Below are 142,637 nucleotides of genomic sequence, written 5' to 3'. Positions count from 1 at the left end.
CTGTGGAACGATGGTATGCAGCCCCTGGAGTGGAACGCATCCCCATTAAGTCCGGCCGGGTCCGGGGAGCCCTCTTCTTGCCTCCAGGTAAGGAAACTGAATTCTGTTTTCTCTCCCACTTTTCCTTATTGCCTCTATCGCTTGCTTGCAACAGATGGTGCCTCCAAATGTATTTAGGGTGGTATTTATTTATTTTATTTTATTTTATTTTATTTTATTTTATTTTATTTTATTTTATTATTTTATTTTATTTTATTTTATTTTATTTTATTTTATTTTATTTTATTTTATTTTATTTTATTTTATTATTTTATTTTATTTTATTTTATTTTATTTTATTTTATTATTATTTTATTTTATTTTATTATTTTATTTTATTATTTTATTTTATTTATTTTATTTTATTTTATTTTATTTTATTTTATTTTATTATTTTATTTTATTATTTTATTTTATTTTATTTTATTTTATTTTATTATTTTATTTTATTTTATTTTATTTTATTTTATTTTTTTATTTTATTATTTTATTTTATTATTTTATTTTATTTATTTTATTTTATTTTATTTTATTTTATTTTATTATTTTATTTTATTTTATTATTTTATTTTATTTTATTTTATTTTATTTTATTTTATTATTTATTTTATTTTATTTTATTTTATTTTATTTTATTTTATTATTTTATTTTATTTTATTTTATTTTATTTTATTTTATTATTTTATTATTTTATTTTATTATTTTATTATTTTATTTTATTTTATTTTATTTTATTATTTTATTTTATTTTATTTTATTTTATTTTATTTTATTTTATTTTATTATTTTATTTTATTTTATTTTATTTTATTTTATTTTATTTTATTTTATTTTATTTTATTTTATTATTTTATTTTATTTTATTTTATTTTATTTTATTTTATTATTATTTTATTTTATTTTATTTTATTATTTTATTTTATTTTATTTTATTTTATTTTATTTTATTTTATTATTTTATTTTATTTTATTTTATTTTATTTTATTTTATTTTATTTTATTTTATTTTATTTTATTTATATACCGCCCTTCTCCCGAAGGACTCAGGGCGGTGAACAGCCATAATCAAACAGTGTACCAAATAGAATTTAAAAGCAGATTAAAATAATTAAATCATAGGCCGAATTTAAAACTCTCATTTAAAACCAATTTTAAAACCCCATTAAAACCAAATTAAAACCATTTATCCCATCAGAGTGGCTTGCTGGAATAACAGGGTCTTCACTGCACGACGGAAGGCACGGAGGTTGGGGATCCTTCGTATGTCCGGGGGCAATTCATTCCAGAGGGCAGGGCCCCCACAGAGAAGGCTCTCCCCCTGGGGGTTGCCAGTCTACATTGTTTGGCTGACGGCACCCTGAGGAGGCCCTCTCTATGTGAGTGTACCGGTCGGTGGGAGGCAATCGGTGGCAGAATGCGGTCTTGTAGATAGCCAGGTCCTAAGCCATGGAGCGCTTTAAAGGTGGTAACCAACACCTTGAAGCGCACCCGGAAGACCACCAGGAGCCAGTGCAGCTCGCACAAGAGAGGTGTTACATGGGAGCGAAGGGTCACCCCCATTATTACTCGCGTGGCCGCAATCTGGACTAGTTGGAGCCTCCGGGTGCTCCTCAAGGGGAGCCCCATGTAGAGAGCGTTACAATAGTCCAGACGGGAAGTGACGAGGGCGTGAGTGACTGTGTGCAAGGCGTCCCGATCCAGAAAGGGACGCAACTGGGAAATCAGGCGAACCTGATAAAAAGCCCCCCTGGCCACCGCCGTCATATGATCATCCAAAGACAGCCGTGAGTCCAGGAGGACGCCCAAGTTGCGAGCCCTCTCTGAGGGAGGTAAGATCTCATCCCCAATAGTCAGCGATGGTGTAAGCTGGCTATATCGGGACACTGGAAACCACAGCCACTCAGTCTTGGAGGGGTTGAGTCTGAGCCTGTTCCTCCCCATCCAGATCCGCACGGCCTCCAGGCAACAGGACATCACGTCAAGGGTATCATTGGGGTTGCCTGGGGTTGAAATGTACAACTGTGTGTCATTGGCATACAGTTGACACTTCACCCCAAAGCCACGGATGATCTCGCCTAGTGGTTTCACATAAATGTTAAATATGAGGAGCGAGAGAACTGATCCCTGCGGCACCCCACAAGTGAGGGACCTCGAGGTCAACCTCTGCCCTCCTGTCAACACAGACTGCGTACGGTCAGAGAGGAAGGAGGAGAACCACCGTAAAATGGTGCCCCCCACTCCCAACCCCTCTAGCCGACGCAGCATGATACCATGATCGATGGTATCAAAAGCTGCTGAGAGGTCTAGGAGGACCAGGACAGAGGAGCAACCCCTGTCCCGAGCCCTCCAGAGATCATCAACCAATGTAATCAATGCCGTTTCTGTGCTGTAACCCGCCCTGAAGCCCGACTGGCACGGATCTAGATAGACAGCTTCATCTAGGAATCGAGGAAGTTGTCTCGCCACCACACTCTCGACAACCTTCGCCGCGAAGCGAAGATTGGAGACAGGACGATAATTAGCTAAAACAGCCGGGTCCAGGGAAGGCTTCTTGAGGAGGGGCCTCACCACCGCCTCGTTCAGGGCGACACCCTGGGAAGACACCCTCACCCAGCGAAGCGTTGGTAATCTCCTGAAACCAGCCTCGTGTAACCTCCCGGGAGGCCAGTACCAACCAGGAGGGACACGGGTCCAGTAAACATGTGGTAGTGTTAAGCCTCCCCAAAATCCTGTCCATGTCCTCAGGAGTCACAGGGTCAAACTCCTCCCAGATAACAGTCTCAAGACTCGCCTCCATCATCCCATCCGAAACTATCCAATCAGAGTCCAGGCCGTGCCGAATCTGAGTGATTTTATCATGCAGATATTGCCCAAAATTCTCAGCTCTACCCTGCAAGGGGTCCTCCCTCGCTCCCACTTGGAGTAGAGAGTGGGTCACCCTGAACAGGGCGGCTGGGCAGTTCTCTGCAGATGCAATAAGAGTGGAAAAATAGTTAGATTTCGCCACTCTTATTGCCACTAGGTAGGTCTTGTTATAAGACCTCACCAGTGTCCGGTCTGATTCGGCACGGCTGGTCCTCCAGTCGCTCTCTAGGCATCTTTTCCGGTGCTTCATCTGTCTCAGCTCCTCGGAGAACCAAGGAGCCAATTGAGAACGGCACCGGATCAGAGGCCGCAAAGGCGCAACGCGGTCCAAGGCTCCGGTGGCCGCCCTATCCCAGGTGGCCGCCAGCTCCTCAGCTGAGCCATGAGTCAGAGCCTCTGGGAATGGCCCAAGCTCCGTCAGGAACCTCTCGGGGTCCATCAGGCACCTGGGATGGAACCACCTGATCGGTTCCGTCTCCCTGCGGCGAGGGGGAGCAGTACGAAAGTCCATCTGAAGGAGCGAATGATCTGTCCATGACAAGGGCTTGATGACTAGATCCCCTATTGTGAGATCATTCAGCCACTGACCAGAGACAAAAATCAAGTCTAGCGTGTGTCCCCCTATGTGGGTAGGATCATGAACTAACTGGGTCAGGTCCATGGCCGTCATGGAAGCCATGAACTCCTGAGCCGCTTCCAATGTTTCACCGACGGATGGCAGGTTGAAATGCCCCATGACCATAAGCCTGGGGGTATTCACCGCCACACCTGCTATTACGTCGAGCAGCTCAGGCAGGCCAGCTGCCACGCGGCAGGGAGCCAGGTACATGGTCAGCAAACCCATCTGCACTCCATGACCCCACTTAACAAAGAGGGACTCACAGCTAGCTATCTGAGAAACAGTGGCCTCCCTTGGACTAAGACTTTCTTTAATAATCACCGCTACCCCTCCGCCCCTCCCCTGGGCTCTCGGCTGATGAAATGCATGGAAGCCTGGTGGGCACATCTCCACGAGGGGAACCCCCCCCCTCATGGCCCAGCCAGGTCTCTGTGATCCCAGCCAGGTCCGCACCCCCCTCTTGAACTAAATCATGAATGAGGGGGCCTTTATTAGTCGCAGACCTGGCATTGCACAACAACAACCAAAGGCCCGGGCCCTGAGACTCTGCACAACCTGGAATACAAGAAGCGCCTTGGGGGCCGGAGCACGCCACCGCTCACAACCAGCGAGTGCGTATTCCCCATACCTGATATGGCCCCCTGCGCCCGCCATATCTGCCCCTCCCACCCACTGTTTTGATGGAATGGCCCTTCATCTCGTTCCCCGGCTCCCTATCTAACCCCCCTCCCTCTCTCCTCCCGCCATGACCCTCAGACCCACTCTGCCGCTCTGTGTTTCTACAGACCCCCCAGGTCCTTCCCACCCCTTCCTAAGACCCCGTAAAAACTTTGTATAAGTATTAATCAAAAATCCCCTCAGTCTCCTTTTTGCTGCATGCCACCTCTCGGGGTTTCAAAACCCGTCATCGAGGTAGGCCCTCGATAGAGTGGAGGGCCAAGCCTGCGAGAGGGGGGAGTCTCGCAGCCCAAGGAGTTCTGCTGTCAAATACATTTGTTACTGGGAGTAGTTATGGCTTATAACCAGGGGGTCAACCATGATGATTTAAGAGTCCAACGGAGGAAATATATAAGTCTTAGGTAGTATACATTGGAAAACGCCACTGCCTTCATGATAGTGGGAGGAGTCAAGGATAGTCCAGAAACAATGGAAGTAATAGCCGAGGCTGACTCCCTCAATATTCATACCTAAGGTAAACTTCTCCTTTCGGTTAGGGAGGACAGATAGAGCAATGTCAATCCATAGGCCCAGAGATTAAGTCTGTTTACAGAGTTAGGGCAGTGGGCGTATCAGGAGATGATCCGATGAAGAGTAGATGGAAAATGATGGTGGTATCCAGCTGAGACTGAAAATGGCCTGGATAGCATGGGTCCATCTTACGGGCTGAACCCGGCAAAAAGGTAGTGCCTAGACTTCCTAGCAAGCATGGAAACACTGTTGATTTGTGCTTGGATGAGCAATCCCATAATCTGTTAGCCTTTTGAGATTAGCTAGACCAGGAAACCATCTTCACAAGTTTGTCTGGATCTATATTTTATTATCTTCCAAAATTAATCCGTCATATCTTCCAAAATTTCTTAGTTATCTGGTTACTAACATTCCCATAAGGATTTCTAATATTAAAATTTCTGAAGTGTTCATCTTCTGTTGGCTAAATTGAAAGGTCTGATCTCCTTCTCCACCTCTGCCTCTCTACTTTGGATGGTGATTGGCTGTTCTGTGGATATGAGCACAGAGCACTTTTATCTAAGTTAGATCATGATACTGATAAAAGTATCAGTACAAAGCAAGTGAAGATCTGAACACTTTTTGAAAAAGGGCACATAAAAATAGAAAGGCATGTCATGTCACAAGGAGGGGAACAAATGCGTCACCCGGATATGCATAGAGGTTGTTGGGAAAACTAAAGCTGAGAATGAGTCGAAGTTAGTGAAAATTGGTAAGGACAACAAAAAGTATTCATCATATATGCCCAAAGGAAAAAAAACAATAATTGATATATGAGCTATGAGAACTACCCATCTCATTCTTTGGCCCAGTCTTTTCTGAGAAGCACTCCATTGGATAGAAATATGGTCAGGGAACACTTATTGAATAAAGTCTTTTGGCCTAGATGATTCCTAGACCACCGGAAAAAACCTGCTGATGATCTTTATCTTTGAAATTATCTCGAAGAATATATGAAATACTAAATGACTAAAGGACAAAAATACTGTCAGAAAGGAAGAACTGGGGAACTACAAATCAGTCAATTTGGCATCAATATTTGGGAAGATTCTAAAGCAGATCATGAAAGAATTTACGTGTTACCATCTTGAAGAAATATTTGAACTTCATATATTTGCAGTAGTACTAATTTACAATATTTGTAGACCGCCCCAGTTATGAGAGTCTGTTACTACCCACCACTATAAGTTAGCATGTATCAGACTAATCTTTACTTTCTATTCACATCTTTCATAGATTATGGAAGTGCTGTATATCAATGCATTTGACAAAGTATCTATGACATTGTCATGAGCAGGCAGGATGATTACGATTGAGTGACATGTCAGTTTGGATATATAGTGATTCAAAAATAATATTCAAATTCAGAATCATTTAATCATGATTCTTCATGAAACTGACCTGAGATACTGAATTCAGTGCTGCCAACTTCACCCTGGGACTTACATGATTTAATATTTTATATTAATTTCTTTGATGAAGAGGTAGGAGGGAAAGCTCTTCACATCTGCAGATGACACAGAATTAAGTGAAATAGCTGATGCCCTAGAAGATACAGATAAAATTGAACATGGATGTAGTAGTTCAGAGAAATGGAACAAAAATGACAGAAAGAAACTTATTTGAGACAACGAAAAGTCTTTCATGCATCTCACAAATAAGATGTGAGATGCAAAGCTTGCTAACTGTACCTATGAAAAAGATTTTGCAACGGTAGCTGAGTGAAAATTAAATTTGGCCCAGTAGTGTGACATAGCTGCAAAAAAAAGAAGAAGAAAAGAAAACAAACAAACAAACAAACACAGTTTTAGACATCATTAAAAGCATTGTTTCCAAATCAGAAAAAAATAATGTATTTGATAAAAGGATATTACTCTTTGTTTTTCATTTCTTTACTTATCCTTGTTTTTTCTCCCTTTCTGCCTCACCAGGCCCTGGGCCATTTCCAGGACTGATTGACCTGTTTGGTGGAGCTGGAGGACTAATCGAATTTCGAGCTGGCTTATTGGCTAGTAAAGGCTTTGCAGTTCTGGCTTTGGCTTTCTTTGGATATGATGATTTACCGCAGACTCTGGAAGTAATAGATCTGGAGTATTTTGAGGAAGCATCTAGACTGCTCTTGAAAAATCCTAAGGTATGCCTGAGATTATACCTTTTCTTAAACTTCTTGTTGAGACTCAGGAAAGATCCTAGAGTTTATTCTTTATTTGCTATGTAGAATACTTCATACAAACTAGGCATGCTATGCACCCATCAGATATAACAAGCTAAAGGCATTTTGGGCCTGTCATGAGCACAGCACAGATCAGTAGCATTATTCCTGAGGGCAGAATGATGAGAGCAGCATTGCATTGCCACCTTTTGTATGTGCATTGTGATATCCCATGCACATAAAAAAGGTGCAGGGCTGACCCTTCAATGCTGCAATGCTCCTTTGCCATTTTGTGGACACCCATGACACCCACCCCACTTGGTTTTGATTAAAGCATACAATTTCTTTCCTTAGGCTTCCTTATGTGTATCTGAAAAACATGCAAAAATATGCAATTGAGAGTCATGCTAAAAGTGCACTGCTTTAAAGAGCTGATTCATAAAAGCAGCAACATTTTTGTCAGGCTTGCTTGCTTCCTTCTCCCTGTCATATTTTCTTGTCATATATTGGTTGGCTGGCAGAAAGACAAGGTGACCAATTTTTCATTTTTGAATGGTGTAGATCTGCAATAATATAACATTTGAACTAAAAGACTGTCATTTTTTAAATAGCTTTGATATCAACTCTCATTATTTTAAAGAAGAAACTGATTTAAACTTTTGTATGTTTCACTGTGTTTGCTCCTCTAGGTAAGAGGTCCGGGACTTGGAGTTATTGGTTTATCCAAAGGAGCAGAAATTGCATTGGCCATGAGTACCTTCTTAAAGGAAATAGTGGCTTCAGTGTGCATCAATGGTCCAACAAGAATGTGTGCTACACCACTCCACTTTCATGATATCAGTATCCCTGGAGCTTCCTTCCCATATGAGAAGCTCGTCATTAATGAAATGGGATTGATATCCACTTTCCATGGCATGGGACATCCTCTGGATCAAACACCTGACGTATCTACCATCCCTATAGAGAAGGCTCAAGGGCACATCCTCTTTGTGGTGGGAGAAGTTGACCAAAGCTTCAATAGCAAAGTGTTTGCTGAAGCAGCCATGGCTCGAGCAAAGAAACATGGGAAAAATAATTGTAGCCTGTTGTCTTATCCAGGAGCTGGACATTTGATAGAACCCCCTGGATCACCAGTTTGCTATGCCTATCCACTTCGGTTTTCTCTCTTCCCAGTCAGGTGGGGAGGAGAAGTGAAGCCTCATGCTAAAGCCCAAGAGCACTCTTGGAATGAGATCCTGATTTTTTTAAAGTTTCATCTTGGGCCAATTCAGAATAGTAATTTATGATAAAAGAAAGGCTCAGTTGTTTAGCTTCCTTTAGAATTATGTATTTGGATAATTGAGGCCATGAACTCTAATCTTCTTATCCTGTGTAGGTTAAAGTTAAAATATCTCCTTTAGATGAAGGGGGATCAGGGGTGGGTTCTACTTACCTTTATTACCGGTTCGCATCGTGCCCCCGCGCACACTCTTCTGTGCATGCACAGATCACTTCTGATGACGTCTGGGTCAGTGGGCAGAGCCTCCTGCCAGTTTTACTACCGGTTCTTGCGAACCAGTCCGAACCGGGGGCAACCCACCACTGAGGGGGGCCTTCTAACTCTTTGACTAATTAGATGTCCACGAAGAGATGGAAATGACTGAACAATTGCACAGCAAGAAATCTTGATATATAGCTTTAAAATGTAGGTCTTGTGATGTCATTATAGCCTCCACAGTCATCCCTAAAAAGTCTTTTCTGTGCTTGCTAAAGAGAGTCTCAATATAAGGAACCAACTGCTTCTCCAGCATTTGTTACACATTTGTTGAGAATGTGTAATGCTCCTCAGGCCACTCCTGTGAAAGCGGCCTCCGCTCAACTTTGTTCCACTTCAGAAATTTGCCAGCTTCTGCCACCATAAACCACGCTGAACAGCCAGTCTCACAATTTAGGGTGGGCACCTGCCCTGCTTCTTGTTGGCTATCCAACAACATCTGTGGGTGTGCCACCCTTCCAGTCCCTGGCGTCTGTTAGGAAATTTTTCAGAATATTCAAAGTCTGCCTCACATGTTTACATGTCCCACAGTCTAGAAGAAAACAGACATTAGCATTCTCTGCGGGCTTCTTAATTCTCTTCCATCCTTTCATCCATCATTTGTTTTTCATAAAGTTACCCTGTTTCCCCGAAAATAAGACATCCCCTGATAAGCCCAATTGGGCTTTTGAGCACATGCGCTAAAATAAGCCCCTCCCCCAAATAAGCCCTCCCTGAAAATATTTAGACACATGCGCAGTCGGTCCCAGCCATTTCCTCTGGTTTTCTCTACATGCCCCAAAATAATAAGACCTCCCCAAAAATAAGGCCAAGTGCTTATTTCAAAAAATAGACAGGGTCTTATTTTCAGGGAAACGTGGTATACACGTCAAGATGCTTCATTCTGCCCTCAAAGAACTTACTTGCCATTCTCTGAAACTACATCAGCTTGTGTGAATTCTTAAAGGGTGGAACATTTCCTCCTGAGATTTGGAACTTACATTTCTTCTGGTGCAAAGTAAATTGCATTTGCCCAGGGGTGAAATCTACTTACCTTCCCTACCAGGTCAGAAGTGAGTGCATTGTCACGTCCAATTTTTGACCCTCTGTGCATGCGCAAACCCATCTGTACATGCGCAGAGGGTCAAAAACGGGTTACTTCCCGGTTCAAACTGGGAAGTAATGATGCCAGGGTGGGTGGGTGGAGCCTTGTGCTGCCGCCGCTACCAGTTCACCAAACCATGTGCTGCTGCCACTACCAGTTCGCCAAACCAGGCGCTGCCACTGCTAGGGTTCACCAAACCACGTGCTGCTGCCACTACCGCTTCGCTGAACCACACACTGCCGCCGCTACTGCTTCATCAAACCATGCGCTGCCGCCACTACTGGTTCGCATGAGCCGGACAGAACTGGTAGGATTTCACCACTGCATTTGCCCTTTTTTTATAACATCACAATGCTATATCATAGTTTCCAATCAACAAGTATTCTACAAGCTCTCAACCAGGTTTATGCCACCTGAAAATATGATAAGTTGTCAGTGATTGTAACCAGAAAAAAGACCATTCACAGGGTTTACTGATCCATAGTTTATTTGATCCATAGTTTGTTGGATAAGCCATTGCTGCCTGATTAACATAAAATGCCAATGACCATAGAATACAAACCATCAACCTTTTAAAGTTCACAAACCATAATAAAACATAAAGTGATTTGCTTGAATTTGCTTAGTGTGATGTGGGAACTCATTGTCAGCCCCAAGGAACCAAGAATGACACAAGGAGCTACTTCAGAGTATTCAGAGTACTTCACCATCTGATCAGAACATATCCTTACATCCCCCACCACCACCGCGATCCAGTCTCAACTGTCAGTACCTATCCTTTCAACCTGCCCCCTGCCATCACATATGATGATGTTTCATGGATGAGAAACGAAACGTTTTGTTCTTCTTCCTCAAGAAAAAAAAATAACCAGTCCAGTTGCCTTTTCAAAAAGCACCTTTGAGACAACTATGACTTGGATGACAGAATCTCCACAGACACTGAGTACACTTCTTCACAGTACTTTCTTTACTGTTACTCACCAATAGGCAGAAATTTTGCCAAACTAAAGCACTTTTCTGTGTGACTATTAGATTTATCCTGTGAACTGCTAGGGAAGGTCTACCTTTGCCCTTTTCCTACATACCAAAAATTCAAAGCTATGTTGTCTCGTTGCTCCTTGAGAAGGAGTTCATCCTCCTGTAATTCTGGACTATATCCCACCACACTCAGTCTAGATGAGAATATCCTTATGACATAATTTATTCTGTAAAGTACATATCAGAAATATAACTTTGTAGTAAAGGGCAAATATATATATATAATTTCCAGGTTTCTATTTGTCTCATGCTTCCATAAGATTGATTGATATTTCTTTAGTATAAGTGCTCAAATTAAGTCAGTAATGTTTTTTTCCCCTATTCCTATCCCAAAGAAAGCCTCAACCAACGCTAGGCTAGCCCACTTACAATATAAAAAGGCTTCTCAACCAAGCCCAAAGCCAACTGATCATATCTTATATTAAATTATGAGAGCTTATTTCATTGCGTGGATCCATTCCCATCTTAGCAAGTAGCAGCACCTAATTGTACTTCGAAGCCAAATATACTTGGACCTGATTAGTACCCAAATGGAAATATCCAAGGAAACATTTTGAAGATAGGGCATACCTCTTTTTGAGGCAAACAGACACCAAATACAAAAATATCAGTCATACTGCATGTCCAAAAAATAAACTGACCATTGTCACACAAATGTGGAGTGGAATGCATGACTTCTGGAAATAGGCCTATGTATTCAAGGCGTCTTTCTTCCAGATTTCCATATTTTAAAAATGGCATCAAGAAAACCTGGGATTATCAATGGAATGTGTTCAGTTGCTGTAAATTATTGTGAAGGATGTGTTTTAGAAATGGAGGATTCTAAGTAACCCAATCTAGTTGACAGCACCTAGCTGACCTTGACTGATCTCAAAAAAAAGCTAAGCAGGGTAAGATATTCAGTACTTAGATAGGAGACAATCAGGAAAATTCAGGGCAATGCAGATAGTCCTCAACCTAGGATTGTGATTCAGCCCAAAATATGGTTGTAAATTGTGCCAGACTGCCAGTCATTAAGCAGGTCATCACATGAACAACTTGATTTTGTAACTTTTTTTGCAGTGGTGGTTGTTAAGGGAATCCATTGGAAGTAAATCCCAGTTTCTGGCAAAAAAATGTCATAAATTGTGCTCATGGGAACACAGGTTGCTGTAAACAGCCATAAATATGGGCCAGTTGTGAAGCACCCAAAATTTAATCACATGATCTGGAGGATGGGGGAAGGCATTGGAACTTAAAATCCAGGTCATAAGTAGAGATGGAAAAAAACTGGAAAAATTGGGAAAAAAGCAGGGCTTTTTCTTTCTTTTTTTCCCCAAAGCTGTTTGAAAAAAAAATTGGGCAAAAAAACCTTTTTTCCCAATTTTTCCTTTTTTTCCCAGGCCTTCGTATCTCTAGTCATAAGTACCTTTTGGGGAGTGGGGTCTGTTGTAACTTTGAATGGTCACTAAGCACCTATAGTCTAAAGAGAAGTTGAAAAATACTAAAGAATACAACAATGGTGAATGCTTCTATTATTGTTGCCAAGAAAATTAATAAACATGTCTTTCGTGTCACTATAAGTCAAGATCAACTCAAAGGAGTCTTTGTTTTTCTATGGGCCAAATGCTTTTATTTATTTATTTTTTTCTATCCTTTCATTCCTTCTTTTGCACAATGAACTTTAAAATATCAAGAAAAGGCAGTCGGTTCTGAAAACAGGACTTTAAGAATCATGATTAGGAAAAAAGAAAGGAACAAGAGTGGAGCATGAACAGGGATATTTAGATAGATGTCTTTAAAAAATTATTTTAGAATTAAGATAATAACTATAGTTATTTTAAGGAATCATAGCATTATCTTAATTCTATAATTTATTTAGGTGCCCAGAAAGACAAATTACAGATAGTTATGAAGATGAGCAGTCTAAACATAGAAATTGTTGTAGGTATTATTTCAGTTATCTGAAAATGAAAATTCATTCTATTGTTAGTTTGTTAAAGAGATAATATGCACAGGTCAAACGCTTCAGTTCTTGCCTTAGAGTGCAACAAAACTTTTGTGAAGCAGTGAGGGTCGGATCTATCACTCCCCTGGGGGTCCCACAAAACTAAGTCAGTGGCTGCTTGGCTCTGCTCACTAATAGTCTAGGGAAGTATAGTCCAATGGAAAACATAATATAGTTTAGTTGTAACTGTCTTGCTAGAGCAGCACTCTTTTCACCAGTTGGCAGCAGTGAGAATAAGGAGAAGCAACTTTGTTTGGATGGGTGAGAAAGATGTTATTTAGCACACTGCTAGTGAGCCAAGTGGAATCGAATAGCCTGGTAAAAGCAGATTGGGAACTTCAGGGATCTCTTGCTGAGGGCACTTCAAGACTGGACAGTGCTTTGGACAATGTCATAGCCACCAGAGGGCTAAATTGACCAGATTCAGACTGACAGAAGTACTCCCATCTGATTGTAAACTCTTGAATATTCATTGATAATTGTTCAACCATATTAAGTAGGAAACACTAAAAGGGATTAAATCTTCAGACAAGACTCTGTTATCTTCACAAGGGGTCTCAGGTAGTCTTATTTATTACTATACAAGACAGTAGGATTTTGATGGCAGAAAAGGCATCATATTAAGTACCAAATTTTAAAACCAAACACTGGACAAGTTTATATTTTGCCCGGTAGAATTCCTTCACTTTCTTTCACAAATTCATTCTGTGTATTAAGCTTTTGTGATAAATGTTTGGATCAGGATTAAGAATTTCCATTTTCCCTGGATTATGTTTGCACATAACAGTGTTGTTATGTACACTGAGAGCATATGCACCAAAGACAAATTCCTTGTGTGTCCAATCATGCTTGGCCAATAAAGAATTCTAATCTAATAACCACTTTTCAAGCTTCCATGAACTATTTTTAAGCTTGGCTATGTGTTTATTTCTCCCCTTATTCACCCAGGTAAAAGGCCCCAAAATTGGAGTTATTGGCTTGTCCAAAGGAGCTGAAGTTGCATTAGCCATGGGAACCTTCTTAGAGGAAATAGCAGCTGCAGTTTGCATCAATGGTGCCACAAGTATGAATGGTGCACCCCTCCATTTTCGTGATATCAACATCCCTGCTGTACCCTACTCAGCAGACGCAATTCTTATCAATGAAGTGGGATTGATGTCCAGTGTCAATGTTATGGGAGATCCTCTGGATTCAGTTCATGAAGTCTCTGCCATTCCCGTGGAAAAAGCCCAGGGTCACATTCTCCTTGTGGTAGGAGAAGCTGACCAAAGCTTGAACAGCAAGATGTTTGCTGAAGTGGCCTTGGGCCGTGCAAAGAAGTATGGGAGAACTAACTGCATCTTATTACCTTACCCTGGGGCTGGACATATGATAGAACCACCAGGATCCCCAATTTGTTTTATCTCTTCTATCCGGGGTAGTCCTATACCCACAGTATGGGGAGGGGAGATGAAGCCTCATGCCAAAGCTGAGGAACACTTCTGGAAAGAGGTCCTGAAATTTTTTGAGCTCCATCTTGGCCCAGCGGGAAAGTGGTGATATTAGAAAAAAGTGCAGATTTCATAAGTTCTTTGGGTCCAAAAAAGTCTACTCAGAAGATAAAAATTAGGTTCTCATAATGCAGGTGTCATAAAGATAACTAGAGAGTAAGAATCATGTGCCATGACAAGACTCTGGAAATGCAAAAAGATTAACGGTACTTGTCTTGTTTGATCTATTGTGAATTTCAGAGTATTTCTATAAATTTCTTTTTCAAATAAAATGATGAGTTAATTATAAATATGTTGGCTTTGAAATGAATCCTTTGGCCTCTTTTGTGTACAAAAAATCTCCATAAATTCTCAATGTGTTGCATCTATTGTGGTAAACAACTTGTTTCATAAACAGCTATCTGCAGGATTCCTAATTAATCTCAGGGTAGGACCAGTGGTGGGTTGCCCCCGGTTTGCATCGGTTCTATAGAACTGGTAGTAAAACCAGCGGGAGGCTCCGCCCAGTGACCTTGACATCATCAAAATGTTTTTGCGCATGCGCAGAAGAGCGCGCGCACAGCCCCGTTGCGAACCGGTAGTAAAGGTAAGTAGAACCCACCCCTGGGTAGGACATACAGTCAGGTCCATAAATATTGGGACATCGACACAATTCTAACATCTTTGGCTGTATACACCACCACAATGGAGTTGGAATGAAACAAACACAATGTGCGTTAACTGCAGACTGTCAGCTTTAATTTGAGGGTTTGTACATCCAACTCAGGTGAACGGTGTAGGACTTACAGCAGTTTGTATATGTGCCTCCCACTTGTTAAGGGACCAAAAGTAATGGGACAATTGGCTTCTCAGCTGTTCCATGGCCAGGTGTGTGATATTCCCTCATTACCCCAATTACAATGTGCAGATAAAAGGCCCAGAGTTCATTTCAAGTGTGCTATTTGCATTTGGAATCTGTTGCTGTCAACTCTCAAGATGAGATCCAAAGAGCTGTCACTATCAGTGAAGCAAGCCATCATTAGGCTGAAGAAACAAAACAAACCCATCAGAAAGATAGCAAGAACATTAGGCGTGGCCAAAACAACTGTTTGAAACATTCTCAAAAAGAAGGAATGCACCGGTGAGCTCAGCAACACCAAAAGACCTGGGAGACCATGGAAAACAAGTGTGGTGGATGACCGAAGAATTCTTTCCCTGGTGAAGAAAACACCCTTCACAACAGTTGGCCAGATCAAGAACACTCTCCAGGAGGTAGGTATACGTGTGTCAAAGTCAACAGTCAAGAGAAGACTTCACTAGAGTGAATACAGAGGGTTCACCACAAGATGTAAACCATTGGTGAGCCTCAAAAACAGGAAGGCCAAATTAGAGTTTGCCAAACAACATCTAACAAAGCCTTCACAGTTCTGGAACAAGATCCTATGGACAGATGAGACCAAGATCAACTTGTACCAGAATGATGGGAAGAGAAGAGTATGGAGAAGGAAAGGAACTGCTCATGATTCTAAGCATACCACCTCATCAGTGAAGCATGGTGGTGGTAGTGTCACAGCATGGGCATGTATGGCTGCCAATGGAACTGGTTCTCTTGTATTTATTGATGATGTGACTGCTGACAAAAGCAGCAGGATGAATTCTGAAGTGTTTTGGGCAATATTATCTGCTCACATTCAGCCAAATGCTGCAGAACTCATTGGACAGCGCTTCACAGTGCAGATGGACAATGACCCAAAGCATACTGCAAAGAGCAACCAAAGAGTTTTTGAAGGGACAGAAGTGGAATGTTATGCAATGGCCAAGTCAATCACCTGACCTGAATCCCATTGAGCATGCATTTCACTTGCTGAAGACAAAACTGAAGGGAAAATGCCCCAAGAACAAGCAGGAACTGAAGACAGTTGCAGTAGAGGCCTGGCAGAGCATCACCAGGGATGAAACCCAGCGTCTGGTGATGTCTATGCGTTCCAGACTTCAGGCTGTGATTGACTGCAAAGGATTTGCAACCAAGTATTACGAAGGGAAAGTTTGATTTATGATTATTATTCTGTCCCATTACTTTTGGTCCCTTAACAAGTGGGAGGCACATATGCAAACTGCTGTAAGTCCTACACCGTTCACCTGAGTTGGATGTACATACCCTCAAATTAAAGCTGACAGTCTGCAGTTAACACACATTGTGTTTGTTTCATTCCAACTCCATTGTGGTGGTGTATAGAGCCAAAGATGTTAGAATTGTGTCGATGTCCCAATATTTATGGACCTGACTGTATGTAAACCATGCTTGGTTCTATTGGGATACTGACTTACATGCATTATAAAGTTATTCAATCACACTTATTTCCCTTTTTACCTTCTTATTATTTTAGTATGATTTAGGTAAAAATGTTAAAGAAGTTACATTTTTAAGTGCAGTGCTGTCTGCAAAAAACCCTGAAAGCTGTTAACTCTGATAATTAACATAAATAACAAATTTGTATCAATGTTAAATATAATATTTCTAATATAAAACAAGCATGGATTGCTTATACAGTGGATGCAAAATATAACATTGATAAATTGCAAAATGTGTTGCATGATTTTGTCATATGAAAAAAGTTTATATCTTTGAACTTTATAACATCAGCTGCCTGCAATTACTGCAAGTTCAAATCTCACCAGGCTCAAGGTTGACTCAGCCTTCCATCCTTTCTAAGGTAGGTAAAATGAGGACCCAGATTGTGGGGGCAATAAACTGACTTTGTATAAAATATACAAAAGTATGAAGCCTATTGCTTAACGCATTGTAAGCCGCCCTGAGTCTTCGGAGAAGGGTGGCATATAAATCATTTTTTAAAAAAAAAATCTCTATTATTTTTATTGTTATTTATAACTACTAAAAAGTGGGGGGCGGGAGGAAAAGAAAAAGGGTGTCCTGCTTGGAAATAATACATAGGTATTTAATTTAAATCTCTAACTTCCCCTTTCTCTGTACTGCAACTAATTTGCAGATTATATGAACATTCAAAGTCACTTTAAAATCATATTAGCAATGTTTGTACTTGCCTTTTTGTAAGGTGACCAGACGTCCCGCTTTTGGCGGGACAGTCCCACTTTTGAGCAATTTGTCCCGATTTTTCATTCTGCCTCCTGAGTCCCGGCTGCCTCCTGAATCCCCGCTGATGGCTAGAGGGAAAAAAAACTCTTTAAACTCTTGCCGGGGCTTCAAAGGGCCGACCTACAGCTGATCAGTGTTAAAAAAAAATGAGTAGACCCATGCCTGCAAAAATAGAAAAAACAGCCCCTGTTAACAGCTTCCGCTAGGTTAATTAGCTGCAAAAAGCTGCAAAAAGTTCCTGGAGCAGATTTTTTTCCCCCTAGCTATGCTGAAAACAAAGGCGAAAGTGAAAGTAAAGCTGCAATGTGACAAAATGAGGCAGAGAGAGATTTCTTTCTTTTTCTTTTTCTTTTTCCTCACCAAAAAAGGTAGGTACAAAACTGCAAACAATGGGAAATTTTGGGCAAAAGAGGAGAGTTCAAGATTTTAAAACACAAAGAAAAAAAGCTCTATTTAACTAGGGAATTGTAATAATTGAGATACTATTAATAATTGTATATTGTGTTGAAAGCAGAAATGGTTAAGTTGTGGTTTGGAGGAATATATGGGGGAAATTATCAAAGAAAATACATTGTATGTTCGTATGTGTGTTTCTAATTATTGCTATTTATTCATATTTGTTCTCTTTTATTCTTTAAAGTTTAACAATTCATTCTTTATCTTAATATCTTTATATTTGCTTGGGGTTGGCTTTCTTCCCTTTCATCTTTTTTATTGTACAGCAATCTTTCTCCTCAAACCTACCACCACTCTCTTTTCTTTCCTTCTTACTTTCTCTTCCCCCCACCCTCTTTTTCTCCTCCCTACTTCCTCTTCCTTTCTCCTTCTCCTCCTCTCTTCCTCCCTCTCTTACCCTCACTCCTACTCTAATTTCCATTCCTTCATCCCTCTCTATTGCTGTATCCTTTAATGCATATGGACTACTCAGAGGGCTGAAAAAGTTATTTTTGACTGGTCCTCACACTTTTGACCAGTCCTCGAACTTATGACTGTCCTCACATTTTACATTTTTGCCCTATCTTGTCATCATGGTGAAGAGAAGCAGTTGTGAAATGAGTGACATGGTTGTTAAGAATGCTGCACGGGCATAAATGTGAGGATGGTCATAAGTGTGAGGACCAGTCAAAAGTGCGAGGACCTGTCAGAAATGACTTTTTTCAGCCCTTTGGTTAGTCCTTTTGTGCATATGGACTACTCAGAGGGCTGAAAAAGTTATTTTTGACTGGTCCTCACACTTTTGACCAGTCCTCGAACTTACGACTGTCCTCACATTTTACGTTTTTGCCCTATCTTGTCACCATGGTGAAGAGAAGCACTTGTGAAATGAGTGACATGGTTGTTAAGAATACTGCACGGGCATAAATGTGAGGATGGTCATAAGTGTGAGGACCAGTCAAAAGTGTGAGGACCTGTCAGAAATGACTTTTCAGCCCTCTGAGTAGTCCCTATACACATAGCCATGGCCACCTGGTCACATGACCAGCTAGCCACGCCCACCCAGTCACATGGCCTCCAAGCCACGCCCACACAATAAGTCACGCCCACAATGGTGTCCTTCTTACCAATGTTAAAATCTGTTCACCTTACCCTATACACATAGCCATGGCCACCCGGTCACATGACCAGCTAGCCACGCCCACCCAGTCACATGACCAGCTAGCCACGCCCACCCAGTCACATGACCAGCTAGCCACGCCCACAAAATAAGCCACGCCCACAATGTCCCTCTTTACCAATGTTAAAATCTGGTCACCTTACTTTTTGTGTGTATTGTGTTGTATACCGTATATATGGAAGCCATTCTTGGTTAAATTTAGTTAAGTGTCTGTTGTGGATATATGCTGTTAGTTTTGCCATTGTTGTGTATTTTCCAATTTTAAAGCCTAATCAGATATTGTTAATATTGTTAATATCACAACTTTGGAAGATACCATACAACGTTAGGCAAACAATATCTCCTTTCTTGTATTTCCTATTTTATTTCAGAAATAATCCTGACCACACTCACAACATGCAGCCTCTTCAAGCCTAAAGAATCTTATATTGGCTGGGATCGCAAATTATGCAAAACCACAATGTGATTACCTAGTTTTTGTTTAGCATGATGTTATGAATGGAACCTTGTGCAGTGACATGGCTTGTGCAACAAATCATAGTGTTAAAAAGTCTACCATTGCATTATGTGAATGAGCTCAACCACACATGAATGTCAGCATTCCTGGCTGGAAGTTGTAATTCCTATACAACTGCATGGCCTCAATTTGGGGATGGCTGATCTCTATTTTTAAAAATTCACTTTGATTAGATAGGTAAATATACATTTTGAGTAGGTTGAAGTGGAGGCCTATTTGCATGCCAGTTAAAATAAATTGTGCAATACTTCTGTGCATTATATATACACGCAACAGAAGAAACATACCGCTTATGTTAATATGATTATTATTATATCCAATGTGTGGTCAGATGGAGGCAAAGGAAAACTCTGTTTCCCCCAGAATTTTAAAACAACATAAAAATGACAGACAAATGCAAATAACCCGGAAAAGCCACAAGTGACCATCAGCCTGATTATTTTAACAATGATGACAACCTGCTAGCTGTTTTTAGAGGAGACCTGTTTATGAACTGAGTGCTGTAAATCAGCATTTACCGTATACAGGAGTTTGAATCTCTTCCACTCATTATATATACAATTTTAAATGAACTGGAGTTTGTACACTTTCAAGAACTATCAAAGGAAACATGCTGCAAAATTCTGAGTGTAAGAATTGTGATATCCACACAGTCTTCCCAAACATCTAAACTGGAAGAAACCAATTGGTAGATTCTCTAACCATGTTTGCTTTGCAACTTTAAACAAAGAGTACATTTATTGAATCTATAACCTGCATTTCGCTGGGAATGTTTAATACCCAACCCCTTCTTCCCATATAAACCACATTATGGCTTAGTGGGATCCTTAAACTTAATCACAAGTAGGAAAAGTAGTAGCCACCATCACCACCACTGCATCTATCATCAGCATTGCCATCTCCAGCTGATCCTCCACTTGCTCAAGGCTGAAGGTAGAAGGCTTAGTATAGCTGGTCCTCAATTTACAACCATTCATTTAATGACCATTTGAAGTTAAAACAGCACTGAAAAAAGTGATTTATGACAGTTTTTCACACTTACAGCCATTGTAGCATCTCCATAGTCATGTGATCAAAATTCAGACACTGGGCAACTGGCATGTATTTATGATGGTTGCAGGGTCCCTGAGGTCCTTTTGTGACCTTCTCAGAGCAGCAGGGGCTGGAGTAAGCAAGCCTGGGCCCAGGATCTGAAACAGCATCAGAATATCAGGCTCCACTGAGCCTGATGCAATTTGCTGAAATAGTTTTACTTTATTTTTTATGTGCAGTACATATTCTGGGTATTGGTACACCCACCCCTCTTTAATTCCATGCCCCCAGAGAAGGCAAAGAAGAACCATCCATAGACGCTAAAGCAATCCTTGCCTCCCAGCCAGAATGGCCTCAGGTAATCCCAATTAGAAGACTGAGACAGGCCGAATTGACAGGATTAAGCCACACAGAATTTATATTCCCCACTTTTCCCCAAGGCTAGCCTTGACCCTGACCACCACCACCCAGGAAACCAAATAAGGACAATTAGAATAGAGAATCTAATCTAATCTAATCTAATCTAATCTAATCTAATCTAATCTAATCTAATCTAATCTAATCTAATCTAATCTCCCCATCAGGCATCTCAATCTCAACGGTCCAAAAGGGTATAAAACTCACTCTACTTCCCATGCCAGGCAGTCAACTGTCCCAGAACTGATGCTAAGACACTTTGCTTCTGATTCCTAAATAAATGGAGCCTGCCTCCAAATTCATTGACTCTTGCATCTCTCTCTCGGCTTGCAACGAACAGATTTTTCTTCCAACAGTACTGGGGAAGTTGAGTAAAGAGTTAGTGGTGTGGATCCCTTTTCCCTTTGCACATACAGCACAATAAATACCTCTATTTGCATATGCAAATTATTAGGCCCAAGCCCAGAGAGAAGACAGTGGGGTCCAATTGAGTTCAGTTCTTTATTTGCTCGCACTTAATGGGAAGAAGCTTGCTAAACTACTTTTAACTTACTAGATATATCCTGAAAGATTCTAGGGAGAGGCTTCCCTAACCCTCTTCCTCCCTTCCCCTCTAGCTTGGGACTGCATGGTGTCTTAATTCAGGCTTCTTTCAAGAAAATCTCTGGGTTGCCAAAGGCACATTCTATCACAACAATTGTTCTACACATGCACTTAACATATGCCTCCCACCACCCCTATTCCACCACTTTTGCTTTTTCAGGATTCAAACATTTGAGGAGCCATAACAATCCAGTGCCTTTAACTGTCTGGGCAAGCTTATCTGAGAGTAAGATGTAAGCAATAAATCATATGCATAAGGTAATATGGACAAGTTCCCATTTCCCATATTTCCTGGGGAAACAAAATTCTCCATTCAGAGCTGGGATGACCTAATTACCATAATACATAGATGAAAGAGGAGCAGAACAAGCACACATCCTTTATAAATCTTTATTTTGTTTGGGGTGGTCAGATGTCCTCCTGGGATGACCCTAATCTGAGTTTGAGTGCTTGTGTATTAAACACAATCATGATTAATATCAATAAACTTCTATCTAATTTAACTCATAGCTTGTTTCTACTGATAAAATCAAAAGCTTCACAGAAATCCACAAGGGCAACAATTTCCTGAAGGCATGTTTTACATACTTATTTATCAAATCATACAATACAAAATTGTTGAATATCCTACTCTAAACCCTGCCTGCAAATACATTGTTTCAGTGATCCAATCCTCTAATGTGTTAGCTAGAAGTTTTGTATACATCTGGCTGTGGTGTTAATCAGCCTAATTGGTCTATAATTCCCTGGAGGATTACCTTTTTTTTCCTATTGGGATCACTAGAGCTTGCATTGCAACTCCTCTTGAGGGAATTGGTGTGAGGAATTAATGTTATTAAAAAGTTAAACCAAAATAGGCTTCCACCAAACAGTATTAACTTTTAATGAATCTCCATGGGTATAATCTTCTCCTGGGGCTTTGCCTGAGACAAAGTCAGAATCAGAGGTCCAATTTCTTTTAGAGAAACCGGGGGCTAAAGAATAAAATTTGGATTAATCAGATAATTGTTCTGGGTGGGATAAGAAGCAAACAATCTATTGTAATGATTCTCCCATTCATTTTTGGATTCTCAGTTTCTCAGAAGTACTTCAATCTTCATCCAATTTGGCTTTTCAGAATAGTGGTGTGTTTTTAAAATCTATGGCAGTCAGGAGGGAGTGCTAAAGAATAATTTCATATATTTTCTTGTACTTTAGGAGATGTTTATATTCTCCTCCTTCTTTTCCCTAAGCAGCTCCATAATTACTCATGTGGAATCATTTTACTTTCCTTGCCAAATTGCTAACCATTCAACATACTGCTGTAGTCTTAAACGGAAATATCTTTTATGCAGATACAGGTTGCAGGTTTATGCAGATATAGGCTGTTTGATTTTGGTCAGTTTTCCATTCCATTATAGAATTTAGAAACTACTCCATCATCTGCATATTTGATAAAAACAAACATTGAATAATGTAAAATTTAGGATGGAGTCTTGCAGCAATGGCACTGCAATGGCACTCCTCTTTCCAGTCTGTTGAAGAACCAGCTAACTTTACTCTGCAGGGTCCTTGGCAGTGGTGGGATTCAAGTAATTTAACAACTGGTTCTCTGCCCTAATGATTTCTTCCAACAACCACTTTGCCAAACTGCTCAGAAAGTTAACAACCGGTTCTCCTGAAGTGGTACGAACTGGCTGAATCCCACACTGGTCCTTGGTGCTCTCTCATGCAAACACTGCTCTCTACTAGCACTGGTGATGTAACCTACTTGGGTAATAAAACATCTGTAAGAAAATTAGTAATTTTACTAATAGAAGATATTTCTTTACTCTTTCAACATGTTTTCCAACCCGACACAAATCCACTTAACCTGCAGCAAGCCTCTTTGCTATCCAAAATATCATGGAATTCTTTGTCAAATATTTTGCCAAAATCAAATTGCAACCATGGTGCATGTCAAGATATTGAAGAGAAATAAAATGGTGTTTTACCTTGAATGGTGGAGTTGGGGGAATGGGAGAGGATAAATGCATTATAAAAACCTACCTCTGCCTTGCTGGCTAGCAAACATCTTTGTAATTGAAGTTAGAACTTTATTGCTGGTCCCTCCATCTTTAAGAAAGAGTATATCTTTGAACAGTGATACAATTTTTCACTGGAAAAAAATATTATCTGATTCCAGCATGTTTGTAGCAGCTCTCACTTTTTTATATAAATTCCAGAGCTAAACAAATTTGTTTTACTGGTAAAGAAGCAAGATCCATTCCCACATTGGTTTAACAGACTCACTTCCTTGCAAGGCATTTGGGAGTTGTTGATAATTGCGAAGTCGTGTGCGACCCATCACGACCCCATGAACAATGTTCCTCCAGGCCTTCCTGTCCTCTATCATCCTCTGGAGTCCATTTAAGCTCACGTCTACTGCTTCAGTGACTCCATCCAGCCATCTCATTCTCTGTCGTCCCCTTCTTCTTTTACCCTCAGTCTTTCCCAGCATTAGGCTCTTCTCCAGTGAGACCTTCCTTCTCATTAGGTAGCCAATGTATTTGAGTTTCATCTTCAGGATTTGGCCTTCTAAAGAGCAGTCATGGTTGATCTCCTCATTTGGGAGTAGAAGTATGATATAACTAACAGACATGTGAAGGTTCACCAGATTTTAGTGGTAACATTATTTGAGAAGAAGCAGAATTAAAGATAATGATGGTTGGAGGTTCCTAGGAGCAATATTAAAATGAAAGATTCGTCCCTCATAACCTCACATTGCAGAAAAACAATTTTAACAATCCAAATATGTGTGAGTGGACATGCGGTGAAATGAGAACATTGTGATAATAAATTCAGGGATCATGGGAAATATGTGTAACTCTCATGCTGTGAATCTGTGTCTTTTTTTATTGCACTTGAAAATCTCCTCCAGAAAAGATGATAATTTTTAGTTTTTCAACATTAATTTTTTTGCCCATCTTCTCCAAAGTTTGGATCCTCTGTTCTTTAAGAACTTTAGAAACTCTGATAGTAATTATGACTGTGTTTATTAGCATTTAGGCTTTTAGACACATATCTTTGGACCATCTAGTGGTCACCTGCATTCTTGCAGCCCAAATCATGACTGGAACAAATATACCAAACATATTAAATGGAAAAATTACAATCATTTACGTCAGTGGTGTTTTATTGGTATAGACGTGTGTAGAGACAGACTGGAATTAACTTTAACATTAAAGTTAATGCAACTTAGTATAAGGCAGAGAAAAGCAATATAAATTAGTAAGTAACTTAACCATATGCCCAAATGGTACAGATTATAAAATCCATGAATATAATGGAAAGAATACAATAAACAATGTCCTACCAGTCAGAAAATAGAGGTTGAAACACTTATTTCATTTCCAAGCTAATAATGTTTTCATCTGCCAATCTTTGGGCTCAGTTTATCACAAAAGGGAGGTATGAGTAGAATGGGTTACTGTAAAGTTTGCAGAAAGACAAAAAGAGATTCAAGGAAAAAGAAAAACTCAGGGATGAAACCTAAAACTGCCTAATCAAGACTAGATTAGTGTCAAGATGAAAAAAAATGGAAAGCTATGGGTGGCAAGAAGCATGGTGTAGAGTACTTTGAAATTGTACATTATAATATTGCGGGCTGCTGTTTAATTTAAAATTTAATTTAAAATTTAATTTAAAATTTAATTTAAAAAACCTATATACACCATAAAAATAATTAAACCTGCACCCTTCATAACAAATTTCTGGTAGATCTAGTTTCCCTGCAGAGTGTATTTTTTTCTTAAACAGCTGCACTGTGTAACAGGATGAAATTCAACTGGAGAAGCTATTCCAATCTTATCTTGCTAAATTTCTGTTTGCCCTAAAAACTTCAAAGAAAACGAAAGTATGCAGTCTCAGAAAAGGAGACAGCATAGGGGGAAAAATGTAAAGAACTGAGACAGAACATTTGCTACTAAAATCCATGCAAAACTTAGTTCTACCGAATTTAGTGGAACTGGCTTCCAAGTTAGTATATGTGGGATTGCCTCATTCTCTAATCAGCAATAATTCCTAAAGTGAATTATTTTTACAGCCCAGTCCAAGAAAGGATGAGAGAAAAAAGTGGCAGGGAAGTGCCTGTTGGATGAATACTATATATGTTTCTCTTTTGGTTGAGTTTTGTTCTTTTGACCTGTCCCTCATTTGGCCTCTGCAGATCCCCAGGTGCAGACACTGCTGGGTGAATTTTCATTTCAGCCAATCCACCTCCCCCCTTGCTCTTTTATAGTTCCAGTTCTTCCGCCCTTCTGTTTTTACCAGCAGTAGCAGCTTGTTGGTGCAGCATTTGTTAATTTGGCCACTACAACCATGTGGTGGGGTTGTAGTGGCTCTCTAGGTTTAATAATCCTGGTGATTCTTGGGTTATGTCACGGGCAAGCAGACTTCTGGAAAGCTAGCACAGAAGCCATTCAGTATCGCTATAACTGCAGAGACCATGGTTTGCAATTGCTTGTCTACCCCCGTCATGGCCAAGAGGTCCGCTTTAAAGTTGTGGGTAAGGAAATAGTCTGTTTTCCTGCAAAATACTAAATTGGAGTTGTAACATGTTTTGTAACAAGAGGACACTTGGGGCTGTTAGGGGACTTTATGCTTACAACACATAGTAATCCTTTTTAGGGTGAGTGTGGTGGCTACTTCTATATGCTCTCTATTACTGAGCAAAAGGAAGTTAGACAATTTTCTTCCTGTGAGTGAAGAGTTGATATTAAGTTGATTCAGAATATATAATTGCCATTTCTACAAGTTAGAATAGATGTAGGCTTTCCTAACAACTTCTGCTGGCATTCTAGGAGGGAGAGACATGTTGATCTAAAGAAGCCAGCAATCAGAAGGAGCCTGGCAACACTTTTTCCAACTAACAAACTTTATTAAAAAGCATCACCTTAAGCCTTCTTTCACCTCCCATATTTTATTCTCAGTTATTTATTGGCCAGGGTCACCAAAGAGTATTGTGGTTAGAGGGATTTAAACCCACATTGCTCTGGGTCTTATGTGACATGCTAATTGCCCTACAATTAGTGAATTTGTAGGGCAATTAGCATGAAATTATAGTGAAAAGAGCAAGGGGGAAAACGAGCTATTGGCAATCCATGGTTCACAAGCAGCTTCCTTCTAACATAGTTTTGGCTAGATAATCTGGTGTAAAATATTTAATAGGGACAGGAAATCTTACAAGGAAATTAGAGCACTAGGAAAGATTAGCAACTTGTAGGAGTGTGTAAGAAATAATTCCACAATCCTTGGGGAGTGAAATTGGAGGTTTAGAAATGCAAAGCCAGGAAAGCTATTCACAAGTCTTGGCTTTTAAAATGAAGCTGCTTGCTATTACTTGCTAAAGTTTCTGTAGTTTCTTTCTGGATATATTTTAATCTAGCATCCAATTCTTGTAGAATTTGTTTTCAGATAAACCTCTCCTATAAGAATGTCAGCTCAGAGCCTATGCCTTGATTCACATATTGTAAACTTGGGTTATCTAAATGAGGTTTAATAAATAAACTATAATTGGTCAGTCCCTACAATGAACTACAGTATGATTTACAAATCATCATGGCTGGAATTAGCCATAGGACCAAACAAACTAATTTGTGACTATTGTAGCCTCCTCTTTCTGGGAGGTAACTTCAACACCCAGAATTCTCTAGCCGGTATGGTTATTGGAGAGAATTCTGCAAATTGTAGTACAAAGTTAGTTTTTGTTTAACTGTACTGTAGAGGAAGCTCAAAAGAATTATGGAATCTATGACAAATACAAATTACAGAAATTAAATTCTTTAATCTGTTGCAGGAAAAAGTTTATTGTGCACGGTTTAAACAGTCCAAAGACAAGAAAAGGGTCTGAACAATGATGGCTGCTTTCGGCCAGATATTTATACAGTATAAAGGCAAAGTTATTACGAAGAGTGAGACATTTCACCCTTTAATCTATCTCTAAGAAAGACATAACAGTCCCTTTCCCACAGGCTCAGGTTCTCAGCTCCGGAGCTCAAGACATAATAAAAGAGGAGATAAGGGGCTCAAAGGCGCCTCAAGAGCAGTAAAGAGGACAGTAAGGGAAGCAGTATTTCTTCTCTAGGATATACATGACATTTGAGGTGTAATAAACATTAAACAACAGGATGTATCTGTTTAGGGTCAGTTTGCCCTTTTACAATTCTGTACCTACGTCAAATACCGTTTGTCATCTCAGCACCTTGGCACGGAAGAGACACTTCTGTCCTGACCAAAGATTTGGATTTCTAATATTTGAGTTTTATCCCAATATCGAATCTTAGCCTGGCTCAAATCTGCTTCTAGCTTTTATATCTCTTCAGTAATGGTGGGGTGTTGTTATGAAGACCATGTAAGTAATCCAAAGAACACATATTTGCAGAGCCTATTAGTGCTACTGCCTTTGGAATCTTTTTGGATAAATAGCCTTTGGTAGTTAATGATTTAATTTTTGTCAACAGATGAATCTGGGAAAATCTTTGAAGTTGCCAATTGTCCCATCTGTCGTCACTTGATCATGTCAGATAATAGGACAGTTGCCTTCTTTGCTGGCTATGGTGGTTGCGGTGTAATAAAGAAGGTGAGGCTTCGCTGGAAAATGCTGGGTGGGGGGAGGGGAGCTGTAGACATATGTATTGTATTTCAGAATTTCTACTTAGAAGAGTTTTTCCCAATCTTCCCATCAGATATTTTAGGCTTAAATTTGCAACAACCGAAAACAATGTTGGCTAGAAATAAGAATTGCCGCCCCAAATGTCAGCAAGGCCCCAGGCTGGGAAAGGCAGAAATATAATTTATGTAGACACCTGCATTCCCCCCCCCCCAGCAAATTCAAGGGCAATGCAAAAAGCACAGGGAATGGTTTTTGAAGCACAGAAGCTAGAGTTGCTACCAAACTAAACAGACAAGCAGGGCTTGAGTCCTTTCTAAGAAACTAAAGGGAGAAAACATATCAGACAACCCCCTCCCTAATTAACATCACGGTAAAGTGGGGAATTCTGTTACTACAGTGTTGTATTTTTAGCCCTACGTAGAAGTAGTTTCTTAGTCTGCCCTACCCTATAGGGCTTACAGGTCACCTACAGGCTCCCTTTATTCACATATTACAAAGACGAACAAGTTCTGTTAAAAAAAAAATGGAAGGGAAATTCCATACTTACAAACTACCGTGATTTGGAAATCCTAATCCTAAAAGATGGGAGAGGTCCTTGCCAATTTTACTGTTAAAATATTTTCTGAAGCATAGCAATTAATGTAAAAAAAGATTTAGATAAAACTTAAGGACCCATAATATATATTTATTCACATACATACAAAGCATATATATATCTCTCTCTCTCTGACTCTATCTACTAAAAGCTTATATTGTAACATTTTGGATTAACGTTTTTCTAGGATGGCATACATCAGTTGAAAGTCCATTTAGAGGAACTAACAAACAACCGAACAGTAGCTGCTCATGACATCAACATGATCTGCCCCAATGTCAAAACCCCAGAGAACAACATGCGCCATGTGAACCAGCCTCAACCTGTTCTAGTGCACACAGTAGGGTCTCACCTAGCTCAGGTGCACCCTGGGCAGTCCCAGCCTGGTGGTCTTCTCCCACACCAGCCCAGTCAACTGCGTCCAGGGCAATCTCACACTGGTCAACTTCTCCCACTCCTGCCTGGCCAAGTATACCCAGGACAGGTGCCCCCAGGAGAGTCTCAGCCTAGTCTCGTGCGCCCCATCCATCCAGGACAGTTGCGCCCAGGAGAGTCCCAGCCAGGCCTAGTGCCTCCCATCTATCCAGGACAGGTTCGCCCAGGAGAGTCCCAGCCAGGCCTAGTGCCTCCCATCTATCCAGGACAGGTTCGCCCAGGAGAGTCCCAGCCAGGCCTAGTGCCTCCCATCTATCCAGGACAGGTTCGCCCAGGAGAGTCTCAGCCAGGCCTAGTGCCTCCCATCTATCCAGGACAGGTTCGCCCAGGAGAGTCCCAGCCAGGCCTAGTGCCTCCCATCTATCCAGGACAGGTTCGCCCAGGAGAGTCACAACCTGGCCTAGTGCGTCCCATCCAGCCAGGACAGGTTCGCCCAGGACAGTCCCAACCCGGCCTAGTACGCCCCATCCAGCCAGGCCAGGTTCGCCCAGGAGAGTCTCAGCCCGGCCTAGTGCCTCCCATCCATCCAGGACAGGTTCGCCCAGGAGAGTCTCAGCCCGGCCTAGTGCCTCCCATCCATCCAGGACAGGTTCGCCCAGGAGAGTCTCAGCCCGGCCTAGTGCCTCCCATCCAGCCAGGACAGGTTCGCCCAGGACAGTCCCAACCCGGCCTAGTGCCTCCCATCCAGCCAGGACAGGTTCGCCCAGGAGAGTCTCAGCCCGGCCTAGTACGCCCCATCCATCCAGGACAGGTTCGCCCAGGAGGGTCTCAGCCCGGCCTACTGCGCCCCATCAAGCCAGGCCAGGTTCGCCCAGGAGAGTCTCAGCCCCGCCTAGTGCCTCCCATCCATCCAGGACAGGTTCGCCCAGGAGAGTCTCAGCCCGGCATAGTGCCTCCCATCCATCCAGGACAGGTTCGCCCAGGACAGTCCCAACCCGGCCTAGTGCCTCCCATCCAGCCAGGACAGGTTCGCCCAGGAGAGTCCCAGCCAGGCCTAGTGCCTCCCATCTATCCAGGACAGGTTCGCCCAGGAGAGTCCCAGCCAGGCCTAGTGCCTCCCATCTATCCAGGACAGGTTCGCCCAGGAGAGTCTCAGCCAGGCCTAGTGCCTCCCATCTATCCAGGACAGGTTCGCCCAGGAGAGTCCCAGCCAGGCCTAGTGCCTCCCATCTATCCAGGACAGGTTCGCCCAGGAGAGTCCCAGCCAGGCCTAGTGCCTCCCATCTATCCAGGACAGGTTCGCCCAGGAGAGTCTCAGCCAGGCCTAGTGCCTCCCATCTATCCAGGACAAGTTCGCCCAGGAGAGTCCCAGCCAGGCCTAGTGCCTCCCATCTATCCAGGACAGGTTCGCCCAGGACAGTCACAACCTGGCCTAGTGCGTCCCATCCAGCCAGGACAGGTTCGCCCAGGACAGTCCCAACCCGGCCTAGTACGCCCCATCCAGCCAGGCCAGGTTCGCCCAGGAGAGTCTCAGCCCGGCCTAGTGCCTCCCATCCATCCAGGACAGGTTCGCCCAGGAGAGTCTCAGCCCGGCCTAGTGCCTCCCATCCATCCAGGACAGGTTCGCCCAGGAGAGTCTCAGCCCGGCCTAGTGCCTCCCATCCATCCAGGACAGGTTCGCCCAGGAGAGTCTCAGCCCGGCCTAGTGCCTCCCATCCATCCAGGACAGGTTCGCCCAGGAGAGTCTCAGCCCGGCCTAGTGCCTCCCATCCAGCCAGGACAGGTTCGCCCAGGACAGTCCCAACCCGGAGTAGTGCCTCCCATCCAGCCAGGACAGGTTCGCCCAGGAGAGTCTCAGCCCGGCCTAGTACGCCCCATCCATCCAGGCCAGGTTCGCCCAGGAGGGTCTCAGCCCGGCCTAGTGCGCCCCATCAAGCCAGGCCAGGTTCGCCCAGGAGAGTCTCAGCCCCGCCTAGTGCCTCCCATCCATCCAGGACAGGTTCGCCCAGGAGAGTCTCAGCCCGGCATAGTGCCTCCCATCCATCCAGGACAGGTTCGCCCAGGACAGTCCCAACCCGGCCTAGTGCCTCCCATCCAGCCAGGCCAGGTTCGCCCAGGAGAGGCTCAGCCCGGCCTAGTACGCCCCATCCATCCAGGCCAGGTTCGCCCAGGAGAGTCTCAGCCCGGCCTAGTGCCTCCCATCCATCCAGGACAGGTTCGCCCAGGACAGTCCCAACCCGGCCTAGTGCCTCCCATCCAGCCAGGACAGGTTCGCCCAGGAGAGGCTCAGCCCGGCCTAGTACGCCCCATCCATCCAGGCCAGGTTCGCCCAGGAGAGTCTCAGCCCGGCCTAGTGCCTCCCATCCAGCCAGGACAGGTTCGCCCAGGACAGTCTCAGCCCGGCCTAGTGCGCCCCATCAAGCCAGGCCAGGTTCGCCCAGGAGAGTCTCAGCCCGGCCTAGTGCCTCCCATCCAGCCAGGACAGGTTCGCCCAGGACAGTCCCAACCCGGCCTAGTGCCTCCCATCCAGCCAGGACAGGTTCGCCCAGGAGAGTCTCAGCCCGGCCTAGTGCCTCCCATCCATCCAGGACAGGTTCGCCCAGGAGAGTCTCAGCCCGGCCTAGTGCCTCCCATCCAGCCAGGACAGGTTCCCCCAGGAGAGTCTCAGCCCGGCCTAGTGCCTCCCATCCAGCCAGGACAGGTTCGCCCTGGACAGTCCCAACCCGGCCTAGTGCCTCCCATCCAGCCAGGACAGGTTCGCCCAGGAGAGGCTCAGCCCGGCCTAGTACGCCCCATCCATCCAGGCCAGGTTCGCCCAGGAGAGTCTCAGCCCGGCCTAGTGCCTCCCATCCATCCAGGACAGGTTCGCCCAGGAGAGTCTCAGCCCGGCCTAGTGCCTCCCATCCATCCAGGCCAGGTTCGCCCAGGAGAGTCTCAGCCCGGCCTAGTGCCTCCCATCCATCCAGGACAGGTTCGCCCAGGAGAGTCTCAGCCCGGCCTAGTGCCTCCCATCCAGCCAGGACAGGTTCGCCCAGGAGAGGCTCAGCCCGGCCTAGTACGCCCCATCCATCCAGGCCAGGTTCGCCCAGGAGAGTCTCAGCCCGGCCTAGTGCCTCCCATCCATCCAGGACAGGTTCGCCCAGGACAGTCCCAACCCGGCCTAGTGCCTCCCATCCAGCCAGGACAGGTTCGCCCAGGAGAGGCTCAGCCCGGCCTAGTACGCCCCATCCATCCAGGCCAGGTTCGCCCAGGAGAGTCTCAGCCCGGCCTAGTGCCTCCCATCCAGCCAGGACAGGTTCGCCCAGGACAGTCCCAACCCGGCCTAGTGCCTCCCATCCAGCCAGGACAGGTTCGCCCAGGAGAGTCTCAGCCCGGCCTAGTGCCTCCCATCCATCCAGGACAGGTTCGCCCAGGAGAGTCTCAGCCCGGCCTAGTGCCTCCCATCCAGCCAGGACAGGTTCCCCCAGGAGAGTCTCAGCCCGGCCTAGTGCCTCCCATCCAGCCAGGACAGGTTCGCCCTGGACAGTCCCAACCCGGCCTAGTGCCTCCCATCCAGCCAGGACAGGTTCGCCCAGGAGAGGCTCAGCCCGGCCTAGTACGCCCCATCCATCCAGGCCAGGTTCGCCCAGGAGAGTCTCAGCCCGGCCTAGTGCCTCCCATCCATCCAGGACAGGTTCGCCCAGGAGAGTCTCAGCCCGGCCTAGTGCCTCCCATCCATCCAGGCCAGGTTCGCCCAGGAGAGTCTCAGCCCGGCCTAGTGCCTCCCATCCATCCAGGACAGGTTCGCCCAGGAGAGTCTCAGCCCGGCCTAGTGCCTCCCATCCAGCCAGGACAGGTTCGCCCAGGAGAGTCTCAGCCCGGCCTAGTGCCTCCCATCCAGCCAGGACAGGTTCGCCCGGGAGAGTCTCAGCCCAGCCTAGTGCGCCCCATCCATCCAGGACAGGTTCGCCCAGGAGAGTCTCAGCCCGGCCTAGTGCGCCCCATCAAGCCAGGCCAGGTTCGCCCAGGAGAGGCTCAGCCCGGCCTAGTGCCTCCCATCCAGCCAGGCCAGGTTCGCCCAGGAGAGTCTCAGCCCGGCCTAGTGCCTCCTATCTATCCAGGCCAGGTTCGCCCAGGAGAGGCTCAGCCCGGCCTAGTGCCTCCCATCCAGCCAGGACAGGTTCGCCCAGGAGAGTCTCAGCCCGGCCTAGTGCCTCCTATCTATCCAGGCCAGGTTCGCCCAGGAGAGTCTCAGCCCGGCCTAGTGCCTCCCATCCAGCCAGGACAGGTTCGCCCAGGAGAGTCTCAGCCCGGCCTAGTGCCTCCCATCCAGCCAGGACAGGTTCGCCCAGGAGAGTCTCAGCCCGGCCTAGTGCCTCCCATCCAGCCAGGACAGGTTCGCCCAGGAGAGGCTCAGCCCAGCCTAGTGCGCCCCATCCATCCAGGCCAGGTTCGCCCAGGAGAGTCTCAGCCCGGCCTAGTGCCTCCCATCCAGCCAGGCCAGGTTCGCCCAGGAGAGTCTCAGCCCGCCCTAGTCCCTCCCATCCAGCCAGGACAGGTTCGCCCAGGAGAGTCTCAGCCCAGCCTAGTGCGCCCCATCCAGCCAGGACAGGTTCGCCCAGGAGAGTCTCAGCCCGGCCTAGTGCGCCCCATCAAGCCAGGCCAGGTTCGCCCAGGAGAGGCTCAGCCCGGCCTAGTGCCTCCCATCCAGCCAGGCCAGGTTCGCCCAGGAGAGTCTCAGCCCAGCCTAGTGCGCCCCATCCATCAAGGCCAGGTTCACCCAGGAGAGTCTCAGCCCGGCCTAGTGCGCCCCATCAAGCCAGGCCAGGTTCGCCCAGGAGAGTCTCAGCCCGGCCTAGTGCCTCCCATCCAGCCAGGACAGGTTCGCCCAGGAGAGTCTCAGCCCGGCCTAGTGCCTCCCATCCAGCCAGGACAGGTTCGCCCAGGAGAGTCTCAGCCCGGCCTAGTGCCTCCCATCCAGCCAGGACAGGTTCGCCCAGGAGAGTCTCAGCCCGGCCTAGTGCCTCCCATCCAGCCAGGACAGGTTCGCCCAGGAGAGTCTCAGCCCGGCCTAGTGCGCCCCATCCAGCCAGGACAGGTTCGCCCAGGAGAGTCTCAGCCCAGCCTAGTGCACCCCATCCATCCCGGCCAGGTTCGCCCAGGAGAGTCTCAGCCCGGCCTAGTGCGTCCCATCAAGCCAGGCCAGGTTCGCCCAGGAGAGGCTCAGCCCGGCCTAGTGCCTCCCATCCAGCCAGGACAGGTTCGCCCAGGAGAGGCTCAGCCCGGCCTAGTGCCTCCCATCAAGCCAGGCCAGGTTCGCCCAGGAGAGGCTCAGCCCGGCCTAGTGCCTCCCATCCAGCCAGGCCAGGTTCGCCCAGGAGAGTCTCAGCCTGCCCTAGTGCCTCCCATCTATCCAGGACAGGTTCGCCCAGGAGAGTCCCAGCCAGGCCTAGTGCGTCCCTTCCAGCCAGGACAGGTGCTCCTAGGTGAGTCCCAGCCTGGCTTCGTGCACCCAGTTCAGCCCGGACATGTGCACCCACTCCAGACTGGTCTAGTGCATCCAGTTGTGTCACAACCTGGCTTAGTGCGTCCAGGGCAGTTTCAGCCAGGCCTGGTGTATCCAGGCGAATCGCAACCTGGCCAGCTTCTTCCACTTCAGCCTGACCATTTTCGTCCTGGTGAGCCCTTTCCTGGGCATGTGCATCCTATGGTCATCCAGTCTAGCCTAGGTATGTGGATTTTCTTAATACTTAAATTTTTGTTATTGCCAGTTTCATACATGTACAATATGGAGTATATATGATCACTCAATAAATGTAACTTTGGTTTCTCGCTTTATGTTTTTAATTTTTGAACGTGCAGATCTTATCATATGGTGAGAAAGAAATGGATATATAGGCATTCTTGCTCTATATTGCTTTTGTAGTTCTGCTTTTTCTTATTTATATACTACTAAATACTGTGTGTCTGTTACCTTTAACTGGGTGAAACGGTGCCTCATAGGCCAAAATGTTTTCAACCAAATTACCTCAAATGGGCTAACTTGTAGAATGCATTCAAAATCTGGGACCCATGACACCTGTCAAATTGAAATCTGGCAGGTTTTATAAAACAATTTAGGACATAAAAATTATCGAAGTATTTTATGACTTAATACAAAACATCATGAAACATTTCATATGTCAGCTCCTGATGTTTGACTCCTATACAGTTCACCAGTACACTTTCCATGGAGATACTTTAAGAATTCTTGATGTCCATTGGAAACTCTTCTATTTTTGAAGGCATTGAGGAATCCAGTAAGGAAATATCTCTGAAATGACCTAACAGGTCACATGTGAGGTCTAGTTGTCTTTATATTTAGGTATAAAGCCCTTCCAGTTTTCAGTTTCTTGTGTATTTCTGCCCTTCTCCCTTTGTTCCTTGAATCACAAGAGTTTGTGATGCTAAGCTCAAACCAGACAAAAACATTATGGTTTATTATGATACATGCATCTAATCATTAAGGGCTAATTTTTCTATTTTCTAAACAATGTAATTTCTCTTACTTCCAGGTCGTCCTCTAACTCAGCAGCAATGCCAAGTTTCTTCTGGGAGAATACCCTGTGCAGATGTACAAGGACCAACAGCTTGTCATCAGACTGGATGCTGTTATGATGCTAGTGATCAGGTGACTCCATGCTACTATGGCAACACAGGTAAAAAGTAAAAAAAAAAATACTTAATGCTGAGCCTAGGGTCCAGCCATTGCTGAGCCATTGCTGTACTTTGAAAGTAAAATGTCTTGCTTGCTCTCAGCCAATAACTAGGAACACTGCTGAGACAGTTTTTTTTTCTTATCCACATTCTTTTCAGCATTTTATCAAATAAGATCATTTTCATAAAAAGAGGGTTTATATGCAATAGTCAGACCTTGTGCGAATTTCAGTTTTAAGGTTTTCCATATTGTTTAGGATTTTTTGTTCGATTTTTTTTATCCCTCCTTTTTTTCCATATACAACTCCAAGTGGCAAACTTATTCGTACTCCTTTCTCCTATCACAATAACAACAACTCTGTAAGGTGAGTTAGGCTGAGACATTATCCAGCTGGTTTTTCATGCCTAAAGCAGGACTAGAATTCACTATCTTCTGTTTCTAGGCCAGCACCTTAACTGCTGCACCAAACTATAGTGGAACATCAAGCTGTTCATCGGGACAACTTTCCAAGTTTTCCTCCAACATGGTCAATAACTCTAGAAATTATTCACTGGGCCCTTTGCAGATTATACATTGATTCATATTGGTGAAGCTTATTCTAGATACACTTTAATTTTAATGTGAGAAGCATCAAAGCAGCTGAGCAATAGATTTTCTGCTCCCAGTCTGATAAAACTGGGCGAGAGAACTATCACTTCTGCCTTTTCCTGAAAATAAACAAACACACCCATCCACCCCAAGTGTTCTTGATCTGTTTGGCTTGTAATCTCTGCACTTTGTGTCTTGTAGTCACTGTTCAGTGCCTTCGAGATGGCTACTTCATTTTGGTAATCTCCAGGGATATGCTGGATTATCCGATCATTCTGGAGAGTGTCAAACTCTCCTATGCCCAAGCAGGTTGCAGTCCAGTCAGGAAGACAGAATCTTTCCTGGTCTTCCGCTTTCCTCTCACACAGTGTGGCACAACTGTCCAGGTGAGGATGCTGTCTAGGCAAGTGCTAATCTATCTGGATCTTGAAGGATCTTTGATTTAATTACTAGACCATATAAAAATGCCTGTGTTTGTTGTCCTTCTAGGTGACTGGTGGCAAATTGATATACGAAAACCAGCTGGTTTCTGGCCTTGACATCCTAAAAGGTCCAGATGGCTCTATTACACGAGATAGTACCTTCATGTATGTTCAATTTGCCATGTACCGATGAGATAGTTCTCCCTTTAGTTTTAAGATATGGATATTTTTAGTCTTCTAAATTAAGTTTTACAGATTTATGTAGTTTAGCTTTTGATTTATGTAGTTATTTTTCCAGATTATTGAGTACATTAGCTGATTAGAATGGGAATGGAAGTCCAATTGTAGAAGGCTCCCCACTTTTGGCATAGATTGGTTGCGCATCATTTGTAAACTAAGGTCCATCTTCTATAGCACTTTTTTTCAAAGTATCCAACAGTTAAGCGCAGCTTGATTCACATTTGTTTAGACTGCCATAAATAATCATGTTATAACCGAGGTTTGTTAACTCAAAACCTTAGAAAAGATAGCTATCTACTAAAAGTAAGATTAATTTTGAACATTTTACTCAAAACAAATGATTTACAGGAAAGTCTCTTCTATCTTGTACATGTAGGCTTCATGCTCGTTGTATCTACAATGCTACTGATTTCCTGCCACTTCAGGTTGAAGTGTTCTCACCTCCCAGCCCAGCTCCAATTTTCCAAGTGGGACCTCTCCGGCTTGAGCTGCGAATTGCCACAGGTACATATGCCTTAATGTCTGATATCAAGACAGCTGTGCATCTCCTTGCCTTGAAAAACCATACAGCCATATTTTGCCTCTTGTCCCCAGATTCGAGCTATACCTCATACTACTCAGATACACAGTATCCTATTGTGAAGATCCTGAGAGAGCCTGTGCATGTAGAGATTCGCATCCTACAGAGACTGGACCCATCCCTAGTTCTGGTTCTCCATGACTGCTGGGCTACTCCAAATTCAAATCCCCTTGAGCAATTACAGTGGCCAATCCTAGTAGATGGGTAAGTAAATAAAAAAAAAGAAAAATGCTAATTCTCATAGCACTGGGTGGTTTCAATGGCAATATTTTACTCACTTTATTTAAAACAAGTTTATACAGCCATCCACTTTAATCAGCGTGACTCTGGGTGGCTTACAGAAAATTCTGTAAAATCTGGTTAAACCAATTAATGATGATGGAATAATAAAATGTAGATCCAAACGGAAATGAAACCATTATATAATTGGGCCTTCAACACATCATGATCCCAAGGCTGGGAGAAAGAGCCACATCTTGATAGCCTTTCTAATGCGTCTTCTTCCCAGGTGCCCATTTGAAGGAGACAACTACAGAACCGAGCTGGTACCCATGGGACCTGTTACATCAGAGCTTCCCTTTCCTAACCACTACCAGCGTTTCATCATTTACACCTTCACATTTGTGGATTCTGCCCCTCAAATGGTGCTAGATGGTTTGGTAAGATGATAAGCAAAATACTTCTTTTTGCATTCAGTTTTTCCAATTAAATTATCTTCTAAGAGAGTAGGGGACAATGTGCACAGTATGCTACTTGAATATAAAGGGGAAAAATCTAGTAACTACTTTTCCTAAGAAAATGGTGTGGTCAGGTTTTTAATACTAGTACAGATCACACATGTTGCTAAGGAGCAGGTCTGAAACAAATCTCTGGAGGGCATTAACCTGGATTTTTAATGGGCATTTTGAGGTGAGACCAATATATTTATTTGTAGTCATCTTTTTTTACAAATCTGTTTAAGAAATCTTGTTTCCTGAATACTTGTATCTAATAAACTGCTTATGGAAGCTGTGTATATCTTATATCTAAAGAGAGATGGATAAAATATACAATACCTTAACTGTTAGGGCACTGCCCATTGCTTGCTTATTTGGGTAAATAAAGGAGACTGAAAATGTCTTTTTTAGTAAGGCATTAATGAGTACATATTTTGGAGATATATCTTAATAGAAGTTATAATCTTGTGTGAGTTGAAATTAACTAAAATTAGACCTGGCAAGATTGAAATTGGTCTACTCTGTTAACAGACTCATGCTATCTCTTTTCTAGGTGTACCTCTTCTGCAGCGTATCTGTTTGCCATCCTTCCGATCATGATTCCTGCAGAGTTGCATGTCAAATGCCAGTGACTTCAAGTAAGTTAGAATGCTTCACTGCCACAGTTTTAAAGGACTTTTCTCCCTCTACTTAGGTGTTCATGAGGCACATAATATATAAAAATAGTTAACATCAACATATCTTGGAATGCATGAAGAAATCAAACATGATCTAGGTTAAGGAAGGATTTTTGAAATCATTTTCAATAGTTTAGCATTGCCCATAAACCTGACTAGCTCACTGCTTATCCATAAACTTGTATGAGCAAGGAAGACCATAAGAAGCACTTGTCCCTTTCTACTCTGCCTTGATCAAACCCCAATTGGAATGCTGTGTTCACCTCTGGACATTGCAGTATATAAAATAGACATTGATACATTGGAGCAAGTTCATAGGATGACTATAAGGTGGCAAGGGGATTGACAAACAGCCCCATGAGAAATAGCTAGAGGAGGTAGTATATTTTGCCTGCAGAAGAGAAGACTGAGGGGAGAAATGGTAGTAGTTTTCAGATATACACTGGAGGAAGTATACTTGTTCTCTTTCACCCCACAGGCAGAGGGCAATGCACGAATCAGAGGGAGATAGATTCAGGTGGTTAAATATTAAGAAGAATTTCCTGATGGTGTTCATGATGTGACATATCACTCTTTACTGGAGGTTTTCAAATAGAAGATACATAGTCACATGTCCAAAATGTTTAGCAGTTCCTCCATTGAAGAAGTTAGACTAAATAAAGTTTTAAGGGCTCTTCCAACATTGATTAGGTGCAGTTTAAGTTAAAAAGCACTGGTTCTGAAACAAGTTCTTGAGAAACTCTACTTGTTTGTCTCCATTCGACATATTACTAATTAGTTTTGTGTTTTGTTTTGCCTGTTTGCAATATGTAAAAGAACAAAGCCTTTGATCTCATTGCCACTAAATTGTATTTTTCTTACCAGTTTTGCCACAGGCTTTTAGAAAATCCAAATATTGAACATGAGCAAGGTTATTTTTATTCACTTGGCGGTTATTCTAAAAAAATGAAATATTGGTAAAGCAGTATTTAGCATTGTAAAATCATGCAGATTTTTCTTTAGTAGGGCTTATGCCTCTGTGTGCCTCAATTCTTTTTCATTGAATAGTGTTTTCACCAGTTTGCCTGATTAAAATTAAGCTTATTAATTTATAATTTCTTGATTATCCCATGGATTCTTTTTTAAAAAAATATTTGTATATGTTTAAGTGATTATGTAAATAATTAAAAAATATTTTCATCCTACCTTTATTGTTTTTTTATTAATAACTCAAGGCAGCAAACATATCTAATGCCCATTCCTCCTCTTATTTTCCTCATAACTCTGTGAGGTGAATTGAGCTGAGAGAGTGGTCTTTTGAACTTTTCTTTCACCAATCCCCTATTATTATTTTTTTAGAACTTTCCCCTTTAGTAATTAAATTGCAATCTGCTGGGAATTTATCATTTCTATGTATCTTATTGGAGATCTTGTCCTGTGTCTTAGGAGGCCGTCGGTTTTTGAAGGAGGAGAATGAGACAGAATCCTTGGATTTAGTAAGCACTTATGGAGCTGTAATTTTTCAAGAAAGTATTCATGAGAAACAAGTCGAGTGGAAGAATGGTAAGTAATTACAATAATAAAGAGCCAGGAATTAAAGTAATATATTTAACATACTTCATATTTTCCTTAAAACACCAATCTCGGATTACTACATTCCTGTATAAAGTGAATGCTTGATATGCATAGTCATTTAAATAGGAATATTTATAAGTGGATTGGTAAATAGGCACCAGCTGACAATTACTGCCTTTAATATTCCAGAATGTACTGACAGTCCTGAAGCTGTTGCATTATTATTACAGAAAAATCCAAGCTGTAAACTTCCTCTTCCCCCTCATTCTTTTTACCCCAAGCTGGGGTAATGCTGATAGAATTTGCTAATAATTTGGATCTCAAGCCACTGTATATTCTATAATAGAATATGTTATGTAAAGATTAAGTAAGGAAGCTTTCATAAGAAATATGGACATTATTATATTTTATTCAGTGCTATTTCTGTGGCCCCTACAGAATAATAATTATACAGCAAGAAAAATGTTTTTCAATAGCTTGGCCAAGTGACAACTGCTTTGTGAGATGACAATAGGTGAGTTACAAACTGTTTTCTCTTATCCACAGATGTGAACTCCAGTGAAGACCTGACTCTGGTGCTTTTGGTGGTATTACCTATCATTGGGATTATCCTATTTATTGCTGTGCTAGTGCTCTGGAAGAAAAGAAGCAGGATTACAAAGTTCTAAATTTGTTATACAGAAAATATATAAATAAAGCTATACCCAATAGCTTATAAAGTGTCTCTTGATATTTCAGTTCTTCGTTGACTAGATAGAAAATCTGCCATTGATTACTTCCAGTAATAATTCAGTTCTTATGTAGATGTTAGATATCTTCACATTGCTACAATTATGAATGCAAGAAACCCATTTTTGATATCAAAATTCATGCTTCACTCCCTTTTTTATCATATGGATCCTTTTAAAAACTATGCCCTTACGCAAATACTGCATGTACAAAGAGAAAGAATGTCTCTTATTTCAAACAGATTCCTGCATGAGGTCCTCTAAGCTTATTGCCAGGGCCTCAATATTGCTTCAAGAGGAGGGATGACATTAAAAGCACCAGCTATATTAAATGAAGCAAACGAGAGATTCTAGAAAGTGCTTCTAGGAATTATTAAGGAGTTTCTGAGAAATAAAGACGGAATGAGTTATTGCTGGTAATAATTCATGTGTTATATGAATTGCAGATTTGTAAACATGGCCCTGAGATGATCTGCACAAATGCAACAATGGGAGGAGGGGAGCAACACATATTTAGGGGGGTGGGATGTCTGGTAGCAAAACAATACTTACTTTTCCACGTTTTCCAGCTGACCCATTTTTTATATCTTTCAAAATACCTTCTGAACTTCATCACCAGAAGTGGATGGAAAAACCAGAGTTTGCCCTATCTTTGCTGCCATTGATGTTGCATGGGGATACTTAACGTTTTATTTGGAACTTATTTCAGCTCCAATTACTATATTCATGACTTGCAGCAGAGATGGGCCTTAATTGTTGGAAACCCCCTTTGTCTACACCATTACATTTTTGTTTTCTGATACAGAATAAAAAAATATCAATGCAAAAATATAGGCTAGCCTAATGTTTTTAAAATGACAAAAACCTACAGGCAGGGTTTTGTCCTAGAGAATGAATTTGGGTGCATACCCTACCTGCAAGAATAAAACTAGGATTTCATTGGGGTTCAAGTTGATGAGAAATTGATACTGTAGGCCACTTTTAATCTACCTCAATATAATGGTAACTGCATACCACTTTATAAAGTCATCTCTCTCTTTTTTGCCATAGAGACAATTTTTGACTCCTAGCTGTTTTCTTGGCAAGGTTTTTCAAAAGTGGTTTGTCCTTGCCTACTTCCTAGGGTTGAGAGAGAGAGGAACTGGACCAAGGTCACCCAGCTGGCTTTGTACTGAATAAGTAGTGAAAGGAGGGAAAAATTGTAGTGGGGGGGATCAAACAAAATTGAGACTGCATCCTCCCCTCCTCAGTCTTTTGGATATGACCAAGGTCAAATCCAATTCCTCTCTTTGCCTAATCTCATATTTTAATGGAAAGGATGAGCTCGCTGAATTGTTACCTAGTTGCTGAAATCTGGGTTTCCTTTAAAGATACGCATTCTCATTTTCCAAAATCAGGAGCAAAACAAAAAACAACAGAACAAAACAAACCCCAACCCAGCTTGTCTACCTTCCTGAAGGGAGAAATCAAGTCTTCCTGCCTCAGAGTGAAAGTGCTTGGCAGGATTCACTGGAATGGTTGCCCTAGAAAAGGCTTCATGACTCAGACAGGCCCGGGGCTGCCTCAGTGAACCCAGGCAGCTTTTTAATGCCTTTGCTAAAGCGGTAATAGCAACCTTAGGGTCCCCAGGATCAGGAGTGAAATCCGGCAAGTTCTGACAGGTTCTGGAGAATCGGTAGTGGAAATTTTGAGCAGTTTGGAGAACCAGTAGCGGAAATTTTGAGTAGTTTGGAGAACCGGCAAATACCATCTCTGGCTGGCCACAGAGTGGGGAGGGAATGGGGATTTTGCAGTATCCTTCCCCTGGAGTGGGGTGGGTATGGAGATTTTGCAGTATCCTTCCCCTGCCACACCCACCAAGCCACACCATGCATACCAAGCCACACCCACAGAACCGGTAGTAAAAAAAATTGGATTTCACCACTGCCCAGGATGTTAAACTTCACTCTTTCTCCCAAATGAGACTTACCCCTCCTTGGGTTAGCTTCCTCTGGTGAAGCAGTCAGTCAACCAAGAGGGATGGCTGAAGTTGACAATCCCTTTCCCCTATCTTAGCCCTGCCCGAATGTGAGGGGGCTTCTTGAGATAAGGGTCTCACCTGGCCTCATTTTTCTGGCAGGGAGATGCTGGCAGAACAACTGTCTCTGTTAGCTTAGCAAATATTCAGGGGCCAGGCAGGCTTCATAGCACAACTTGCACTGTTCGTCCACCACAAACTAGCATTGACAGGGCTGCTTTTCTCCTGGCCAGGGTTTCTTCTTGATGACATTTGACAAACGTGGCTTTCTTTCTGTTCAGCTGACAGAAAATGGTTTTATTATGTCCCCACTCTGCCACAAAGTGTACTTATTTATTTATTAAACAAATTTATATAGCCACCCATCTCACAGTGACTCTGGGCAGTGTACAACACTAAAAAGCCCGGTTTTAAAACTCCAATTTAACTTCCCCACCCCCATCGCAATCTGGCAATAAATAAGTGCATTAAATGCCAAACTGGCAGTGATCCTGTATGTCAGGATGATGATGACGATGACGCACATTTATTTAACATTTACAGATAGTCCTCGACTTACAAGTTCACTTAGTGACCATTTGAACTTACAACCGCACTGAAAGAAGTGACGTATGACCATTTTTCATTCTTATGACTGTTGCAGCATCCCCATGGTCACATGATTTACATTCGGATGCTTGATAACTGACTCACATTTATGACGGTTAGAGTGTCCTGGGGGTGCATATGATCACCTTTTGAGACCTTCTGATGAGGAATGTCAATGGGGAAGCCAGATTCACTTAATAAACCTGTTACTAATTTAACTGCAGTGATTCACTTAACAAATGTGGCAAGAAAAGTTGTAAAATGGGGCAAGCTCACTTAACAAATGTCTCACTTAGCAGCATAAATTTTGGGCTCAATTGTGGTCATACATTGAGGACTACCTGTATATAGTTGCCTATCTTATGTTCCACTGTGGGAGTCTCCCAATGAAAAAACACACAAAAACAGGTGGAACTTCAATCACCCTGTTGTCACTGCCACCTGGATTTTTCTGACCACACACTAAATACCCATGTAAGTAAACTACATATTCATGCTCCTGGTCTGAGTGAAACTGGTTGTCTAAAAGGGGAAAGAGAGGGAAGATGTTTGTAGATCATCTGTCAATTCAAGGCCAAAATATCAGTTGCTTTTGTGGTCAGTTTCATTTTAATTTGCACAAGGTATCAAATGTATGTAAAACTGAACAGATGTCAGGTCTCTGCCTTTCTAATAGGGGGAAAAAAGAGAACACACACTCTGACAGACAGTTAACGGTTTCTATGAAACGTACAAATTTTGGAGTTCCTTTTCAAATTAAATCTTGCACTTTCAACATGACCCCTCAGCTATTCTGAGCATCTTCCTGAAGGGTAAAATTGCTCAGCAATTTGCCTAACTTGCATATAGATCTCCAGAACACTGCTTGCTTTGGAAAATAACAAACCTGAGTTTGGTTTTACTGAACTGTAAGAAAATGAAATAAAAATTAGATAGCCATGAAGCAGGTCCCATAGATGTTGTATAAATATACATTGTTGTTCCTTGTTTGCTATGCCCCTTGAACAGTATGATCGTGAAAATTTGCTTTTTCTAAATTTTTGCTAGGGAGTATATACATGCTGGGTGAGCACAGCAAGTTGTAACGGCTGTTTTCTCAGCAAGATCTGTTGCCTAATGCCAAGATGCAGGTAAATGTCTTCTGTTTACTTCTTTTACCCCTCTCAAATTGTTATTTCAGAAGCTGAACATATTATTTCTGTATGAAAAGTCCTTCCTTTCAGAATTCATCCTGCTATTATGCAAAGAAATCCATCATGGCCTATAAGACCTCTTCTGCTGAATGAGTTAAATGTGTATCAGTAGGATATATTACCAGTAAGCAATACTTAATAACATTAAGTTATACTAAACTTGGGTGTCAATTTCACACTTGGGAAATCCCACTCAAAATATTCTGCATTACAGGGCTAATTGTTTGCCTGTTCTAGGGGCATAGTTTTCTCAGTTTCTAACCGTAGGTGTGTAGGCCTTGACAAAAGATGAAAGTTCAATTCAATGAAAGAGTATATTACTGTATTTTTCGGAGTATAAGATGCACCTTTTTCCCCCCAAAAAGAGGGTGAAAATCTGGGTGCCTCTTATACTCCAAATGTAGCCCCGCCCAGTTTCTCAAACGGAGGTTTCAGAGGCCAAAAAAAGCATCAGAAACAAAGCTTCAGAAAAGAAGCCCGCAAACAGAGCTTCAGAGGCTTTTTTTCTGAAGCTCTCTTTCAGAGGCAGAAAAAAAAAAAAAAAAAAAAAAAAGCAAAGCAGAGAGCTCACAGCCAAGGGACCTGTTGCTAAAATTCACCTCTGGGAACAGCTGATTGGGGGTTTCTGGGAGGCCGATCCACCCACTAATCAATTTTTTTATTTTCCTCCCCAAAAACTAAGGTGCGTCTTATATTCTGAAAAATACGGTAGTTTCTGTTTAGGGAATCTAACAGAAGCAGCAGCAACTGCATTATGAAGCAGCTAGCCTTAACTGGTATGCTTTAATCCTGGCCTTATCACAACTGTTCAAAGATTTAGAACACAATACCATAAAGTGGCAGGTGATGAAAATGTAGCATCCTCCAATGACCTTGTAAGCACATAGCATTTTTGAAACAGCGTTGTTTTCATGGAACTTAAATAACCAAACTTCTTTTAAAAATGTCTGGAGAAGTTGATGTGCTCTTGCTTTGATCTGTTCAATCTTAGCTATTGCCTTGCAGTCGCTGTTTAGGGTCTGTGAGGCAATACAAGTGAAGCCTTTGTAGTTCAATGAAGTTCATTCTTTAAGTGAAGTGATTTTTTTCCTAATGTTTCTGTATAAATGTGACGACAAGCTTATAGACAAACATGGTCTGTCTCTGGTATTGATGTCTAAAATGCATTGGTGTTTTAATGTCCTGTGACAATTCCTTTAAGTCCCCAGAAAAATCCTGACAGTATGTTTTACTTGCTATATGCTATATATAAAACACTTGCCAGGATTAATTTAACCAGTTTGCTCAGTAATTCCAAGCTTCTAACACAATGATCCATAAACTAACCAGACAAAATGAATTCACTTAAAATGGTAGATTAACTACTTTGTGGCCTCGGTTTTATCCCAATATAGCCAGGTGATGCTTAAAACAATACAGAATAAAATGTACATGTTTATATATTTACGAAATAAATGAAGTGAAACGAATATGAAAGTCTTTGGAAATTAAGAAGCCCAGAGAAAAAGGCTGATCAAAACCACACTGATCTAAATACAGAAAGGTGTCTTATGCAAATCAGGTCCTGGCCCACATAGCCTACTACTGTCTATTCTAATCAAACAAGTACTAGATTTCACATCTCCAAGTAGCACACATTTGCATGTATGTAAATTGAATACTATCTTTAAGGAACTCATCATCAAAATTGCTGAACTGTGATACCTTCTGATGCATAAACATTTGTAAGAGATACAGCCAACTTGTGTGTGTTGGCAAAATGTAGTTCAAAATTCAAATGTTTGAAATGTGAGATACCACCCAAAAACACCTTGTTATAGTTGAATAGTTTTTTTTAATGAAACTAGAGAGCAGCATACAAAAATTTGCACATCTCCCCCTCCCTTTCTTCGTCTTCATCTCTGCCACTATCCCTATTAGAGTCAGCAGTGGATGGGTTTTGACTAAGTATTCTTACAGTTACAGATCTCTATGAAAAACAAACAGAGAGAGGAAAACAAATGTATTTAAAACTGAAGGCAATTTCCCATGCTACAGAAAATTGACATCAACAGCTATAAGGTACACGATGTTTTGTCAGTCCAACACCCCATGTTTACCCCATAGTTTTTCATTACAGCAAAGGATAGGATCCAGCGGTTTTGCATCCTAGAAACAGAAGCTACAGGCTGTAGAATTTCAGGCTTCTGTCCATGCCTGTGGAAGCGAGGAACTTAGCATGGTGCCCGAAGGCTACTCCTGTTGTCAGCCCACTGTGCTCTGTAGAAAAAAAGAAAGGACAGTCAGACAATTTTTCATTCTATGATTATCACTTCAAAGAAACAGAAGGTAGAAGAAAGAGCCAAAGTACTGATGCTAGCCACCAATACTAAAGACAATATTGTACAGTGGCTCTGGAGAATGATACAAAAGCAACAATCTCATACCTGTGAAATGAAGAACTTCTGTCCATTGCTTACAGATGAACACCTGGACATCAGTACCACCCAGGGCCAGATAAGTACCACTCTGATCAAAGATAAGAGACTTCACCTAAAGAGGAAAGCACAGAAAATAGATTTCTAGAAGCAAAGTGTTGGATCCTTATCCTATGGTTGGGTAGATAATATGTACTGTAACTTTAACTGCTACAAGATGACTAATTGATTAAGTGGTTAAAACAGAAATAAAAGGAAGGCAGGAAGTTCATTCACTGCTGCTCACTCCTGCTCTTTATATTACTGCTAGAGATACTGTGTCGGTGTTACGGAACTAGAACTGTAAGCAAACTTTGTTTTGTATTGAAAATGTTATCTTTGTTTATGAGAAGCCAGGTTTGTTTGCTTTACAACAAGTAAAGACTATTTATTTTTCTAACAACGTTCAGAGTCTGAGAGTATCTGTGTTGCAACACTGTCTGGTCCGTCGCTCTACTCTGCAGAGGGCAGTTTACCCTCAACACTGGTTATGGGCCCAGAGCCAGAGTGTGTGTACCAGTTACAGCAATAAGAGAGTTGCAGCACACATTATTGCTCCAGACGTTCTGATACGTATTTAATATCCTGGTGAGAATGGCACAAGGTCAAGCTCCAGCTCCCAACTTATCGCTGGTTACCCGGCTGGATGGTACCAACTACAAATCCTGGTCCACCAAGTGCAGTCTCCTGTTGCCAGGTTTGTTTGCTTTACAAGACAAGACTATTTATTTTTCTAACAAAGTTCAGAGTCTGAGAGTATCTGTGTTGCAACGCTGTCTGGTCCGTCGCTCTACTCTGCAGAGGTCAGTTTACCCTCAACACAAAGCATGATATATTGATATAATCTAGGACATCTCTGAGACCATCTACTTTGATGAAATCTACCCAGCCAATACAAACAAGTAAAGAGAACATGCCATAAATCCCCACTTTAGGGGAAAAGTGATCCCTGAAATAACCGTCTCTGCTATGAATCCTACATACTGAAACAGTTTGCCTTCCCAATGTCAGGGACGATGCCTTCCCTATTGATGTTCAGGAAATACTGCTCTTCTTGACTATGTCATGATTGAACCTAGCCAGTGATTATTTGGGAACTACTGACTATTTGTTACGGTTTGGACTGTTTTTGTATTGTGCTATAATGTAATTACCTGTAGTGTGAGGGTGCACACATTTCAAAAGAAACCAAGCTCTCGTATAGCATAGAGACATTTTTTGTCCCAATTTCAAGGAAGAAATTCCAAAGCTTTAAAAGCAGCTAGGAGAAATCTGTCTGAAGAGATTTCAGTGGCTATATTAAAAAAAAAAAGAGGAATAAAAAAATACAGAACTGACAAAGAAAACGCAGCTAGGCAAACCTCGAAATTATTGTCCAGCTGCAGGGTCTTGAAATTCTTCAGTTTGCGGAGATCCCAGAGTTTGACGGAGGAGTCATCAGCAGCAGTGGCCAAGTAGTAGCCATTCTCGGAGAAGGCAATGCTAGTAATGGGACCAGAGTGTCCAGGAAAGTTTGCGACGTTAGTCCGTTCCTGAGGAAGGCAAGCAATTAGTGGATATTAAGAGTGATGTTGTACCCTCCAAAGAAATGCAACTCATGTCTCTTCTCTGCCTTCACCATGAACAGAGATGTGAGCATTCATTCTCTATTCCATAATATTCCTGTATAATACTTTGAGCTCAAAGCAACATAGACAGCAATACCTAGGAGGATAGATATTTCAGATAGACCAGATTTAAAGAGATTAAAAAACTGTTTGAAAGAGAATGAAATGAGCCTTTAGAGTTCATCATACTAGCAACTAAATTTTTTTTTTTACTTTACAAAGATATGCCACCTCTCAAAGTAAATGTTTTCCAAGAACTTTACATAACCATTTAGATATCTTAAAAAAGCAACAAAAATATAAACATAATTGTTGCACATATCTTTCGATTCAGAAGAATGACAATTATACTTCATGAAGGTAGGAGTTATTTGAAATGTTCCCCATCTTTATCTACATCTTTACGGGAGGAGGAACATTTGACATACTGCTCCTTAAGTCTTTTCCCCCAACAAAGAAGTAGTCAAGGAGAGTTCCATGTTCTTTTAACATTAGCTTGAGAACTTTCTAAATAATGGTATATAACAACAACCATACTTATTCTACTTATTCACAAAAGCATTAACAAACTAAATAAATCAGTAATTATCTAGTTCTAGTTAAGATACTGATGTATGAAATATTCCAGTTCTCATTCATAACCTATAAAAAGATAATAATACTTTAAAATATGCATGGTCAATGACAGCAAACCCTTAATAATCAGGCTTGCAAAGTAAAACTTTCCAACAGTGTCATATTAAAAGCCAATTCTTACCTTTAAATCCCAGATTTTAATCTGAGAGTCCATTGTTCCTGTCCCAAAAATAAGTCCATCAGGATGAAACTGAGCACAGGTGAGAGCTGCAGGAAAGAATATCGGATCACCGCATAAGTGAGGGAGCTCCAACCAGCTTCTTCCCTCCCGCATGTCCAACACATTGAGACTACACTTGTTCAAGCATGTCTCACGGAATACTCAATTTAGATTCTAAATACAAAATCCATACCACAGCCAGAAGTTTCGTCTGTGACTTTGGTGAGTACACGGCCAGTCTGGATGTCAGAGAAAGCCCAATACTATAAAAAGCAAAGTTTGAGGTTGTACATAAGCAGTTGGTGCCAGAAGATCATGACTTTCTTTATTGTTATATGTTGAATTCTTATTTTTCTTTTAAATCTAGGCTAAAAGATCCTCTGGATTCACGCTCACCTGGTCATCCGAAGAGCTCAGAAGATAATCGCCAGTAGCATGAAGACTCAGCCCTGTGACAGCACTTTCATGGGCTCGTACAACCTGCACACAGGAAGCTCCAGAGACTGACCAAATCCGGATAGTAGCATCTGGAGATGCTGAGAACACCAGTTCCTGCAGGGCAAAGAGAAGTCCATCTCCTTAAATACCAATTCTGTAAGATACATGTAAACCTGATTCCTTCAACAAATCTATGAGAAAACCTCGTAAGAGATTCTGTCATAGAAAAAGATTGCAGAAGGTCCAGAATTCTTACCTGGGACGGGTGGAACACTACGCTGGTGACCTTCTTTGTGTGACCTTTCAGGGTGGCCAGGATCTGTTCTGAGCTCTTGTCAAAGACAACAACATTTTTATCAGCTCCACCTGCAAACAAGAAACCAGAGCAGCTCAGCAACAGAATCAGTTAACAGAAAGCATTCTTCAGTGGTTGACTTAAAATACATATAAGCGGGGTAATATTGTTGTGACATTACTACTGGTGCTTCAGGGAACCAGACCTCTGCAACATAAAATATGGAATGTAAGCTACTGTTCTTTCAAAAATACATTTGGAGCAAAAAAACAGCACTCTGGGAAATAAAGGAAGCAGAAATCTTAACATACCTGTGAGGATCTTGTTGGTGTCAGAAGGACACAGGTCAAGAGCAAGGATGCCAGGAATACTGGCACTGTGCAATCCCTGTTTAAAAACACAAAGGTATGGCAATTAGCATTCCAAATCTTCTCATTTTATTCACTGACCAGCAAGCAACATAAGAGGAGGTTTTTACAAGAGGTGGCTGTCTCTGTAAGTGTGTCGGTGGGAGGTGTTTTTGTGTGCTTAGTCCATTTTTTTGTTTGCTAATGCTCCTAAAATGCTCCTAAAAACTAAGCAGTTTTCATCCTAGCAAGATGTGGCAAACATCCCACTGAAGATTTGCAACATTAGCAGAAAAAATAAAAAGTAAATCCAGCATCATCAAAGCAAAATAATTGCCAGGCATAATGAAACGAGGAACCAAAATTAAAATTACAAGCAAAATACCAGTAGCACATCACTGCATAGATATATTGCTATTTTGATGTAGAGATAGTATGTGCATACAAGAAATTCTCTATTTTTAAAAGAAGTATAGGAGTATATAATCTCAGACATTCCAGCGTACAGCAATATCTAAAATGTAAAGAACTACCATTAATTTAAATGTTGCCCCATCAGTGTGAAAGAAGGAAATTCACCAGCATTGTTAAAAGAAATTTACAAATCTTCAAGACTCTTAGGATAATCTTCTCAATTAATCATATATTTACCACATGTGAAGCCACCTGCCGGTATCTATTAAGTTCTTCCGGTTTCACCAATTCCTCTGGCACAGTCTTCCCTCTCTGCAAAAAGAAAAAAACAAAATTCATCTACAAAGAACAGGACGGGCAATTGGATCACTCGGTCTTCTGTTAAGAGAACTGCTATGCACATCCCAGAATCACTTCAGATTCCACAGCCCAGTTTAGTAAAAAGGGGCACTTGCCTTTTTACGCTCTGTGGTCAGCACTGTGGCTTTGTCTTGAAGCTGCAAGACAGAAAAACAGAAAAATTGGAAAAACTATGCTGTGATAGTGCTTGAAATTAGATGTTTTGCGAAGTTGCATACTCAAAATGGTACATGTTTTTGCGCATTCCTACTACAGAAATGTCACAATGATTTCTATATTTAACAGTTCAGGCCAATGTATTTTAACTGTTTATCTGTAGTTCTGAACCCAAAACATTTCTTACTTTCTGGATAATTTCTGGGGTCATTCCTGCCAACTCTCCTAGATCCATTGGTTCACCGGCACCCTGGAAAAAAGAGCAAATACAGCATTTTACTTCAGAGAAAGAAGATACAGCATGAAGAGAATTACAAAAATATGTGGAACGTACCATAGGATTTGGTTGTGAAGAGGGCATAGCTTGGGGAACAATGAGGCCAGCCTGGGGTTTCAGAGTTGCCAAAGCTGTGAAGAAAGAGATGATTTGGCAGGTTTAACACAGTTGTCAAAACGGGGACTCTTCTTGCACCCCATTAAAAAATAAAAATAAAAATTCTGTGCTATACCTTCTCTTGCAGCAGTCACCTCTTTGGTGAGACGAGCAATGACACGGCAAGCGGCATCATGTTGGTAGAGTGCGTGAGAAAGTTCCTGGCGTGTAGTCTGAAGCTGCTGGCGCAAAGTGAAACTGTGTAGCATGACAGCATCCTGAAGGAAGTAATTCAGTACATTAATATTGCATGTGATGAAATCTGGATGTGCTGGCTTAGTGAGTAACTGTGAACACACAGCATGACAGCATATGTAGTCCATTAGTTTCTGCCTTGGTCTTCCCACCATTGTGAACAGAAAATTAAAGTAAAATGGATAGCTTTCATGTCACTTGACACCAGCCTATTGATTTTTACGACACCCTTGTTCTACGAGCACAAAATTTTATTGTTGATGTTACATGACTGGCAGAAATTATTTGCTCACGATAAAGTAAGAATTCTGGATTACTGTATATATATATATACCCATTCATCTTGTAGTGCCTTCAGGATAGCTGGAATACTGGTAGCAGAAGGAGGCTTAGGCCGAATTGGATGGGCAACTGTGAATAAAATATATACAAGCATTAATTCTAGAGAACCTCAATATGTACCCTCACAAACCTTTAAACCGTGGCTATGACAGTTTTGTCAACTTTTAGTGAATTATTTAATTTTGCCTATTTTTTGGGGGTGGGGGGGTGGGGTTGTAGTGTGATCCAGGTGCGGGTAGAATTGAAGACTATGGATGGGACAGGAAAACCAATGTATTCATGCCTTGCTATTTTTAAACCCAAGGAGCTGAAAAAAGCTGCAGAAGGGACACATGTTTTATAAAAATCTGACCAGACTTTGATATAATTATAGTTGGAGACAGATGTTCAAGCAAATCGGATTGAAAGAACAACAAGGCTGTAACATTCTAAGTTTGGTTGAAGGCGCATGCTCCAAGATGGCGACCTGGCTCTAAGTCTGCCGAGGTAGAGATGGGGGTTTTGGCTTGTAGGAAGCTCCAGGGGGTCGTTTGACCATCTAGACCCCCTTGCCCAGCAAGCGCTACTTGAGGCCAGTGGATTGAGGGCTTCTGTGCTCTCTGAGACGTTTTCTAAAATACCGAAAACAGTGTGGCAGCGAGGCTCCGAGGAACAGCTGATCTGCGCTCGCCACGAGAAGGGCGAAAAGGGCGGCGTCTGCGGTTTATGGACGGCGATGGCGGCAGCGGCAGAGACAGTGAAGCGGCAGTGAAACAGAGGAACTCCCATGCTCCCATGCTGGGGAGCCCGCCGGCACAATGGCTGGGGCGGTGGCTGCGGTGGGGCGCTGGCGTCATCGTGGATGGCACCTCCCCCACGGTGGAGTAGTGGAGTTGGACGCTGGGGGAGGAGGTGGGCGTCAAAGGAGACGAGGAAGAACCGAAGAATGCCCGCGAGGAGGCCTGCGCCTTCGCCCCCCCCTCCACTGACGCCGCTGCAGCAGCTAGTTGCTGAGAGGACTGGAGTGATGTAGCCGAGAAAGATCATGAGGTGGAATCCTTAAAATCTGTAATTTTTGGGAACTTCGGGCCGCCATAGGGCTTTGGGGTAACTCCCAATTTTCAATCCCTTATGGTGAGGCCTCCTTTATAACTATTGGGGGGGCTAAAACTGGGCATAGATAGGGTGGCTGGAGACCTGGGGGGGCTAAGGAGGGCTGAGAGGCTGTCGGAGTGGTTACTGCGGCGCCTCGGACAACCCTCCCCCCTCCCTCCTCCTTCCCCCACTGGGCCATTACTAGGCTCGATAACTAACATGCTTGCCCTGCCGGTTTGTTTCGTGGAGGCGGTTTCCCACCTGTTTTCCATCTACCCGCTTGCCTATACTACCCAGCTATACACCGCCTGTACGAACATTGTGGACAGTTTTTCCCAGAGACTTTGGACTTGGCTCTGTTTGTCATCCAGTACGCTGGCTGTATGGAAAATGGCGGTTTACGGGAGGTTGAACGGAGCCGGTATCTATCATCGTTTCACCACCGAATGGGATGCACCATCTTCCCCATGGCCAGTTGGCCGACCAGCGTGACAGGCTGGTTGGAGGATTCCCCTGAGCTGGTTGGGACATTGGACTCCACCACTGCCGTGAGAGGACAGTGGAGACTCTCTCGTGTATGGTCAACCTGCCTTGTTTCCCGGACAATTTTTGGACTATCATAATGGAGTCCTTGGCCATGCCTCACTACTACCTCAGGGCTTTTGATGTATCTAAGGTCTCAGCTTCTTGGTCTGCGAGACTCCCCCCTCTCGCAAGCCTGGCCCTCCACGTTATCGAGGGCCTACCTCAATGACGGGCTTTGGAACCCATAGAGGTGGCATGTGGCGAAGAGGGGGTTGAGGGGTTTTCTATGTAAATTTTTGGATAAATTTTTAAGGAGTCCCGGGGGCGGGGAGGGTAGGATTCGAACTGGAGTAGTGGGTTTAGGGGATAACCCACTAAGGGGAGGGTCGGGCCTGGCCATGATGTGCCGCAGGGGGGGTAGGGGATCCGGGGGTGATGGGGGGGGTTGAGCTTGTCCAGATTGTGTTTTTACCATCGGTACTGTGAGTGGGAGGGGTAGATATGGCGGGAGCAAGGGGCCATATCATGTGGAGGGAGCACGCGCCCGCTGTCTTCGAGCGGTGGTGTGCTCCGGCCCCCAAGGCTCCACTCGTTCTCCAGGTTGCACAGACTCTCAGGGCCTGGGCCTGCGACTGATGTTGTGCAACGCCAGGTCTGTAGTAAATAAAGCCCCCCTCATTTGTGATCTTATTCAGGAGGGGGGAGCGGACCTGGCGGGTATTACGGAGACCTGGTTGGGCCCGGAGAGGTCCCTCTGGTAGAAATGTGCCCACCAGGCTTCCACGCATTCCATCAGCCGAGGTCACAGGGGAGGGGTGGGGGAGTAGCGGTTGTTATTAGAGAAGGCCTTAGGCCAAGGGAGGCCACTGTCCCTCAGATGGCCGGCTGTGAGTCTCTCCTCGTGAAGTGGGGTCATGGGGTTCAGGTGGGTTTGCTGACCACGTGGCAGCAGCCCTGCCCGAGCTTCTCAATGTTATCGCCGCGGTGGTGGTTGATACCCCCAGACTTATGGTCATGGGGGATTTCAACCTGCGGTCCGTGGGTGAGGCATCTGAGGTGGCTCGGGAGTTCATGGCTTCCATGACGGCTATGGACCTAACCCAGTTAATTCATGGCCCTACACATGCGGGGGGGAAACACGCTGGACTTGGTTTTTGTCTCAGGACAGTGGCTGAGTGATCTCGAGATAGGGGATATAGTCATCGAGCCCTTGTCATGGTCGGATCACTCTCTCCTTCGCCTTGACCTTCGAACCGCTGCATCCCGCCGCAGGGAGGTGGAACCGACAAGATAGTACCGCCCCAGGCGCCTGATGGAACCTGACAGGTTCCAGATGGAGCTTGGGCCAATCCCCGAGATTCTGGCTCACGCCTCGACTGGAGACCCAGTGGCCGCCTGGGATAGGGCGGCCGCTGGAGCTCTGGATCGAGTCGTGCCTTTGCGGCCTCTGACCCCGTGCCGATCTCACCTGGCTCCTTGGTTCACCGAGGAGCTAAGGGAGATGAAGCGCCGGAAAAGACGCCTAGAGAGTAGTTGGAGGGCCAGTCGTGCTGAATCTGACCGGACACTGGTAAGATCTCATATTAAGAATTACCTAGTGGCAATAAAAGCAGCAAAATGTACTCATTTTGTTGCTCTTATTGCATCATCAGATAATCGCCCGGCCGCCCTGTTTAGGGTGACCCGCTGCCTGCTCCACCAGGAAGCGCGGGAGGACCCCTTGGAGGGAAGAGCCGAGGATTTTGTTCAGTATCTGCATGACAAAATCACTCAGATTCGGGAAGATCTGGACTCCGACTGGGTAGATCCAGCGGGGATGACGGAGGCAGGTCCTGAGAATGTTGTCTGGGAAGAGTTTGATCCTGTGACCCCTGAGGATGTGGACAGGATTCTGGGTAGACTAAATGCGACCACATGTTTGTTGGACCCGTGCCCCTCCTGGTTAGTGCTGGCTTCCCAGGAGGTGACACGAGGCTGGCTCCAGGGGATTATAAATGCTTCATTGTCTTTCCCGCCGCCTTGAAAGAGGCGGTGGTGAGACCTCTCCTCAAGAAGCCTTCCCTGGACCCGGCAGTATTGGCTAACTATCGTCCAGTCTCCAACCTTCGCTTTGTGGCGAAGGTTGTTGAGAGTGTGGTTGCACGACAGCTCCCCCAGTACCTGGATGAAACGACGTATCTAGATCCGTTCCAGTCGGGCTTCAGGCCTGGGTACAGCACGGAAACAGCATTGGTCGTGTTGGTGGATGATCTCTGGAGGGCTCGGGACAGGGGGTGCTCCTCTGTCCTGGTCCTGTTAGATCTCTCAGCGGCTTTTGATACCATCAACCATGATATCATGCTGCACCGGTTGGAAGAGTTGGGGGTGGGAGGCACCGTACTACGGTTGTTCTCCTCCTTTCTCTCCGACCGGTAGCAGTCTGTGTTGACGGGGGGGGCAGAGGTCGACCCCAAGGCCCCTTATATGTGGGGTGCCACAAGGATCGGTCCTCTCGCCCCTTTTGTTCAACATTTATGTAAAGCTGCTGGGTGAGATCATCCATGGTTTCGGGGTGGAGTACCATCAGTACGCTGACGACACCCAGATGTACATCTCCACCCCAGACCACCCCAATGATGCCCTTGAAGTGATGTCCCGGTGCCTGGAGGCCATACGGATCTGGATGGGGAGGAACAGGCTCAGGCTCAACCCATCCAAGACTGAGTGGCTGTGGTTTCCAACGTCCCAATATAGTCAGCTGGTGCCATCGCTGACTATTGGGGGCGAATCATTGGCCCCCACGGAAAGGGCTCGCAACTTGGGTGTCCTCCTGGATTCACGGCTGTCTTTAGAAGAGCACTTGACGGCCGTGACCGGGAGGATTTTTCATCAGGTTTGCCTGATTCGCCAGTTGCGTCCCTTTCTAGATCGGGACTCCTTACGCACGGTCACTCATGCCGTCACCTCCCGTCTGGACTATTGTAATGCTCTCTACATGGGGCTCCCCTTGAGGAGTACTCGGAGGCTCCAACTGGCGCAGAGTGCGGCCGCGCGGGTGGTGACGGGAGCGACGTGGCGCTCCCATGTAACACCTCTCCTGTGCGAGCTGCACTGGCTCCCGGTGGTCTTCCGAGTGCGCTTCAAGGTTTTGGTTATCACCTTTAGAGCGCTCCATGGCTTGGGACCTGGTTATTTACGGGACCGCCTGCTACCACCAATAGCCTCCCATTGACCAGTACGCTCCCATAGAGAGGGGCTCCTCCGGGTGCCGTCGGCCAAACAATGTCGACTGGCGGCCCCCAGGGGGAGAGCCTTCTCTGTGGGGGCACCTACTATCTGGAACGAGCTCCCCCCGGAGATACGGAGGATCCCGGATCTGCGTACCTTCCGTCGCGCGCTCAAGACCTTCCTATTTCATCAAGTCGGCCTGACCTAAGTTTTTCCCCTTTTTATATGGAAATTTTAAATCTGGTTTTAAAACTATTGGGGTTTTAAATTTGTTCAGCCAAATTATTTAATTTGTTTTAATCTATTTTAAATTTTGTATTTATATGTTTTATTCCATGGCTGTTCACCGCCCTGAGTCCTTCGGGAGTAGGGCGGTATACAAATTCAATATAATAATAATAATATAATAATAACATGGAAACAATGGACAAAGTACAAAGTGAAAAAATGCGAACATAAACATAGGTGGGATTTCTGATTAGGGAGAAGTGCCAGATATACATTTTAAGTCAAACGTTGCTTTGGTTAGGGAGATGGGCAGGATATAAATTAATAAATAAGATTTATACATGTATACATTTTTTGAAATATTGTTCTAAATGGATCTTTTGAACACTTTAGAATCACTTTAGTTTATACCTTTTACTATAAATTAATGAATATTTTCGAGACTTCCATACAACATTGTAAGAGACCAGTCAGATTAGGTATTCTGCATTCAACAAATTCTCCTGATCTTCCTTACCTTTGATATCTAGCAGCTGTTCCTCAGACAGTGGCTGGTTGTTCACTGGATCAGTCCCATTCTCTGCAATATACTTTTCAATCAGTCTTCGCTCATAAACATGGTTTGAGACTGGGGACAGGCAGGGATGCTCTGGTACCTCATTAGAAACTGCACAAAAAAAAAAAAAAAAAAGGTGGAGGTGGGGGGGGGGGAAATGCTGTATTTAGTAATTTACAGACAACAGGATCAACTTTTGACAGGCATGTCTTCTATCAACAATATTAATATGTATCTTTCTATTCTTTTTGAAAATAGGAATATGTAATGAATTGTGCTATGGGATCCTTGGTGCTTCAGGCCAAGCCTCAGCACTGCTTCCAACTATTCAGGGGGACCTAGATGATTGGCAAGAGAGATACAGAATTGTTTGTCTTTTGTTCATTGGGAGTGGGGACATATAGCCTGTTTCCCTGAAAATAAGACATCCCCTGATAATAAGCCCAATCGGGCTTTTGAGCGCATGCGCTACAATAAGCCACCCCCTGAAAATAAGCCCTCTCCAAAAATATTTAAACGCATGCGCAGCTGGTCCCCACAATTTCCTCTGGTTAGGGTTAGGGTGACAGAGCTGGAAATCAGGTAAGATGGCAAGAGGAGCCCCGTCTTGCTCCACGTGCCCCAAAATAATAAGACATCCCTGAAAATAAGGCCAAGTGCTTATTTCGGGGTTCAAAAAAATATAAGACAGGGTCTTATTTTCAAGGAAACACAGTAACAGACTCAAGTTAGGCATTTTTTGAATTTTTGACACACCAAGCCCAAATGGTTCACCAGCACCGTATTAAGACAAAATAAAATACACATATAAAGTTCCATTTAAAGACTTTTAAACCCATTAAAAACTTGTTGTGTATACCAGTATGCTACCAGTAAATGTTTTTTGTGGTCATAACACACAAATAGAAAATAGAGGTATAATTTAAAAGTTTGATGTAATACAACAGTTTAACAGTTAAGTTGATAGGTATTACATAAAACATCTTAAAACTTAATTTTATTAATTTATTGATATTTGTTTTTCTAGCCAGTTAAAAATTTGCCTGCTGCCATTGTAATTTTAGAAATTTCCTCTGACAGCAAAATTATAACATATTCAAAAATATATCTCCATGGTCTCAATTTTAAAATATGTGTTTATATACTGCCAAAAATTCTTGCAAAAATCACAGTGCAGTAAAATATGATCCACAGTTTCAAGGTCAGTACATTTACAGGGACAACTTTTGAGTGATGGGAATCTTGACCAATAAAATTGCTGGAATAAGGGAATTAGACGTTTAGAAATCCATCCCAACATGGGGTGAGTGCAGCATAGCTGAAATTACCAAGCATTGTTCAAACCATTCCTATGTTGAGCACATTATATTAATAGGGGGATATAATTAAAATATATGTTACTATTAGCAAACAGGGCACTCTGAAAAATAGCAGTTTGTGTATTAAGTTCAGTTGTGCAAATGCATTTCTGGATACCACTAATGTGTAGATATCTACAGTCTGAATGGATTACATGGAAACAATTACATGGAATTACAATTACATGGAAACTGCAGACCCGAATCCTCAAAACAGATTAAATGTCTAATGCTCAATCTGTATTTTGACTGATTGGGAATATCTTTTGTGTTGATTAAGCCTCGATGAATAGCAAGATTGTTTGAATTTCACTGGAAAGAAGAGACAGGATTTGGTATCACTAATTATTGCTAATACTTGTTCGCCAAATTCCAGATGTCAGTAATTTGATACATATGTTAAATAGCATGGAGGATAAGACAGGATACTGAAGAAAGCCATAAAGTCATGCTAAAGCCACCAACCGGAGTCTAAATGCAGGACACAACAAGAAACAGTGACCAACTTCTATCCATCTGTTTTGACAGATACTAGTAGTGAAAGTCATCAAGATAACAGATGTACGAATCCACTCCCTCCATCTCAACATACAGAATGAAGGCAACTAAACTAGGTCCCTTAATTAGGCCCAAAATAGAGCTAGATAATTGATCTATATTCCAAAAAATTATGTAGATATTTCTCCCTTTGTGGAAAGCCAGAGATTAAATGTAAGACATGAAGACAAGATTAGTGATTGAGAATAAAACAAGCATATTCTGTAAACCATGTTATTGTCTTTTTATATAAACTATATAGAACAGGACCTTGCACAACATTTACTTTCACAAGATGATTACAAACTGGTAATATTCAGTTAGAATATTAAGTCCCAAATCAAGAGAAGTAAAAAAAAATGATTTAATAATATATTTTAAAAAGCTACTATTTGAAATATATCTATGCTAATCAGACTCACAGGCATTTCTTAAAGCTTTAAGATGCAAATGCAATCTATGCCCACAACGCTGAATGTGCAATTTATATAATCAAAATGTAGTCAAAACAAATGAGAATATGACTGGAATAAAAATAAAAATATACAAACTTTCCCTTTAACAAGCTAAAGGGAAAATAAGAAAATAAGAGATGAGATACGACAGAAGCAATTTCACTGAAGAAAAGCAAAAAGAAAGGCTAGAGATGTGGGATGCCTACAGAAGTGGATAGCAGTTTTCTGGAAAAAAAATATACTGCTTCCAGCAGACTCCACTATTTATGAAAAAAATGTGATCAATAAAAAAAGAAAAAAGCTCCCTAAGATGTACGATTGAGAAGCGTCAGCTTTATCTTCATCTAGGAACTGTTCAGAGACCAGAGACCAAATTGTGAAGAAGGGTTTTTTTCCCCCTCTAACATCTAAATGGACTATTGAATCCGTTCTTTGGTGTCTTGCCTTGTGGAGAGAGCGGGAGGAAGGGCTTTCCTTCTCCTGTGACGACCACTCAGCTCCCACCGATCTCCCTGCCGTCTACAACAGTGACCGTAATCCTCTCTCACTGCCTGCAAACATTACAACCCCTCAGACATCTCCATACTGGGAACTGCCACGGTTAACCGCCCAACGGTCGCGGCTGTTAAAAAGGGGAGCCCCTCTCTCGAGCCTCCTCCCTCCGTGCGAGGCCGCAGCCCTGCGGGAAGAACGAGAGCCGAGGAGAAAGCGGGTCACTCACTGGAGCATATGAGGGACATGGCGAGCAGGATAATCCCCCTGTGGCTATTGTAATGGTATAATCCCTCGGGCTTTAACCCTTGTGGCGGCTTCGGGGCCACGAAGGCCGAGGAGGAGGAAGAGGAGGAGGAAGATTCGGCTTTCGATAGTCCGGTTCAGCTTTTTTAAAGGCCACCACGCCACGGGCCACGAATCGCGCGCGAACCTCCAGCAAGAGGCCGGAAGCGGAACCTCTCCGCTCTCTCACGCCCCGTTAGGGGCAGAAACCCCGCCGCGTGACCTAACCGTCCGGCGAACACAAGCTACTTCCGGATCCGGAGGCCCCACCTAGGAAAAAAAAAAACTACCATTCCCGTCATGCACTTGCTGGGCATAACGCGGGTCTGGAAGTATGGTTGAAAAGTAGATTTATTCAGCGATACTTGCCAAGCTCCGATAACAGGAAATAATGGAAAATACAAAAAACAAACCGTACCTCTGTAATGTATCTTGGAAAACAGCAAAAGTAACCAAATTACTTTTCATATGAAATTTAGATGACTTGCCCCCTGAAAACTGCCTAGAGGAGTCCCTGCAGTTTTCCTGGAAAAATTTCTTCTATATTCAAAGGAATTCCAAACATCTTATTCAGTTTAATGCATTATAATTAGTATCTAATGGATGGAAAGAAAGTATAAATTGATTTGATGAAAATAGTTACAAATTCCTACAACTTTCAAATTGTAATATAAACCATTTTCTAAATGTCAAAAGTCGAAATTGGACTTTGGAGGGGGTTATATTCTCATCACCTGCCTCTTGTTGTACTGTGTTGTGAATCTTTCAATAATTGTGATAAGGCAAGGATTAAAAGAGAACATTTAAGGCTATCTACTTTATAATGCAGTTACTGCTACTTCTGTTGGGCTGGATTCCCTAAACACAACTCTGAACACAGAAGCTACCATACACTTCCATGAAATTGAACTTTTAGCTTTTGTAAAAGTGTACAAGATGATAACTGCGCTGCTGCCACATGGACAAGGGAAAACCACTCCATTTTGCTTAATGCAGTTTGCATAGGGTTGCCAGGTCTGCTTCCAAAAAATAGCGGACGTGTGTGTGTGTGTGTGTGTGTGTGTGTGTGTGAAGTAGTAAAAAAAAAAATTACAATTAAATTATATATTTTCTTACAAACATTTTAACACGTATTAAAATAATCACTTCAAAACTTTACTTAAAATTCAAAACATCAAATATATTATAATATGTAAAATATTAAATTACATTTTACTTTGCTGTCGTGTGTATTTTTTATTTGACTGCGCAGCTTTGATCAATTCTTTGTGTTTAAGGAATAATTTTTTAATTTCAGTACAACATTGAGAAATATTTAAAAATATACAAAGTTCACTTCGAACTGATGGTACAAGCAGTCGGTTACGTTCGTCAGTCCACAATTTCCCATGACGCTGAAAATTCGTTCAACGTTTGCATTTGATACCGGAATTGATGCACAATACTGGAACAGTTTCAGTAAACTTGGAGCTGGCTCTTTCTTGAAAAAGTATGTCCACTTATCAAGGGATGAATCGCCCTGCAGATGAACATAAACTTCTTCTAAGGCAGAAATTTCATCGAAGAGAGTGTTGGGTGGTAGTTCTTCTCGCCATGGTGATAATAACCAGATGTTCGTCATTTCTTCTAAAGTTGGAGGATTATTGTGATCAATTAGATTGAAACAACTTAGCGTCTCATATACTGAATCGGTGAAATTATACCACTTTTCTAGGTACGCAATGGCTCTTTGATACACGTTGATGGCTTTCTTGAACTTTTGCACGCATTCTCAGGCAACTGTTTTTTACGTAAGGCAAATAAAACTTTCATTCCAAAAAACTGCTCATCGTATTTTTTTTGCAAAGAACCACGCAGCTTACACATGATAATGTAAAAAATCACATGCAAGAATTTTCTTGCTTTCCAGCTTCAGTAGGGTGTCTTGCATTATTGACATGAAGAAGTGCGTGAACTATAAATACAATTCTGAAATTGTTGGTTCATTGTCCTTTGCGAGTTCATTTTCCTGATCCGAAATAAGGTTCCAGATAACCTTATGGCACTCATCAGATCCAAGAGAAATAAAATACGATTTTAGAGGTATCCAGTTTAAAAGAAGTCTTTCGACCGCTTTAAACAAACTTAACCAACGTGTTGGAACATGGCGCAAAACTTCATGGAATTCTGACTCGCAAAACTTACGTGCCATTTCATCATAAAGCTTTTGAATAAAAAAAATGTCCACTATTTTGTGAAAAAAAATAGTGAACATAATGTGAAAAAAGTGGACTGTCCGCTCAAATAGTGGACACCTGGCAACCCTAATTTTGCACAGGCAGCAAAATGAAGATGTTTGTCCGTGGGCTTTGTGGCATCCTCACAGTTGCCATTTTGGTGCACTCACCAAGGTTTGCAGGCATAGTGAAAATGACATTGCTTCTGTCCCTGCATCAGGGTGAATGACCACCGGGGCATTGCCGCAGCCATAACTTTGAAATGGGTTTATAAGTTGCTTGGGTGGTAGAGGTCTGTTGTAACTTTGAACAGCCATTAAGTGAGCAGTCATAACTGAAGGAAAACCTGTAGTGATCCAGTTTAAGTCAAAGATCCTTCCTTTCCTTACTTGAAAACAATCCCACAAAATTTGAAAGGGGAGTTAAAGTGAGAATAGGATTGTGCCCTCTGGTACTGTTACACTGAGACATGCTTAACCTCTTGTGTTTACTTGCACCAGGAATATAAGAGGCAACCTCACTATCAACTTGTGAAAACTTTTTTTTTTGTCTTCCAGTTCAGAACTGAAAATATGATACAGGTAAAAGTGAAGCCCTGACAGCTCCATGTTTTCAACGAAGAAGTTGTAAAAAAAATTCGATCTAGCTTTTCTGAATAAATGTAATTACAAACTTACAGACAAATATGGCTATCTCTTGATATTGATATCTAAAATGTACTTGATGTTTTAATGTCCTATGACAGTTCCTGTGTGCAAGTTCTCAGGAAAATTCTGAAAGTATGTTTTGCTTGAAGAAAACGGAGTGCTGGGGTTGTAGTAATGTAACACATTTCCCAGGATTAATTTAACCAGTTTGCTGAATTATTTCAATATTCTGGCCTAACACAATGATCTATAAACAGAGGATGGATTCACCTCAAATGTTAGATTAAAACATCATTAACTACTTTATGGCCTTTGTTTTATACCAATATAACCAAGTGATGCTTAAAACAATCTTTATACAGAATAAAATGTACACGTTTATACATTTACAAAAGAAATGAAACTAAAATGAAAGTATTTGGAAATAAGAGACCCAGAGAAAATGGCTGATCAAAACCACAGGTATCTAGACACAGAAAGGTGCCTTTTTGCAAATTAGGTTCTGGCCCACATAGAATACTACTGTCTATTCTAATAAAACAAGTACCAGATTTCACATCTCCAAGTAGTATGCATGCTCCCTATTTGAGGTTGTATTTCAAACATTCCATTTTAATGAATATACTGCCTTCAGAATGTGCCTATAAATTGAATACTATATTTAAGGAACTCATCATCAAAATTGCTGAACTGTGATATCTTCTGATGCATAAACATTTGTAAGAGATACAGCCAACGTGTGTGTGTTGGCAAAATGTAGTTCAAAATTCAAATGTTTGAAATGTGAGATACCACCCAAAAGCACCTTGTTATAGTTGAATAGTTTTTTTTAATGAAACTAGAGAGCAGCATACAAAAATTTGCACATCTCCCCCTCCCTTTCTTCGTCTTCATTTCTGCCACTATCCCTATTAGAGAGTCAGCAGTGGATGGGTTTTGACTAAGTATTCTTACAGTTACAGATCTCTATGAAAAACAAACAGAGAGAGGAAAACAAATGTATTTAAAACTGAAGGCAATTTCCCATGCTACAGAAAATTGACATCAACAGCTATAAGGTACACGATGTTTTGTCAGTCCAACACCCCATGTTTACCCCATAGTTTTTCATTACAGCAAAGGATAGGATCCAGCAGCTTCGCATCCTAGAAACAGAAGCTACAGGCTGTAGAATTTCAGGCTTCTGTCCATGCCTGTGGAAGCGAGGAACTTAGCATGGTGCCCGAAGGCTACTCCTGTTGTCAGCCCACTGTGCTCTGTAGAAAAAAAGAAAGGACAGTCAGACAATTTTTCACTCTATGATTATCACTTCAAAGAAACAGAAGGTAGAAGAAAGAGCCAAAGTACTGATGCTAGCCACCAATACTAAAGACAATATTGTACAGTGGCTCTGGAGAATGATACAAAAGCAACAATCTAATACCTGTGAAATGAAGAACTTCTGTCCATTGCTTACAGATGAACACCTGGACATCAGTACCACCCAGGGCCAGATAGGTACCACTCTGATCAAAAATGAGAGACTTCACCTAAAGAGGAAAGTACAGAAAATAGATTTCTAGAAGCATAATATATTCATATAATCTAGGACATCTCTGAGACCATCTACTTTGATGAAATCTACCCAGCCAAAACAAACAAGTAAAGAGAACATGCCATAAATCCCCACTTTAGGGGAAAAGTGATCCCTGAAATAACCATCTCTGCTATGAATCCTACATACTGAAACACTTTGCCTTCCCAATGTCAGGGACGATGCCTTCCCTATTGATGTTCCGGAAATACTGCTCTTCTTGACTATGTCATGATTGAACCTAGCCAGTGATTATTTGGGAACTACTGACTATTTGTTACGGTTTGGACTGTTTTTGTATTGTGCTATAATGTAATTACCTGTAGTGTGAGGGTGCACACATTTCAAAAGAAACCAAGCTCTCGTATAGCATAGAGACATTTTTTGTCCCAATTTCAAGGAAGAAATTCCAAAGCTTTAAAAGCAGCTAGGAGAAATCTGTCTGAAGAGATTTCAGTGGCTATATTAAAAAAAAAAGAGGAATAAAAAATACAGAACTGACAAAGAAAATGCAGCTAGGCAAACCTCGAAATTATTGTCCAGCTGCAGGGTCTTGAAATTCTTCAGTTTGCGGAGATCCCAGAGTTTGACGGAGGAGTCATCAGCAGCAGTGGCCAAGTAGTAGCCATTCTCGGAGAAGGCAATGCTAGTAATGGGACCAGAGTGTCCAGGGAAGTTTGCGACGTTAGTCCGTTCCTGAGGAAGGCAAGCAATTAGTGGATATTAAGAGTGATGTTGTACCCTCCAAAGAAATGCAACTCATGTCTCTTCTCTGCCTTCAAAATGAACAGAGAGGTCAATGTCAGCAAACCCTTAATAATCAGGCTTGCAAAGTAAAACCCTCCAACAGTGTCATATTAGAAGCCAATTCTTACCTTTAAATCCCAGATTTTAATCTGAGAGTCCATTGTTCCTGTCCCAAAAATAAGTCCATCAGGATGAAACTGAGCACAGGTGAGAGCTGCAGGAAAGAATATCGGATCACCGCATAAGTGAGGGAGCTCCAACCAGCTTCTTCCCTCCCGCATGTCCAACACATTGAGACTACACTTGTTCAAGCATGTCTCACGGAATACTCAATTTAGATTCTAAATACAAAATCCATACCACAGCCAGAAGTTTCATCTGTGACTTTGGTGAGTACACGGCCAGTCTGGATGTCAGAGAAAGCCCAATACTATAAAAAGCAAAGATTGAGGTTGTATATCAGCAGTTGGTGCCAGAAGATCATGACTTTCTTTATTGTTATATGTTGAATTCTTATTTTTCTTTTAAATCTAGGCTAAAAGATCCTCTGGATTCGCGCTCACCTGGTCATCCGAAGAGCTCAGAAGATAATCGCCAGTAGCATGAAGACTCAGCCCTGTGACAGCACTTTCATGGGCTCGTACAACCTGCACACAGGAAGCGCCAGAGACTGACCAAATCCGGATAGTAGCATCTGGAGATGCTGAGAACACCAGTTCCTGCAGGGCAAAGAGAAGTCCATCTCCTTAAATACCAATTCTGTAAGATACATGTAAACCTGATTCCTTCAACAAATGTATGAGAAAACCTTGTAAGAGATTCTTACGAGAAATAATTCTTACGATAGAAAAAGACTGCAGAAGGTCCAGAATTCTTACCTGGGATGGGTGGAACACTACGCTGGTGACCTTCTTTGTGTGACCTTTCAGGGTGGCCAGGATCTGTTCTGAGCTCTTGTCAAAGACAACAACATTTTTATCAGCTCCACCTGCAAGCAAGACAAAAACCAGAAACCAGAGCAGCTCAGCAACAGAATCTGTTAACAGAAAGCATTCTTCAGTGGTTGACTTAAAATACATATAAGCAGGGTAATATTGTGGTAACATTACTACTGGTGCTTCAGGGAAACAGACCTCTGCAACATAAAATATGGAATGTAAGCTACTGTCCTTTCAAAAATACATTTGGAGCAAAAAACAGCACTCTGGGAAATAAAGGAAGCAGAAATCTTAACATACCTGTGAGGATCTTGTTGGTGTCAGAAGGACACAGGTCAAGAGCAAGGATGCCAGGAATACTGGCACTGTGCAATCCCTGTTTAAAAACACAAAGGTATGGCAATAAGTATTCCAAATCTTCTCATTTTATTCACTGACCAGCAAGCAACATAAGAGGTTTTCACAAAAGGAGGGTATATCCTCCTTTTGTGTGTGAAGTGTGTTGATGTATATATAATCCATATTTTGTTTGTTGTTGGATGTTTGGTAGTAAAGACCAAAATTTACTGCTACACTAGAGATGCAGAGGAAGCATGTGCATACAAAAATTCCATTTTTTTGAAAGGCCCAAAAGTTTATAATCTCTCTGACATTCCAGAGTTCAGGAAATCTAAAATACAGAGAACTATCATTAATTTAAATGTTCTCCCATCAGGCAGCAATGAGGAAATTCACCAGAATTATTAAAGAAATTTAGGAATCTTCGAGTTTCTTAGGATAACCTTCTCAATCAATCGTATATTTACCACATGTGAAGCCACCTGCCGGTATCTATTTAGTTCTTCTGGTTTCACCAGTTCCTCTGGCACAGTCTTCCCTCTCTGCAAAAAGAAGAAAACAGAATTCATCCACCAAGAACACAAATTACCTTAAAGAATTTCTATCCACATCCCAGAATCACCCAATTCCACACCCATTTAATAAAAAGGGGCACTTGCTTTTTTGCGCTCTGTGGTCAGCACTGTGGCTTTGTCTTGAAGCTGCAAGACGGAAAAACATTAGGAAAATTAGGGTCAAGTATGTTGTAATAGTATACTATGGTGTAAATAGTATTGTCTAAAAAGCATGCGTTATACATAACAGCTTTAATGTAAAGTTGAGGCCACATTGATATAGAATAGGATATGCAAAAAGCTTGTGTTTCATGCATAAAACCTCCTTTGAGAATAAAATGGATTGGTTCAAACATTTTCAAAGTTTTGTAAAATCCCCAAACCAGGAAATTTCATGTCTGAAATTTGAGTATGCGAAGTTGCATACTCAAAAGTGGTTCAAAGCACAGCTTTCTGCACATTCTTACTACAGAAATAGCAGAATCATTTCTATATATTTAACAGTTCAGGCCAATGTATTTTAACTGTTTATCTGTAGTTCTGAACCCAAAACATTTCTTACTTTCTGGATAATTTCTGGGGTCATTCCTGCCAACTCTCCTAGATCCATTGGTTCACCGGCACCCTGGAAAAAAGAGCAAATACAGCATTTTAGTTCAGAGAAAGAAGATACAGCATGAAGAGAATTACAAAAATATGTGGAACGTACCATAGGATTTGGTTGTGAAGAGGGCATAGCTTGGGGAACAATGAGGCCAGCCTGGGGTTTCAGAGTTGCCAAAGCTGTGAAGAAAGAGATGATTTGGCAGGTTTAACACAGTTGGTAAAACGGGGACTCTTCTTGCATCCCATTAAAAAATAAAAATAAAAATTCTGTGCTATACCTTCTCTTGCAGCAGTCACCTCTTTGGTGAGACGAGCAATGACACGGCAAGCGGCATCATGTTGGTAGAGTGCATGAGAAAGTTCCTGGCGTGTAGTCTGAAGCTGCTGGCGCAAAGTGAAACTGTGTAGCATGACAGCATCCTGAAGGAAGTAATTCAATACATTAATATTGTGTCAGGTTTCGATATCGTCTTCAAATAAAATAAATTGCATTTCCAAACAGATAGTCTTTGAAGAAATCTTTCATTTTATTAAGCACGACAATCTGGCCCCGATCGTGGCGTAGCCAGCTCTGGCTTCCTGACCCAAACCCTCCCTTTCCGTTCCCCAAATCTCTGCATCTCATTGGCCTTCCTCCAAATCACTCTCCCCATATCTATTACCTAAACTCCCAGGAATGCCCCCCCTCCCTCTCATCTCCTAGGGGATATTATCTTCAAGGAAAATAAGTAGGTGAAGTGTCATGCATCCTCTTGCCAGCTGGCCCCTCTTCTCCTTATGTCAGCACTAGAGTAAATGCAGGTTGAAGTGCTGACATATTGCATGTGATGATATCCGGACGTGCTGGTTTAGTGAGTAACTGTAAACACACAGCCTGACTTTATGTGGTCCGTTAATTTCTGCCTTGGTCTTCCCCCCATTGTGAAGAGGAAAAATAAAGAAAAAAAGATAGATGTCATTTGACACCTGCCTATTGATTTTTATGACACCCTTGTTCTATGAGCACAAAATTTGTTGATGTTGCATAAGTGGCAGAAATTACTTGCTCACGATAAAGTAAGAATTCTGGATTACTGTATTAATATATATATATATATATATATACCCATTCATCTTGTAGTGCCTTCAGGATAGCTGGAATACTGGTAGCAGAAGGAGGCTTAGGCCGAATTGGGTGGGCAACTGTGAATGAAATATATACAAACATTAATTCTAGAGAACCCCAATATTTCCCTTCACAAGCCTTTAAACCATGGCTATGACAGTTTTGTCAGCTTTCATTTTAGTGAATTATTTAATTTTGCCTATTTTTGTGGGGGGTTTTGTAGTGTGATCCAGGTGGGGTAGAATTGAAGACTATGGATGGGACAGGAAAAACAATGTATTCATGCCTTGCTATTTTTAAACCCAAGGAGCTGAAAAAAGCTGCAGAAGGGACACATTTTATAAAAGTCTGACCAGACATTGATCTAATTATAGTTGGAGACAGATGTTCAAGCAAATCGGATTGAAAGAGCAACATGGAAACAATGCATAAAGTACAAAGTGAAAAAATGCGAACAAAAACATAGGTGGGATTTCTGATTAGGGAGAAGTGCCAGATATACATTTTAAGTCAAACGTTGCTTTGGTTAAGGAGATGGGCAGGATATAAGTTAATAAATAAGATTGATACATGTATACATTTTTTGAAATATTGTTTTAAATGGATCTGTTGAAGAATCCTCTCTATAAACCTGGCCATGATATTTTGGAATTACTTTACCTCTTACTATAAATTAACAAATATTTTCGAGACTTCCATACAACATTGTAAGAGACCAGTCAGATTAGGTATTCTGCATTCAACAAACTAATTCTCCTGATCTTCCTTACCTTTGATATCTAGTAGCTGTTCCTCAGACAGTGGCTGGTTGTTCACTGGATCAGTCCCATTCTCTGCAATATACTTTTCAATCAGTCTTCGCTCATAAACATGGTTTGAGACTGGGGACAGACAGGGATGCTCTGGTACCTCATTAGAAACTGCAAGAAAAAAGGTGGGGGTAGAAAAAAAATCACTAAAACAAACATCATCTGTAAATCAAGTTAAACTGTCTTTGGCGTTAAAGATATATAGTACTAACAGCAGGACCTCCCCTAATATGGACCTTCACAAGATGGTTACAAACAAGTAATATTCAGTTAGAATATCAAGTCCCAAAGGAAGATAACCAAAATGTTGAGTTAATAATATCTAAAAAAAACTACTGTTGGAAATGTCAGTGAAATCACAATTCACTAGTTTCTGGGCTTTTTTTCTGGGCTAGAGAGAAATATACATAAAACCTACGAAAAAGAAAGAAAAACAAATATTGTACCTTTACCGGGAGGATACATGAGATGAGGGTGTGGCTAACTGATGAGGCCTTATAAGGCCGAAATAGATCTATCTTAGTCTCCCAATGGGCAGCAAAGGGTCTGCTGGCTGCCAGAAGGAAAAAAAGCCCAGAAACTAGTGAATTGTGATTTCACTGAACTAGGGCTGCATAATATCTTAGTTTACATAGGTGGAACCTGGCTAGAGAGAAATAAATAAATAAATAAATACACACACACACACACACATATATACATATATATATACATACATACATACACACACACACACACACACACACACACATATATATATATTCTCTGTTATATATAATTGGAAGGAAAATTTAGAAATGTTCTATTTAACTAGAGAAAAAATTAAAAAGAAAATAAGAGATGAAATGTGATAGCAACAAATGCAAATGTCTTCATTGGGAAAAAAAAGTGTAAAATGTGGGATATCTAGTGGATAGCAGTATTTGTGAAAAAGACCTAAATATGAGCAAGGCAAAATCATATAGTTGCCAAAAACTGAATGGAAGTCTGTTTTGATGGTAGTTTCAAATTAGGTCATTACATTCTGATTTAGAAAGCTCTAAAATATTGTCCGTTTGTAGATCCCAAAAACAAAAGATTCAAAATAAATGACATGGGTACAGAGAAGGTCAACAAGGAAATCAGAGGACCAGAAATGCTTATGAGAAACTGAAGGAACTAGATGTGTTTAGCTTTTGGGAGGTGGCGGGGGGGGGGGGGGGGGAATAAACGAATGGAATAAGATAGCATTTTTCATGTATCTGAAATAGTTTAATACAAGTCAAGAACTGATGCCCATCATTCCAAAATGCAGGACAAAGAATAATGGTCTTAAATTGCAGAAAGGAAGATTCTAGCTGAGCAGATGAACACTTGAACTAACTACCTAGAGAGGTACTGGCTCCTCTTCACTAGATCTATATTAGAGCAAGGCTGAATTGTAATTTGTAATTGATGATTAATGTGCATTCTCTGTGAGGGAGTGGTTTAGAAAATGTGATGGATATAAAATTCCTGCACTGAGCAGATGCTTGGCCTTGACAGCTTAAATAGCCTCTTCCACTTCTATATGGATTAGGCAATTGCACGGTTCATTATAACTGAACTCTGTTTCTAGCAGACTCCACTATTTATGAAAAAAATGTGATCAATAAAAAAAGAAAAAAGCTCCCTAAGATGTACGATTGAGAAGCGTCAGCTTTATCTTCATCTAGGAACTGTTCAGAGACCAGGTACCAAATTGTGAAGAAGGGTTTTTTTCCCCCTCGAACATCTAAATGGACTATTGAATCCGTTCTTTGGTGTCTTGCCTTGTGGAGAGAGGGGGAGGAAGGGCTTTCCTTCTCCTGTGACGACCACTCAGCTCCCACCGATCTCCCTGCCGTCTACAACAGTGACCGTAATCCTCTCTCACTGCCTGCAAACATTACAACCCCTCAGACATCTCCATACTGGGAACTGCCACAGTTAACCGCCCAACGGTCGCGGCTGTTAAAAGGGGAGCCCCTCTCTCGAGCCTCCTCCCTCCGTGCGAGGCCGCAGCCCTGCGGGAAGAACGAGAGCCGAGGAGAAAGCGGGTCACTCACTGGAGCATATGAGGGACATGGCGAGCAGGATAATCCCCCTGTGGCTATTGTAATGGTATAATCCCTCGGGCTTTAACCCTTGTGGCGGCTTCGGGGCCACGAAGGCCGAGGAGGAGGAGGAAGATTCGGCTTTCGATAGTCCGGTTCAGCTTTTTTAAAGGCCACCACGCCACGGGCCACGAATCGCGCGCGAACCTCCAGCAAGAGGCCGGAAGCGGAACCTCTCCGCTCTCTCACGCCCCGTTAGGGGCAAAAACCCCGCCGCGTGACCTAACCGTCCGGCGAACACAAGCTACTTCCGGATCCGGAGGCCCCCCTCGGGGAAAAAAAACTACCATTCCCGTCATGCACTTGCTTGGCATAACGCGGGTCTGGAAGTATGGTTGAAAAGTAGATTTATTCAGCGATACTTGCCAAGCTCCGATAACAGGAAATAATGGAAAATACAAAAAACAAACCGTACCTCTGTAATGTATGTAGTCAGTCTTGGAAAACAGCAAAAGTAATCAAATGACTTCTCATATGAAATTTAGTTGATTTCGAAAGGCTGGAATCATAGCCCTTCGTTGTGTTGAAGACGGATTGTTCGTGATAGACCAACAACATTTCCATAGGATGCCCAATTCGGAGGCAGAAATTTCCATAAATAGTTGAATACAACAACATTTCAGACGTTGACCATTTTCAACTTTCATCGCTGCCTTAGAAACATTTGGAAACATTCCCATGTTGTGAGCGCACAATGTGCCGAAACAATTTATTTTTCTGTTGCTCTTTTTCATTTACTGCAGATGCCTTCTGCCACTTCAATCATTCTGATACCATGCAGTATGCAGTGCTCATATTATAATAATCGCAATCAAGTACAAATAATAATAAAAAGAACCATCAAGTACCAGATACAATAATCAAAAGCTATGGATCTCCGGTTACTTTCCCGCTACCCGCCCTTCGGGCAAGTTTTCACAAGCTTTCCATAACGAGAGGGAAGGCGCAGGTCTTATTTCTGAAGGGAAGGCACTCCGTGGGAGGAGCGTTTCCTCAGGTAAGCTTAAAAGAGATTGCGTGTATTATATATATATTCCAAAATAAATAACTACTGGAGTACAATTCTGAGCATGCTCCGGAGTAGGATTTAAACCGCCTTCCGACGCTGCTTGGACTGCATTTCCCAGAAAGTAGCTGGACTTGGAGGCTATTTTTGAATTTCCCCCAAGGGAGAGAGAGAAAAAAATTGTCCATACAGCCGGAGCTGCCATTCCACTCCTTTTCTTCAAGCTCGGGACAAGGTTAAGTATGCACCCAGCTTTTCTCGGCGGCTGCGTCCGAGTCCCGAAGTTGCGGGTCGCCTCGCCCTTCCCTCCCGCACGGGATCTTCCTTTAATGCAGCTCACCTGAAGTTTTCGGAGGGAGAAGTAGCTTCTCGCTTGCAGACAATGAGATGTGGAGGGATCACTTTCTACAGTTCGCGAAAAGCTCTTGCGGAAAATTTCCTGGCTTTCCCGTAGGTTGTGATTGAGCCGAGATATGAATTTAGAAAAAGAGAATCGGGTCTTGTTCAACTTGCTGGAAAAAAATGTGGCGGCGGAAACGGCGTGGATTATACACATCCTGAGATTGGTTATGTTTATTTTTACCTTTCTGGAACCAGGCTATATGAGACAGAGACACCAAGAGTGTAGAAGATGAATTTGGCTTGTACCTGCCTCTTTATTTGGAGTAGAGTTTTTTAAAATAAATCTATATTCGGTAGTTTGCCTAGAGTACGTAAATTCTATTTGTAGAGTTGTAAGCAGTGGTGGGATTCAAGTAATTTAACAACCGGTTCTCTGCCCTAATGTTTTCTTCCAACAACCACTTTGCCAAACTGCTCAGAAAGTTAACAACCGGTTCTCCCGAAGGGGTGCGAACTGGCTGAATCAAAGACATTAGAGTATGCCCAGTACACAACACCCACCACTGGTTGTAAGCTGTAGATTTGTAAATTGTAAACTGTAAACTTCAGACTTGTGAGATCTGGTTCGTTTTCTGGATGAATCTGGAAATTCTGACTACTGAGGCTTTAAAGCCAAGCAGCAGTTTATGTAAGGGAACATTGGTTGCAGCGTGGAGTGCTTCCAAGTACAAGCTGCACTGTGGGTTTGATTGAATGCCAACAGTTTCACATCCTTTGAATCCTCATTTTTTCTAATAAGAATCTGTGTGGGGGTTTTGCTGGGGAGATGCCATAATTGTGGAGCAGTAGAAAATGATAATACAATCAGCATTTGCATTTATCACCGGTTATGCAATGTCATCTTCTCTAAGCAATAAGTAGGAACCTACATTGTCCATGCTTTAGTAACAGCATACTGGCTGTAAAGCACTCTGTGGAACTAATGTTTAAAAGTATCTGGAATTTCCAATGAATGTAAATAGTTGCAGCTTGGTTGCTGTCTAGTGTTATGACAGTGAAGTGAAATGATTGCAGCTAGGGACCAATTGTTTATTGAAGGTGTCAGTATTAACTTTTAACTCCCAAGCAGTGTAGGAGTCCAAAGCTTCTCCTGTTAACAAGCCTGTCCCTGTGTGAAGATCTGGATGTTTCCATGTTAAGCATTCTCTCTTTCTCCCTCTCTCTCTCTCTCTCTCTCTCTCTCTCTCTCTCTCTCTCTCTCTCTCTCTCTCCCTCTCTCTCTCTCTATGTATATGTACTTGTGTGTGTGTGTATATATGATGGAAAAAGCAGAGTATAAATTCAGTATTGCAAATAATTACTGATAATTTGTATTGCTTGTGATTTCTTGATAAGAATGTGGTTAATTCCAGATAAGCATAGGAAGAGAATCCCATATTCTTCAGGCATGACTGATTTAGCATGCCAGCTAGCATGGCCAGGGTCAAGGAAAATAGAAGTAGTTGTTTAACATCCAAAGGAAGACAGGTTCTTCCCATGGAGAGAAATCTACTTTATCTTAATGAATCTGCTCATTTTTTTTATCTTACTTGCAGAAAGACTGGGTGTAAAGACAAACACTGGAAGGATGGTCGGAGGGAAACTTAACTCATGGAGTTGCCACAAGATGATGCTTGCCTCATCTTTGGGCATCATTGTATTGCTGTCTCTCATGAACACCTGTTTTGCCAGTGCCCAGCACCACCGAAGTTCGTCTTGGGAAAAGAAGCGTGTGGAACCTGACTTTTTATCTGAAGTGACTCGTACTGTAAGGAAGACACTGGAGAATTTGATTGGTAAAGAGAACTTTCTGGTGCTGAATGAGGTATGACAGCAGTGCTATCCTTGGAAAATAAGTCACATACTTATGAATTGAGTGACACAATTTGGGAAAATATATAATTATATAGTTTTCCAGGAAATTATCCAGAGATAGAACACTCAGTTATGCTGTTTAAACAAAAACTTTGCCTACCAATAGCTAGTATACAGTGGGGCAAAAAAGTATTTGCAAATAAATTCTTTCCAAATCGGACAATGTGATTGTCTGGATTTGTTTTCTCATTTTGTCTCTCATAGTTGAGGTCTACCTATGATGACAATTACAGGCCTCTCTCATCTTTTTAAGTGGGAGAACTTGCACAATTGGTGGCTGACTAAATACTTTTTTGCCCCACTGTATAAGACCTCCATAACCTTCAAGTTGATTTTCTAGTCTTTTCAGTTTTTCATAGGAAGAAGTATTCCAATACATTATCTCCTGAACACTATTCAGGATTGATTTGCATCCCTTGTATTTTTTTAAATAGGATTTTTGGCTCAAAACAGCCCAGATTTTCTTTACACAAATACACAAAAGGACCTAGGAATTGTCTTGTATTGTAGTTTTGGTTAGCTGATTGCAATTATTGATGTCTTCCCTCCTCCGCCGTCCGTCCCCCCCCCCCCACAAGTGATGCTATGTAATAGCTTGCAAATAATATTCAACTCAATATTATATTTGCAAAGAGTTAATATAACCGTCATCAATTTTAATATAAGTTACAGTATATAAATTAAAAATCTTATTTGTGCAATCAGATTCTCCTTCTCCTGCAATTCTTTTCTCTCTCCCTCCCACCATCAGATCTTTTCCTTGAGTCTTTTCTCTCACATTTCCTCCACAAGTGTCCATCAATTCTGTAGGACACATTTTGTGAATGCAGAATACCCTAGATGTGGAAGAAAAATTACTCTTCATCTTATTCTTAGAAATCTTTTGTCTGTGTGCGCGCACGTGCGCTTTTGAGTAAGTCTTGACCCCTGGAGACTGCCTGGAAAAGTCCCTGCAATTTTCTTGGAAAGATTTCAGAAGTGGTTTCTTCTCTATTCAAAGGGATTCTAAACAGCTTATTTAGTGTAATATATTATAAATGAGAAGCTAACGGATGGAAAGAAAATATAAATTGATTTGTTTCTTCACATGAGTGACAATTACAAATTCCTACAAGTTTCAGATATAAACCATTTTCTGAATGTCAAGTCCAAATCTGATTTTTTAAAAGAAGAGATTCACAGCTAAATTTTCAAACATCAGACTCCTGATTATGCCAATGTATGTTCCCAATTCAATGTAAGCTATTCCAAAGTTCAGAAGTAGTGCCATAGCTGGTGACTGTATTTTGTGTAAATTACATGAAAAGATTTCCCCATAACTTTAGAATAATATCACAAAACCTCCTGGCTTCTTTGACACCCCCACCCCCCCACCCCACCCCCCACCCCAGTTGAGAATGAAGTGGAGTTTACAGGAGAGAAACGAATGCAAATGGAGTTCTGTGGGAATAAGGCCTCGGTTCTTCAGAATCCTTTAAGTGTAAAAGTTTGAAATGGTGATCATTCGTCTTTCACAGACACTTTCAATACATAGATGGTGGGAGGATGAGACTGTTGGTGAAAGCATTGCCATGCCCATAACTTTGTAAAAGCAGTTTATACTTTTTTAAAATATGCTGGCCAGGATGGAAGTCTCATCCTGGAAAGGTTTCCATTGGAATTCAGCCTACTTCTATTTCATTCTCCAGTGGCTCTGATATTTTTAATCACACAGGTATCTTCAAATCTGCTACTATATCAGCCAAGCAGGCTCTTAGTTTTGCATATGATTCCTAATTCTTTTTGCCATTCAGAGTGCATGTGTTTTTATGCTTTCCATTTGGTTTAGAGTTTTAGTCATCTGTTAAATCTGCACTTTATCTCTGCTCGATTTAATCCCAACTTATTTCAGCACTGGAGGGAGCTGCAGCCCTATCATTTGCTATGTGGCTCAGGTGAAAGACCATCCCCTTTATGGTAAATTGACATATATATTTAGAATGTTTGATAATAAGTCCTGTAGAAGAATTCTCTGTGTATTTGGTTTCCTTGCAGAATATGTCTGCCATGCTTTGGATAGTTTCCTCCGGAATTTCCTCAGCCTTATCTGTTGTGGCTCGAACTACAGGGCAGTTTCTTACATCCTTTGGATTGGCTGGTAAGTGACCAGGTTATTGGCATAGTGAGGAAAAAAAGATGGAAGTTAGGAGAAGAGGTTAAGCATGCTGCAATCTTAACAGGATACGGGACACAGTCCTATTCTTACTTTAGTTCCCCTTTCAAATGTTGTGGGATTGTCTTCCAAGTAAGCAAAGGAAGAATTGAGATATTAAATGTGTGCTTAAGCTGGATCACTACTGAATAAGAATTGGCATGGAGGAACAACCTGCTTTTTAGCATTTTTATAGTTAGCTGTAATTGTAAGTTAGCATTTTATAGTTACCGTACCTGTTATTGTCATAGCAAATCCTGTTATGTAGCCCCTTTATGGCAGTGGCAGGATGTTTCTGGGAGGGATAACTAAAAATACTGGAATGTACCAGGAGGGTCACCCAAGACATAGTGGTCATGCCCACTACCCAAGAGATAATATCAAAATCCTGAATGAGTGTCTAAAGGCTGGGACTGAATGGGGAGGAACAAACGCACTGTCAATCTTGACACAGATCATTTAGCCTTGGTCTTTGATGGGGTTGTACTTTCAGAAGACTGTTGTGCTATCTAGGGGTTGCCCTGAATGTACAGCTTGGAATTGGGCACCAATATATATATATATATATTTTGGGCAGGTAGGCAGGCAGGCATATTGGAATGTTGATGAAGACAGATAGAAACTTTAGAACAACAACAAAGGCATAGTTTCATGTTACAATATGCAGGAGAAGATAATAGTAAATCACTCCTGTATTTTTTTAATAAGAAAACCAGATGGCTAGACAATATAAAGTGACTGATAATATAGCCCTGGAAGATGGATTCCTCAGGTCAGATGTCATTCAACATGCTACACAGTACAAAGAAATTAAATTGATTATACTGTATTTTTGAGACAAAAAGGTGAAAGAGTTCAGTTATAACAGGAAAGACATGGCCAGAGACTGACTGAAACAGATTGTGAACTGCTCATGTTTAAAATTCAAGTAAGTTAAAATGGAAGAACAATGCCAACTGGTTTCTATGATATATTCTTGAACATAAGCTCATCATTTTCAAGAATCTCAGGAATCTCTTTGATGTCCTGGACCTTCACTGATACGGAACTAGAGAAGCTGTGGAATGAAATTAAGTAAGTTGCTAGGATAAATGTGAAAAGAAGCTGCCAGAGACCAAAAACAGAAGAAAGCAACGTCAGAACAGTAAACTGACAAGACATCAAAGCCAATAAAGACTTTACTGTATCTCAGAACAAACTTAACAGCTGGTAAAAGATACAAAAAATAATCTTACAACAATATCTGTGAAGAGAGTAAAGACTGAAATAGATAGGCAAAACTAAGGAAAGTCTTGATCTCTAAATGCAGGAGATTCCAACCATGAATTGATATGGTGTAGTACTTACTGTGCCATTAATTTTTAACTATAGTTCTTGATGATTGGAGCTCCAATTTTAACACTAGCTTAATCTTATCTCCCATGCAAATACGTGTTGTAAATCCAAGAACAATACTGCTACTGTAGGCTTAACCTCAACCCTGACAAGACTGAGTTAATGTGGCCTTTTGGAACCCCACTCCCACCCCCAGGGCAGAGGATGTCTTGTTTTTAATCTAAATGGGATTTTCTTTTGGGACTGGTATGGGGGCCTTGTGGGCCTCCTGCTCAACATTGTGTGTGTTGAGCAAGTAGAAACCATGGCTAAGAAGGCCTTTCAACAATCTTGTGTACCAGTTGTGTCCTTACCTGGACCAGGAGACTCTTCAGATATTCACTCACAATTTGGTTACCTCACATATGAGGTATTCTACATCTGGCTGCTCTTAGAAACTATTTGAAAGTTGCAGAATGTGGTGGCATAAGCAATTATGGGCATAATTTATAAATCCGTGTAATAGCTTTCTTCCTTGAGTTGTACTGATTGTCAGTAGGCTTCAGGATGCAATTCAAGGTGCTGGTTGTTACCTATAAACCCTTCATGGCATAAGGTCTTATTATCTAAAGACCATCTGCCTTTGGTGACCTCTACCCAGCCTTTATGATTGGACAGAGTTGCCATGCTGAAGATCCCATCCACAAAACAGTGTCATCTGATAAGACCTAGGAAGTGTATGGTGTCTGTTCCTGCACTGTTCCCACCCATCCACCCAAGAGTTATCTGGCTCCCATCATGCCCATGTTCCAAAGAGTTCTGAAAACATGACTCTTCCAGACTTTTGGTTCGAGTAAGAGGTTCGTCTTGTATGTTTGATTGCCTTTCAGTGGTTGTCTGTCAGTGTTTAAAAATATATTGTATGATTATTTTTAATGTATGCCACACAAATATGTGATAGTTCCCTAATCCTTCTACGTTTCAAAAATGAACTCATATAAATCTTAAGACTTGTTCAAACATGAGATTAATCATTCCATTGATTGAAACTTCCTTGATTGTTTGTGTCAGTGCTGAGAGGGGAGCAAACAGATGCCCCACCCTCCTTGTTCACAATGAGCCAGAGCAGCAGCCCAAAGCTTAATAGGCAAACAAAGATTTACGGCCATACAATATGCCAAAGTGCCCACCTGCTCCTCTGTGCATACTGGAATTAATGAGGTACACCATGAAGTAAAAAAGGAGGAGTTTGTTTGAGCTGTAATACTTAACACTTGAGTGTAGTTGTTCTTTCTAAGTAGCTAGTAAGCGTGTTTCTTTCCTGCATGCGGTAACGCTTCCTCCTAAACTACCGTAGATGTAAATCCTAGTTGGAAAGTTGACTAAATTCACCTGGGGTACCATGTGGGGAAGGCTGGTGTAGTGCTACATTGGACTGACTATATTGTTTTTTTTCTTTTGTGTTTCAGGAAATGGATTAACACAGTTTCTGAAGCTGAGCCCTGAGCAGGTTCAGGCACTGCTGCTTTGGAGCCTGGCTGCCCTGATTAGCTATTGGGTGCTCTGGCTGCTGTTCAGCCTGTTGTTCATTATCTTGAGCCGCATCATGTGGGGCCTCAAGCTGGCTCTCTTTGGAGGATGCTTTGCATTTATTGTGTTTACTGTGCCTGACCATTCGGTACAGGTTTTACTTCTATTGGCCTTGCTAACTCTCTATGTTTTGCTGGGTTGGTTGAGTGGATCCTATCGCTCTGATGCATGGCTGAAGGCTAAAGTGCACAACTTAGAGCGCCAAGTGGAGGAACTGCAACGCCGGCAGAAGCGGTCTCCCAGATACCTGGACGAAGAATAAATTTCAGGCAGGGGGCTTACCACGTTTACCCATCTTCTCCAAGAAGCAACTACATTTCTCTCTTTCTTTATTCTCTACGTTACTTCTTTTTCAGTCTGTACATGTTCCTGGATGGTATCTTTTTGCCCACTTCTATTTAGGATGGAAGTCCTCCCTAAGAAAATGATTGCATCTGACATACTATCGCTTCTCAGTTGGTAGTAATATTTAGAAAAGCTCTTTCTCTACTTTTGTCTCGTTATTTTCATTCCCCTTTTTAGGCCCTGTTTTTTCCACTCTGTTTTTGACTCACGGCAGCTGTTGGCTTCTTTAAAGACAACTGGCCTGATAATGAAAAATGCTTATTTCTTAAAAGGAAAAAAAAACAAAAACACAGAATTTAATGACTGGGAATAAGAGATTATTCTACACTATCATGCTCATATTTATAAAACTCAATGCCTCTGTGAAAGTTAAGGATGACTACTGTGTTTGTGGTGCTCTTCGCAACAATCAGAACATTGTGAGTGCTGAAGTTGTTTTAATGCGAGCCAAAGATGCCTTTTAAAAGCAAGTTTACATCATTTTCTTACGCATGCCAGTGCTGTGTGTGAGGTAATTTAAGATGGTTCTGATAAGTGATGTTCACCTGCTGATCCAGAATAGAGATAAGCCATAAGCAAACAAACAAACAAAGGAATATACACAGGCCTTCCCTCCAGACTGAATTTATACTGCAAGTAAGCAAAACCATAAATTCAGACTTAAGACTTCTTTGCCTATTGGAGAATGGAGGCCTGTTGTTTACACTACATATAAGAAATTGTACTATTAGCAACATATTGTTTGCCAATATATATATACATGTATTTTTAAAGCTCCAATTTTAGATAAATTGAATAGTTTGTTACTGTTTTCCAAATAAAGGCTATCTATCTAATCACATCCCATTGTCCTTGGTTGCTTTTTCAGGTTCTAAAGGGAGGAAATACACAGGTATGTAAGGTGGATGCAAAAGGGTTGTGGATATACTGTATACAAGCCGTGTTGGTGTCTCTTTCCTCAGTGCAGACTCTTGTAGTGAACTTCTGATAGTTGGGGAAGACGGTGGTTTCTGGTTTAACTTGACAAAGCAACATTTTTTTCACCAATTAATGCTGAGCGTACCTGCACATGCAGGCTGGTTGTTTTTTTGCAGGCTCATTCTATGAAATATTCAAGGAAGTTTATTTTTAAGAAGCTCTCCAAAGATTTTCTGTACTAGTGTGTAACTTTTCATTAAGCCTGCACCATTATGTAATGCAGACTAAATGTTTATGGGCTGTCTGTACAGGAAGTCCTCAACTTACGACCACAATTGAGCCCAAAATTTATGTTTAATGAGACATTTGTTAAGTGAGTTTTACCTCATTTTATGACCTTTCTTGCCCCAATTATTAAGTGAATCACTGTAGTTGGTAAGTTATTACCCGGTTATTAAGTGAATCTGACTTCCCCATTGACTTCGCTTGTCAGAAGGTTGAAAAAGAGGATCACATGACCTTGGGACACAGCAACGGTCATAAGTATGAACCAGTTGCCAAGCATCTGAATTTTGATCACATGATCATGGGGATGCTGCAAAGGTCGTAACTGTGAAAAACGGTCATAAATCACATTTTTCAGTGCCATTGTAACTAAACGAACTGTTGTAAATCGAGGACTACCTGTAATAAAGAAATCTTATCTCTTCAACATATCCCCAAACATATTTACCATCATTTTCACTGCATGGGAAAAAAATGCACTTTCTTTGGAAAAGGTTTTGGACAAGAAGATATGGAAGTGATAAAACATTCTACCATCTTTTGATTTTACAATGCAATATGATATAACCCAGGCAAATGAACAAATCTCAGTAACCTATTTATCCTTTGTGTCTTTGACTTCTATTTTTGCTTATGGATCATTGAAATGTGGATCTTTTGCCTGACCCATTTATTTATTTATTTGGCAATCTAGTGCCCTCCAAATATGTTGTATTGAGATTCTCGCAATTTCCAGCCAACATTGCTGATGGCAACTGATATACAGCCCAACTGGAAGTCTTCAGCTTAGGAAAGGCATATATCAAGCTTTCCAAATGTATTGATAAAAGTCATGTCACCACTTATACTGAACCACAGCATAAATATGCTTTGGCAATACTGCTTTTTTCCTGGGTAAAGAGCTATAGTGGCACAGTGTTTAGAACGCAGTACCGTAGGCTAACTCTGCCCACAGCCTGGAGTTCGATCCTGACGGGGTTCAAGCCTTCCATCCTTACGAGGTCAGTAAAATGACGACCCAGATTGTTGGGGTCAATATTCAGATTCTGTAAACCACTTAGGGCTGTAAAGCACTATGAAGTGGTATATAAATCTACGTGCTATTGCTACTACTGAATAGTATCGTATTGTGATAGCATGCTTATATCCTCACTCATATGTGAGACATGTACCCTGTATGTGAAACACTGAATTTATACTGAACGGTGATGCCCATCCCATTCCAATTCCATCTAATCTCAAGATGTGCAAAATGCATGTATGGCTGTATCATCATTACCTGGGCTGGAAGGACCCAAATGATAGTAAACAGACTCAGTAGAGACAGAATAAAGAGAAGGAATGGGTACAGCAAATTCCAAGAGGGTATCATTTTCTACCAGCTCAAGGCTAGATGGAAAACCCTTCTAGCAGTGGGGAAGACTCTTTGAGCGTTTTTATTCTTCGTCTGGATCAGGGGTCGGCAACCTTAAAACACTCAAAGAGCCACAAAGGTCCTAACCAGAAGCCCCCGTTCAATTCTGGAGCCGATCAGAAGTCCGGTTCCCCCACCATAGAGTCTCCTCCTAGCGCGGCATCCTTTTTCCTCTGCCGACTGGAAGTTGGTTCCCCCACCATAGTCTCCTCCTAGTGTGGCGTCCTTTTTCCTCTACCTGTCCTAACCGAAAGCCCTATCAATTGTGGAGCTGACCAGCAACAGGGAGCCACAGCAGAGGGATGAAAGAGCCACATGCGGCTCCAGAGCCGCTGGTTGCTGACCCTTTGTCTGGATGAAAGAAAATGTGTGTTTTGTGGAAAGAAATATAACTAGTCGCTCTGCCATTCTTTGATGAGCAAAAGGAGACAATCTCTAGTGTGAACTGATTCCACATCCAAAAATGGAGCAGTTGGTGTGATGAAAATTTCAAATGATTAAAAGTTGCCGGCCCATAAACAGCTCATTTATCTTGATGGTACTTTATTTCAAGAAGCTAATGTACGATTCATTCTAGCCATTCATAATTTTGCCTTGGCAAGCCAAAGACATTAATTGTTCTATTGTGTTCATTTCTCAAGCCAGCCTCGTTCATTGTTAAATAACAGCTTCGTTGTCATGGTTGTTATTTTATTAATGTAAATTTTATTTATAGGGTCCTTTAAAAAGTCTGTTACTAGTCATGCCAATGCAAATAGATCATAGCGGTGGTCAAGCCACATTCTTAAGCTTGTTACAATAAAGCAATACATTTTTCTGCAATTTATATTAGAAAATGTACTGTAACCTGCTTATATAGCTGCACCAGCTAATACTTCTGAGCCTTGAAAGCCTAATTTGTCATACAAGCTCCCACAGAAATGATGTTAAGGCGCATAGGCTGCTTCTCACTGCCTGTATCAGAGCTGGTAGCCCCGGGCCAGGCAGCTCAGGTTTTGCTGTTGAGGAGCAAAGATCTCTCTTTAGCAGGAAATTGTTTATTCCATCATCCAAATTCAATCTCTGCTTCTCATTATTCTCCTGACTCTAATGGGACCAGATCTATCTCCAACTGTAGTCAAGTAATCACCAACTGCTGAAGGAACAATTTCAGAATTAATTAACTAGAGGTCAGAGAAAACTTCCAGAAGGTCTTCTTCAAACTTTGCACCAACAAACAAAATAGTAATGCTTTTTTAAAATGCCATCTAGCACTGTTGTAGCCCTTCCAAATACACCACGTGTATACTTTCTTAGAGGCTTTACAAAAACCCTGGAAATAAAATAAATCGGGAAATTTCCTCTATTTCAGGGGAAGATAGGGTGAAAATGAAAATGAGACTCTGGATGCCATTTAGTGAGATCATGGCAGATATGAATTATTAACTGGGGACTTCCAGATTTCTATCTCAGCCTCTAGACTGCTATCTCTCGCACACCAATTCTACTAACAACAGGGGTGTCAAACTCAAGGGCTGCGGGCTGGATCTGGCCTGCAGGGTCCTTAGATCTGGCCTGCGGGGCCACCCTGGAAACAGTGAAGAACCAGCCCATGGTGCCTCTGCCAGCAAAAATGGAGCTCAGGAGGGCTGCCTGTGGTCCTCCTGAGTTTCATTTTCACTGGCAGAGGGTTGCAGGAAACTGCCGCAGCCTAAAATGGAGCTCAGGAGGGCTGCGGATTGCCTTCCTGAGCTCCATTTTTGCTGGCAGAGGGTTGCTGGAGCCTGTTTTTGCTGGCAGAGCGCTTGGGCCACCAAAGGCACCCCTGACACGAGTGACGTTGAGCTGGCCACACCCACTCTGATCACCTGAGGTCAAACACAACCCTGATGCAGCCCTCAATGAAATCAAGTTTGACACCCCTGACTGACAAAAACATAGGATATTTATCTCCCTATAGTATAGGAGATACTATAGGAGTATAGGAGCTTAGGTTCATGCCATTCATAAGTATAGGAGCTTAGGTTCATGCCATTCATAAATCAACTTCATAATCAACAAGTAGTGTTATGATCCCCCAATTTATTAGATACCGTGGTACCTAGTAAATAGGGACATAAGAGAAGTGATATAATACCTAAATGATCCATTATGTAATTTTACTAATTCCATATCGTATTGGCCACTTTAAATGACAATAATGTGGACAACAACAAAAAAATGTTTGGCTTATATTATTGTAAGAATGGAGTAGGATTGGACACATGTCATAGACGGCAACACTTTGGCCAACCTAATAATATGTAACTGTAGTCCCAATCTTATGAAAGCTCTATGTTTCTCTTTAAAAATGGAGTTGTGAGTGAGTGGTAGTCACCAGATAGAAGTTGAGTTTATTCTGCTTGGCAATTACAAGTAGATAGTTTATTTTCACCTATGGACCGAGTTTTGAAGAACATCTTCAATTCATAAATTTCATATATTAAACATTCATGTTCCTCTTATGGATTCATTGATGAGTTTACCATGTCAGGCAATGAAATGTTTGCAAGCAAACAACCAAGCTCAGAGAGGACCAAGAACTCTAGAGTTCAACCCTGAGGATATGTGTATGTGTGTGTATTAATTAGATACAGTAATGAAATTTTAAACAAGCCTTTTCCTAATGTTGGGTTGAGTTTCCAGAGTTCCTAGCCAGCATGCTGGCTGAAATGCTAAATCAAGCTCAACTCTAGTACTCAGATATTTAAGTTCCTCTAATTAGAAACTAACTTAAATCCACATTTGTTTCTTATTAAATAACATTCTCTGTCATTGATAAAAAAAATAGCCAATTTGGTCATTTGAAACTATTATATTCGTCGTGACCTGAAGACTTGGCTGTTCAAACAAATGGGCTGACTATAATTCTGGGTTTTAATATTTTATTATTTATTACTTATTTGGTTTAAGGGGATTTTATTGTTGCATGCTTTTTAACTTGTGTTCGCTGCCCTGAGTCCTTCGGGAGAAAGGCGGCATATAAATACATGAAATAAATAAATAAATAAATAAATAAATAAATACGATTACAATGTGAAATGTCAAAAATACGCATTCCATTTCTAAATGGATTACAGATGCAAGTAGGTAAAACAAAACTGCAATAATAACATGCCAAATATATACATTAAATGACCTCTGTTGTAGGTTTTGTTCTTATTAGGTAAAAGTTAGGCAAACTTTTACCACAAGTCTTTGGTGTGTGTGTCAGGGGTGAAATCCAGCAGGTTCTGACAGGTTCTGGAGAACCAGTAGTGGAAATTTTGAGTAGTTCGGAGAACCAGCAAATACCACCTTTGGCTGGCCCCAGAGTGGGGTGGGAATGGAAATTTTCCAATATCCTTCCCCCAGGAGTGGGGAGGGAATGGGGATTTTGCAGTATCCTTCCCTTCGATGCCCATCAAGTTACGCCTACCAAGCCACACCATGCCCACCAAGCCATGCCCACAGAACCGGTAGTAAAAAAATTTGGGTTTCACCACTGGTGTGTGTGTGTACACACACACACACACGCACACAAATTAGATGTTCATTTGCTAAATGCTGCAATTTCTTATTTGTGTCAATAGTAAGCATCCTCCATCTACATTTGTTCTTTTCTAACATTTTTGAACTTCATTCCTTTCAATCAGCTTTCAGCTTTTAGCTTTTAACCTTGAAAATTCTCTGCATTTAACAGACATTTTATCTTCTCCAGCACTAAATTATTCACTTCACTCCTCTTGTTCTGACTTCTAATTATTTATCTTTGTTAATGATTTCTTGTGTCTTGTAGATGCAGACTTTTTTTTATTGCTTTTATAATCTCTTCTTTCTTTTTCTCCCCTTTCCCTTTCTTCTCCTAGAGCAACATTCTTTGCTTTTTCAGCCAATTCAATTGGCTGAATCTGGGTTTGAAGTTGTTTTCACAATTGACTATTTTATTGCTGGTCATAGACTCACCAAGGATATTCTGTTAAAAGCAATACAATATGATGCAATAAATGCTCTGCTCTACATCAATCCAAAATTAATTTGCAATTAGTAAAGCATGAATTCTGTTGGCTGCAAAGACAAACTCAGCAACTGGCTTGTGTTATCTTCGTGTCTTTGTTTGCATGAAGGAGATTTACATGAAATTAATCTGGCCATTGGGGAATAACTTAATGAAGTATGTTACTACCCATCTTTCTAAAGATGGGTAGAACAACAGAGTACAGCAACACAGGGGTCAGTGATTTGATATTCCCAGACTGACAGAGACAAGTTTCTTTTGAACAGAAGGTTTCTGAAACTTACCCTCCAGGATAGCTGAGGGCAGATATCAAAAGCCTTACTACAGCCTAACTGTAAGCTAGTTATAAAACGCATTGTATTTCACACTGTATGTTACTATTTGCAATTCTGCATCTAGGCTCTCTTAATCTAAGAATTGCCATAGCTTGTTCTTGTTCCATTGTCAATGATGCCTCTGTTACAGCACCCAATATCTGAATTCCATTAGCAATTTGCTAATTCCAGGTGGGTTGGAATTGTGTAACAAAATAAGAAAGGTCCTGGTGAGAGGGGGGGAAGTTCATTTTGTGGAGTTTCTTCTACCTTGAACCTACAAAGATGTTTCCACAAAATCCACCTGGAGCTCCGTTCAGTTTGAGGGAGACTTCATCTGCAAAAAACGTATGCAAATGATATCATCTTAGCAGAAAACTCTGTCATAGTGAGCAGTTGAACTACTTGGCCTGAGGAAGCATTCTGAGGATCTTAACAGTTTGCACATCTTTAAGTTAGGATCACCAAGTGGCAATAAAGAGACAGAGAAAACTCTATGGCATCTCCTAGTGGTTCTCCAGATTTTTGCAAACCAGAATTGGTAGCTCTCATTTTGGTTGGACCTAAGAAACTTTCGTTCATCTATGGCAGTGATGGCTAACCTTTTTGCTGTCGCGTGCCAAAAGTGGGGATCATGTGGGGGGATTGCGCACACGTGTGCCCATACCTATAATTCAATGCACCCTGCGCATGCTCGTGTGACCCCCACTCCCCCACACTCCCCCCACGTTTGGCACGTGATGGCACGGTGGGCCCAGTAGCCCCGTTTTTCACCCTCCCCAGGCTCCAGAGGCTTTCTTGGAGCCTGGGGAGGGGGAAAACAGCCTTCCCTCCCCCCCACGGGACGTCCTCCGGAGGCCGGAATCGGCCCATTTCCCAACTTCAGGTGGGCCTGGAAGGCCTGAAAATTAGCTGGGAGCTGAGTAGGGCAACACTTACATGCCCACAGATATGGCTTCGCGTGCCACCTGTGGCACCCGTGCCATAGGTTCGCCATCACGGATCTATGGATTCCCTTATTATTATTATTATTCTCCCTTGAGGAACAACACTGCTTCCTGATTTCCTCTGATTTTCCCTCCTTCTCTCTCTTTCACAAAAAAAAGTTAATGATCTAGCTTGTACTATATTTTCCAATCACAATTCAGGAGAAATAAGCTATTCGAGGTCAATGGACTTTGACATGCTTCAAGTCGTAGTATGAAAGGCCAACACCTCACAGTGCCTCTCCTCCAACTGGCAAAGTGGGATAGATTCCTAAGGTCAGTAATGGCAAACCTTTTTGGCAATGAGTGTGAAATGTCTGGGCCGCAACCCGGAAGAAGAGCTGCCCAGGGTGCATGCATGCGTCCGAAAATGAACTTCTGATTTCAGCTACTGAACTTCTAGTTTCAGCCGGTTACTCTTCCAGCTTTCTGGGGCGCATGCGCATATGACGATCAGCTGGCTGGCACACATGCTCACGCAGGAAAACAGAAGACCAGCTCTTCTAGTTTCTGGCACTGCCACATGCAAAAAGGCCAGCTGATTGTCGCATGCGCATGTGTGCCAGAAACCTGGAAAAGAAACGGGTGATTCTGCGCGTGCCAGGCGACATCGCTCTGCGTGCCACTTCCGGCACGAGTGCCATAGGTTTGCCATCATGGCTTTAGGTGGAGAAGGGTCCAGTGGATAAACAAGGAAGAGGGCACTGAAGGTTTCAGAATGGGTGGGTGCCAGAGCGTCTACTCAGTCCCTTCCCTCCAGGTTACTCATCTGCCCTCTGGCTGGCCTTTGTAAACAAGAAAGGTGGTAGCAGAACTTCTCATGGCTAACCCTGTAGCCTTTATGTTTTTATTGTATTTAAGACAGTAGGATTAATGTTGTCAGTCAATATTTAATAAATTGGGGGGTGGGGACACTGGGGAATAGCAGAGATACAACTTATTGCTATGCTATAAGAGAGAGGGTGAATATGAGATCTGAACCGCCCTTAGGTTGAAAAATATGCAGATAAGTCTTTCGCTCTGCTTTCTTTGCAGCTGGTTCAGGGAAAAAGCATCTGCTAGAAACAGCAGAAAGGAGGTATGCTAATTTGCTCTGTGTGCTGGGCACTTCCTTAATTTAAGTATTCAGAAATAAATCGCAGCCTGGGCAAACGAAGCCGAAGCTGCCTGAATGTGTGAGCCTATAATATGGCAACTGTATTCATTAAGTGAACATATAGTGCATACCTAGGAGCCCAGGAGCCAGCAAGCATCACTGCCAATCACAGCCAAGGTTGCTGCTGTCGCTGCTGTCACTGCTGTCATTCTGGATGGTTTGATAAGCAAACAGGAAAGGATGCAGCTTTTTACAAAACAGAAAACATTCTAAATTTCTTCACCTGATATTTCAATGTATTTGCCAACTCAGGATTTTGTACAGAAGACTAGTTAGAAATCATGCTTTCAAAACTAATACTAGGGCTCACTGCCTTAGAAGACTGAGGAAAATTCTCAGGGGTGACTCACACCCTGGCCGGCACTTCTTACCCTCCTACCATCAGGAAGGAGATATAGAAGCATAGCCAGCTGCACAAACAGGCTGAAGAACAGTTTTTATCCATGGGCCGTCAGACTCCTGAATGCGAAATAACATCATAACTACGTAGTACTATGGACTTGCAGGGCCGGCGCAATGTGTAACATGTTCACACGGGTGAAATAGGACTGGGTGTTTATTAATATGATTTATTGGGTTAGGGATTTTCTTTCTTCACTGTGAGTTGTATTATGTTGGAGGGGTGCACTGAGGAAGCTCAACCAATCTCATTGTACATATGTTGTGCACTGACAGTAAAGATTTGAAATTCTGAAATTAACACAGATTAAAAAAAACAAGTTAGATAGTATCATTGGCTGGGTTTGTCCATTATGCCAAATATACACATGCACACAAGCACATTCTTTAGCTGAGAATAATTTTGTGAACCCAGCCACTGTGGTTAGGAAAAAGTGGTTTTAGTCTGGTTTATAAACCAGGTTACAACGCACAGCATTGCAATTAGATGGCATCTCTTTGAGTCAAGCTGGATTTCTATTAGCTTCATAAACACGTCCTGTTTCCTTGGTAAATGATGTTATATTGGGTCCAGATCACAATCAGTTTGGTCCTTATTGGGAATCTTCAGGCACAGACATCCTCCATATTAGATGTTTTACATTCAACCCTTTAACAAGGATTTGAATGAGTAGGTCTTGCATTTGATGACTTTACAATGCATTTAGCTTTAGAGCTATCTTGGCTTGGCTGTCAATAGCTTGAGGGTAGGATGTCTTATAGAAACTATACAAGTACACCTTCCTTTTTTTTTTTTATTTGGCTAGGCTCTCCTTCTAGGGAAATTTGTGGGTTTTCTTGGTATTAGTATAGAAATTATTTGCCATTGCCTTTTTCTGGGATATGTGGAATCAAACATAGGACCCAAAGCAAATAATCAAGGCTTACTACAGTGTTTATTAGACAGCACATGCTGATGGGACTCTCTTCGAAGAACACTGAACAAAAGGATGCACTCCTATTCGTACATTTCAAAAAATCAGGAGAGACTAATGCATAAGCAACAGATGATGTAAGCATATATATTCATAGATAGAGGATATCAAGTTACTATAAGTAATGGACCGTTGGTCACTTCCTGTGCCTATTTCCCTTCATAAACCAAAAGGGAGGAATAAAGCAGTAAAACATTAAAACAGGGAGGAAAACGTCTCCATAAATCAAGGGCACGGGGCGCTTTGGGAATTCCAGACACAAAAGAAAAAAGTTTTCATTGCAAATATGGGATTGTTCTAATGAGGCTGTGGCCTTATATCTGTATATATAAACTTGATTTAATTGATTCCATGCATCTAAGAAGTGATTTTCCCCATAGATATTCTACTGATTTCTGAGTCCTGATATTTCCTAGTGGTCTCTCATTCAACTATTGAGGTTAGTTTATCCTCATCATCAGCAGACAATGAGAGTTTGTGATTGAGGTAACAAGGGACTTCCCAATTCACTTTAATGGTATCAACTCTGAACCAACTCAAAGGGATCCCATCTATTGTTAATTTAAGTGAATGAGCAGCTTTCCCCTATCTGCTGACTCCTAGAATTAAAGAGTGAGTTAAAATACTCAGGTTATTGAAGAATTTCCTGACTTCCATGGTATAACGTTTTAGTGGGCCATTTTTAATCCCCTCAGATCTATTTTGACTAACATAATATTTTATCATGAAGCCAGCCTATTGTCTTTAGTTTAACAAACCATAATTTAAGAGGTTACTTGAAACATTGTCACTTTTAAATATGTAATTTCTTTTAATGAATATTTTGTAAAAAAAAAACAAACAAAAAACCCAAAACCCAGCAATATAGAGGTCAGTTGTGGACTGGCATGTTAACTCCCCCATCTGATCCTGATGAAAGTGCATCCAAGGAAGGAAATCATAGTAGGGAAACTTCCTACAACAAGCTACACCAAAACCAGATTAACATACATTATTATGTAGCATCTTGTGCAAAACCAATGAATTATTAGGAATTGCTACAGACCAGCCTCATCTAACCTAATGCCCTCCAGATGCATTGCGGTGAGGTTCATAATACATGATCCATGTTAGTGAAAAATTCCAAAAACGGTAGTCTCAACACATCTAAAGGACCTCACTTTGAGAAAGACTGGAGGAATTTCCAAATTTCACCGCGACGGGAACATCCCCGTTGCTGGCTGATCTTTCTCGATTTGGGAACACAGCGGTTTTGCAAAGGAGAGCTTGGGGTCCATTGTTGTTATTGTCGTCCAGTCATTCAGTCATTTCTGATTCTTTCTGACAGACGGGCATCATCACTTCGTTAGAACTGTTATTGTCAGTAAAGTCCTTTTCAATTCTTGCAAGCTCCTGCTTTAGGACATGAGGGAGAGTATCCAGACATCTGTTGGGTCTTTTTTTTTTTTTTCTTCCTTCCCTTTTTATCACAAGTGATTTTCCATAGACACGGTTCCTCTCTTCACTTTCTTTCTTCTTTTCTGCCACGGCCCCGCCTGGCTCCGATCACGATCCATTTCTGCCCAAGCCGATGGCCTCGTCCCGGGGAGGCGCGGCTAGCGGGACAGTTGGCTCGGCTCGGCTGTCGACAGACGAGTTCTAGGACCCAGCAGGCATCCGGGCAGGAGCGGAGCCCATGTGCTCCGCTCCCCTCCTCCGCTTGCCTATCTCTATTGTCTGAGTAGCCTGGCGGCGGCAGCAACACCTACAGCTTCAGCAACTATCTGGCCGGGCTGCGTTGTGCGAGGGGCGGACGCGCACGGACCACAGCTCCGACGGGCGCTTGCCCGAAGCCGAGTTCTGCAGCCGCGCCGGGCACTCAGGCCCGGCGGGGATGGACCTGCGTCCTGCAGCGGCGCGAGTGGGCATCTGAGCGGAGGGAGAGAAGGCGGGTCGGGTCCGGGCAGAATGGGCTCCAGCCGCGCCGCCCCCGGGCTCTGGCTGGTCTTGGCGGTTCTTTTCCTGAGCGCTCCCAGAGGTGAGTCCTGGTTGTTCGTCTGGCTGCCGGCGGTGGAAAACTTCCCCAGCTCGGTCCTAACCTTAAGGGAGCCGATCCTTCCCCGGGAGGATCTCTTGAGTTCGGGTTCCGGCAGGAGAAGTGTGTGTGTGGGGGGGGGGGGGTCTGTTGTTCCGACGAGAATCGGCCAATTCGGGTCTTCCGATCTCGGCCACCTCTGAGACTTGTTGGGTAAGGGAATCCCTTGGTTTCGGCTTCCGAAAACTATCCCGCGTTCCCGGGTGATCACCATGGAAACACCGAACCCGTCTACCCGGCGGCTCTGTGTGTTTGTGTGTGTGTGTGTGTGTGTAAACACTGAACCCGTCTACCCGGCGGCTCTGTGTGTTTGTGTGTGTGTGTGTGTGTGTGTGTGTGTGTGTAAACACTGAACCCGTCTACCCGGCGGCTCTGTGTCTGTCTGTGTGTGTGTGTGTGTGAGTAGACCAAGCAGCTGGGGCTCGCCTCCGTAGGCTCCCCCTCTCGGACTCCTAAGCACGGATCGTAAAGAAGGTGCCCTCCGGCTGTTTGCCAAAGCCCAGAGGTTTCCCCCGCGGCGTTGTTTCCCCCCTCCCCCCAGGTTGGACCTCCCCCTCTCGCAACCTGTACAACCCCAGTTGCTGCGGGATTTTTAATTCTTTCCCCACGCAAGTTCCCGCCACCTTCTTTACCTGCAGTCGCGGGTTTTCCTGAGAGTGCTGTTGAGATCTTGGAGGTGCAACTCCCCCACCTGCAGGACAGGGTTAAATTTACCTTGAAAGGCAAAGGAGCCGTTTGGGATCGCTGTGATTCAATTAGCTTCCGTAGTCCACGCCTTCCCCACTTCCAGCAGGGCAGGGTCAATCCCCGAGGAGAGACTCTCTCCTCCCTCCTCCCAGTCTCGAAGAAGGGAAACGGACGCTGCTTCCCTCGGGAAATAAAATTCCCTAGAAAAGCAAATACAGCTGTGCCTTACCGCTCCCCGAAAATACTCCGTCCGACTCTCCAACTGGCTGAAAAGCTCATGAAAGGTGGCTAGAAAAGCTCTTCAAATATGATTATCATTGACCTACTTGCTGCTCTCTGACTCCTTGCATTATTTCTCTTTCAAAGCAATGGGGGGGGATTCATATCCTCCTTATTTATATTTACAGCTCTTCTAGTGAGGATAAGTAGTTACCAATGTTTATGTTTTAAGAATTAAGGCAAGACCTTTGGTGTGGGCAAAACAGCCTTCCTTCCCTGCCAGATACCCTCCAGAGATAGTGGACTACAACAATTAATCTTCCCTGGCTAACCTGACCATTCAGCATTGACGTCCCCACATGGGGGAGATACAGAGGCTACTCGCTACCCTTTATTTGTTTCTCTTGTGGTTATAAATTGTTATAAGAGCCTAAAGACAACAAGCCACATTCCTGGATTCTCAATATAGTCTTAATTGATTTCTGAGCCCTCTCTGAAGTCTTATAAACAAAAGATATATAGCCTGCCTGGATCCCTTAATACCAATGATCAGGATTACATCAGAATATTAGTTGCCTCAATAATATTGAAGAATTAAATATACTGGAAATGATTCCCAGTAATATTCTCAGCATAATTTTTGCACATGGGAGATCGTTGTTCCAAACCGTAGATTATGTTGGTTTGAATTAAAGACATTTTGGGGCTAAGAGCTATTGGGTCCATTTTATAGTTCTGAATCAATCCTCCTGGATCTCTTCTTAAAAGCAAGCTTATAAGATAAGCAGGAAAGTTTTATTATTGCCTGAAACCTTGAAGAGGGTATATTCAATTGAGGAGAGAGGGATATATATCTGCCAGTAATACCTGATTTTGCTATTACTGTGAAATGAAGAGCTATTTCACCAAAGGAAATTGTATTGTGCCAAGATGACATCTGAAAGGTTTTTTTTATGGCCAACAGAAGAGGAGAGAAAACAGGCATGTTGTGAGAGATGGACCCAAAATCTGTTGCAAAGGAGATACTCCATTCTTAACATGAAGTGGAAGCCTGTGGCTGGATCACCATGTCAAGTTGATGAGGGGAAAATAGATGAAGAAACGTCTATTAGCATAGAAGGGAGGAGAGGTGTCAGAGGTCACAGCCCAGGGGAGGAAGAAACCAGATTGGTAAGGAGTCCCTTGCTCCTTCCCTGTCATCCCCCTTTCTGGAACCTAACAGGGCAGGGAGTGATGTCATGGTATCTCTCAACCATCTGCTGCTTCTTCAGAACAAAATCCTGTAACACAGAATCTGAGGGAGCTTTGATAAACGGTGCCCATGGGGTTCACCATCTTTTAATGGACTGATTGTTCTCTAGATCAGAAAGGGGGGGGGTATTTGTTTGTGCTCTGGCCTCACATCAGACAGAGGAGCAGGTGGAGATAGCAAAAAATGTTGTTTTATGGAGCTTGCATTATAACCATTGATACAGATTTATGTGTGTGCATGTGTGTGTGAGAAATTCATTGTTGGACTGAGCACTTTCCCATTGTGCCTCTGGCCACTAACCTCAATATAATACTATACGGTGAAATCTGGATTCTTTCTTATCCTTGCTCATCTGGCATAAATTGAAGATGGGATCATATAGACAGCCAGTTTAACTCATGGTTTTCTATGGTCAAAATGTAGTGATGTAATTTATATTAATAGCCACACCATTTTAATGAATACGTCTCCTGCAACAGTTTAGAAAGCTGAAAATGCTGTTTAGGAGTTAGTTTAATGTTTCTAGTTTTCAGAAAATAAAGACATAAAAATGTTTGGATATGTTTCATCTTTCAAAATTGGGGGGGGGAAATTCTTCCAATGCCCAGGCTCTAGTATTAAGACATACACCATATCTGATCCAAAGCTAATGCATAGATATCAAGACTATAGTAGTCACCAATGATAACCTCAACCTTAATGACTTTTTAAACAGGCTAATACTTAATTCCTTGAAAGAAGCCTCTTATTCTCAGGTTGGCTTTTCAACTGATTTTTAACACTGGTGTCCAGCTGAGGTGATGCTAACCCACACCTGCTTTACCTGAGTTTCTGAATATGTCAGGGACCGCCATGCAGACATTCTTATTTCTCCTCGGAGCAGGAGGGAACCTAATAGTTGGAAATTGCAGGGAGGTAGTCTTTGACTAACACTCAGGAAAACCTTTCTGAAAATATAAAATGTTCAACAATAGAACAAACTGTTGAGGAGATGGCAAGATCACTTCAGTGGAAGGCATTTTAAAAAGACTAAATGACCAAGTATCATGGATGGTGCAGCTATATCTTCCATTATAGGTCTTGTGTCAAGCAATGGTAGGAATAAATAAGTTCCAATTTTCATTCCAGCAGTATGATTCTATTATTCTACTCCTAAACCAGGCAAATGTAGAAAAGCATCAATTTAGTGGTTTGGAAGGTAGTTCTAAATAAATGTAAGTCTACATTGCATTGGTCTGAACTTTTTCATTTCAAGGTATGGTAGCTGCAGTGGATCAATAGGCATAAAGTATTTGAACATGGAGGTGATGTGGTATAATGAGAATAACCCATTTATGGACTACAGTTTTGCACTTGGACTTGTACCACATCTGAAGTTTACCATAAATCTTTCACATATTATAACTTGCCTGGTTCTTAATAATAAGGATGGATTTTTCCTTGTTAGAAACTCCTTTTAATTGTTCATGTCCATGGACACAACTGTAATGGTTATGCATTGTTTGGTGCTTTAATCCAAGAAGTGACATTGAGAAAGGCAGTAGTCTTTATATGATGGGGTATGTAATAATACCACATTTATTTTGTATGCCGTTTAGTTTTATAATTTTTTTTTATTAACACACATAGAATAACAGAATAATAGAGTTGGAAGGGACCTTTGAAGTCTTCTAGTCCAACCCCCTGCTTAAGCAGGAGATCCTATACCATTTCAAAGAAACGATTGTCCAATTTCTTCTTTAAAATCTTCAGTGGGAAAGCACCCACAATTTCTGAAGGCAGCCAGTGCCACTGATGAATTGTTGAATTTGCAAGAGGATATTGTTCAGTGAAGCAGTGCATCCTTCTTTGTTTTGCCCACTTCAATTCCCAGGTCCTGGATTCTGCTAATATTCATGGTTCATGCCTGCAGTTAGTGTTGCAATATGACCATTGAAGGATGTTGTATTTTCGTTCTTACAGTGGAAGACCAAGTGGGATGCTAGATTTGAATCAGGGAAGGTCTGGTGCACATCTCCGCCCAATCATGGAGCTCAGTATTCTTTTAGGCAGAGAATTATCGCCCCACTTTACAGTTTTATTTTGGGAATGAATTAGAAAAATCTTGTGTATTTTTGGAAAAGAAAAGAAGTATCAGTGATAAAGAAGTACAATTTTGGCAGAGCAATTTGGCTTCCTAGAATGCGACATTTGGGCTAGAGTTGAATACCAATTGCCTTTCGAAATTCTCCGATGAATTTGTGGACAGAGAATTGGGCTAAATGATTATCTCCAGAGGAAGAAGAATTTTTCTATCATTTTTTTCAAGAGAAGGATTATCCCTTAGTGGTGATAGCTGCAACACTCCACAAAAGTCCTGTTTTAAGAATTTCTTCCTAATGTATCCTCGTTCCTCATTATATGTAATGGAAGCATTGGAAGCCCAGCAAACTGCAGATTGCTGAAGAGAAGGTAGTGCAGTGAAGGTAGTTATTCTCTCACAACTTATGGCCAAATTGTAATTAAATATGTCAAGCACACCACACTCCACCCATTAGAATTTATCCAAAGTCTTTCCCAGCCTAATGCTTCATAGAAGCATTAGATTTCAACTCCCCGAATTACCAGCATGATTTGGGACTTCGGGATGGGGATGATCACGTTGTTCTGCAAATATTAATCACTTTGTAACTATTCCCTGCCCAGGCAGCAGCCCAGGAGGACTTGAACTAGAGAGAAGTGACCACATCATGTATTTTAGATAGGATCCAGAAGGTTTTATTTGTCTTATGATATCTGAGCTTCAAAATTCCAGAGACCAGTAGATCAGGGATTCTTAAACTTTTTGCCTCCCTTAAAGATTCAGACACCCAAATAAAATGGACAATGAAGACAATATTTTTCCATACACGTCCACATGTGGCTGTTTCACTGCTAGGAAAATGCTACCTTTTTCCAGACACGTAATTCGCAGAGCACTTCATTAGATTTCAGCTAATTAAAACAACGTCCTTATCAGTTTCGACATTGTTGGAAGCTGGAAACATGCCAAAACTCAAAACTCAAGTCTAGTTGAATATTACTGTTCTAAATGATTGAGGGGAGGAAGTAGAAACCCTCCAAAAAACTCTTATTAGTTATAACCCTTTGTGCATCCCGAGGAAATAAAATGGCTGCTTTGAACAGAAAAGCCAAATGAAACTGAAGTGTTGATCAGAAAATGAGGAAAACTGGAAAAAGTACATTATCAAGCAGATAGACAGGAAAGCCAGGGCTAGCAGCTTTGAACTGCAAATATTTGGAAGATCCTTTGGTAAACTCACAGTTATCAAGTATCAAACTCTGAGGTTTGTCTGCTCAGATCTGGGAGTTTTAAGTAGAGACAGCTAGTGATTGTTGATAAAACAGAATTTACTCTGGCAGAGTCATCTGCAGAATGTCCTTAACCTGATCAACAATCATATGGCACTTAATTTCTCCCCCCAATTCATTTGATTTTGATTATGCAACCTACAAAGTAAAACATAGTTCAAGATGACACAAACTGGCGCTACAGTGGTTTTCTTTTATTTTTGTCTTTATCATTAATTATTTAGTGATGAGTCAGGGTCAATTTTCTATTTGTATAAAATATTTTAACCCATCTTGTCTTCTCAAAGCAATTTAGATGATTACAAAGCATCTATCAAAGGCAGTGAATTTGAATGAAAAATTAATTATTAAGAGTTCCAGTTAAAAAAATGAAAAAGCAGAATAAAAACCTATCACTATTTAAGAAACTAAACAGAATCAACTGTGTCTTCAGAATTTTGCTTTGTTTTGTTTTTAAAAGGGGACATTTAGGAGACCTTTCTCTATATCCATTAGTGTAACAGCACTTATTGATGAGCCAAAGATAATCTTGATAGGTAGTCTTTTGTGGTGGCCAGAATAGTGGCAAAAGGCCATCCTCAAAGTGTGCACAACAACATTTCTTATGGGAATACCTTTTTTTCAGGAGTTAAGTTTTGTATGTAACCTATTCTTGCCGCATTAAACCTAAACAGAAGCTTAAAACATCATCGATAGTCATTTTGTTTGAAATAAAGTGAGAGACCATACCTCCACTTCCTATCAAAATTCAACATGACAATTTTGGGGAATGCTGTGGGTTACAAAAAAAAGGGGGTGAGAGATGCTAATCATTTCCATGGAAAACTATCTCAAGACATCAAGAAATTACTAGAGAAGGAGGTGGAGATATGACGGTGTGAAGGGCACCGTTGAAATTGGTCTTTCACTTTTGTAAACCAACTGTGAAGCCATAGTGCTCTGTTCTGTTCTGTTCTGTTCTGTTCTGTTCTATTCTATTCTGTGAAGGATCGAGGAGTCTTAGTGGACAACTACTTAAATATGAGCCAGCAATGTATCACAAAAAAAGCCAATGCAGTCTTAGGCTGCATTAACAAAGAGATAAAACCTAGATCCTGTGAAGTATTAGTACTGCTTTATAATGCCTTGGTAAAACCACTCTTGGAATACTGCAACCAATTTTGGTTGCCACAATATATAAAAGAAGTTGAGACTCTAGAAAGAGTGCAGAGGAGAGCAACAAAGATGATTAGGGAACTGGAGGCTAAAAGATATGAAGAACAGTTGCAGTAACTTTGCATGTCTAGTCTAATAAAGAGAAAGACTAGGGATGACATGACAGCAGTCTTTCAATATCTAAGGGGCTGCCACAAAGTAGAGGGAGTCAACCTATTTTCCAAAGCACTTGAAGGCAGGACAAGAAGCAATGGACGGAAACTTATCAAAAAGAGATCAAACTTAGACCTAAGGAGAAATTTCTTGACAGTGAGAACAATTAACTAGTGGAACAGCTTGCCTTCAGAAGTTGTGGGTGCTTCATCACTGGAGTTTTTAAAGAAGAGATTGGACAGCCATTTGTCTGACATGGTATAGGATCTCCTGATTGAGCAGGGGATTAGGTCCCTTCTAATTCTATTATTCTGTTATTTTGTTCTCATGTCATACGGAATATTCATGGATAACAGGGATCCTATCTTTAAATCTTAAAGTATAATTGTTGTTGTATCCAGGGTAATCTAAAGGATGGTTAAAATGGTGCACCTGACCTGACAATTGAAGTCCCATTCCCTTTGAACATGTATCCAATGTATTGTCGATGGAGCTTCTCAGTCATCCAGGTCGTGGTTGTCCCGAAGGTGTTTTTTCAAAAGCAACTGGACTTTGTTTTTCCTTAAAGATGTTTTGCTTCTCATCCAAGAAACTTCTTCAGTTGTGATGGAATGGTTGAAGATGGAAGGATTTATTGCAAGGAGTATAAATCCTTCCATCCTCCACCATTCCATCAGAAATGAAAAAGCTTCTTGGATGAGAAATGAAATGTCTTCAAGGAAAAACAAAGTCCAGTTGCCTTTTAAAAAGCACCTTTGGGTATCCCATGCACATATGAAGGGGACAGAGCCCAGATTGCCTGGTCACGCCTGCCATGTTGACACAATTGTCTCCCCCCGGCTGTTCCTCCATATTCTGGAGGAACCATATGAGGTGTTTATATTCCTAGCTTCCCTAACTAGATCTCTGTTTATAAGCACTTCTCAACAACACATTAAGACTTGAGAGGATCCTCCAGACCACATGATAATAAGGAAAATCTATGAATGTGCAGAAATGGATAGACTGTCTATGGAAATGAAGGAGAGGGAAGAATCCGAGTACTATCAAAATTGGAATAGATGGTATTCCTGGCTCGAGAGTAAACGTAAAACCTAAAGTATAAGTCGTAAAGAGTATAATATATAGAATGTAAAATTTATAAGAAATATATGATATTGATTTGTGAGTAGATATTATAATTTAAATAAGGATATAACATAGGAAAGTGATGTATATAAATAGAATTTTTGTAAATATGATTGTTACGAAAGATATGGATACCGATATGGAAAAGCTGTTATAAGTGTAAATATGTGTTTTAAATGTTGGAAAATTCAATAAATACTATTTAAAAAAAAAAAAAAAGACTTGAGAGGATTGTAGACAGACCTTTTCAGTTTTCCTGAATGAGGGATGGACTAAAAGATTAAATAAATTATGGTGGTCAAGATCACCTGCCCTTTTGAAATCTAAATTGCCATAATAATTTTTATTATTTAAGTAATAAAATAAACTTTCTGTAATAGAGCCTCTCTCCTTACCACACTCTTCAGACATTCCCACTTCCCCTCAAAAGTATACTGGATTCCATAATTACCAAAAATAATGTAAAAATGCAGTTGCTCATCTATGTTTTCCCAGCCTCCTGTACTACTGCTTTAATTGGCTGTAGTCCAGGCTCTGGGCTACTAGGCATGTTTGGGTCCTGGCTGTTTCAAAGATTTCTTTCTCGCCTCCCAACAGGTTCACACATCTGTCTCTTACAGAACAGCTTTTAAAATCAGGGAACTGGAAAGGATAGTTTGGAAATACACAGCCTTGATGTTCCTCATCTATTCGGCTTTCATCCCCTTCCCTCATCAGATGTTGCCTGCATTTACTTTTTATCAAGCTGTGGGCGTCCAGAGAATTCTGAGAAGGATGAGAATTGAATTTATAATAGGAAGTGGGAAAAGCAAAATGCAAAACCTGAAATAGAGGCAGGATGTTTGTACTGTGCCTTTCTGGGTATCACAAAGGCAGATTTGTTGGCCCTAGGTAGTGCAAATAACTGTATCTTATAGCAGGATTTGATTTTTCTTGTACTATTGGGTTGCTTAATCTTTTAAAACCCTTCATTCTGAAAACATTTCGACTTTCCCATAGGCAACTTTTGACAAAATAGCACACCATTATGAAAGAACTAAGGATTTAAAATAGCTAGTAGCACAATGCAGGGGCAGTTCCATTCTTGAATTCAGACGTGACCATGCTTAGATGGAACTCATTGAAATCAGTTGGATTTAAATTAGCCCATTGACCTAAATTTCATTTAGTTCAGTAGGCCTTATCTAAGTGTGACTTAATCTGGCCTCAGTTCAATCAGAATGTCACAAGAGCATAGGAAACATGTTGTATTTTATAGCCTACTTTCACTTGTAAGTGGAATATGTACGAGACACCTAACAGTTAGTGTGATCGAAGGGCTACTATTGGGCAAGGATTGGTAAAATCCAGGTTGCATTCTAATCTTAGCCATGTAAAGTTACTGGGTGACTTTGAGCCAGTCATTCTTTCCCCACACAGCATACCTTGAAGAATTGTTGTTCTTGAAATAAAATGAAAGGAAATCTCCATGTCAGTTACCTTGAATTCCTGATTGTTGACGCCTGAGTAATTTTTGTTTTTAAAAAACTGCATGTGTAGTGCTATCATTTGTACATTCAACGTGCCTCCAATAAACTGATCACAGTAATCTTCAAGCCATTTCCCCAAAAAAGTCCATAGTAAAATTGTGCTATAGATTTTTGTTCTAGTGCAATTCCCATTAGCTGCACTGTAGAATACAACAGTAGTTCACTTCATAATACAATCCTGAGGATACTTTCTGTGTAGTAGGTTAAACTGAATTCATTAGGATTTACTCCCTGAATAATGTGCACTTAATTGAGAAATTTCCAATTGAACTCAAATCACATGTTTATATAAAATTTTAATAGTTATAGTTTACCAATTTCAATATTCAGAAGGAAAGTCCTTTTGTTTAGTTAATCAAAATAATGCAATTCCTAAGAGTTAGTGAAAAATTTGAGGGAACTTCAAGAGACAAACCTATGTAAAAAGGACAGGAAAAGTTTACTAAAAAGTAAACATCAGACTACTCTCAATAAACTTTGTTTTTGTGAAAGTTTGAGATAATATATAGGCAATAAATAGAATAAATTTATGAGTATCTTAAAATATTATATGAAATCTCAATAGTAACAATAATTTCATTCATTTGTATTTTTCTTATTAATTTAAGTGTAAGTTTATTCACAAAATATATAACCTATTTTTCATTGATAGTAGAATCCAAAGCATTTTAAAATATAACGAAATATTAACTAGTTTTTTTAAACCATAAAGCTATTAAAACCCCGTAACATAGGATAGAAATTTTAATATAAAGATCATCAATAGCAAAACATGATGATGATGATGATGATGATGATGATGATGACACAATACAGTTACAACATTGTACTCTCCATGGTACTGAATTAGACCAATAGGAGAAGTCATCAGTCATTTGTCAGATTCACCAACTGAATTAAAACTACTCAATGGTTCAGAGTATTTCCATCTTCAGTGTACTGAGTCTTACATACCAGGAAATGTTTCTTTCTATATATGTATATTAGAATAAGGTACCATATGCACACATATGTACACACACACACATTTGGTATATACCAGAATCAATCTGGTAGATCAATCTGAGCAGAATGTCTATTAAATATAAATCCAGATTTTCTGAGATTTCTGCCTCTGTCTGTCTGTCTGTCTGTCTGTCTGTCTGTCTAATCTATCATTCTGGATATATAAGCACAGTGTAATGGATGCAACCATTTACTTATAAGAACTGATCACTAATAAGAAAATCTGGACTTATCCCCTGCCCAGATGTTCTGCTCAGATTGATTGTGAAGTAGAAGAGGCTGTCCATTAAAATGTAACTCTCGTCTCCAAGATTGAGATCAGGCTGAAGGCCACATTCTACATCAAGAGTTGAATGTCCATGATTGTAGAGGTTACATGTATGGTGTATATAAAATACTTGTTGGTCACAATCATGATTTATTCTGATAAGGTCACCAGTTATAGGGGTTTAATTTCATTGACCTATGTGTCACTGACTCAGTGTTGACTCTTAACAACCATATAAATAGATTTTCATGATGAGGGATCAATCTACACCTTTAAATGGTTGTTTGTTTGTAGAAGAGTATAGTATTTGGACTGCAAAAATCTAGCTGCATTAAATTGCAGAAAACAGAGAGCTCCATATTTTTTTGTCAGATTATTACAGCAAGATTTGGTAGTCCTGTTCTTGAAGCCCTACTTTGTTGTTTGAAAGTGCTCTGAACAACACCGATAAAAACTGTTATACAGATGAATTATTATTTTTAAGCACAACTTTAGAGGAATTGGAGCCAGAGATGGTTCTTTTGGGGATCTATAGATTATCTCTTATCCAAGCCTGAGTTCCATCTAGTTTTGTCAAAATGACCTTGAACACAATACATTCCATTCTTTTACTTAGGGTTTCCCTCCATCTCATAGAAGGATCGGGAGTGGGAATGGGTCACAAATGTAAGTGTCTATGGAGTGAGGAAGTTACATATCTGATGTTGATGGACATAGTTCTCCTATTTGCAGCGGATTGTGAATCTGATCCTCCTGACACAGTTTATTTGCCAGCTGAATTAAAAGTACTCAATGGCTCAGAATATTTCCGTCTTCAGCGTATTGACCGTTACTCACCAGGAAATGCTACCTTCAACTCTCGCTCAGAGACATTCCTCTTCCTTCATCGTCGACTTGCAGGAAAGCCCAGTATCCAGACTACTTACCTTCCTTTCACTGCCCAGCAGGTAAATTTGCCTTATAATTGTTTACAATGATGCTTCAATGTAAAAAGGAAACCAAAATCTTTAAGTCATATTTAGAACTTTAAGAACGTATCATAGAAACTCATATAAAATGTCTATTGTGTGGCCCAAACTGGTGACTGTGTTTTGTTACACCCTCTCTCAGGATTTCCCCAACAGGAGTGGGGAGAGGCAAGGGGGAAAATGTCAAAATGTGATTTACAACAAAAGTATACATTTGGTGGGGCTTATGTGATGTCACAATGTAATATTTTGACATTTTGATGCCCCCCTGGTTAGGAATGGATTGCTACAATGGTGACGTAGTGGTTAGAATGGTTCCCAATGGTGACGTAGTGGTTAGAATGCAGTATTGCAGGCTAACTGCCCACAGTCTGGAATTCAATCCAGACAGGGCTCAAGTTCTTCCATCCTTCCAAAGTCAGTAAAATGAGGACCCAGATTGTTGGGGATCAATATGCTGACATATTGCTCAGGGAGTACTATAAAGCACTATGGGGTGATATATAGATCTCAGTGCTATTGCTAATTACTTCTGTTTAGTTTTATCTTTTAAAAAATAAACTTTGCTTTCAACAACACAAAAATTTGCAGCCACCTATTGTATTTCTTTTCTAAAAATCCCCGTGGGACCTAGAATCATACTTGTAATGTAGAATGATGCTAGAGGTTGCCACTTTACTCTGTAACTAGTTTACTATTTATATGTTTGTTTGTTTTTTAAAAATTGGAGGAGCAGGAAACATGATAGCTACCAAGTGAGCTACTTATGGGTACCACACTGAGGATTCCCAGTGTAATAGTGGTGAAATCCAATTTTTTTACCTACCGGTTTTGTGGACGTGGCTTGGTGGGCATGGTGTGGCTTGGTGGGTGTGGCTTGGTGGGTGTGGCTTGGTGGGCATGGCAGGGGAAGGATACTGCAAAATCTCCATTCCCACCCCACTCCTGGGGGGAGGATATTGCAAAATCTCCATTCCCACCCCACTCTGGTGCCAGCCAGAGGTGGTATTTGCTGGTTCTCTGAACTACTCAAAATTTCCACTACCGGTTCTCCGAACTGCTCAAAATTTCCGCTACCAGTTCTCCAGAACCTGCTGGATTTCACCCCTGCAGTGTAAGAAATGGAACAGTGCCAAGTTCTATTCTTCCATGGATTTATTTAATGAGATTCTATCCTGAATTCAGATTCTCTTTTCTTTCCAGGAAGTTCCCGCAGATAATTCCCAGTTCACAGATGTTTCTATTACCTGGGACATCCGTGCTGTATCCATTGAAGGCACAATATCTCCTTATGAGCCCTATGCTCGTGTTCTTTTCCACCTCCAAGGGCAGGATTGGATGTCAAAACAACAGCCCCTGCCTTGTGTCAGCCTGCATGTCTTCCATCAGGCCCAGGTTGTGCATCGGGCCTGCCACCTTCAGGTAGGCACAGTATATATGTTTACACTCTCACAAATTGTGGAGAAATTATGTACATGGCTCTCAGGTGGCTTGGAAAGTAAAGTTCTGCTGTGGCTGTTTGGCTGCATTCTGTTGAAGACAGTGGAAGGGAGTATGTGGAAGTGAGGTGAAGTTATGTGGTGCAAGTTGCTTGAAGGTTCTAAGAGATCATGGACAATATATGATGATATATGGATCATCATGGATCATCTATATGATGATTTAATTCCACAAACCTCTGGTATGATCTGTGTGGTAAAGAGCCATGCAATTAATGCCAGGAATCCATGATTCTAGAGCAGAAAAGGTTGATATTTAAGTATTAAATATTAAAAAGTAGTTAAATATTAAATAATAGCATTCTTCTTGTAAACATTGCTTAAAGCAGAAGTAGGATGCAAAGCATCTGATTGGTCTGGAGCATTGTTTTCTCTTCTCAAATATATTTGTCCTTCTAAACGCTCTCACCCCTCACGCACAAATGCCATGAAGGATAAGGCATGGAATAAATTGCTTCTTTCTTCATCTTTCATAAAATGTCTTTATTCATTCAATGATTCCAAATTTAGCGCCAGGATATTTGTGCTAGATGTATGTAATAACAACTCCCAACTTTTGACATGGAATGTTTGCTGTTTGTTATGTGCTGATCCCATTGTTCTGACTATGGCTGGTTCTTGATTTATGACCATTCATTTAGCAACCATTCAAAGTGACAGCATTGAAAAAAGTGACATTGACCAGTCTTCGCACTTGTAGCTTTGCAGCATCCCTGAAGGTCATGTAATCAAAACTTGGGCTCTTGGCAACTGGCATGTATTTATGACTGTTGCAGCATCCTGAGGTCACGTGGTCACCATTTGCAACTTGATGCTGACATCATTAACTGCAGCAAAGAAAGATCATAAAATCAGGCATGAATTACTTAACAACTGTATTGCTTATTGATAGAAGTTCTGGTCTGAATTGTGGTTGTAAATTGAGGATTATTTGTACTCCAAAATGTGGAAGTGATTCCTCTCAAAAGGAATCACTTGATCCCTAAAAAGATAGGAGAGGAGAGTGAGAGAATTGTCACTAAAGTAGTAAGACAAGTGCTTTCAGAAGAGTATCTAAAAGTAGCAGATAATCGGTGCAGGGACCATAACTAAGCAGTAGAGCACATATATCATGTATTTGCAGTGGTACCTCAGTACTCATTGTTAATTGGTTCTGGGAGGCATGATGAGTACCAAACAAACGATGAACACCAAACAATTTTTTCCCATAAGAAATAATGTAGTGAGTCACAAGGCAGCCAACACTGACAAGTTCTATCTCGTGTGTTGAGTACTGAACAAACAATGAGTACCGGGACAAAAGTTTCGCATCAAATGCCTTCAGTACCAAATTCGATGAGTTTCAAAGCATTTGAGTACCAAGGTACCAACTGTATAAGGTTTCACGTTTGATCCAGATATTGCACTCATTAGTGTAAATGTGAGAAAGGTGTGTATGTGAGAGATAGCTAGAGACATTGGCGTCAGTTTCTCAGGGACCTGTTGCCTATTAGAGTAGGTGGAATTAGGCAAGATAGAGCAGGCCATTACACAGTATAAGCTTTGCATAGTTTGAGGGTTGGCTTTACAATGAGTCAATAGCATGTAAGTTTCTCTCTTTTCCTATCTAGGCTCCCCTAGGCATGTGTGTGGTAGAACTAGAACTTCCCCCTCGCTGGTTCTCTCCTCCTCTTGGCACTCTTCATCGCAGATCTGAGGATTCAATCACCCCAACGCTAAGGGCAGAGTTGTATTATAGGCTGGAGGCCACTCTACCTGGGAAGGTACACAGAGATTGTCCCCATGTGCGAACCCAGCAGAGGCCGCATCCGGGTACAGAAAGCTCCAAGGAGCAGCTGCACTATGTGGGCCCTGTGGACATTAGAGTGATGAGCCCTCCACGGCGGCAGGAAGTGCGGCTGGATGACAATGTGATGGTCCGAGTTCCTGACACAGCCTTGCGTCCAGGACAGCTTTTCACTGCCACTCTCATTCTGCAACAGAACTTCACGGCTGATCTGCTGACTCTCAGGTGAGTAACAGTTGCCATGCACTTACCTGAACGACAGACAAAGGATTTCGAATTCAAAAGTCTTTTCAGTCACAGTGAACACAATCTTGATAAATAATCATAATTGTGAACAATTAATTATCATATTGTTTTCAACTGTTTCACGTTCATTGCACACATTTCTTAATTGTGAAATATACAATCACTCTGGACTTCTATATTATTCAGCTAACTCCTCTAGATGAGATTGAAGATGTGAGAGAGTGGCTTGCTTAATTAGTTGATGGGAGAGCTGAGATTTACAGCAAACCTATAGCTTTATTGATGCCCATTTACTCTCTGGATAATCTGATGCAGGTTTTCATCTCTTCCAAAGGTCCTCATCCTTCGAAGACTTCTCTTTGCTCATCCTAACCTTAACAACGAGGCTGTAGAGGTCGGGGTGTGTGTGTGTCAAACTCATGTCATCACATGGTGTATCGGGACTTTCCCCCCCTTTGCTAAACCAAGTGTGGGTGTGGCCAGTGTGTGACACATCCGGTCCACGGGCCAGGAGTTTGACAGCCCTGGTCTAGATGGTCTTTGCTTCTCTGTCTGTATATCTTATTTTTTTTATGTGCTTCCTTTCAGAATCAAGGTAAAGAAAGGATTACAGGTTCTGGCTGCTCGCCCCACCAGACCAGAGGCTTGGACGGCAAAGTTGGACAAGTTCAAGAGTGCCAAACACCACACTGCTTTGATCACGTGTCGTCGTTCTTCTGGCAGTGGGTTAGACTGGAAGTAGGTAGCCTTTGAGGCTCATAATTGTTTCTACAGAACTGCTTGGCTCACCTTGAGATGAGGCATCAGGTAGCATCTCTGAACAGTTTGTAGTTTAATGCATTGCTCTTTGCTCTTATCTACATATACTGTACCTATGAAGAAAGCACTGAACTAGGACTGCACGTACTCTATCTCTCCCATTCTTTGAAAAAGGACAATTCATTTTTTGCATCATTTATCAACTATATAGTCTGGCCAAAGTTCATTGTTCCTTAATTTACATAATAGTACAACTGTTCTAGTTTGCATAATTCTATGTTAGCGATAGAAGGGACAAGTTCTTCTTCCAACAAATATTTGTTTGGTGTTTCCTTCTTCACCATCACAAGGACTAAAATCTTGTTGAGCAGAAGTTTTAACAGAAACTGAGATGCCCTAGAAATATAGGTCTACACCCAGCACTCCATTCTCTGTCTTTAAGAGCTATTCAAATTGTTTGCATAGTTCTGTAACTGCCTCAGCATATTAATTTTCTAAATTAGACTTACCTTATTCCTTGTATTATTCAGGCAAGTCTGATTTTTTAGATACTGAATACTCTGGCTGGCCAAGTATCTAAAAAGAACTAAGGAAGTTTAGAGAGAAATCCAGGCAGCGCATATACTTGAGTTTTTCATTCCTTGGACCTCAACAAAAGAACCCTCATCTGTTGTTCCCCTCTACAATATTGATTCCAGCTGGACAGCCTCAACGTTCTTCCCCTCTGATTTTTTCCCCCTGTGTAGGCACAATCATGGAGGGAAAGGGAATGGAAGAGAATTTGCTTGAAAAATTCTTCTCAAGGAGTTGAGCATTTGAGAGAAATAGTCAGGCCTAGCATGTCATGTTCTTGATAGTGATAAAGAGGTACATCATGAGAGAGACTGTCCCCTCTTTCATTGCACACTTGCCTGTCCAGAGGTCTATAACCTCCCTGGCTTCTCATACTTCCACCAAATTTCAGGAAGAGAGATTCTGGAGGATCTTCCCTCATTAGGCTTTTTCTAACTGGGAAATGAAGACAACCTGGGAGGCTTCAGAGTGGGGTGGAGATTCAACACAGGAGCCAGTGGTAGCACTGGCACCCTGTACCACTTCCAAAAAAGAATGCGCTCAAAAACAGTACCTAAGAGTAAGGTTCAAAACAAAGCAAAACCAGATTGTATTTTACAAGGAACTTACATTTGAGATAAAAAGTGCAACCTCAGTTATGAAAATCATTATTATTATCATCTTCAATTAGTACTAAAACTTCTGGCCAAATATCTGTCTTACACTATCTCAACATTTATTTATTGATAAATAAAGAAGAGTAGGCTCAGGTATGCAACTGAAATATTTCATCCCTTAAGTCTTTCGTAGGAAGTGAGGAGGTGGAATTTTTTAAGAAAGGAGATGTTCTGCTGAAAATTGTGGCTTCTCAGAGTCATAAAATAGAGGGAGGCTCACACAATCCATAGGCCACAGATTGTTCATCCCTGAGGCAGGAAATAGAAAAACTTGGAAAAGAATATCCATTTCTCCAATGCTTGTTAAAGGCATTTGTGTGATTCTGGCACCATCCATGACTCCTACTATAGAAAAGTAGGACAAGAATGGTTGGTTGGGTCTTGAATCTTGGAGGCATTTTAAGCAGCATCTATTGTGTATTTCTTTGCATCAATCATGCTCCAGAGCAGAAAAGGTATCAAACAGATTTATTAGTGCTAAGTTTTGGGGTTAATAGGCCAGGGGCTAATTATTTGGTATCCTGATTTTTCACCAGCAGCTATGGCTGGCATCTTCAGAGGTGAAAGTGATCTTTTATATCACTGCACTTCTTGGCAGCTCAAACTGAAGACTGAACTCTTGCACTAGAACTAATTTCTAACTGGAGTATGTGATTGGTATTCTGGAAAGCAAGTTTCTGATTGGATTTTTATCCAGATAAATTTGACTGATTTGAGGAAGTTTCAAAGCATCTCATTTTTTCATTGGCCTTTGAAACATGCTTCTGTTTATTATATTTCAGATGAGACTGCTATAAAGTTTATTAATTAAGGGCTGTTTTATTTTGGTATGATGTAAAGCTGGAAGCCAGGCTTTGTTAACCTTCTTGTTCAAGTTATTGGGATTTCAATATCTTTTCTAAGTAGTCATACTTAATGATTTGACAAGATTGCTAGTGTTTTTGTGTCTTTAAAACTGAATATTGTGCCCATTATGTAGTAGCAGGTGTTCAGCTGCCACAAATTTTTCAATTTTTTTTCTAGCCTGCAATATGAGAAATGCATTTTGAAAGTCTGAATGGGTTCGTTTTTCGAACCAGTTTTCCAAATGCTATTCAGCTCTTTCAGCTCCATGATGATCAAGATAAGTGAGGTGGACATATTATTGTTCCAGACATTTTGTCATCTCAGTTTTCTCTGGGTTCTCTGATCTCTTGAGTGTTGACTTCTAACCAGGGATGCTATTCAGCAGGTTCTCACAGGTTCTGGAGAACCGGTAGCAGAAATTTTGAGTAGTTCGGAGAACCAGCAAATGCCAGCTCTGGCTGGCCCCAGAGTGGGGTGGGAATGGAGATTTTGCAATATCCTTCCCCCAGGAGTGGGGAGGGAATGGAGATTTTGCAGTATCCTTCCCCTGCCATGCCCACCAAACCACGCCCACAGGACTGGTAGTAAAAAAATTTGAATTCCACCACCGCTTCTAACCTCTCCATTTAGGGCAGCAGATTCTCCAGAGTTCCTATATTTGGATTTCCTTGTGGAGAATGGTACAGGTGCTCTGGCCGCTACACGCCCTGTTACCTGGCAAGTGGAGTACCCTGGCCAGGATCCTGAGGCTGAGAAGGACAAGATGGTGTGGGAGATCCAAGTATCAGAGAGAGATGTGCGGGCCTTGGTTCCGTTAGTAAAGGTAAGGCCTGAAATTTGGTGTTTTTTCTTCTCATGGATAACTTGTAGCACGGATCCTTACACAATTCCTTTGACTCTCTCCAGGAGCAGGAAATTGTGAACACTGCACTCCTCACAGGAATCCCTCAGTCTGTGCCTGTGAGGCTGGTTGTGGTTGAAACAGGAGGCGCTATATCGGAAGTAACACAGCAGATGGGATGTGAATCCTCTAATAAGCAGGTCCTACAGGTGAGAAACAACCTGTAGGTTTGTAAACTTCTGGATTAAAATCAGCAACATTTTTTTAAAGACTGCAGTTTTCTTCTCTCATTGCCAAATTATTTCTCAAATGAGAGTCAGATGCAGAGTTACAAAACATGTTTAATCACTTCAGTTAAAAGCTTTAGGGGTTGCATTCTCACAACAAGGTAGGCTTAGTTTTAACCTTAGTTAATATTTGTAGTTTAGGATGTTAGCATATTCAGCCAATTCAGTTAGTTTATGACTCAGTATATTGTGCAAATAGAGAGAAGAGATTAGTAATCAAGTACAAACTTAGCCAGAGATCCCATTCTAAATCAAATAGCCTGTTTGTCTTACTTTATATTTCCAATTGTCTACTGTATTTGTGGAAAAAATAGACCCTGCATTACGACCTGGAATGCTTTGAAATCTTGGTTCCTAATCCATGTAGCTTCCTCTTGATAACACCTCACTTTAATTTTACCCTTTCTCCTCGTACATTTTAAGACCCTGCATTCCACTGATCTAGCAAGCTTGGGCTGCATTTTTTTAGGATGCTCCCTTCTAGTGGTCTCCATCAGTGGTCACAGCATTGTCTTTGTCCAATGTTCTTCCTCTATGTTTTCATGCACGTGCCATTTCTATTTCCCATAGAAATAGAAATGAAATGAACATAGAATGAAGCAGAGCAATGTTGAAACTCAAGAAAAATAATTATACCAGTATATCCAATGATAGTGTGTGACTTCCCTCATTTCCTTTGGCATTTACAACCCATTTCTCTATAGCACCCAAGAGGATTCAGTCTCACACTGATAGATTATAAGAACTCACAACAATTTCCAGCTATGGTTCCATCTTGAATTGTTCTAGAGGAAAACAAAAGAAAGAAATCCATATTGAGTTAAGGAATCAGTATGGGCATTCTTGCTTTCTTCTAACTCTTCCTTAGGCCTTCGGGTGTACATCTATGGACCTGAATGTGTTTTCTAATTTACCTTTAGGTATCAGATGTATGTGATGCTGTCTATGTAGGAGGAAAAGAGAGCCGAGGGGCACGGGGTGTAAGGGTGGATTTCTGGCACCGTCGTCTGCATGCATCATTACTCTTTACTGTCTGGGCTCCACTTCTGCCTTTGCGTATTGAACTGACCGATACCTCTTTGGAACAAATACGAGGCTGGAGGGTACCTGGTCCAGCATCCGAGAGGTAAATATCATGATTCCAAGAGAGTCACTAACAATGGGTTAAAGGTGTGGCATCCTTCCTCAACTTAGCTCCCTGTAGATGTTTTGTGAGTATGCTTTCTAGATTCCCTATCACCAAGGCCAATGTGGATACAGAATACTGGGAGGTGTGACCCCAAATCATCCAGAAGATATTAAATTGAGGGAAGCTGCCTTACCCTTTGTAAATGTACTAGGTTCCTGCATTTCTTCTCTGAACAGTCCAGCAGAACCAGAAGAAGGTGGAGAAGAAGCTGAGAGGAGAGCGCGTGGCTGTCGGTTGCAATACCAGCGTGCTGGGGTCCGTTTCCTCACCCATTTTGTAGCTCATCCTCTAGACGGTGGACGTCACCTGACCTATATGCCAAGCTCTGATTGGCTGCTAGATGTTTCCCATCTGGTGCAGAAGCATGCTAGAATCCAAGATCCTCGAATAGCAACACTGGAAGGTGGGAAGGTGGTGGTTGGCCGTGAAGTAGGAATGACCTCCGTGGAGGTAAGGAGCATGTGAGGAAAAAATGGGGGCTGAGTGATTCCTTGCTGAGATGGGATGGAATGAGATGAGAAGCTTGCTTGGAGCATGATGATAGTTGTTCTAAGGGATGAGCTGTGCACGTGCTGTGGATGTTAACTTTTGTCTCCGGTTTGGGGAAATTGTGGGATAATATGATGAGTGTGGGTATGAAGAAAGAGACTATGAAGGAAGAGGGATGTGACAGCTTTACAAGCAATCTATGAAACATACTGTACATTGTAAGCATCTCTATTCCCTCCCCCCTCTCTCTCCCACCCCCCCATCCATCCATCCATCTATCATCCATCCATCCATCCATCCATCCATCCATCCATCCATCCATCCATCCATCCATCCATCCATCCATCTATCTATCTATCTATCTATCTATCTATCTATCTATCTATCTATCTATCATATATCCATCCACCTGTCCATCTACCATCTATCTATCATTTATATCTATCTGTCAGTCATTGAGGGGAACTCACTCTCCCTATTTGGTCACTTGGCTGGCAAATTAATCATTCCATTAACCATGACTTGATGTTGCAATGGATGAGAAGTAGCATCGGAATGGATATAGTTTCTGTGCAAAGTCTCCTTATGAAATAACAACATATTTTCTATTTTTTTCAGGTGCGTTCTCCTGTTTCTGATTCTATCTTGGGGGAACAGACTTTGGTGGTGTCAGAAGAGAAGGTCTCAATTTCAGAGTTGCAAGCTCAGCTGGTATCAGGTCTATCACTCACACTGTTTGCAGAACCAGGACATCTGAATGTTTTCACTGCAACGTGCCAAGGACTTTCTGCTCTGCATTCCCCGAAACAGGTGAGGAGTTTTTCTAAACATTCATAGCATTACGAATTTAAATTTCCATCCTTCTGTGTTACAGAAGCACTAAACTGCATTTTGAGGGTGCATACGTTTCCTTCCATGGCTCACTTAAGCTAAAGTTAGACTTGATAGAAATGTCTGTTCTAATTATCTTCAAATATAGAATGTGCCTTCAAATGTGGAATGTGTCCATGTGTCTTGTTCTCTCCAAGATTTGCAAAATCTGTTTTATTTGGGTGTCATGACAGGGGATCAATGTACGGTGAGTTTTCTTGCCATCATGTGTAGTAGTCAAAGAAGAGGAATAGAAATTTGGTAAAGGGGAAGCTGCTTCATCGAGTTGGATGGCATGATTTACACCTGCTACCAATGTGGATAATGAGGCCTTTGTTTTTTCAACTTACCCAACCCACCATTACCATTTTAAGGCAACTTGAGATCCCAGTTTTCTTTTCTTTTTTTTTTTCTGCAGGAAGCAGTTCTGAGCATTTGGTTGGTATTCAGTGATCACACCTTGGCTCCAGTAGAGCTTTATGGCTGGCGGGATGCATCTCTCTTGCTTTCTTCTTTGAATCCTGAAGTAATATCCGTGCGGCTGGAGGAGGAACATGCTTATCCAATGATTGTTGCTGAAGGTCCAGGCCAGGGGTCCCTCCTGCAGCTCAGCCTACATTCCCCAGACTCTTGCCGCAAGGGGAAACATAAGGCTCCCCTTTCCCAGGGGACAGCGTGGCTGGAAGTTAACTTTGGCTGGCACCTCTTGACCACTAAGAGCCCACAGCAAGAAGATCTCCATCGACATGGTAAGGCCCCCTTTCAACGAGCAGAAGGTGCCATGTCAGGTGAAGCAGTGACTGTTGCAGCTATCACAGAGCATGGCAGAGGTTCAAGGAGGCGTGGCCCAGTAGCACGAGGGCCACCAATGACCAAATTTGAGGGAGCTGGTGTTAGCTCCTATGAGGATATTGAACAAGTGGAAGAAGTGGAGGAAGATGAGATGGTGAAAGCACCTGCAAGGGTGACAGATCTAGAGGTTGGAATGTATGTCCTCCTGGGAGTGTTCTGCCTTGCCATCTTTATCTTCCTCGTCAACTGTGTGGTCTTTGTCCTTCGTTATCAGCGCAAGGAGCCTCCTGATGCTGGATCAGGTCCAGCCTCTTCTGCTCAGCAGCCTCACAATTGGGTCTGGCTAGGCACTGATCAGGAGGATCTTAGTCGGCAGCTAGATCTGTGCAAGCAACACTGCAAAGACCAGCCTCGGGGCCCGTCTAGCACCACCAATGATGGGTACTCTTGCTGTGCAGGGCCAGATGGAACTTTGGAAGCTTTGGCCCCAGAGGCCCCAGCTCCATTACCAGAGCCAGAAACAGGGGTCTCTGCTAGTAATTTGGGCCTGACTGCACCAGGGAACCCAGCGCTTACCAGCACCTTGTCCAGGAAGAAAGAGGGCAGGGATGTAGGTGGTCGGCGGAAGCGTGTAGAATTTGTGACCTTTGCTTCCCCGTCCAACTCTGCTCCCAGCCCCCCTGCTTCTGGACCAGTAGTTCAGTCCATTCTGGTAGCCAGCGAAGATGACATTCGTTGGGTGTGTGAGGACATGGGGCTGCGTGACCCAGATGAGCTGCGCAGCTACATGGAAAGGATTCGAGGTAGCTCCTGATCTGCCCTAGCCCATTCATGTGGGCAAACCAATAAGATGGTCACCCCCTTAGGTGCTCTCCTAGGATCAGTCAGCTGAACTCTCTACCTGCTTCTTTTTAAATAAGGGCTCTTCACCACAGGACACCAGCCTTGGACTAGTTCGTGAGGAGCAAATGAGCCAGAGATATTTCTGCTGGTCTCTGTGTTACAGATCCAGTTCCTTGGCTGCCCTATCCTTTTCATTCTGGTTAGAGGCATTCTCTCCACCTAGTATTCACTCAGCAGAACTAGCACGTTCCTCCTGGGAAGAAGAGAGCCCACGTGTGCTCATTGCTTCTCCCTCTACCCTTTAGGAGGGGTGGATGTGGAGTTTGCAGACTGGAAAGTAGCCACAGGTGAGAGGTAGGCTGGCTGCGATGTACTGTGGAGGTGATCTAGGGGGCTGATCCAAGACCTCACATATTACGTTGACCCTCATTGCCAGTGTGTGTCCATTGTGATGGTATGAACGACAAGTGTCTTTCCGTCCTTCCTGTGGTCTGAGCCTGGGGCTCTGCCCCTATCCTCCCCCACCCCCAGTTCCCTGATCCCTCCCCTAAAGCCAGGCAAGGACAGAGCTCCAGGGAGCACTGGCTGGGCCTTTTCCACCCTGGTTGTGTGCCTGATGTCCTTAAGAGTTTTGTACAATCGCTCATATTTTATACTGTACTATTGGGAGGCTGCCAGGCAAGTCCTTTATTTATGGAAGATTTTTAATTCTTACATTGTTAAAAAAAAAAGTAAAATAAATAATAACTAAAAATGAAAGGCGTGTCATTTTTGTGCGGTCTGGTTTATTTGTGTTTCCTTGGTAATAGAGAAGTAGTCATCTCTGCTGTGGGGATTAAGTCCAGACACCTGACAGTTCCTTTCATTCCGAATATTTGTGGACTTGATCCTAGCCTAAGGCCAGTGTGTCATCACTGTTGCAATGCAGAGGAGATCCTCTGAATAGCTTTCGGCATGATTTTAGTTAAACTTTCTTTACGAGAAGATAGTTTAAACTACAAATATGGGTAATTCTTGACTTAGAACCATTCATTTAGCTACTCTTCAATGTACAGGTAGTCCTTGATTTACAACAGTTCGAAGTTACAATGGCACTGAAAAAAGTGACTTAGGACTGTTTTTCACACTTATGATCATTGCAGCATTTCCAAAGTCACGTTCGGATGCTTGTTACTAACCTAACAACTGCAGTGATTCACTTCACAAATGTGGCAAGAAAAGTCATAAAATGGGGAAAACTCACTTAACAAATTTCTCACTTATCAACATAAATTTTGGGCTCAATTGTGGTCGTAAGTTGAGGACTACTTGAACAATAGCATTGAAAAAAAGGATTTATGACCAGTTCTCACACTTACGATACTTGTAGCATACCCAGGCTCACTCGATCAAAATTTGAGCACTTAGCAACCAGCATTTATCTATGGTGGTTGCACTTTCCCAAGGTCATGTGATCACTTGCGAACTTCCCAGCCAGCTTCCGACAAGCAAAGCCAATGGAGAAAGCCAGATTTTCTAATTGGGTATGACTCACTTAACAACCACCTTGCTTAGCAACAGAAATTCTGGTACTAATTTTGATTGTAAGTCGAGGACTACCTATAGTATAAACTCAATTCCTAGCAAAGAACGCTCTGTATCAGCGTTTCTCAACCTCACCTACTTTTAAGATGCATCCCAAGGCGGAGATGGCCAGGGAATTCTGGAAATTGAAGTCCATGCATCTTAAAATGGTCGAGGTTGAGAAACACTGCTCTATCTAGTTATTTACTAATCTTTGCAACTAGGTAAAGGTTCCCCTCGCACATATGTGCTAGTCGTTCCCTACTCTAGGGGGCGGTGCTCATCCCCGTTTCAAAGCTGAAGAGCCAGCACTGTCCGAAGATGTCTCCGTGGTCATGTGGCCAGCATGACTAAACGCCAAAGGCGCATGGAACGCTGTTATCTTCCCACCAAAGTGGTCCCTATTTTTCTACTTGCATTTTTTTACATGCTTTCGAACTGCTAGGTTGGCAGAAGCTGGGACAAGTAACGGGAGCTCACCCCATTTAGACGGACTGAGCCACCGTGTCCCTCTATCTTTGCAACTAGGAGGCAGCTTATAGAAAAGGAAAACACAGAAATGGATTTATGACATGTACTAACAGGCACTGCTAGGCAGTGGGGAATGTGAATTGCTAAATCAACATCTTGCAGGGTGTAGCATCTAGCTAAACAATAGTGCTCAATAAAACTGAGGGCAATCGCATATTGGGTGATATAGTTGGTGTATAAATCGCACAACTGATGTATGTTCCAGGCTCCGACTCAACCCCTCCAAGACCGAGTGGCTGTGGCTTCCGGCGTCCCGATATAGCCGATATAGCCAGCTGATGCCATTGCTGGCTATTGGGGGTGAATCACTCGCCCCCACGGAGAGGGCTCGTAACTTGGGCGTCCTCCTGGACGCACGGCTGTCTTTAGAAGATCATTTGACGGCCGTGGCCAGGGGGGCTTTCTATCAGGTTCGCCTGATACGCCAGTTGCGCCCCTTTCTAGATCGGGACTCCCTACGCACAGTCACTCAGGCACTCGCCACTTCCCGCCTGGACTACTGCAACGCTCTCTACATGGGGCTCCCCCTGGGGTGCACCCGGAGGCTCCAGCTGGTCCAGAACGCGGCCGCGCGGGGGATTATGGGGGCGACGAGGCGCTCCCATGTGACACCTCTCCTGCGTGAGCTGCACTGGCTCCCGGTGGTCTTCCGGGTGTGCTTCAAGGTGTTGGTGACCACCTTTAAAGCGCTCCATGGCTTAGGGCCGGGGTACTTACGAGACCGCCTTCTGCCACCAATAGCCTCCCACCGGCCAGTATGCTCACACAGAGTGGGCCTCCTCAGGGTGCCGTCCGCCAGACAATGTCGGCTGGCGACCCCCAGGGGGAGAGCCTTCTCTGTGGTGGCGCCCACCCTCTGGAACAACCTCCCCCCAGAGTTACGTACAATAACAGACCTCCGGATTTTTCGTCGGGCCCTGAAAACCCATTTATTTCAACTAGCTGGGCTGGCTTGAGTCAAATTTTAAATTGATTTTAAATTGGAACAGTTTTAATTACGGCCAAGATATTTAATTATTTTAATCAGTTTTTAGATTTTGTATCTTTTGTATGTATGTCTTGTTTTTACTTTGGCTGTTCACGCCCTGAGTCCTATATTGGAGAAGGGCGGTATAAATAAATAAATAAATAAATGTTTGGTTGCTGCTTCCCTAGGCTTACTAGCAGCTACACCGGGTTCACTTCTCCAAGTGCAATGGGGACTTCCAGGTTCACTATTCGGTCCTTGTACTTTTCCAATGTATATAGGCAAGAGAGCTTTTGGAAAAGTTGCTTTTCATATCCTTCCATGTTGCATTTGCTAAAATGTTTCTCTTCTATACAACAATTTCTAGACTTCTTGCATTCTACAAATTGTCAGCTCTGAGCAAACCTTCCCCAGCTGCCTTAACCAACTTTCTCCTTCCTAGGGTCTCCTCAAATAAAGTAGTAAATGACAGATTATTAATTGCATTTCCCTCCCCCCCTCCGATTAAATTTCATGTTACTGCTAAAATAGCTTTACTTCTCATCAGTCCTATACGCCTGGTTATGTCTAGGATTATACAAGTGTGGAGAGTATACAGGATGGTCTTGAAAGACAGAAGGAAGATCTGTTACCAAGGCAACAATCAGACAAGTGTGGCTTGAGTCCAGGCCAAAAAAGAGATTTACAAAAGCACCTCAGACAATTCTCCCACTCCCCTCTCTGTTCACATAAAGATAGAAGAGGGAGGCACAAGATTTAGTTATTGTAGCTATTTTAATAAAAGTAGATTTAGCCTCATTTGGTATCTGTTTTTAATCTGGTCTACTTTATGAGGCAAACAACTGGTGAACTGCCAAGTATGAAATTTTATAGAGTTAACACTAATTTGAATTTTAAAAATTCAAGAGCAAATTGAAAGCTTGGGAAACTGAATCTGAAATAAGCAACCCCCAATACAGTAGCTTTAATGTTCCAGTCCAGATCAAAAACTTAAAAGTACTCCCTCCCTCCCTCCCTCCCTCCCTCCCTCCCTCTTTCTTTCTTTCTTTCTTTCTTTCTTTCTTTCTTTCTTTCTTTCTTTCTTTCTTTCTTTCTTTCTTTCTTTCTCCTCATTTTTATATTGATTTTAAGTAACTATGGCATCTCTTTGGATCTGCACATGCTGGACATTTTTCATACCAATTACTTGGGGAAATCTCTTTTTCAATTTTGTCTCTAAGATTTTGCAATACTTGTAATTTTCATTCTTGCCATCCTGAAAGGAATAATGGATTTCATATCAATTTCAAACAATTTCTTGAAAGGTGTTTGCTTTTTAAATTTTTTAAAAGATCTTGTACATGAATGCAGAAATGCATTTGTCCAAAATTAAAGCTACATATGTTTTCGCTTCAGTAACTGTAGCTCCCATTATACATGTCCATATGCATAATATGATGTATAATATGATATTTCTGTACTCGTCAGTATTATGAAGAGTTAAATATGATCTGTTTAAACTTACATTCAATAGTTAATATCTTAGCTTCAACCTTCCCATAACTCCACCGCTCATATTGAGTTTCTGGAAAACATTAACATCTCGAATAAGAAACTGTAGTTCTTAGTACCCTGATTAGCTGCCATTGTTAGTAATCTGGATTACTTTCTCTTAATTTTCATTAATATAGCTTTCACAACATTTGAATCAGTTAACTTTCTGCAACAGCCATAGCATTGAACATCATGATGAGAAGCATGTGTGCCTCTTGCAGTCCTGAAAAATGTGATCAGTTGTTCTCTCAGCTGGTGGGTCGCTTTTGACTCTCATAGTGGGCAGAGATGAACATAAAGAGGATGCATGTTACTGCCTGAATCCCACCTAGGAGGAAGAAATAATAATCCATCCGACATTTGTTGATGTTTCCTAGACAAGAAAGAGAGAGCAAGAGAGCCTTTAATATACAGCAGCAGAAAGATGTCTTCTTGCATTCTGCAGCCCTCACAGGTCCAGGAATCCTTTGTGTACAACAGTCTTTTGACAACACATTTTAAAATAATTTTCTCAAGGTCTCCTCCAGGCTACCTGCCATTACCACAAGATGTTCGACTTTGCTGGAGAACAGTGAAAGCTCTTTAAATGGCTTCTCCATTCTCCTTAGTGGAGGAAGGGGGCTAAAGGGTATGGCAGATGCTCACCGAAATCATCTGGGCAGTGCATCCAACCACTGGTTGGCAGGGAGAGTAAACTCAGGAGGCCAGATCCTAAAAGAGATCCAACTCCAGAAATGAAGAAGAAAAGACCCATGATTGCTCCTTGCATGGTTCTGGGAGCTTCAGAATAGGCAAATTCCAGCCCTGGAAAAGTAGAAAAAAAATCAAAGGATTAGCAACCTAGAGGAGCACATTCAAAGTAGGTTTGAAGGATAGTTCAAGGCTTCTGAAGTCATGATGAGAACTCTGTGCTTTTTCATCTTTTCGTGCAACTAGCTGCACTATATTTGGATCAGGAAATTCTGGTTTAATGCTGATATAGGAACAACAAGGTCAATAAAGCCTTCTTCCCTGGCTTACCTGAAATGCTGGCAAAGATTTCACTGATTCCAATGAGTAAATATTGAGGGATTTGCCAGAAAATGGAGAGTGGGGCTGCAAAGTATTCATCTTTCCCAATTCTTTGCGTGATTGTCTGGTTGTTGTTCACATATTGTAGCCGCTTAGTTTCCAGGAAACCTAGATAGGAGAAAAGCATTTGGACCCAGAATAAGATATTGTGAAGAACATTCTCATAGATGAGGCAGGTTTTTAAAAAATAGAAAATAAGTGGTCGTATCTTTGTTATATTAGGTATAAAATATTTACTATAGGTATAAAAATACTTACTAGACAACCCATGTCCCATTGGGTTATTGTTTCAGAGATATTTCCTTACCCTAAACAGAAATATGATGAAAAGGGTGGACAAAAAGCAGGATGTCAGAAGATGTGTTCCGACATCCTGTCAGCTTGCTTCCCCTTTTGAGTTTCCATGTGCAAATCTGGCAGGGAGCATTGGAAACCTCCCTTCCCTCCCTTTCCCTTTCCTTCTCTGCAGGCAGATAAGTAACTGCTGATGGGTTAGGGAGCGAGGAAGGGATTGTGAGACTGGCTGGAAAACTGTTTCAGAACTTTGAAAATGAAGATCATGTGACCTCAGTAGTAGCCCAGCAATGCAGCAGCAGCCAGTAACACTAAAGTTATCACAACTTCCCCAAATTTCATTCCCTCTGGAGTCGTAGATTTTAGACATTATCTGTAAATTAGCCCATATGAGGTAATCGTGGTTCAAAAATCATTTCCCTATGATGCACTGTTTCGCCCAGTTAAAAGCCATGATGAGAGTTTTAGTAGTATATAGATTAAAGTATCTCTAACCAACAATAGTAAATCCTGTTTAAAAAGGAGCCACATGAAGCACTTCACACTTCAGTATACTCTGCGGGCCAGAGGTGGGTTTCAGCAGGTTCTGACCAGTTCTGGAGAACTGAAAGCGAAAATTTTGAGTAATTCGGAGAACAGGTAGTAAAAATTGTGACTGGCCCCACCCCCATCTATTCTCTGCATCCCAAGGCCAGCTGGTCGGAGGAAATGGGGATTTTGCAGTAACCTTCCCGTGGAGTGGGGTAGGAATGGAGATTTTACAGTATTCTTCCCCTGCCACGTCCACCAAGCCATGCCCACAGAACCAGTAGTAAACAATTTTGAAACCCACCACTGCTGCGGGCTGATCCTCTCCTCAACTTTAATTTGGTCCAGAATTTGTTCTTATTTCAGTCTATGGTACAATGAGTAACCATCTCCAAAGCTACCATTTGAAAGTACCCGTTTTCTTTCAGTTTCTCAAGTGTCCAGACTGCAGAACCACTAACAACTTTTCAGAACAATATCGAGACAGACCATTCAAAATTTTAACTGGAAACCAGGACACTGCTCTCTTCACATCCCCCACATAAAAGCACATGAAGAACTAGAAGAACAGATTATGTTTGGCAAAGATGAGGGCTGTAGACTTGGTAAGAGATTGATGGGGTTCAAGGAGATCACTGGAACATCCTCGGAACAGCTATGGGCTGTCATCAGGGACAGGTTGGGATGCCAGGCACTTGAACATTCAGTCCCTGGAGAGTATATAACTATGTTGGCTTAAATGTTAATGATCAAGATTTTTAATTACTGAGGCACAGACAGTACCGTACAGAATGAAGGCATTGTTTCCCTTGAGTCAGGCACCTATTAACTACTTGATTGATTGACTACATTTTTATACTGCCAGACTTAAAAAAAACTAACTCCTTACATTATACATGATACCTCAAAAAAAAAAAAAGATTACAAATCAAGGTAAGGTAAATGAAGAACTACAACAATATAAGTGCATCATGATGACTATTCCCTGTACAAATCTCCTCAGGACTGCTTTGTTCTGGAAGGCCAATAATGAAGGAAGTAGCCTAATTTTCAGAGGAAGATTATTCCATAATATGGGAGTTGCGATTATCCATGAGCCTTCAACCTGTGAACTTAGGATGCATTCAAAGATGTTGATAGTGCAGGGTGAGCTAGCTATTTCTATAGAGAAAAGGAATCCTGTATGTACCCTGGTGCCAAGCGTTACAAGGGTTTTATTATAGGTCAAAAATAGCACTTTGAATTGCACCAGGAAAGCTACTGGTAAGTAGTGCAGTAACCGTAAAACAGATGTTAGCTGATTACAGTAATTTTGATTTGCTAATACACAGGCTGCTGTATTTTTCAAGGAGATGTAGAGCTGATTACAGTAAACCAAATTGGGGCAACAGTGTCAACAATTACATGAGTAGCATTTTCATACAATGCAGAAATGATTTGCATTGCCATTTTTGAGGTGCAGAAGCGAATGTAGCCAACATTTCATTTAGCTGTAAGGAGAAATGGGTTTGTAAAGCTTTGTTTGCTCTAAAATACAAAGAAGAAAGCAAGAAGATGGAAATAAAAAGAAAAAACAAACACAAACAAGAGGAAAGGAAGAAACAAGAGGAAATTAGATGGGGTTTTTTTTAATAAGCATTGCATTAAACTTTGACTACATAGAATAATATTAGCCCATCTTTCCTTTATGTCAATAGAAAGCTAATTCAGAAATAGATGAATATGTATCATATCATTAACTGGTTTCTTTTGTATATCCAGTGAGACATTGTTTTCCATGTCACTTTCGTAGCCTGTCATTGGTAGAACTACTTTTGATGCCATCTCTGCCTTTCAAATACAACTTATTCCATATATGCCATTACTCCCACAACATCTTTTGGACAGTCTATCCATAGAAGCAAACATTACTATTGACATTGTTGATACTAACTTCTGATTCCATTTTTCAAAAGTGTCCATCAGTATTTTCAATGTTTTAATGTTTTCTTTCATTTTACAAATCCCAATTAATTAGCTGGCTCATGTATTTTTCTTCTTTAACAAAAATCTTTAGTTCCCTCTAGTGTCTAATTTTTAAAATTGCTTATCTTTATTATGTCTTGCTAAAAGTCCAAACAAATCTATTTCCTTTAGGAAGGACTCTTTACAATTATAATTAATTAAATTTAAAAAATGATTAGAAAAGAAAATTCATGAACCTAGTGTCCTTTAAAGGGCAAAGATCACATTTACGAGTAGGATGACTATTCTTGTCGTCTTTCCGTTCTCAAAAACTACTGGGGGCTACTATCTTGTGGTCTTCTTGTGAGAAGCAACTATTCAGAGTGCGTGTGGATGATGTCCCATCCTGTCTTTGTCCAGAGGGGTTCTGAAGAGCTGGTCTACTCATTGACTCTTTGTTGTTTGCTGCAGCCATTGGCCCAGGTTTTTGTGGAGCCATCTTCAGTCTGCCATTTCTTCCTCTGGAAACTCTTTTTATAGCTCATTTTGAAACAAAATATCTGATCCTGTGGGAACCTCTTGCTGGTTCTCTTTCATCATAACATAATTTCTTTACAGCATCCTATACCTGATAAATTCAGTTCTTCATACATTTACTGCTGATTGAAATCCTACTTTCCATAGTACTTGTAATGTTTTCAGTGCATAAGTCAATGTTACATTAGCAGATTTAAGCTTTATTCATCTTCCCAAAACCATATTAACAAATGTATGATTATTAACAAATCTATGTATATCAACCTAAAACTGGACGATCATGGGACAAACCCATACCATATATTTAAGTATCTCCTCCATAATTTTATACTTGTAGAATTATGAAGTTGGTAGACAGTTTTTTTTCTAAATATTCTCTGATGGGTGCAATAAATATGAAAAAAATTCTTTTGTTGAATTAAATTTATCTTACAATTATAGGAAACAACATTGTTTATTTAATTTTATTCCAAACTTCTCACAAATAACCAATAACCATCTTAGTAAACTTTTTAAATACTATGCATTCTATATACTGTATATACTGTACATTCAAAATTATTCAAAACAATTTTAGTACTAACAGTCACTCAAGTATAATATATGCAGCTATTGGAATTGGATCAAATTATGAAATTAGAAGATTTAATTGAATGAATGGTCATTCTGCAGCTTTATACATTACAGATTGTTAGAAACTTTTTTCCTCTTAGGCTAATTATTTTAAGATATTTTAAAAATGTTCAGAAAACAAATAATAAACTGATTTTTACAAATATCCAGAGACAGGTTAAAGTCTATCAGGAATACATAATAGCTATTCCAATTAATTGAATAACTTTATAATTTATTAAATGATTATGTATGGTGCATTAATCACTTTTGGTTTAGACCATTCATTCTAAGCAGGATTTGCTAAGTTTTCCTTGAGGCCCATTTATTGGCAAAAGCCAATATGTCAGGCCAGGCAAACCAGGTCATGACCAAATCATGGTTGGTGTTTCTTTTTTTAACATCTTAGCCTCTGCTTTAGGGGTAAGTAATGTCAGGTTAGTACAAGGTTTGAATGAAGTCCTTACCTGCTAATAGGACTGAGCCAAGGCCAAAGATCATGCCTAGGGCCATTCTTCTCAGTGCTGATGGCAACAGTTTTTTCTTTGCTAGGAATGGGTCTATCACCCGGTCCTTCAATGGAATGAGGATCAACAGAACCACTACATTGGCTAGAAGGAGCCAGGCATCTGGAAACTGAAGAAAGAGTGAGGAAAAGAATGTAAATATTATTCTGCATCCCCACCCTATTGGCCTTCCGAAAAGTGGTGAAGACCTGGCTTTTCCGGCAGGCCTGGGGCCGTTGATCTCGCTCTTGTGATCTGGCAAGGTCCGGCCATGAATGGCGTGAATGAGTTTTTAATGTTTTTAATTTTTAAATGTTTTTTTATAATGATTTTTTAAAATGTATTGTGAGCCGCCCTGAGTCTTCGGAGAAGGGCGGCATATAAATTGAATTAATTAAATTAAATTAATTAAATTAAATCTATGGCAGGGGTGTCAAACTCACGTCATCAGGCGGGGTCACATGATGTATTAGGACTTTCCCCCCCCTTTGCTAAACTGGGCCTGGGCGTGGGCGTGGCTAATGCATAACACATTTGACCCGCAGGCCGGGAGTTTAACAGCCCTGATCTATGATAACCAAGGCCTATGATCTTAACTAACTATGACATACGCAGTTGGTCAGGAGATTTCTCTCTGCTTACAAAACTAGGCGTTGGGTTTGGATTCTTGGAGACGAAGAAAATTGAAAGGATCTGTTTCACACAGCTTCATTCCACAATCACTTTCCTTCTACCCAACAGAGCTATTTATTTCTTAACACATCTACATCTGGTGGTGGCCCTTTATGTGAGCTGTTGGACACGTAGAGCTTCTCCATCAGAGGGACCTTTATTATGATTTCAGAGGGCCAACATACTTCTGAATGACTGAACGAAACTTTTTAGAACATAACAACCCAATCCGATTGGCTCACCTGCTCCATAGCTTACCATATAGATAGTATCTATGGTTGCTGAGAGTGCACTGTTATTCATATGACTATTTTGAAAGAAGTTGGGGATGGAGAGATGGAGACCCTGCAAGTAGTAGGTTGACTGCATCTAAAATAAAATAGAAAGTGATAGTGTTAAAGAAATAAACACAAGACCTAAATGTTTTTCTATACAGAGCTTTCCTATAATAAAATAACATACACTAAACCTGGCAAATCTGAGACATGTCAAACCGATTCCCATATTCTCTCAGTTAATATGTCCATTGGTTATGGTGGCTGGAGATGATGGGGACTGAAGCTTAAAATATTAGAAAGGCATCTGTTTGGGGGAAAATTAATGTTCTTATCCTATATCTTTAACAGAGGACCCTATCCATCTTCATGGAGCAGTGAGTCTTATTATCTACACGCTTCACATGGTAATGTCCTGTCATAGGGTCTTAGTAATATCATAACATGGGTAATTAGATATGGCAATTATGACATAGGATGATCTGGAAAGTACAGTTTAGACCCGTGATGGCGAACCTATGGCACACGTGCCAGAGGTGGCACGCAGAGCCCTCTCTGTGGGCATGCGCACCATCACCAGCTGCTCTTCTGGTTTTTGTGGGCACCAGAGCGCCGGAAAATGACCTTGAAATTGCCCAGAAAACAGCCCCAAAACAGGCTGCTTTTTGGGGCTTTTGGGGGCCATTTTTCAGATTGTTTTTCAGGCTGTTTTCTGGGCCGTTTCCTGGGCCGTTTTTCAGGCTGTTTTTCAGGCTGTTTTTGGCCTGAAAAACACCCCCAAAACATCCTGAAAAACATCCTGAAAAACGGCAAAAAAAAAAAAAAAAGGCATGTGCACGCCGGCCAGCTGGTCTTCGGGTTTTTGGCGCTCTGGTGCTTGCACATGCATGTACATGCACACATGTTCCAGTTTGGGCACTCGGTGCCGAAATGGTTCGCCATCACTGGTTTAGACTATCAACTACCGACTATCAACAGTTTAGACTATAGATCTCACAGTCTCCCAGTTTGTAGGTTAGCACCTTAACCATGAGACCCAAATGGCGATTGGCCCATTTTTCTAATATATCAAGATAATTTGAATTTTGTCTTTAGAATCAGTCATCCCATCTATTTCCTATATCATCTGTTATCTAATTGATGTTTTACAAGACGAGAAATTAAATAAACATCTATCTATCTATCTATCTATCTATCTATCTATCTATCTATCTATCTATCTATTTATCTATCTATCTATCTATCTATCTTATCCACATTACTATATATTCTGTTTGATTTTCACTTATCGGTAAGTGTTTTGTGCATCATCACACAGGTTGTTCTGCTGGCATTCCTCTCCCCCCCCCTCATTTTCTTCCATTTGGAATGGTTGTGATTGCACTTTTAGTATTTCTGTTTCTAGGAACTCTTATTCATCCTGATTGCCTCCTCTGATGAGTTTCTTCTACCAAGGAAGCATACTTATATTTGCTAAAATATGTGGAAATCTAAAGTATGTAGTCATTTTTTATTTTGGTTTATCACTCTTGCCTTAGCTTTCTTCTTTTTCTGAACCTTTCCTTATACAAGTTGCATTTCAACAAACACCTTTTAGTTCTCATTGCTCGCTCACTCACTTCTATCCTGGCTGCCTTATATTTTTTCTATAGTTTCTGCAACAGTCTCTGCTTACTCAGCAGGAAGCACTCAATCGTTCACAATGAGCAGCTAACTATTTTCAGGACACATCATTTGCAATCAACAGCTACTTAAGAGATGACCTTTTCAACCCATATAGCTGAGCAACACTGTCCCTACAGCTCTCCTTTCTCCATTCTGATGAACCCTATTGCCAAAATAGGGGGAGAAAGTGCTTAAGGATAATCCAGGGTAGTTTTGCCATCTTCTTCTTTTCTTCATTCATGTATCTCTTTAGAATAATTGCTTCTAAATTTTCTTGGCAAATGAAATTCATTGCATAACAAGGATTTACAATTCTTTAAAAAAAAAAAGACTATAGAAAAAACAGACCTTTTTTGTTTTTTTAAGTGCACATTTCATTCAGTTTATTGCAATCATTTATCAATTTTATTGCTGTGCTATAATAGCAAACAGGCATCAGGGGAGAAATGAAAGTGGCAGACTTCTCTTTCTCTAACCAATCTTTCACAACGATTTAGAACGCCTAAAACCTGGCAGGTTGATAGTATTGAGGTGGATCTGCCTACTATTTATTCAGTGGGTTTAATTTGAATTGCACATGGACTGAAGCCTAATGGAATCTGTCTTCCTGCTAACAATTGGGCGGAATTTATCTGGGGGAAAGAACCAAGCTATTTTCATGTTCAGCATGATCAGGCTAGATAGTGTGCGGGATTCTCTTTGAAGATTAAGTAAAATCATGGCTATATGAAGTCAATAAATAAACATGTTGATATGAAGGTTGTTTTTCTACCCAGAAAAAAAATCTACCCCAAATTAGCCTTTCAGGTGAATGATTTATCCAAAAAATGTTAAGAATAAAAAAAAATGTTTTCACTTCTTAGTATGGGACTCATCTTAATGCCAACAGTATCATTCAATAGAAGCATGGCAACCCTTTCTTCAAATATCCAGAAGAAAGTATGTACAGTAAAATAATTGCATTTTGGTTGACTATCTTATAAGTAATTCCCTAAGGGGCAGGAATATCCTGCCACACCAATGAATGTTTCATTAAAATGCTTTTTTTTTCTTTGAAAGACTTTCTAAAGGAAATGTTCTTTTGTGAAATTGAATGAGTAATGATAGAAAAATAACACACACAAAGGGAAGGTTCTTTTCCTGGCATGAGTTGAAATCTTTTTTTCTACTTGTCTAAAAGATTATCTCTTGCTTTTTTTCCCTTCTATCTCTCTCTCTAGACAAAATTTCAAAGATCAAACTTGAATTGCCATGAATGTGCAGTCTACAGAAAGCACTAACCACCCCAGGATTCACATTGTATAAACAGGCTGCCACCTCAAAATTACGATGTTAATTGTTCTTCACCAGTACATTACTGAAATTGACCATATAAAAAATGCATGGGATAGAAAAAGCACATAACAAGGACTGAAGGCTGTGTTTCCCCGAAAATAAGACCTGGTCTTATATTTGTTTTGCCACCACAAAAGGCACCAGGTCTTATTTTGGGGGGATGTCTTCCACTGACTCACCTCGCAGCAGCCCCTGGCCTCCATTTCGCTGTCAGAGGGCTTCAGAAAAGGCCTCTGCAGCCAAGAAACAGGCTCTGGATTGATGCACGTGACATCCCAGCCTCGTTTCACTGTCAAGAGGCCTTCAGGAAAGGCCTCTGCAGCCGATAAAAGAGTTCCAGATTGACGCATGTGAGGCCTGGCTGCAACTGTCCGAAGGTAAGTACCAGTAGGGCAGCTCCACCCCCCATCCCCACCCTAACGTGATTTTTATACGTGTGCTCGCCCCATCCCTTGCACCCTGGAGTGGGTGGGGTCTTAAGTAGGACTAATTTTGGGGTAGACTTATATTGGGTGCACATGTAAAAATCAAGCTAAGATCTTATTTTCAAGATAGGTCTTATTTTCAGGGAAACACAGTATTAGGCTCAGTCTTTGGCATTTTCTGGAAATATAAAAACCAGTTTTCTGAACCACTGGACACAACCTAACATTAGAATACACATCTTCCAACTGGGCAACATTGTACTTTCCCAAAACCTCAAAACTGTTCCTGCAGTTGCCTTTGAGTGCAGGAAGTGGCACAACCAGCCTGCACAAAATTCCATACTTAATAAGGGCAAACCAATTCCAGTCCTCAGAGCCTTGTTTACCCCAAGGCCTGCCCTGGGGCACAGCCAGACAGCATGCTGAAGCGATATCCACCAATCCTTGAGCCAGCAGAATATTATGTTTTAGTATAAAATTTCCTTGGAACAATAGTTATAGCCATCTGCCAGGTTACCCCACTAACATGTTGCAGCAGATGTGAAGTGCTCCATACCTATGACCCAGTTAATCAGGCAGCACTTTGTATTTTTAGGTACACATCTCTAAGGTTGAAAGGACTATTTTTTTGGGGGGGGGAGGGATACAAATGTATCTAAACTGTCTACTAAAAAAATGATTTTAACATTTCTGAAGGTGCTACCTCTTTTCTGAGGCACCTGTGAGACACAGAATCATCTAATAATTGCATTAACCTGCAAAGAAGAAAAATGCATCTGTTTGAATTTTCTTTTTCACTGAAATCAACATCAAGAGCCTTCTCTGGCGATCCCCTGGGGTGAAACTTGCAAATGGTGAGGAGAGAACATTTCTAAATGGCCCTGCAATCAGGGAAGGCTTGCCCAAAGAAGCTGCTTGTTGGCCATTTTTTGGGGGGTAATTTTGTTGCTAGGCAACTCCCTTAAACGGTTAAAGTAAAAGGCTTCTTCTGATGCTGGATTTTTGCTGCCGTCCTTGCACATCTTCAGTTTTAACAAGTTCATTTTTATGCTATTCCTGTTTAATCTTACTGTACAATTGCGTGTGGATAAATAGATAGTGGGGAAAGATGGAATATAAATCCCTAAATAAATACAAAGTAAATGCTTACTATTAAAATGCAAATTAAAACTGGCATCCTCCTCAGATTCCCAGCTAAATGCTCCCTCCCAGAACATTACAAGCCCCTGTGCTTCCCTCTGCTGCTGGCATTATTGCCCATCAGTCAAGGCATCTTCCCATATGAAAGAAGGAGTGCCCCGTAGGGTGGCTACCTGGAAATAAACCATCCAATAGGGGATGAGAGTCAGCATAACTGGCAGGATCTTTGCCAGCACATGGAGGTTCGGGGCAGGTTCACAGGATGACCCCACAGGCCGGTTGCTTTCCCTTGAAAGGGGATTAGGTCCGTCTGCTTCCAGCAGGGGATTCCTTGCCCTGTAAAGAAAAGGGAGAAAGGAAGATGTTGGGTCTAAAACAGCTTTCCCCAAAATGGAGAGCCAGCTCCTAGATGGGTCAGATTACATATCCCATAATCCATAGCCAGCTGGAACCTGTTGTCTGATCACCAGAGAGCACCAGACAGAGAACAGATTATTTCAAGTTATAATGAACCCCTCCCCCACCCAAAAAACCCCTACTTACATCCTGGAATTGAAATTCCAATGTCCAGGGCTCCCACCTGGTCAGGCGATGAAATTTTGGGTGCTTGGCATTCAGCCTACATTTATAGCTGTTTGAAGCACCCTGCGGTCAAGTGACTGCAATTTATAACATTTTGGCCAGAAACCAGCATTTATTTCCAATGTTTGGCCAATGTTTGTTTATTTATTTTATTTATTTATCAAACACGTATAAGATAACAGATATAAGTATAAACATGATTATGAATACAGTATAAGGATACGAATAAATGGGGAGAGTAGGATTGGGACGATAGGCACGTTGGTGCGCTTATGCACGCCCCTTACAGACCTCTTAGGAATGGGGTGAGGTCAACAGTAGATAGTCTTTGTGTAACATCTGCCGTATTTGCTTAATGACCCCCACAAAAAAGTTTATAACATCAGGTTTGATCATACGGTGCCCGCTTTAATGACCATCGTATCTTACGATTGAAATTGTTGGCTCAATTATAGTAGTAAATTGAGGACTACCAGTAGAATTGATTGCCCAGGCAAAGGCGATTGAAATCTTATCACGAATAATGAGAAAATATTCAGAAGTGGCTCAAGCAGATACCTCCCTAGTTCACTGAATTATTAAAAAAAAGGAGGAAGAAAAGATACATTGCAATCAGCCTGCCGGTGGAGCTGATTTCCTGATCTGATTTACCTAGTGGGGCCAACACAGTGATAATGAATTGGACTGGCACTGCGGAGACACAGATTCAATTCCTAGTGATGGAAACTCTTTTCCTTAGCTCAATCTACCCCAAAGGGTTACTGTTGTGGGGAAAAATAGTAGAAGGAAGAACTTGGTACACTGCTAGGGGCTCCTGAAGGAAAGGCAATTAGATCTTATAAATAAGTACTTAAACCTTGTTAGCGAAGGGAGCAATTCTCTTCCTACTGTTCACGCTGTCAGAGAAACCTCATGGGGGAAGGACATTGCTCAGTAATTTGGTTCATGATTCGAATGCAAAAGTTTCATCTAGCAATTCTGCTCACAGCTGGGAAAATCTAAAATTCTAGTAAAGGAGCCACCAGTTATAACAGGTAATGTTTTTCCTGAGCTGGATGGACCACTGCTCTGATTCAGCTCTCAGACCCTGAGGTATGGTATGAAGTTTAGCCAGTTTGTTGAAGAAACCACAATTTGCCTGGATCACGCAGAATGCTAAGCCGTAAATGCGTTGTCTGGATTTACCCATTGGGACCTGCCAAAACAACCTCTGACTGCCTCACCCCAACATGTTATTGCCTTTGGCAGTACACAAGGCCTAGCAATGGAATGCAGCTTCTTATGTGCCTGGTGAGAGAGGAGTCTGCACTACATCTCCTAATAAAAACTTAGCAAACTCAAGATATGTGGACTTCAACTCCCAAAATTCTGGGAGTTGAAGTCCACATATCTTAAAATTGCTAAGGTCAGGAAACACTGTCCTAATGCAATTTGCAGATTTCCTCCCCCTTATTTGATGCCTCTTCATCTACAATTTCCAATCATCAAATCCAAATAATAATAGAACAGATCTCTCTCTCCACCCATGATTTAACTGTGGAGTTTCATTCATCCATTTAAGCAAATTAGAAAATAAAAGAAATTATTAGTTCATGACTTTAACACAATATAGTCCAGCTGCAGGATGAGGTGAGATATTCCTTAAGCTGGTAAAATGGGCCACATTCTTTCAAGTTGCAGTTAAAGGTAAAGGTTCCCCTCGCACATATGTGCTAGTCGTTCCCGACTCTAGGGGGCCGTGTTCATCTCCGTTTCAAAGCCGAAGAGCCAGCAGTTAGGGATTGCCATTTTATAATGCTTCCTCATGTATGTTTGTTTGTTTGTTTTAAATAGTGCCCTGCAAGCAGAAAGCAAAATCCATTAGTATTTAGACTAGATTGCACCCTGTCTTTTTTTGGTGACAATCCACAAGGAGTTCTTTGGATATTCCATTTGCACCATAAAAATAGTAAAGTCTGTATTTACTCAGGAGTTCTACAATTTCCTTCTCCTGGATATGCACCCAAGTCATTACAATTATTTGCAGGGAGAGTCACAGGTTTAAAGAAGTGTATGGCCCAGTCCTAAATTCAGCGAAGCCAAGTTACTTCAAAGGCCTTGTCCAAGCAGATGGAAATGCACTGCTGAGATTCATTCAGTTCCAATGCATGAAGATTGCTGCTACCACAGAGGGGACACTAATCCCACACAGGCCATCAGAAATATATGGCAGCCAAAAAGCCACCTTGTGTTCTGCCCCAGCTAAGGACCCCAAAGAACGCAGCACACACAAAGTCTGTACAAACCTTAGTTTACTAAATTAAATCAGTCTTTTTCAAACAAAGGCTGTTAATTAACTTTCTTAACAGCCTACAAGAATCCAAAGAATAAAGAATCGTAATCTTACTATGGTTGGCAGAAAGCTCAGAAGCAATTTGCAGAGAACTAAGATCAAGATGCGAAGGACAGTGAACGAATTTGTTCCCTGTAAATTGCCTCAGTCGGCATCCTTCCTTAAATAGGCTAAGGGAGTGGCCAATTAGCCCCAAGCCTTACTCTCGAGGAAACCTCCTCCTGAGGAGCCACTCCTGCCTTTTGGCATCTCTGCACGCCCGTGCATCGAGAAGAGGCTTCTCCTCTTCTTCCTCTTCACTTATGGGAGCTTCTGGAGGTTCTGAAGGCCCTGGCTGAATCCCCACCTCTGGCACCAATCTTCTCCAGCCTCCTCATTGTCCGACTTGAGTGCCAGCTGCACAGGCTGCTGGCGCAGCACCACACCAGCCTCCTAGCTGTCAGAATCAGCTACTAGCTGCACAGGCCGCTGACGGGCCACAACACCTTGTGCAAAGAGGCCTCTGTCTGCCTTACCTGATTTTTGTGGTCACTTTCTGCAATGCTTTGCCACAACAGCTGTTCTGGAGAGCCAAATACAACATGGTGAGGACTCGACTGCCAGCAGCTGGCTTTGTGACAAAGATGGGGGCAGCCAGAAGGAAGATTACAAGGGCCAGGGCCAGGCAGACAGCAGGAATGGCATAGCCAATCAGGAAGTCCACATTCTGTTGGATGAAGGCAATCACCAGCAGCGAAAGGACAGCCCCAATGTTAATGCTCCAGTAGAACCAATTGAAGAAACGTCGGGTAGCTTCCTGGCCACAGTCTGTCACCTGCAATGAAAAAGAAAACAAAACAGAGAGAGAGAGAACGAGAACAGAATGAGGCTTGATTCTCCTGAATTAGTCCTTAATATGCTAAGCCCAGCAAGAATTGTCCAGTTAGTTATTTTTCTCTTTATCTCTCCTCTCCTCTCCTCTCCCTTCTTGCATCCAGATATAAAGCATGTCCAGATTAGTAAACATTTATATAATTTAGCAATTTTTGTCAAATTATTGGTATGTACAGAATGGCTATAGAGAGCGCCACTGCTAAAAAAGAAAATGAGAATATGAGTGAACCTCTCTCATGTTTTATCCCCTGGGAAAAGAAATGAGTCTGTATTGCACTGTACAAAAAGCATCAGTTCTTTGCATATGGGAAAGTATGGAAGCCCACGTCTGATAAAGAAAAGGATAATTGTTGGCTGATGGGCAAGAGAAGGAATGGTGGGTGGGTATTAAAACCTTCCTTTTCCAAGTGGCACTGTTCTTCCAGCTGTGGAGGTAATAAGTGGCACTGAAAACAGGTCCTTGGCCTTGCTTGTACTTTACACAACAGAGTCATATGTTTGTTTGCATGATATTGCCTTCATATTGTCTACAGGTTGTGTATGAAACAACTTTAAACCTTTATTAGATATACTGGTCTTAAAGCAGTATTCCCCCCCCCCTTCCAACATTATCCCAAGGGGTGTAAAATCTCTCATGCCTTGCCACACACTAGCAATAGTCAGCTATTGTGGATCTTATCAGAGGCATGCTGGGAAGTAGAGGCACACCCTCTGGGCATCTTCCTCATCCAGAGTTAGTCTTCTCCATTAACACTTTGTTTCCTGAGTTCCTTTTAGAGCAGTCATCTCCCCATCTTCCATTCTGATTTGACACCAGGTTCTCCCCTAGCTTCCAACAAGACAGATGACAAAAGAACAGACCACCAACATTTTATTTAGGCACCCCAGGTTCCCCTGTTCCTGCTGCTGTGCTCTGATCAGTGGATATTTTTCCCCACTGATGATCTGAAAGGAACAGGAACAAAGCACGACTGTCAGCAGTGATCGACCCCACAGGCATCTATAGAAACGGCAAGGGGGACAAATAACAAAATGTGTGTCCTCCCGACATAAATCCCATGACCTATATACTTCCATCAGACCTCAGAAGGCAACCATGGAGATCATTTCATGATGTCATTATACACGTATTGTCATTTTGCTGTAATATTGGTTTGTGTCAATTGGGAAATACACCATTTGGATGTGACTCAGAGGTGGGATAGAGATTGACGCAAGGGACAGCAAATTGCCTGACAACATAAGGCCACTGTTTTAATTAAATAGTGGGGAACGACCCTTGTGAATTGAAAAAGAGAAATAAATGAATAACTTCAGGATTTCCGGAAACAATGAAAAATTAGCATTTCAGAAGTGCTACAGGACTTCAAATTTTCAAAGGAAAAACCCCCTATCATTCTGCTTAACGGTTGTCCCTGTTTCCACACAGCAGGTTAACCACTGATTATGTTCATTGTTTCCCCATTGTTTTACGGGAAGTTTACTGGGTGCTCTTCTTTCCCGCACTCTAAAGATTTTTGTCTTGGTCATATGATCCCCAGGATTCCTCCAAGGCTGTTAATCTCTCTCACTTCTGCATTAAGGGTGTTGTTACTTTAACTACCTGGCCTAGAGATCATTTTGATGGGGAGGAGAGAATCATGACATTATGATTGCTAACATTCTTGAGTTCTAAAACTCTTTTGTCCCTCAGAGCTTTGCCAGCCACCAAGGCTTGCCTTTTCAATCCCGGGTACAATTCCTTTAATTTTTCAGAGGTCTTTTCTATCCTTGGCTAATTAAACCAAAATAGTACTGTGTCTTCCTTTAGTCTTACTGCTTTGAACTTTATTTAGATGGCAATAATTAGAAAAAGGATTTGAAAAAATATGGCACAACTATCTGAAATCAGTAAACGCGAAACAATAAAAGACGTTACATTACATCAAAACACATTTTTAAGGTAAAACCCTGAGGCTTATTGGGACAGAATCATCCCAACAACCCAATGAAAAATTTAGTAATAATTCCAAATTGCTTGCCTTGAAATAAAGAAAGGATAAATCCGAGAGATTATCTCTTACCTGATTGGCACCAAATGAAATGAGATTGGCTTTGACGGAGCTGATGCCAAGAGCCAGGATTAGCAGACCAGTGTACAGGAGAGGGGCACAATATGGACTTGGCAGCTCTTGTTTACACTCTGACATGTCACCTTGGCATGAAGGCTGTATTGGGTATGATGGCATCTCTCCACATAACCAGAGGCGCCCCTCCTGTGAGGCCACCGTGGGCAACAGGCATGCTGAGACAAGGTACAGCAGGAAGCTGAAGACAATAGTCCAGTAGTAGCCTAGGCAAGCATCGGCGAACCAGCCCCCGATAGGCGAGAGCAGATAGGAGGCACCTATGAAGATCAAAACTGCCTGAGAAGCCTGGGAACCACCCCAGTTAAAGGTGCTGCTGTTGAGGTACAAGACAAGGTTGGAGACGATACCAAAGAAAGCTGCCCGCTCCAGGATCTCCACCAGCAACACAGCCAGGCAGGCAGCCTTTCTGCCCTCAAAGAGAGATGGGGCTGGCCCATTGAGCTGGGATCCTTTCTGCTCTAACAGGGGATTGCACTCCTCTTCAGTTTGCCGAGAAGCCATGGTGGAGGCCCGATCTCAGAATCCTTGTTTTTGCTTCTCTATGGATCTTATTTCTTTGCCATTTCTCTCTGGACCTTTCTATGCTGGCTTTTATTTCCTGGTCTCTTCTCTTCTACAAAGCCTTTGAGTGCTGCATTCACTTCCCCATTTCTCCCCTCCAACACAAGCATCACATGAGCGCTCATTTCCCTGAAAGGAAACATTCATGTTATTCTGACCAAGATGGTTTCTTTTTCAGGGGGGCCTTTTTCATGCTCCTGCCCCTTTTGCAGCGCCACCCCTTTTGCATCTGTGGCACATACACACACACACACACACACACACAGGACCAAACTGTCATTTTCCTGTATGTCTATCAAGGCAGAACCACATGACCACATAGTTTTAGGTAGGACCAGCCAGCCCCAAGTGAATTGTCCCTAATGCGATCAGTCAAAAACCCTATACAGTTATTCCACAACTTCTGCAAAGATTTTTGCAAATATGGACAAAAAGAATCAAGACAGAAAAAGATTCCCACAACATTTGTACTTTTATAAAACCCCATAAATGAGTCAGGATGATAATGCAATAATTACTTAAGTACAGTGGTGGGATTCAAATTTGTTTACTACTGGTTCTGTGGGCATGGCTTGGTGGGCGTGGCTTGGTGGGCGTGGCAGGGGAAGGATACTGCAAAATCCCCATTTCCTCCTGATCAGCTGGGATTCAGGAGGCAGAGAATAGATGGGGGCGGGGCCAGTCAGAGGGTGGTATTTACCGGTTCTCCGAACTACTCAAAATTTCTGCTACTGGTTCTCCAGAACTCGTAAAAACCTGCTGAATACCACCTCTGCTTAGGTACTGCCCTATTCACTTCCTTTCTTATAAGAGATCAAAACTTTGATATCCATGCTAATTTATCTCACTTTTGAAGATTAAAAGCTTTAAATACTATTTTTGAGAAGAATTTTTGAAAGCATACCTTGCTTTACTCCTCCACCCCACCCCACCAAAGTCCCCTGTGCATCATGGATGGGGAAGGAATGTTCCTGGGAGGGATGAGCGAAGAATATCTGGAGTGAACACCAAGAGTAAATATTCCCAGCAGGGTCACCCAAAATCATCCCAGCAGCTCAGCTGAAGCAAGCAGGCATTGACATAGAACAACAAATGATGTAGGAAGAAGCCAGAAGTAGTTGATCATCTTAGTGACAATGGTAAAGGCATCAATTCATATTGCATGGGACCATATATGTGAAAAAAAAGAAGAAAAAAATTAGAAGACAAAACTTCCCCTTCCTCTCTAGTAAGTATAGTCAACATTAACATTGCTGCCTTTTAAAATAGAACTAAATACTGCTACACTTTCCATGCCTCATCCTGTTTTCTATAAAGTCATCTCTAAATCTTCAATTCTCCTTATTAATGAGCTAAAGCCAATAAGGGTTAACAGAAATAATAACCAAAATATTTATATCTCCATTTCCATTTAAGCAAATTGCCCCAATCTTTTTCGTCAAATAATAAAATCCTCTCCCAATCAACAATTAAACATTATGAAAAATAATCTTACAAATTAATCCACTATACCTAATTAAACATTATCAAAAATAACCGTCATCATCCAATCCCATTTTTTAAAAAAACAAACATTTGAAGTAGTCCTCAACTTACAACCACAGTCAGAATCAGAATTTCGATTGCGAGTTGAGATAACCAAGTAACTGAATGTGATTCCTTTTACCATTTTTACAGAGTTCATTAAGCAAATCAGATGGTTATTAAGCAAATCCATTCTTCATTAAGAAAATCACACAGTCATTAGGCCAATCTATTATCCTGAATGGGCATTTTTTGCCGGAAATATGGCAAATCATGGTCACATGACCACAGTGTGTTGCAACTATTCATAAATGTAAGTTGGTTGCTGAAATGGAATCATGTGACTGCAAGGAGAGGGTCAGAATGACATTTTATGATGGATGAAAGTGTTTTATGGGCCGTAAAGCATCCCTTCTGAGGCCATTGTAACTTTGATTGTAAATCAAGGACTATCTGTAATAGCAAACCATTATTTCAACCATAATCAAATAAACCAATTATGTATTTTTCTTCTTTTTGCCAGTAATCTTTAATTCCTACAAATAAAGTTCTAACATCTGCTTTTTTTTCTCTCTCGAAATTCTTGTCATCTTTATCAAAGTCCTTTGTAGCTCCAGTGAAGTAGCTTCAGTAAATTCCTTATTGTCCAAAATCTGTGTGTCTGTGTGTCTGTCTGTGTGTCTGTGTGTCTGTCTGTCTGTCTGTCTATCTATCTATCTATCTATCTATCTATCTATCTATCTATCTATCTATCTATCTATCCAGCCAGCTAGCCAACTATCATCCCATCCATCCATCCAGCCAGCCAGCCAACTATCATTCCATCCATCTGTCCATCCATCCATCCATCCATCCATCCATCCATCCATCCATCCATCCATCTATCTATCTATCTATCTATCTATCTATCTATCTATCTATCTCTATCAACTATCTATCTATTAAATCCATATTATTCTTTTGGTTTATTATTTGTATATCTTTATTATTATTATTTTGTATTTCCCTCTTTCTTGTTTTTCCCCTCTCCATTGTATTTCCCTCTTTCTTGTAAATTCTAAGTTTTAAATCCACTGTAAAGTCCATTTTGACTTTATTGAATAGGGTTTATTCCTCTTCAATAAAAGCTTATGATTCCATTATAAACAGTTTGAGAACCTCTTGTACCCAAGCATCAAAATGTTTCCTTTACAATAGACATCTGATACCCACTAATGTCCAAACTTCAAAGTCCTATTTTCAGTTTGTAATGCAAGCAAAGAAATTTTTCCCATGAGGAAAGATCCTTTTAATTAATTTCAAAGTATTTCTT

General features: G+C 41.6%; 7 protein-coding genes across 47 annotated transcripts in view; 4 read left to right on the top strand and 3 right to left on the bottom strand.

Annotated features, from left to right (window-relative positions):
• The window catches only part of BAAT (bile acid-CoA:amino acid N-acyltransferase), a 17,695-nt gene extending 3,369 nt beyond the window's left edge, over positions 1-14,326 (top strand). For 3 of the 5 annotated variants that reach the window (XM_034420230.3, XM_034420229.3, XM_034420227.3), the window contains exons 2-4: positions 1-87; positions 6,683-6,885; positions 7,593-12,132. The exon at positions 1-87 is cut by the window's left edge and continues 392 nt beyond it. In XM_034420230.3, the coding sequence (XP_034276121.2) occupies positions 1-87; positions 6,683-6,885; positions 7,593-8,189 (887 nt within the window). In that variant the 3' untranslated portion in view covers positions 8,190-12,132. Of the gene's footprint in view, positions 88-6,682; positions 6,886-7,592; positions 12,133-13,494 lie in introns of those variants that run through there. The other 2 variants (XM_087881484.1, XM_034420228.3) reach the window with 1 other exon arrangement.
• An 11,273-nt stretch (positions 14,327-25,599) lies between these two features.
• Positions 25,600-41,053, top strand: ZP1 (zona pellucida glycoprotein 1). 32 transcript variants are annotated; one of them, XM_087881481.1, is made up of 14 exons: positions 25,600-25,839; positions 27,794-27,912; positions 28,728-30,320; positions 30,645-30,698; positions 30,861-34,623; positions 35,449-35,592; positions 36,381-36,565; positions 36,669-36,766; positions 37,218-37,345; positions 37,436-37,625; positions 37,930-38,080; positions 38,691-38,775; positions 40,240-40,356; positions 40,915-41,053. In XM_087881481.1, the coding sequence occupies exons 1-14, from the start codon at positions 25,653-25,655 to the stop codon at positions 41,034-41,036; spliced, it is 6,936 nt and encodes a 2,311-aa protein (XP_087737607.1). In that variant the 5' UTR covers positions 25,600-25,652; the 3' UTR covers positions 41,037-41,053. The 32 variants fall into 32 exon arrangements, with proteins under 32 accessions (XP_087737607.1, XP_087737604.1, XP_087737597.1 ...); XM_087881478.1 differs by having other exon boundaries at positions 30,753-34,623; XM_087881471.1 differs by having other exon boundaries at positions 28,728-31,130; positions 31,239-31,292; positions 31,347-34,623.
• Positions 41,054-46,708: 5,655 nt separating this feature from the next.
• On the bottom strand, positions 46,709-61,722 carry PRPF19 (pre-mRNA processing factor 19). Its single transcript, XM_087881451.1, has 16 exons — positions 61,395-61,722; positions 58,285-58,434; positions 52,726-52,802; positions 52,273-52,414; positions 52,098-52,171; positions 51,951-52,013; positions 51,703-51,744; positions 51,485-51,559; positions 50,798-50,873; positions 50,448-50,557; positions 50,150-50,305; positions 49,947-50,016; positions 49,715-49,800; positions 48,712-48,882; positions 47,321-47,426; positions 46,709-47,153 (listed from the first exon to the last, which is right to left on the bottom strand). The coding sequence occupies exons 1-16, from the start codon at positions 61,411-61,413 to the stop codon at positions 47,056-47,058; spliced, it is 1,515 nt and encodes a 504-aa protein (XP_087737577.1). The 5' UTR covers positions 61,414-61,722; the 3' UTR covers positions 46,709-47,055.
• Positions 61,723-65,122: 3,400 nt separating this feature from the next.
• LOC148116522 (pre-mRNA-processing factor 19) lies at positions 65,123-73,369 on the bottom strand. The gene is made up of 16 exons (XM_087881450.1): positions 73,051-73,369; positions 70,946-71,095; positions 70,176-70,252; positions 69,349-69,490; positions 69,174-69,247; positions 69,027-69,089; positions 68,570-68,611; positions 68,378-68,452; positions 67,872-67,947; positions 67,512-67,621; positions 67,197-67,352; positions 66,994-67,063; positions 66,762-66,847; positions 66,412-66,582; positions 65,737-65,842; positions 65,123-65,569 (listed from the first exon to the last, which is right to left on the bottom strand). The coding sequence occupies exons 1-16, from the start codon at positions 73,067-73,069 to the stop codon at positions 65,472-65,474; spliced, it is 1,515 nt and encodes a 504-aa protein (XP_087737576.1). The 5' UTR covers positions 73,070-73,369; the 3' UTR covers positions 65,123-65,471.
• TMEM109 (transmembrane protein 109) lies at positions 73,308-82,641 on the top strand. Of its 6 annotated transcripts, none has more exons than XM_034420226.3 (4): positions 73,308-74,095; positions 76,042-76,310; positions 78,395-78,497; positions 81,335-82,641. In XM_034420226.3, exons 2-4 carry the CDS (start codon positions 76,074-76,076, stop codon positions 81,715-81,717), a joined length of 723 nt encoding a protein of 240 aa, XP_034276117.2. In that variant the 5' UTR covers positions 73,308-74,095; positions 76,042-76,073; the 3' UTR covers positions 81,718-82,641. The 6 variants fall into 6 exon arrangements, with proteins under 6 accessions (XP_034276117.2, XP_034276114.2, XP_034276116.2 ...); XM_034420223.3 differs by having other exon boundaries at positions 74,086-74,339; XM_034420225.2 differs by having other exon boundaries at positions 74,086-74,554.
• Positions 82,642-93,527: 10,886 nt separating this feature from the next.
• On the top strand, positions 93,528-118,485 carry TMEM132A (transmembrane protein 132A). The gene is made up of 11 exons (XM_034420221.3): positions 93,528-94,278; positions 105,815-106,029; positions 107,254-107,472; positions 109,160-109,560; positions 110,170-110,319; positions 113,046-113,238; positions 113,322-113,465; positions 114,464-114,669; positions 114,909-115,182; positions 115,840-116,031; positions 116,510-118,485. Exons 1-11 carry the CDS (start codon positions 94,209-94,211, stop codon positions 117,695-117,697), a joined length of 3,252 nt encoding a protein of 1,083 aa, XP_034276112.2. The 5' UTR covers positions 93,528-94,208; the 3' UTR covers positions 117,698-118,485.
• A 3,609-nt stretch (positions 118,486-122,094) lies between these two features.
• SLC15A3 (solute carrier family 15 member 3) lies at positions 122,095-140,089 on the bottom strand. Its single transcript, XM_034420426.3, has 8 exons — positions 139,175-140,089; positions 136,754-137,052; positions 133,498-133,660; positions 128,743-128,853; positions 127,774-127,942; positions 123,341-123,499; positions 122,966-123,124; positions 122,095-122,693 (listed from the first exon to the last, which is right to left on the bottom strand). The coding sequence occupies exons 1-8, from the start codon at positions 139,739-139,741 to the stop codon at positions 122,569-122,571; spliced, it is 1,752 nt and encodes a 583-aa protein (XP_034276317.2). The 5' UTR covers positions 139,742-140,089; the 3' UTR covers positions 122,095-122,568.
• Between the last annotated feature and the right edge of the window lie 2,548 nt (positions 140,090-142,637).

The sequence above is a fragment of the Pantherophis guttatus genome, chromosome 1 (assembly GCF_059756535.1).
Source record: "Pantherophis guttatus breed Tessera chromosome 1, ASM5975653v1, whole genome shotgun sequence".
Classification (NCBI taxonomy): domain Eukaryota; kingdom Metazoa; phylum Chordata; class Lepidosauria; order Squamata; family Colubridae; genus Pantherophis; species Pantherophis guttatus.
This window is presented reverse-complemented; position numbering and strand designations above follow the sequence as displayed.

Coding starts and splice junctions, on each gene's coding strand:
- ZP1 (XM_087881452.1), top strand. CDS start 25,653: ATGTGGTGGGGTTGTAGTGGCTCTCTAGGTTTAATAATCCTGGTGATT. Junction 38,081..38,690: donor AAATGGTGCTAGATGGTTTG/GTAAGATGATAA, acceptor TCTCTTTTCTAG/GTGTACCTCTTCTGCAGCGT. Junction 38,776..40,239: donor TCAAATGCCAGTGACTTCAA/GTAAGTTAGAAT, acceptor CCTGTGTCTTAG/GAGGCCGTCGGTTTTTGAAG.
- PRPF19 (XM_087881451.1), bottom strand. Junction 52,014..52,097: donor CTTCACAACCAAATCCTATG/GTACGTTCCACA, acceptor TCTTTTTTCCAG/GGTGCCGGTGAACCAATGGA. Junction 51,745..51,950: donor CCCCAGAAATTATCCAGAAA/GTAAGAAATGTT, acceptor TCTGTCTTGCAG/CTTCAAGACAAAGCCACAGT.
- LOC148116522 (XM_087881450.1), bottom strand. Junction 68,453..68,569: donor TGACCACAGAGCGCAAAAAA/GCAAGTGCCCCT, acceptor TTCTTTTTGCAG/AGAGGGAAGACTGTGCCAGA. Junction 66,848..66,993: donor AGATGAAACTTCTGGCTGTG/GTATGGATTTTG, acceptor TCTTTCCTGCAG/CTCTCACCTGTGCTCAGTTT.
- TMEM109 (XM_034420222.2), top strand. CDS start 74,492: ATGTGGAGGGATCACTTTCTACAGTTCGCGAAAAGCTCTTGCGGAAAA. Junction 74,559..76,041: donor ATTTCCTGGCTTTCCCGTAG/GTTGTGATTGAG, acceptor TCTTACTTGCAG/AAAGACTGGGTGTAAAGACA. Junction 76,311..78,394: donor ACTTTCTGGTGCTGAATGAG/GTATGACAGCAG, acceptor GTTTCCTTGCAG/AATATGTCTGCCATGCTTTG.
- TMEM132A (XM_034420221.3), top strand. CDS start 94,209: ATGGGCTCCAGCCGCGCCGCCCCCGGGCTCTGGCTGGTCTTGGCGGTT. Junction 94,279..105,814: donor TTTCCTGAGCGCTCCCAGAG/GTGAGTCCTGGT, acceptor TCCTATTTGCAG/CGGATTGTGAATCTGATCCT. Junction 110,320..113,045: donor GGCAGTGGGTTAGACTGGAA/GTAGGTAGCCTT, acceptor CTCTCCATTTAG/GGCAGCAGATTCTCCAGAGT.
- SLC15A3 (XM_034420426.3), bottom strand. CDS start 139,741: ATGGCTTCTCGGCAAACTGAAGAGGAGTGCAATCCCCTGTTAGAGCAG. Junction 137,053..139,174: donor TTTCATTTGGTGCCAATCAG/GTAAGAGATAAT, acceptor TTTTCATTGCAG/GTGACAGACTGTGGCCAGGA. Junction 127,943..128,742: donor CCATAGATACTATCTATATG/GTAAGCTATGGA, acceptor CTCTTTCTTCAG/TTTCCAGATGCCTGGCTCCT.